The sequence below is a fragment of the Colossoma macropomum genome, unplaced genomic scaffold (assembly GCF_904425465.1).
Source record: "Colossoma macropomum unplaced genomic scaffold, Colossoma_macropomum, whole genome shotgun sequence".
In the NCBI taxonomy this organism is placed as follows: Eukaryota; Metazoa; Chordata; class Actinopteri; order Characiformes; family Serrasalmidae; genus Colossoma; species Colossoma macropomum.
Genome location: NW_023494796.1, coordinates 18313490 through 18457668, shown reverse-complemented (window position 1 = coordinate 18457668; position 144179 = coordinate 18313490). Strand labels below are relative to the sequence as shown.

At 38.8% G+C, this 144179-nt stretch overlaps 1 protein-coding gene across 1 annotated transcript; it reads left to right on the top strand.

Annotated features, from left to right (window-relative positions):
- The first annotated feature begins 28524 nt into the window (after nucleotides 1–28524).
- ptprdb (protein tyrosine phosphatase receptor type Db) lies at nucleotides 28525–138666 on the top strand. The gene is made up of 35 exons (XM_036583042.1): nucleotides 28525–28633; nucleotides 39838–39862; nucleotides 51240–51311; nucleotides 56346–56385; nucleotides 88452–88595; nucleotides 92435–92580; nucleotides 93221–93362; nucleotides 97450–97635; nucleotides 97814–97822; nucleotides 99445–99462; nucleotides 100714–100824; nucleotides 101018–101029; nucleotides 101261–101530; nucleotides 102556–103137; nucleotides 105396–105538; nucleotides 106645–106786; nucleotides 115353–115450; nucleotides 115781–116037; nucleotides 117093–117186; nucleotides 117447–117656; nucleotides 118553–118713; nucleotides 119294–119305; nucleotides 119446–119561; nucleotides 120688–120785; nucleotides 121923–122046; nucleotides 122779–122954; nucleotides 127545–127664; nucleotides 129099–129253; nucleotides 132518–132803; nucleotides 132928–133106; nucleotides 133276–133402; nucleotides 133568–133693; nucleotides 134484–134638; nucleotides 135524–135659; nucleotides 137819–138666. The coding sequence occupies exons 5-35, from the start codon at nucleotides 88508–88510 to the stop codon at nucleotides 137885–137887; spliced, it is 4548 nt and encodes a 1515-aa protein (XP_036438935.1). The 5' UTR covers nucleotides 28525–28633; nucleotides 39838–39862; nucleotides 51240–51311; nucleotides 56346–56385; nucleotides 88452–88507; the 3' UTR covers nucleotides 137888–138666.
- Nucleotides 138667–144179: the final 5513 nt, after the last annotated feature.

The window sequence follows — 144179 nt, the reverse complement described above, 5'->3', positions numbered from 1 at the left end:
GGACAGATTGTCAAGGTGTAGCCGAGGTCAGGAGGGCATTATGTGTGGAGGCCAGAGGGTGGTGTCTCTGCTATTTGCAGATGATGTTTTTTTGGCTGGATCGCATGAATGCCTCCAGCGCTCACTGGAGCGCTTTGCAGCTGAGTGCGAAGCGGTTGGTATGCGGATCAGCACCTCCAAGTCTGAGTCCATGGTCCTAGCCCAGAAAAGGATGGCATGCCCACTTCAGGTAAGGGGAAAGGACCTGCCCCAGGTGAAGGAATTTAAGTATCTCAGGGTCTTGTTCACGAGTGATGGGAAGAGGGGTCGTGAGATCAGCCGCAGGCTGGGACAGGCGCAGGAGTATTACGGTCACTGTACCAGACTGTAGTGGTGAAGAGCTGAGCTATAAGGCAAAGCTCATTTGTTTACTGGTCGGTCTACATCCTGACCCTCACCTATGGTCATGAGCTGTGGGTGATGACCGAACGAATAAGATCCCGAATACAAGCTGCGGAAATGAGGGTGGTTGGCTACACTCTACTTGATAGGGTGAGGAGCTCGGTCATCCAAGAGGAGCTTGGAGTAGAGCCGCTACTCCTCTACATTGAGAGGAGCCAGTTGAAGTGGTTCGGGCACCTGATCTGGATGCCCCCTAGACGCCTCCCGGTGGGGGAGTACCAGGCATGACCTACTGGGACGAGACCCCAGGGTCATCCTAGGACCCGCTGGAGGGATTATATCTCCAAGTTGGCCTGGGAGCAGCTGGGGATCCCCGGGAATGAGCTGGAGGAAGTTGCGGAGGACAGGGTCGTCTGGGATTCTATGCTCTCTTAACTGCTACCACGACCCTATGTGGATTAACAGTTGATGATGAATGCATGAATGAAAGGCACGGGCTTTTAGGCTGGCACTTGATTTCACGCAGTGAAGCCAATTGATCACGTTGTACGAAAGTTTAGCCTGTATGTCATTAAATGCGGTTACATTCGTGCTCTTTTTTGCACAACTTGGACAAAAAATGTATATGTATAAACGTGTGTAAGTGGATATATGCACATGAAGTATATTAAACAATAAAAACAAATGTTTGTTGTGAATACCTGCATCTCCTCACTTTATATCCAAGCCAAGAACCATTGAGTAACCTTTATTTTGAGGAGTGTAGGGCTGCACAATAAATAGTTTGTTGCTCATTATAGTCATTATCGTTATATTGGCTTTTGCATTACTGACTTCACCAAAGGCTGTGTTATGCAAATGAGCTCTTTAACCAATGTTTTTTTTCCAGTATACCTTGAACATCTTTATCACTCACGCTCTCCAGATGAGTTTCCGGGGGTATTCATGTAATCAGACATTATTTTCATATTAATGTAGGCCAGCTTTTAACTACATGATATTATAGGTTCACAACTGTGTTCCAACGTGCAGCAAATATATAGCAAGGCATATCGCAATCACACTACGCAGCAATATAATCTCAGTACCAGTATTTTGCCCATATTCTATCAGCCTGTTCCATTCTATCTTGAGCGAGTCCACTGGATGATGACTTGTTTCTCTCATATGATGTGCACAGTTTCTAAGAGGCAGGCTTATTGCTGGGAATCCTTTGTTTACTTCTGAGCAGCAACATCGCTTTGTTTCATCTCTCTGTTTGGGTGGCATGTGTTTTCCCTTCCTCTTTCACATGATTAAAAAGTAAAAAAAGAAGCAGCGTTTGGTGGGAGAGCTGAAAGCAGAATGATGTCATAGAAAAAGACTATAAAGTCCTTCATGCTAGCCAAATGCAGTGTTCTGCATTTAAATCAAAATCTCATACAACAATTCAAATTGATTCTTCTTTAGGAAACTATTAAATGAATCATGAAGTTTCAAATTTCATCATGATTCATTTACAGGGGTTATTGTGGTATGAATTATTGTTAAAAATACTCAATACACAGATATGACTGGATGAACTATTTATACAGTAGTGGGTGATATAGTATTTAGGAAGGTATAAGTTATGTCAGATAGTGTTTATTATCAATCATTTATATTGTCTGAATACCCTGTAGTCTATTATCAGTGTTATCTAACAGCATTTTTAAGTCTGCAGTGAAAGCTTGCCAGGCATTTAAACATAGGCTTACTTTTCCTGTTGCTTTCATCTTACTCTATCAATTGCTACTCGAAAGGGAATAATTTTTCAAATTATCCACATTCTAAAAAGGGCAAAGTCGTTTAGAGTGGTTTGGTGTGAAATGCTCCATTCTAGTGAAATGTACAGACTTTTTCACAGTGGTGGTGAAGGAGACCAGGTGTCTCAAGTGTTGAATGCCTCCAAAAGCTCCATCGAAAGCTATTACATGAAAAGGTTAAGACTTTTTGATGTCTGAGACACTGTTTTACAAAACTTGTGACACAGCTTGGGCTCTAAATGTACTTTTTAAGTGGTATGTGCAGGGCATTGTCAGGCAAAGCAGTCCCCAAAGAAAGAGTATTTTTTTTTTTAATTTACCACTATTCACTGTTATCAGCATTACATGAAAACTCAGCAGACACGTGTAGGTTCACTGGTCATTTTGAAGTAAAAAATCACAACTCTTGGTTCCTATAATCCAAAATGTAAAGAAATCTCTACTATGATCCAGTACATGTCAATCCACTTTGAAAGAGTGTTTTTTGAACACATTTCTGGAATGAAATGATGTAGAATTCCCATTTAAGACTGTTCTATCCTCTGTCACCATTTCCCAGCTAATGTTAAAGCCAAGGACGTAAATGGGGAGTGTTACTTTATCAAAGCATCCAAGGTTGTGGTTCTATAAATATAATTGACTCCATTACTATTACCATGCCTAAAAAACCTGAAATAACCGCATACTCATACTGAATATTATCATGATACAATATAACATCCCAAAATCAAGTGAGATGCATTTTTACAGTGCTTTCCTTGCTTTACTCCTGTTCAGTGTTTTTGCCTTTGGTTCGTGACTGGGGATAGGATTAGGCCTGAGTAGTCTCCCAGTGAGCTATGCTAATGCAGTCACATGCCACTCACATTGTGTGCACTAAGTCCCGTTTGGAGAGAGGCAGTGTTAGCTTGTGACTACTCAGGGAGTGTTGAACCGTACAGCTTAAGACATGAACAGAGCTGTGCACAGTGCGCAGGATCCACACTAACTGATACTCAGATCTGCAGGAAAATACGACAGATATGGAGAAAAACATACTCGTAGGATATTGTACACCCTCCTCCTCTTCCAGAGAAATGGCTTTTTATAGATAATTAATACTGCGACCAATTCTATGGTCTAATATAGTATACTGTATAATAGTATATACACTGACCAGCCTCTTCTAGGATGTTTATATACTTTATGTCTATTTTATCAGCTCCACTCAGCATATAGGTGCACTTTGTAGTTGTACAATTACAGACTGCAGTCCATCTGTTACTTTGCATACTTTATCGCCCATGTATCTTGTTCTTTAATGGCCAGGACCCCCACAGGACCACCACAGAGTGGGTATTATTTGGGCGGTGGATCATTCTCAGAACTGCAGTGACACTGACGTGGTGGTGTGTTAGTGTGTGTTGTGCTGGTACGAGTGGATCAGACACAGCAGTGCTGCTGGAGTTGTTAATCACCTCAGTGTCACTGCTGGACTGAGAACAGTCCACCAACCAAAGATATCCAGCCAACAGTGTCCTATGGGCAGCGTCCTGTGACCACGGATGAAGGACTAGAGGATGACTATCACAGACTGTGCAGCAGGTTAGCTACTGTCTCTGACTTTACATCTACAAGGTGAACTGACAAGGTAGGAGTGTCTAATAGAGTGGACAGTGCGTGGACACAGTACTTAAAAACTCCAGCAGCACTGCTCACACTCCAGAGACTCGAGAAGCAAATTGTACTTGAGAAGTGACTCAGATTCAAGTAAAAACTCAGACTTAAATCCCAGAGAATGTACAACCCCATTTCCAAAAAAGTTGGGACGCTGTGGAAAATGTGAATAAAAATAAAATGCAATGATGTGCAGATCATTTAAACCCTATATTTAATTGAAAATAGTACAAAGCCAAGATATAAAATGTTGAAACTGAGAAATTTTATTGTTTATTGAAAAATATTTACCCATTTTGAATTTAATGCCAACAACACATTTCAAAAAAGTTAGGCCGGGGGCAACAAAAGGCTGGTAAAGTTGTGTAATGCTAAAAAAACACCTGGTGGTTGATTTGAGAACAGGTCAGTAACATGATTATGTATAAAATGAGCATCCCAGAGAGGCTGAGTCTTTCATAAGTAAAGGTGAGGAGGGGTTCACCACTCTGTGAAAGACTGCACAAGTAAATAGTGCAACAGTTCGAGAATAATGTTTCTCAACATAAAATACTAAAGAACTTATGCTTTTCATCGACTACGGTACAAAATAACATTAAAAGATTCAGAGAATCTGGAGAAATCGCTGTATGCAAGGGACAAGGCCAGCAAACAGTATTTGCTGGCTGTGGTCTTTGGGCCCTCAGGCAGCACTGCATTAAAAACAGATATGATTCTGTGGATGAAATCACTGCATGGGCTCAGAAACACTTCTGAAAACCACTGTCTGTGAAAACACTTCATCAAAATGGGAATATATTATTCAAAAAACAATAAAATTTCTCAGTTTCAACATTTGATTTGTTGTCTTTGTACTATTTTCAAGGAAATATAGGGTTTAAATGATCTGCACATCATTGCATTTTATTTTTATTTACATTTTGTACAGGATCCCAACTTTTTTGGAAATGGGGTTGTAGATAGCGACTTGGACTTGAGAAACGGCTCAGGCTTGCACCCCAGAGACTTAAGAACTTAACAACTTAAGAAACGACTTAGAAATGACTTAACTCAAGAAACAACTTGACTCAAGAAATGACTCTGATTCATACACCAGAGACTCGAAAAATAACTCGGACTCACACCCAAGAGACTCAAGAAACAACTCAGAGTCGCACCCCAGAAACTCGAGAAGCAGCTCAGACTCGCACCCCAGACTCAAGAAATCACTTGGACTCACATCCCAAAGAGTGGAGACTCCTACGAACAGTTCTGCTATTTTTTATGGTAATATGTGGAAAAATGCAGCCAGTGTCTTAATAATAATAATAATAATGGCACATTGTTATTATTTTTCATTTTCAATGTTTGTATTGGTCTGTGATGGACTGGCGACCTGTCCAGGGTGTATCCTGCCTTCCGCCCAGTGACAGCTGGGATAGGCTCCAGCACCACCCCCCCACGAACCAGGAGGATAAGAGGTTTAGATGGTGTGTGTGTGTTTGTATTGGTCTTCTATGAGTAGCCTGTTTGCCTCACCTTTCAGATGTAGGTTTACTTCCTATCTTTCTATCAACAATTGGTTAAGGCTACTACAACAAACTAGACTAACTTAATAGCAACCAATTGTGGCCAATGATAAAGCTTCAGGTCTCAAGGACACTGTACGTAGAAGGCTGTGTTACTTTGTCATGACATATCTAATTTTTGGTTCCATTATGATCTTGATTTTTTAATAATGTGATTATATTAAAAAAGAATTATGCAATTTTTGGGCACAAAATATTTGTTTCTTTTTAGGAGAGCTCCAAATGTCCAGTAGGCTTTATTACAGTCGATCTGTCTGTTTCTCCCTGTAGTGTCTGTCTGAATTGATTTGAAAGTCCTTTTATTTGTTTTTAAAGCTATAAATGATTTGCCACTTTCATACATTTCAGAGTGTCTGACAGACTGCATTTAAAATCAGATCTTAATCATCACACAGTGACTTGCTGGAGTAAAGGAAAGTGTTGAAGCAGCCACTTTTTATGCTTGGAGTTCTTTGCCTGCACAAATCTATCAGGCACCCTCTGCTGACAGCTTTACCTCACAGCTCATTCACTCCCTTTAGCTTTGAATTAGCATTTCCTTTTTTGTCATACTATCATTTATGTTTTTATATGCTTTTATTTGCAACTATTTTATGTGAAGCACCTTCAGCTGCAAGTTTATGTATGAAAGGTGTTATTATTACTCATTACTATTAAAATAATGATCACTGTTTTATACAGAGGCAGTAATTGCTGTGCTGACCCTGATATCTATTTCTCTAGCAGGCCTGTTTTTTTTAATCAAGTGGTGCTGTTTAACGATGAGCTGAACTTTTTCTCTGTTCAGTTCCTCTTTTACATCCATGTCCTTCACAAAAACATCTAGTCATAGTGTAAGACATGATAAGATTTATCATCTATAGAGCTGTACAGTGCTGTGGTACTGTGCAAAAGTCAGAGACCACCCTTTATTTATTCCATTTTCAGTCAAACCAGTCATTAAGTACAAGTACGATTTTTTTTTTTTAGGAGTTATTTTCAAGAAGATTAGATACAAGATCGACTTGTGTAAGGAAGGAAAACAAAACGAAAAAACAGGACTTTCCAAAACTGGAGTACAAAAAGTTGTTAAAAGATTGGTCTGAAAGAATGTGTAGATGTCAAGAAGCCCCACTGAGAAAAGGAAGTAGACACACAAGAAGAAAATGTGTAAATCTGCTATAAGTGTTCCACACACTTAAGTTACCCTGTTTAATTTATTCAATTATTCACTTACCTATTTATTTATTTATATATATATATATATATATATATATATATATATAATGGCACTGTTTTTACATTAAATCTCATCTGAAACTACCGAGAGACAGACAGAGAGAGACAGAGAAAGAGACAAAGAAATAGTGAGACAGGGGAGAGAGATAAAGAGAGAGAGAACGACAGATACAGAGGGAGATAGAATCAGATTTACAGAGAGGGAGAGATAAAAAGAGAGACAGAGAGATAAAGAGAGAAAGAGAGAGACAGACGTTAAGAGAGATGAAGGTAACACATAATCTGAAGGCATCCTGGGCCTTAGTTGTTTCTTAAAAACTCTGCTGTGTAATGATTGTAGCTGTAAAGTTATCTGTGCCAAAGATCTTCAGAAACCCCAACCCTCATTAGCTCTACTAGCTTGTAGCAAATACTGTATGTTTATGCATATGGCATGTATATGCTTATGTAGTCTGGTATGATAGAGCTGTGCTAGTGCAATCGACTTAAAATCAGAGTTTCCCTCCGCAGCCTTATTTTCCTGAGCTGAATCAAGGCTCTGCTTTCAAACCTCAATTATTTCGAATAATCATTTGATAGAGATGAAGTCATGGTGTCTAAAAATAGTGGTTTGCTTGTTTCCTCGTGCGTGTGTGTGCGCAGGATGTTTGATGTAGATGTCGAGGTATCTAGGACATCTTTTTGGGTCACAAACTTCAAAAATTCCCCCTTTTTTTCACACACGTTGCCGTCCTCCCCGTATGTAAATCATCGGGAAACAACAGCAACAACATCAGAAACGATCCGCTCGTTATAAATATTCAAGCGGAAAAGTTCTAATTTATGCAGCCTTCGTTAAAGAGAACTTATCAAAGAGTGGAGACGGCAATGATAGCATGAGCATTAGCCTTCCTCTCTGATGTGTGATGCCTGTGTGTGGTGTCATTCTTTGTAACGTGGCTTCTGGAGAATATATTTCCTCAATATCTCTTTTTGTGCAACGGTTTAGTCAGTAATTAAGAGGATATGAAGCCACGGCAGCTCTGAAGAGACCGCCGCGCTTCATTACTCTCCCTCAGAATTCTACTATCTCGCTTTTTTCCTTCCACAAAAAAACTTCAGTGTCATTATTTTTGCATTAATTATTCGATTTCCAAGCACTCAGATGAATGTCGAACCTAGAGTCGTGTCTAGATGCTAAAATGCTAGCTGTTATCACTTCACTGCTCACGAGAAGTTTCAAACATACTTGGAAAAAAGGAAAACAAAGCGAGTAGCAAACCTCCAAAATATCACCTGTGGTGCTTTTCAAAAATGATTAAACCGCTCCGACTGGATGCTGCTCGCAGTCGTTGATGTTCTACCAGATGTTCTCTTCTCTTTCATCATTTAGGGCCTGTTTCTCAAGCCCAGATTAAGCCTAATCATGAACTAAAAAGAATTTTAAAGGAGCTACTTAGCAGAATATTTGACTGCTTTTAAAGATGTTCCAAAGCTAAAAGTAGAATTCAGATGAGAGTCATTATCCCTTGAAAAAGGCTTGTATGACTTTAAAGCACCAAAACCAGACATAATTCATTTTTACATGACCGTTTTCCAACCTCTCTTTATCCCCTAGACTTAAACTGGTAGTGCTTTTTACATTTGCATATATTTGTGGTTGGAAGAAAACCTCGTAACTTTACAGGAAAAGGAAAAAAACTACTTTACTTTTAATGTAAGTCAATGGAACCAGACACCCCAAGTCATTTTGAGTCATTTCTTTTGGTCCATTCTTCATGAAATTTAGACACAAAGTACAAGGCAACAGGCATTTTCAATTATGTCAAAAACTGAAAAGCGACAAAAATGGAGATATTTCTTCAGAGAGCAGTAATATGTATGTAAATGATCTCTCTTCTGATTGGCTGTCTTGTACTGTGCCTCATCAAAGTCCTGTTCAAAGCCTGTTCACCCAGCGGACATCTTTGCAGTGTCGCCACGCAGTTATTTCCAGCCATAGAAGACCAAACTCCTCTTACTTTGTGTATAAATACTTTATGTTTGGCTCAAAAACGTGATTTATTAGGTTGTTCTGCCAACAGCACTTGCTTAGATCTCCACAATGAGGGGGTTTTCCCTGCTAGCACCACAATATTGTCGACCCATCTCCGCTTGCGCTGTAACAAGCAAACTGTTTGGCACATTTTGTTGAAGGCTGGGACCTTCTCTGCATCTTCTCTGTTGAGCGTTACGAGCGTTCCCATTCATATTTCAACAAACAATGACTGGTCTCCTCCTTTATGACATCTCTGGTGTCATTCTGAAAGTAGTCTAAACTGAAACACTCTTCATAACTTCAACAAGAAGGGGCAGGGCCAAACGCTGTAGGCTGAAGAGGCAGCTATATGCTGGTTTTCGTGACATTACGAAAACAGTGAAATCAAAATAGCTGTTTTTGCAGCTTAGATTCCACAGGTAGACTGTATGGGCTGGGGGTAAAATATATGATTTGAAAATTAAACAGTGTTTACATCTAAGGGGCCTTCTAGGCCTTCAGAGAAGGCCTAACTAAAAAGTACATCTGTAAATTTACTTAATTTTTGGTCAACAGTATCATGCTTGTTTTCAGACTCTGGAAGTACTGTAGCAATACTCGTTTCATTGTTTTGGATGGAAACAAAAGGGTCGAATTCTTTAAATTTCACCAATCAGGAATTGTTTTTCTCCATGGTATCTAGGTAAATACAGTTAAGTGAGCTCTCCCATTGGTTAGGACTTCAGGAGCTTAACTGAAGGCCTTACACTTCAGATTAACGTTCAGCATAATTTGGAAGTGACAGAGGAATCAAAAAATCACGTTTTGTTTTGAACATCCACCTTGTTATGCAGAATAAACAGAGCACAACAGAGTTTTTGTTATAAAATATTTTGCAATGTTGACAATGAAGTCATATCATTTATTGCTAAAAAGCTAATGCTTACTGAAGATCTGTTTTTCCCACAAAAAAACATGATTTCTTGACATGGAAAAAAAAAAATAGACATTTGGCACTAATCTCATGGAGTAACTGTTAAATGATCAGTTCTGAGATGCAATTCTGTGTTTTCTGACACTGTATTGCATAGTGTTATCTATGAAAATGGAAATACAATCAGGCTTCTAAATGGCTGCTACTACTGTTTCTAGCTAGGCAACATATATTTGTCCAATTTGTTAGATACTAATATGTCATACAGTAATAGAAATCACATAATCATATCTATTTAAGATTACTCACCCGCTCAACATGGTCTGAGGCAGGTTTCTGATTCAGGCATACAGTTTTAGTGAGGCTAATTGTAGTATATGATTAAGCTTCTGTTAGCTACATTAGCCTTGTAGCTCCAGTGCCAAAACTAAGGAGGAAATTGTGTCAACTTGATTCTTTTTGCCAAACATTCACTTTCATGTGCATTAGGGCTGTAAAACCGGCCAGTAGAAAAGAGAGGAGAGCAGCATGGGAATAATCAGTGGAATTGACAGATATGGTTCCCCCACATTAGCGTGACTGGAAGACAATATGGTGCATGTGCTTTCTAAATAGAGCGCTTACATAAGCATTGTGCATTATGTAAGTGGGGGGCCTTTATCAATATTTCAGTGGGCCTGTGTTTGATGTTGCTTCAGTGCTATGTGTGTGCTGTGGTGGTCCACAAGCATGTTGTGGTTTTCGTAGCTCTGTTTGTGTTTGTGTGTGTGTGTGTGTGTGTGTGTGTGTGTGTGTGCGTGTGTGTGTGTGTGTGTGCATGAGAGAGATGGAGAAGGAGAGAGGGGAATAGAAAAAAAATAGTAATGGAGGCTCAGGTAGGAAAGGATTCATGCCCCTCTGAGTACTCTGACCTTGTAGAAGTAGAGAGAGAGAGAGAGAGAGAGAGAGAGTCTATAAGAGGTGACAGAGCTGGAGAGACAATACAGTAGAGAGAGTGGTAGAGAGAAATAGAGAGAGACTTGGGGGTTGGAGGAGGAGAGAGAGAAAGGTAGAGAGAGTAAGGAAGAGAGAAAGAGGTGGAAATGAAAGGGAGAGAGACTGGGGGTTGGAGGAGGAGAGAGAGAAAGGTAGAGAGAGTAAGGAAGAGAGCAAAAGGTGGAGAATGAAAAGGAGAGAGACTGGGGGTTGGAGGAGGAGAGAAAGGTAGAGAGAGTAAGGAAGAGAGAAAGAGGTGGAAAATGAGAGGGAGAGAGACTACGGATTAGAGTAAGTTAGACAGAGGTAGAGAGAGAATAAGGAAGAGAAGTATAGAGATGCAGAAAGACAATACAGGAGAGAGACTGGGGTTAGAGTAAAGGAGAGAGAGGTAGAGAGAGACAGAGGTAGAGAGAGAAAAAGGGAGAAAGATAGAAAGAGGTACAAGCAAAATAAAGGAGAGAGAGAGACTGGAGAAAGAGAGAGAAAGGTAGAAAGAATAAGAGAGAGAGACTGGGGTTTGGAGTAAGCGAGAGAGGTAGACAGAGACAAAAAGAAAGAGACAGAGAGAGGTAGAAAAAGAATAAGGGAGAGAGAGAGAGACTGGTTAGACCAAGAGAGAGAGAGGTAGAGAGAGAGAATAAGAAAGAGATAGAGAGAGGTAGAAAGAGAATAGGGGGAGATAGACTGGGGGTTGGAGTAAGGGAAAGAGAGAGGTAGAGAGAGAGAATAAGGAAGAGATAGAGAGAGGTAGAAAGACAATAAGAGAGAGAGAGAGACTGTGGGTTGCACTAAGAGAGATGTAGAGAGAGAGAATAAGAAAGATAGGTAGAGAGAGACAGAGGTAGAGAGAGAGAAAAAGGGAGAAAGATAGAGAGAGATACAAATAGAATAAAGGAGAGAGAGAGACTGGAGGTTGGAGAGAGAGAGAGGTAGAGAGAATAAGAAAGAGATAGGTAGAAAGAGAATAAAAGAGAGAGAGACAGAGGGTTGGACTAAGAGAGAGGTAGAGAGAGAGAGAACAAGAAAGAGATAGAGAGAGGTAGAAAGAGAATAATGGGAGGGAGAGAGATTGGGGGTTGGAGGAAGGGAAAGAGAGGTAGCGAGAGAATAAGGAAGAAAGGTGGAGAGAGACACAAGAAGAGAGAGAATAAGGGAGAGAGAAAGTTTAGGGGTTGGAGAAAGGGAGAGAGAGAGAGAGTGAGAGACTGATGGTAGGTGTGTGGTATGTGACAGTATGTGTGTGTAATTTCTCTGGTTCTTCAGCAGAGGGTGGTGATGAGTCTTCAGCAGTACAAACTCTAAACCAGGGGTTCTCAACCTTTACCACATCAAGGCACATCACCTGTTTATCACTAGAAAGCATTAAGGCCTACAGGAAAACTAAAGTTTTTGCACAAAAAACTTGACATACACCATCACACACACGTCTTAGTGTGCTTCAGTGTGATATGATCTAACACCAAATAAAATGAAAACAGGTGTGTGTTTCAGAGAAGAGGAAAGGCAGATAGTAGGTGCGTTTTCAAGAGAGAAAAGGGAAAAAGTAAGAAAGAGGAGAAAGAGAAATGGGAAGAGAGGAAGTCAAAGAATGCACACTATATGGACAAAAGTATTGCGGCACATATACACCTACAGGAGCTTTTATGACACTCCATTCTAAATCTATAGGCATTAATATGGAGTTGGTCCCACCTTGCAGCTATAACAGCTTCCACTCCTCTGGGAAGCTTTCTTCAAGATTTTGGAGTGTATGTGGAGGAATTTTTGTCCATTCATCCAGAAGAGCATTTGTGAGGTCAGACACTGATGTTGGATGAGAGGGCCTGGCTTACAATCTCTGTTCTAGTTCATCCCAAAGGGGTTCAATTGGGTTGAGGTCAGGGCTCTGTGTGGGCCAGTCAAGTTCTTCCACACCATACTCACACATCCATGTCTTTATGGACCTTGTTTTGTGCACTGGGGCTCAGTCATACTGGAACAGAAGAGGGTCTTCCTCAAACTGTTCCCACAAAGGTGGAACCATACAATTGTCCAAAATGTCTTGATCTGCTGAAGCATTAAGATTTCCCTTCACTGGAACTAAGGGGCCTGAGAAACAGCCCCATTGCATTATCCCTCCTCCACCAAACTTTACAGTTGGCACAAGTTGGCCGTCAGGCAAGTAATGTTCTCCTGGCATTCACCAAACCCAGACTCATCGACTGCCAGATAGAGAAGCGTGATTCATTACTCCACAGAATGTATTTCCACTGCTCCAGACTCCAGTGGCGGCATGCTTTACACCACTTCATCTGACACTTGGCATTGCGCATTTTGATCTTAGGCTTGTGTGCAGCTGCTCGGCTGTGGAAACCCATTCTGTGAAGCTCCTGATGCACAGTTCTTTAGCTGATGTTGCTTCCAAAGGCAATTTGAAACTCTTCAGAGAAAGAACATAAAAAATAAAGCTTAAAGAGAGAGAGAGAATTTGTTTATATGAAAGACAGGCAGAGTATTTATGTTTACATATACACAGTGTGTGAAATACCCCCTGGTGCTCAGCGGGTCCCATGTTGGTGGGCTACTCCTATGTTGGGTGGCTGCTAACTCAACAATTCACTCTTTCTACCAATTTCTGGAAAATTGGGAAGTTTTCAGATGAACAAATATGCTACAGCATACTGTAAAGTTTTTCAGAGTTGTCCCGGCCATAGTTACAGTTGCTAGGCTATGGACCAACTGGGTGAACCAACACTAGTCAGTGAAGAATACACAGAAGCTCCATTATGGGTGAAGCAGCTAAACAATGACCTTTTCCTGAATTTGTATTTGATTGTCTATTTTTCTCCCTAACAAACAGCATAACATCATAATATGTGTATTTTTGAGACATTCAGAGGGTCTAAGAGATTAATAATAGGGTCCTGGCCCCCCCAGGACCTTCTGTATTTTATACCTTGCATTTATGACATTTAGCAGACGCTCTTATCCAGAGTGACTTACATAAGTGCTCTGAGAATGTATGCTAGCTAGTACAAAGAGGTTAGTGTCTAAACTAAACTTAAGCTACAATGCTGCCAAAAACAAAAGCCAGTGCTGTTACCTAGAAAGAAAGTGTTCATTTAAGGCAGGGGTGCCCAGCACCAGTCCTTGAGGGCAGGACCAGACAGCACAGTTTAGTGATTTACCTGCTCAAACACACCTGCTAATTACCAGATTTAGCGGGTGTTTGAGTAGGGAAATCATCAGGCTGTGTGAGACACCGGCCCTTTAGGGCCAGAGTTGTGCACCCCGATTTAAGAGCTTCACAGAAAGATGGGTCTTGAGAAGGCAAAGGCAGAGAGGGACTCTCTGTTTGCTGTTTGGACAGCAAATGGACATTTGTTCCACCACCTGGGTACCAGGTTGGAGACGAGTCTTGATGCATCTCTTCTTGAAGAATGATGGGTCAAGCTAAACTTTACTTGAATCTTGTAGGACTTGAGTTATGAATCGAGGTTTCACCATTGCCATCAGGTAGTCAATTTTAAGCTTGGTAGGCAAGTGTCAGTGTTTTAAATTGGATGCGGGAAGCTACAGGAAGCCAGTGAAGGGAATGCAGCAGTGGCTTGAAAACAATCCTTGCTGTTGCATTCTGGATCAGTTGCAGGGGCCTGACGTCCATCATAGGAGGACCAGCCAGGAGCGAGTTGCAGTATTCAAGCCTTGAGATGACAATAGACTGAACAAGCACCTGAGTGGCCTGCCTTGAGAGAAGGGGTTGAGCTGAGGATGATACATGGTCATCCAGAATCACACCGAGCCTTCTTGCATCTTCAGACAGAATGACCAAAAAGTTCTCAAATGAGATGGCAAGATCCTGGAAGGCCTGTAGTCCAGAGAAGAATAGCAGCTCAGTCTTGCTAGGGTTCAGCTTCAGGTGGTGAGCTGGCATCCGTGATGGGGTTGGCCAGACATACCAAGACACAACTGGAAATGTGGGAATGAAAAGGATTAGTTGGGTGTCACCAGCACAGCAGTAGAATGAAAAGCAGTGAGAGGATATTATATCACAAAGAGAGCAAGTGTAAAGCGAAAAGAAAAGAGGACCCAGTACAGAGCCTTGTGGGACACCCATGGTGGATCTTCTTCATGTTACCTGATAAGAGCATCCTTTCAGATGCCAGGGATTCCAAAGTATATGAGGATCATCTGGTTAAGAAGATCAGAGGCTACAGAGAGGTAAGAAAGAATCAGAACCAAAGAGAGTTTGGCTACTTAGTCACTGCTATATAAGAGACAAAACAAGAGAGACATACAGGATGTGTTTACATGAGAGAGTTTATATGAAATAAATAAAATATATAAAGGTATATTTATATATATGTGACATGACTTTGAAATGGCAACTCATACATCATTTCTGTATACAGTGTATCTGTCTGTCTGTGTAGTTTACTTCTTTATTTCTTCATTTTTATTATCTTAATAATTAGCCCTTTGTTCATCCCTTTGGCAACAGTTGTTAATTGCAATACATGCCAAAAAGCTATTTGAAATGTGATAATCTTAAACTAAATGGAAGAGAGGGAGAGTGTGTTGATATGAAAGAGACTGAGTGTGTGTTTACATGAGAGAGGGAGAGAGAGAGTATGTGTTAGAGAGAGAGAGAGCATAAGTGTATATGGGAGAGGGAGAGAGAAAGAAAAAAGGGAGAGGGAAAATGTGTTTATATGAGAGAGAGAAAGAGTGAGCATATGTTTATATGGGAGAGGGAGAGACAGACAAAATATGTTTGTATGAGAGAGAGAGTATATGTTTATAGGAGAGAGAGAAAGAGACAGATATTTCTTAAAGTATCTTCTCTGAGGCAGAATTGGGTCAGACTGCCTCCAGGGCTTAATAGCATCTACCTACCAGTCAAACACATGAGAGAGAGAGAGAGATAGAGAGAGAGAGAGAGTGTGTTCCTCATATTAATGATTCAGGTAGAGTGAATATTGTGTTGTGATTGTGTTGTTGTGTGTGATGGTGTTGAGACTCATCAGTGTTAGTGTGAGTGTCTGAAGGTTATGGTGAGTGAGAGAGTCCTCAATCTGACATCAGCACCCACACATACACACACACACCTCCACAGAACTGTGTGTAGAGCATTATCACACTGTTCTCCAGATGAAGGAAAAATTTATCAAAGGAGTTTACCAATCCCCTCTCTCTCACTCACATACACTTACTCTCTAAAATATACTCTCTCTCTCAAACAGGGTCGGATTTAGAGATTCCGGGGCCCTATGCCAAGACAGGAATGGGGAATCCTGAATTTACATATTTAAATGATTAATGCAACTGTCCATGCTGCAAAAAATGTATATCTTGGCAAGTGAAATCATCTTAAATCTAGTTGTCATATCTGATACTCTTCATTTTGAGATTGTTGTAAGACTATTATAACATTTAATTTATTTCTGATTTTTTTGTACTTAAGTAATTTTATTAGGTGAGATTATCTCAGTATATTGGTTCATCATTTTGCTTGATTAAAGAAATTATCTGGAATTGTAGTGGGATAATTTGGTACAGGGTAAGGTGGACGTAAGGTAATGAACACTGAGATGACTTTTTCCAGGAAGTAATGGCCTAAGTGACATAATCTCACATAAACATGTTTTCACATAAATATACTCTCTTTTTCTTTAACATCCTTCCTCTCAAACATTCTCTCTGAAACATACTCTCACACATAAACATATTCCCATATAAACATGCTCTCACATAATCATACTCTCTCAAACATATTCACACATAACAATCTCTCTCAAATACTCTCTCACATTATTATTATTATTATTATTATTATTAATCAACAGACTATTATTAATTATTAATGATGTATTTGTCTTTTTTAACATAAATATGTTGTGTAATGTTAGGGGTCAGCAGGGTGGGGATATGGGGGATGTTACCTACAGCGACCACACGGCCAGGCAGCTTTTCTGTGGCCAGGCTGTGGTCACTGTGCCTGTACTTGGTCTGGCTCTGTCTCTGCCCAATAGCATTCTAGTTTTCCCAGTGTTCCAACTAATCACTCTGACCGTGTTTGATGATGTGATTAATGTTTACATGAGGCTTTAAAGCCGTGCTGGAGCAAAGCTACTTTTTGTCAGGAGCTGTTAGAGGGTAAATAAGCCTCAGTAGCAGCTGACTGAGGGAACTCTTTTCAAGGTCCAGTTCTCGGCTCTGTAGTGCCTTAAAATGCAGCATCTCTCTGGGACTCATCTAAAAGTGCATCCAGAAATTTAGAGATCTTTTTAAATAGTTTTTAACAAATAAAGTCAGCCTTATTCTGCCCTGTATGCATTGGTTGGTGTTTATTTGGATTTTAGGATCACCCCCCCCTCCCTTCCTCCTCTCAATCTTTCTCCCTCTCTCAAACATACTCTCTCTTCAATGTAAAGTAAACCATAAGGTAAACATGAAAAACTAAGGAGTACATACGAATATCAGAAATACTGATTAGACAACTGAAGATAATACATTTTATAAATTGTCCTGCTGAGTCCACTGTTTCTACATTTTCCCCTATTAATCTTCATTTTGTTCAGTATTGGTCAGTGTGGGGAAGTTGGGGGTTTTGTTAATAAATCTCAGCAGAAAGGAGTCTGATTGTTTTGTATTTTGAACAAGAACAAAGTGGCTGTCTCTCTGAAGGGCAGTGGGGGCAGATCCTGTCCTCTCTGTCCATCCTGCTTTTTTCTGTACCTTCCCATTTCGTATGGCCAGTTCATGGTCACTCATTCTGCACTTTGTTAAGGTTTATCATTGTTTGTTATCTTTCATTTTGATCGGATAATTGGCTATTGTGTATTTCCAGTCAAAGAATGTATAACATTTGTGTTTATTTGAGTTATTTTGAGGACTCAAATGACTTGGTGCATATTTGCCATTCTGTTAGTGTTCATGGCTACAGACTAAACTGATAAACCTGAACACAAAACACCATCATGGTGAAAACAATAAAAATATGTACAGTGAATCCAAACTTCACATTTAACTTGAGACTTGTATTACAACACAAAAATTAATGTTTTGCAAATAAAGTTATATTTACAAAGTAGAAAACAACAAGGTAACCCTCTGGGGTCTAAGGGCATTTTCTCAATTTTTGCATATCTTCTTAAATTCCTCTTTAAAGGCACTTGCATATAACATAATACCCATAAGTTTCTTATCAAAATGCTCTGTTATCTTCATTGCTACTTTCCAAAGCTACTGCAAAACATAGTAGATGTTACCAGATTTGTGTTAGTAATTTTGACAAATTAGTAAAGTAAACCCAAAAGAATTAAGTTAGTGCAATAGTTATGTTTTAAAGTCCATGTATTAAACACAAGGCCCGCAGGCCAAGTCAGGCCCATGGCGCAAACCTATCTGGCCTGTGAAATCATTTTAATTTTTCATTAATATAATCCCATTTCATAAGGAGCTGCACTATAACCCCAGCATGCACTGCAAGGTGATGTGTGTTCAGTTTTGTTTCTGAGCCCATCCAAGTCCTCCAAGTAGTAGTTTTGAATCATAACAATGAATCAGTCTATCCAAGTCTACTGTAATAGTTTTGAATCGTAATGATGAATCAGCCCATCCAAGTCTATGGTAATAGTTTTGAATCATAACAATGAATCAGTCCATCCAGGTCTACTGTAATAGTTTTGAATCGTAACAGTGAATCAGCCTATTCAGGTCTATTACAATAATTTTGAATCGTAATGATGAATCAGTCCATCCAGGTGTATTATAATTGTTTTGAATCGTAATGATGAATCAGCCCATCCAAGTCTATGGTAATAGTTTTGAATCATAACGATGAATCAGTCCATCCAGGTCCACTGTAATAGTTTTGAATCGTAACAATGAATCAGCCCATCCAGGTCTATTATAAAAGTTTTGAATGGTAATGATGAATCACTCCATCCAGGTCTATTATAATAGTTTTGAATCATAACAATGAATCAGTCTATCCAAGTCTACTGTAATAGTTTTGAATCATAACAATGAATCAGTCTATCCAAGTCTACTGTAATAGTTTTGAATCGTAATGATGAATCAGCCTGTCCAAGTCTATGGTAATAGTTTTGAATCATAACAATGAATCAGTCCATCCAGGTCTACTGTAATAGTTTTGAATCATAACAATGAATCAGTCCATCCAGGTCTACTGTAATAGTTTTGAATCGTAACAGTGAATCAGCCTATTCAGGTCTATTACAATAATTTTGAATCGTAATGATGAATCAGCCCATCCAAGTCTATGGTAATAGTTTTGAATCATAACGATGAATCAGTCCATCCAGGTCCACTGTAATAGTTTTGAATCGTAACAATGAATCAGCCCATCCAGGTCTATTATAAAAGTTTTGAATGGTAATGATGAATCACTCCATCCAGGTCTATTATAATAGTTTTGAATCATAACAATGAATCAGTCCGTCCAGGTCTACTGTAATAGTTTTGAATTGTAACAATGAATCAGCCCATTTAGGACTATTATAATAGATTTGAATCGTAATGATGAATCAGCCCATCCAAGTCTATGATAATTGTTTTGAATCGTAATGATGAATCAGTCCATCCAGGTCTATTATAATAGTTTTGAATCGTAATGATGAATCACTCCATCCAGGTCTATTATAATAGTTTTGAATCATAACAATGAATCAGTCCATCCAGGTCTATTATAATAGTTTTGAATGGTAATGATGAATCAGTCCATCCAAGTCTATTATAATAGTTTTGAATCGTAACAATGAATCAGCCCATCCAGGTCTATTATAATAGTTTTGAATCGTAATGATGAATCAGTCCATCCAGGTCTACTGTAATAGTTTTGAATCCCAACGATGAATCAGTCCATCCAAGTCTATTATGATAGCTCTGCATAGCGATGAATCAGCTGTTTTTGCAGACATACGGGAACGAATCAGGATCATCAAAGACACTGCCCATATGACCTATGATGATGATGTCATCAAGTGTTCTTTTATTTAGTCATTAGTATTAGGTTTTGATACGCCTTTAGGTACAAATTGTAGAGATAATGATAGTATTATGAATGAGTATTATAAATGATTATTATGAATGAGTGTTTTTCATACATTTCTAAATTTTTAATCTTAAGTTATGCTGTGGTAAATCACCTAACTAAAACAAAAACATAGCTGTTCTCTGGGATTTTTTAATATCGCCCTTTTAGTGGTTGAGTGTGACACTCCTGTTTTACAGTTTGGAGGGCTGAGGTGTTGGTTTACCCTCTAGGTTGTTCTTTGTGGCTAGCTGGGTTAGGGGGTGGTTTGGGTTTATTTTGGCTTTGTAGTTAGGGGAGTCTGGATCTGACTGATTGAGGTGGTACCTGAATTTACAACACCTTTCCTCGATGTCCAGAATGAGTGGAAACCTGCCCAGCTCTACTCTGCTAGCCAGATCTCTCTCTCACCTTCTCACCCTCTCTCTCTCTCTCTCTCTCTCTCTCTCTCTCTCTCACTCTCTCTGATATATTCCCATGTGGTCTAATTACAAAGAGCAGTAGAAGGAAGTTATTTCTGTGATTGCGCGCCTCTATTGTATCACCATTGATTTCCCAAAGAATGAGGAACGGAGGAAAAGTAAGAGATTTCGAGCTGGAGAACGCAGCATGAGGGCTTTAAAGAGGGTGCGCATGCGTCTGTGATCCAGGGTTTGCATATACGTTAATACCGCACCGGTACGTGGGTGGGCTTTCTGCTTTAACGTAAAGGATGGTGAAATTTCACTTAACGAGCCGCTGTCTTATGTTGAATAGAGGCTGATTTGTGCTCTTTGCATGTGTTTATGTGTGTGTGTGTGTGTGTGTGTGTGTGTGTGTGTGTCTGTGTGTGTCCTTGTGAATAGAGGCCTCTGTGTGTTTTTCTGGCAGCAAGAGGGGGGCCAACACCTGCAGCCTCAGCTGTATGATGATCAGACACGCACACACCACTCAGTCTTTTCCTCCTAGTAACACTGATTAAAAAAAGAGAAGGAGTGAATTTGGGGGGTGGTTACTGTGAGAATTCTTCCAAACTTTCGCTATAATTAGATTAGTGTCTACGGTGTCAGGGTGCATACCACCCTGTGTAACACACACATAAGCCTGTGCCCGGTGACAGTCAACTGAGTTACTACAGAAACAGCATCCAGTGATGGTAAAAACTAATTTACACCAATTCTAAAAAATGTTAATTTATTGATTATTGCAAGCAAACTATAACAAGATACTGTTATTCCCAGAACTGTACAAGGATCTGTATAATTTCCCAGATAGCCCCAATTAAAGCATCATAGCCCAGACGTCCATCATGTCAGTGTTCGGATTAAATCAAATGTGTCTGGAGCTGCAAAAAACAAATATTTTGATATTCGATTATTAATGTAAATTAACCATCGATGAATAATCTTAAAAGTGGCCTGTAAATGCGAAGAGCTGTAACTATAAAATGTTTGGCAAAGTCCTGTAAAGCTGAGGTACTGTTCACCAAGAGCGAAATTACCACCACAGAAAAAGTATTGCTTTTTAAAAGCATGCCCATTTGAGAGCTACAGTAAGTAATAAGCAATAGCTAAATTAAGTGATAATGATAAATATGCAGAGTAATGTTATAGCTCTTCGTGCTGCAGGATCATTTAACCAGTTTAACATTTTATTGTGACCAATACTGTAATAAGACCAAGACAAGACTGAGTCCAAATCATGTCAAAGCAGAGATGAGGCAAATGATATTTAGAATGAGACAAGACCGAGTCCAAATGATGTTGAGATGGAAACAAGGCTGAGTCCAAATGCAGTCAAGACCAAAACAATACTGATTCCAAATGATGTTGAAATGGAAACAAGGCCAAGTCCAAATGCTGTCAAGACCGAAACAATACTAATTCCAGATGATGTCAAAACCGAGACAAGACTAAGTCCAAATGATGTCGAGACAAAGACGAGACTGAGTCCAAATGATGCCAAGACCGAGACGAGACAGAATCCAAATGATGTTGAGACCGAGTTCAAATGATGTTGAAATGCAAATGAGACTAAATCCGAATGATGTCAAGACCCAGACAAGACGGAATCTACATGATATCACAACAGAAAAGAGAAGAGACTTAGTCCACTGATGTCAACAACCAGACAAGACAGAGTCCAAAAGATATTGAGACCCAGTCAAGACAGAGTCTAAATGATATTGAGACCCGGACAAGACTGAGTCTAAATAATGTAGAGACCCAGTCAAGACAGAGTCCAAATGATGTTGAGACCCAGACAAGAATGAGGCCAAATGATGTTGAGACCCAGTCAAGACAGAGTCCAAAAGATGTTGAGACCCAGACAAGACTGAGTCCAAATGATGTTGAGACCCAGTCAAGACAGAGTCCAAATGATATCGAGACCCAGGCAAGACAGAGTCCAAATGATATTGAGACCCAGTCAAGACAGAGTCTAAATGATGTTGAGACCCAGTCAAGACAGAGTCCAAATGATGTCAAGACCCAGTCAAGAGAGAGTCCAAATGATGTTGAGACCCAGACAAGACTGAGTCCAAATGATGTCGAGACCCAGTCAAGACAGAGTCCAAAAGATGTTGAGACCCAGACAAGAATGAGTCCAAATGATATCGAGACCCAGTCAAGACAGAGTCCAAATGATATCGAGACCCAGGCAAGACAGAGTCCAAATGATATTGAGACCCAGACAAGACTGAGTCTATATGATGTTAAGACCCAGTCAAGACAGAGTCCAAATGATGTCGAGACCCAGTCAAGACAGAGTCTAAATGATGTTAAGACCCAGTCAAGACAGAGTCCAAAAGATGTTGAGACCCAAACAAGACAGAGTCTAAAAGATGTTGAGACCCAGTCAAGACAGAGTCCAAATGATGTTGAGACCCAGACAGGACTGAGTCTAATTGATGTCGAATCCTAGACAAGACAGAGTCCAATGATGTTAAGACCCAGTCAAGACAGAGTCCAAATGATGTCAAGATCCAGTCAAGACAGAGTCCAATTTAGGTTGAGACCCAGACAAGAATGAGTCCAAATGATGTCTAGACCCAGTCAAGACAGAGTCCAATTGATGTTGAGATGCAGTCAAGATTGAATCTAAATGATGTTGAGACCTGGACATGACTGAATCCACATCTAGACACATCATCAGAGATGTTCTTGGAAGCATCAGCATGTACTTACAGAGATTAAAAATAATAAAAACAATTTTAAAGCGAACTTATTATGCTTTTCCAGTTTTTCCCTTTCCTTTAGTGTGTTATGTAGGTTTTTGTGCATGTAGATGGTCTGCAAATTGACAAAGCCCAAAGTACACATCAGAGTAAGTAAGTCTCTGCCACAGAAACCACATTTCTCAGCTGCCTGAAATGCCTCATTGGAATTCCAGCCCTTTTCCTTTGTTACAAGATGATGCAATGACATAACACAATCCTAACTGTCTGTCTACCACAAGCTTGGCACACCTTCACACAAGAAAGCTACAGAGTAAAAACTTACTACTCTGAAATGTCCTGCTCTACTCTAGCTTGCAAAGGTGGATTGGGTCTAGCAATTTGTTCCACCTGCCTTTCAGGATTGGCTCAAACTAACTGGCGTGATTGTAAGAATAGCCACAGCGGCATAGGGGCAGAACTTGTAGCACAATGCCGCTCTGGCAGTTGACCAGTCAGAGCACACTGGGCTCATCGGGAGGCAGGGCTTAAAGACACAGGAGCTCTAACAGAGCATTTTAGACAGAGGATAAATAAACATGTACAACATGAGAAAATGTGTGTGGTTTGGAACACTGAAGCATGTAAATCTATTCTAGTAGACCCCAAAAATAAAATTATGACTATTGTAAATAAGGATAATAGGTCTCCTGTAATAGCAACACTTTTCCATCCAGTAATTCTAAGGCAGTTCCTAACTCAAGCAAAGAAAGTGATAGTGTGTAAGCTGAAGCTTGTAAAATAAAAGGTAAAGCAAAGGAAAACCTTAGCCCCGCCCCCCTTCCACATGGTTACCCAATAAGGGGATTCCATTACCTGCCCAGGCACACCACAGTGTGAACCCACACTCCCAGTGGAATAGTTAATACAGAGAGAAAGATTTAGAGGGTAATGGATGTTGTGCTGTGATATACTTTGACCTTTCACCTCTGATAGGAAACAGGAGATGCTGAGTAGTGGTTTTGTCTGTGTGCGTGTGTGTGTTCGTGTATGACCATTTATTTAGGTCTTTGTGGGTACCAAATGCCAAAAGTCCCCAGACTGATAACAAAACATGAAAGTGTGTGACATTGTGGGGACATGGGGTTGGTCCTCACAAGGGCATAATAAGACTAAAAGAAGCTTTTATTTGTAGCATTTCCTTTTAGGTCATCAGGTTATTAGCAGGGACCCCTTCTTGCTATATGTAATATAACCAGTTGCTTACAGAGGTATTTCACCATTTCTCCTGCATAATTTAGTTGCTGAAATATAAACAAAGTAATTCAGAGTGGTTTAGTGTGAATGGTTACCTATAGAAAAACTTTGATTTCTTTACAGTTGTTACAGGTACAGTTGGAACCAGGGGTAAAGTCTACAACACAAAGCCATTTTATTTACTATCCAAAACCACCAGTGAACCTACACATCTTCTGAGTTTTTATATGTAATGTTAATGGTAAAATAGTGTAAAAAATAAGTTTGGGGGACTTTTGGGGACTATTTCTCCCTTTACAACACCCTGCATGTATCACCCCACCATGAATGGGTTTTAAAAATGATGTTTTAAGCCAAAACTGTTATCTAAAAACTATGAGTAAACAATTTCTCATACATCAGGCGTCATATTTGTAACTGTCTCTGTAATAACATTCTGTGATGTAGCTTTTAGAGGCATTAAATTCGTTGAAAGTCTGTCTTTTTAAATCAAAATTATTGAATTGTTAATTATTTTTGTTCTTGCATACAAAATAATATGATTGGATTGGCTGGAGGCCCTCAAGTAGGATGTTGCTTAGGACCCTTATATGTTCAGAACTGGCCATGTTCATTATAGGATTAGATGTATTTAGACCTGTCATAATTACTACATATTTTCCCAGTGGTAATAATTGTTTAGGATGAATGCAGTTATTTTCCACAGTTTTCATCTTTCACAATCACATTTTCACATCACAACAAATAGAATGTAAATTGGGTGTGTTTTTATCAGTTGGGTCAAGGCACATACATGTAACTAAAAGAAAGCAGATAGAGACACGTCATCGGGATCATAAACAAAACAAATGTTCTAACTCATTGATGCTATGACACCATTAGAGGGCAGCGGTGAGTAATGTTTGTTTATTTGAGCTCGAGCCGTGTCTGTCAGCAGTTGGTAGCATAGAAGGATAGCCAATCGGTCATATTGACCACTTTGAGCTTGATTAATAGTTGCATACAATGAACAAATACAGTTAAATTGTTAATTGCAATGAATCATCAGCTTAACTTTCATGATTGTAACTGGCCTAGATTTAGGTTCAGCATTTAGCTAAAGTAATAAAGATCACCCCAGATTGACAGGAACACAGCCCTGTGTGTTTGTTTTATAGGTTGATCTTTGTCTATTTGTGGAAAGCAGTTGCCCTCAGATCAAATGTGTGTCATTGTGGGGACATTTAACAGGTCCCCATGAGAGAGTTTTTTTTTATTTTCTGAAAGTACAGCAAAGAGTCAAAAAATGTCTTTTTGGTTTCTGATAAAGTAGGCTTAGGTTTAGGTGTAGCTACAGCAAAGCGTTCAGCAACATTCAATGAAATGTCCTCAAAAGGACATGAATACAAATCTCTAACGTGCGTATATGAGACCTTAATGAAACTCAATACTGCACCTCTGGGGCAAAGGGCAAATGAGTTACACATACAAGCTGGTATGTTTCTGTTTTTGGATCAATATTCGTCTTTTCTCTCCCTTATTCCCTCTCTCCCTCCCTCTCTCCCTTACTCCCCTTTCTCTCTCCTCATCAGTATTTTTTCATTCATTTGATAGTCATGTAGATGTAAAAGTGTGATGTTGATTCCTCTGAGTAATTTGTGTTAACTGTGTGTGTATATGTGTGTGTGTACATGTGTATGTATGTTATGTGTGCACATGTGTGTGTGTCTATGCTGTTTGTGTGTGTGTAGGTGTGCATTAGTGTGTGTGTGTGTCTGTGCGTGTGTATGTGTGTGTACATGTGTGAGAGTGTGTTTCTCTCATTTGGCCCCCCCATAAAGTAGTGGAACCCCTGGGTGGGCTCAATGACCTAGTTTTAACTTTTCCTTTCTCTCACTCTCTCTCCCTCACACACACATAAACACTCTTTTTCTCATGCACACACACACACGCACACACAGACACACACAAACAAAATTTCATGAATATGTCTACATGAATATGTATGTTGTAAAAGCATTGTGTTGTGGAGCGACTCTTAGTAATGAGATCACACTCATCACATATAATATCGCCTTGGGTTCAACTTCTGTGTGTGTGCATGTGTGTGTGTAAGTGTTGGCACACACTGTCCTTTGATGAGTGATGATGGGGTTTCTGTTGCTTTGGGCTGCGCTCCCCTTGGGTTTTATTAGCATTAACTTGTTTTAGATCTGCTCTTTGCATATTTCACACAATCACACTCATTCACGCTTACAGTTTCCTCTTCAGGATGAATACAGTTGTAATGAGGAAACGATAGAAATAGATTTCGCTCTCTGACCTTTTCAGTGTGTCTGCTCATATGTGTGTGTGTACCATATAGGAGCACTTTGTAGTTGTACAATTACAGATTGTAATCCGTCTGTTTCTCTGCACTCTGTTTCACTCTGTTCTTCAATGGTCAGGACCACCACAGGGCAGGTACTCACTGGGTGGTGGGTCTTTCTGAGAACACCAGCAGCTTCTTTGTCTGAGTTGTCTTCTTACAGTGGAAGGATGGACAGAAACAAATGTGGATTTTTTCAAATCTGAAGCGAAAGTGGAGCTTTCTTTTTTTTTAATTTAGTACTGTTTGTCTGATCGTGACAGTCTTAGTGCTCTACCAGCTCTTGCACAGTTTCCCCATTTCCTCTGTATATTTTAATCATTTTTTGAACTTTGGTTTTAAAAACTTCTTTTTCCACTTATTTTCCTTTGACTTTCCCTTCCTTATCCAAGTGCACCTTATATCCACTCTTCTAAAAAATGGATCCTCCCGAGTGGCGCAACCGTCTAAGCGTTGGCCCTATCATCAGGAGATCGCGAGTTCGATCCCTGGTGATGCTACAGCCATCCGTAGCCGGGAGTCCGAGAGAGCACACTTGGCCTCGCTCTCTCTGGGTGGGTGGGATGGCCCCTCCTTCTCCCCCCATCACTCAGCGGGATGCTAGTCAGCGCAGGCGTCTGTTAGCTGACGTAACAGATCTGGCGGTTGGCGCTTTCCTCCGAGGGCGTTCGGCTGTCCAGTGACGTTGCGTGAGCGGCAGCTCGAAAAGAAGCGGTGGTTGGCTTCACAGGTCTCGGAGGAAGCCTGTGTTAGCCTTCACCCACCTAGCGTTGATAGCATCGTGTGATTGGGGGAGTCCTGACTAGCGGGTGGAATTGGAGACGACTAAATTGGGGAGAAAATCGGGTAAAAATTTAAAAAAAAAATTTTAAAAAATGGATAATTTGTACTTAATGGCCAGCTTGACTGGGCCTATGCCTTAATTATGTTTATTTTATTAAAATAAATGATTGAACGTTCCATTTTATTATTTGCAAAACAGTCAAATCACTACCAAAGGTATACTGAATGTTACAGTAGTGACAATCGTGTCTCATTTTGAGCAGAACTCAAAAATCACATCTTTGAATAGTTTTATATGCATAAAATCATGATATTTTTCATTAAAACACAAAAAAGTTTACTTAATCAGAGACAAGGCTGTGTTTCAGTAGTGACAATTCTTAATGTTACACACTGATTTTCAGACTTTGGGACATATTTATTTCAAAACAATGGGATCTAACTGGTCACCATGCAGCCATGAGGGACAGGGATGCAGTCTCTCTTCCAGTTTGCATTGAAGTCCCTGTAGTTGCATTGAAGTCCCTGAGTAATAAGCCTTAGTATGTAATACGCCTTAGATTTTAAGGAGTTAATTATGTTTATTTTATTCACTTTAATGATTAAACTTTTTATTACCACCAAAGCAATCATAACTCCACTGAAACTAATGTTTCAGTACTGACTGTTTTGGTACTGACAATTTTAGCTAATTTTGAGCAGAACTCAAAAACACTAGCCAGTACATGACTAGCTAACTTTGAAGCTTTAAACAGTTGTAAACACATAAAATCATAATGTTTTTTATAACGTAATTGCCGAAAATCTGTTTCGGTAGTGACAATTTTTAATGTTCCACATTTATTTTTTCAGACACATTTACTTCAAAACAGTGAGATCTAACTGCTCACCATGTGGCTGTGAGGGACAGGGCTGCAGACTCACTTCCTGCTCTAAAATGCAGGGGTGTGGCTAAAATAAGACTCCGCCTATGGACTAAAACTCATTGTGTTTCAGTAGAGACGTGAAAACTTGGCACAGCATGTTTTGAATATTTTTTTCGTTTAAAAATTAAACTCCAAATCTTTTAACTTAAAATCAAAAATCTTATAAAAAAATTTTAAAAATACAAAAACTAAGTAAGTATTATTTTCACAAGTGTAAATTTAGGCCTTGTAAATGTCTAAGCTCTGAAGTAATTCAGCAGGATAGTCCGTATACGTACACACATATAAGTGTGTGTGAGCGCGTGTCCCCCTCCTCATCCTCAATCTGGTAAGAACTTCTCACTCTGTGTGTGTTTGTGTGTATGTGTGTGTGTGTGAGTGTGTGTGTGTGTGTGTGTGTGTGTGTGTGTGCACGCTCCTCCTCGTGCTGCACATCACCCCCCCCCTCTCTCTCTGAGGTAACAGTGTGCTCTCTGTACGGAGCCACATTCAGTCTCTGGCTTTACAGCCCTGAAAGAGGGTCTAAAGCTCTTTAGCGCTCTGAGTTCCTGGATCTCAGCGTGTCTGTGCATGGTGAAGAGAGTGCAGACTCCGCCGCCTTCTCCTCCTCACCCCACTGCTAACGGGACCATCCGGTAAGTCCAGCACTCAGCTCAGCTTCACTCACGACACGTGCTGTCATCCCCACCTCTGCTCTAATTACCAGTGTTTAGATAGTTTCATCACGAGACACACACCAGCTTTAACTGCTACTACTGTCTTCACACACTTTGATTATGTGGCACTTTATTACAGGCTGTTGGGGCTGTTTTGGCTTAAGCTATTAATATCCATATCTAAAATAGGTCTGAGTGTGTCTGAGCACAAAATCCATCAAACCGTATGTTTCTATCATTTTTGGTCACGTGGGACCAAATTTGACTGTGAATTGTCTGACTATACCAAATCCCATCACTTTAGACAATTCAGAGCTAAATGTAGTTGATGAATGGGTTAATTACTGTTGCTTGTGTAGTTTGATTTGATAGTCCCTTATAATAATAAGTCTTGTTAATGCCTTTATTGCTTTTCTTTATATAGTTCAATCACTTGACATGCTAACTCCCATTATTACTTTGTTTCCCACTATATTTATCATTGCTATTTTTTGCTTTGATTACATAGCATATTAATTGTTGTTTGTATAGTTTGATTAGCACATGCTGCTATCATTACGTAATGTCTCTCATTTATGCAGTTCTTTTAATTAGCACCTACCACTGTTGCTTCTTGTAGTTGGATTTACTGCTAGCTGCTCTTGTTTAATAGCTGTCCTTGCTTTATTATTGTTTATATAGCTTGATTAAATGCCACATATCATTTGTTGCTATAATTGCTATTGTTTATGTAGTTTGATTAGATAGCAAGTGCTATTATGGATCTAAACGGCATTGCTTTTATAGTATGTTTATATAGAACGTCCCAAAATTGCCTTTATCTTTGTAGATTAATCATGCAGAACACTATTAACAGCCATTATTCATTTAATTGCCCTTGTTTAAATAGCATTATTGGTATTTTTGCTCATTGCTATTGTGTGTGTTTTGATTATATAGCACGCTGCTTTTGTTGTATATGTTGCTTGATTAGCATATGATTTGTAGGACTGTACACATGGTTATATAAGGTTATATAGCATTTAATGTTTGTTGTTTAGGTAGTTTAATTAATTAGCATATAATCACCTTTCTTTATTTACTTTGGTTATATAGTATAGTGTATTTCTATCGTTATATAGTTTACATATCGCATACTATCATTGCTAGAAGTGTTTATATACACATGCTAGTTTTACTATTATTGTTTCAGCTGCTGTTATTTATATACAGTTTGATTACACAATGCACTTCCTCTGTATCCCTCATACAGATTGATTATATAGCCCTTGCCATTATTGCTATTTTTGTATATTATACCTTAGAGCGCTTGAACAGTCTAGACAATATAATCCTTCACTTCTAGTCTGCAGTAGAAGCACTGACCTAAAACAGTGCCGATGATTAAAGACATTCACCTGCATATGTGCTCTTCTGGGGGAGTGCGGGAGGAGGCTCAAAGAACAATAGGAGAGACCTCATTGCAGGCAAAAAATTTAGAGTTTCATAGCCTAGGCTGTGGTGAACAGGGTGTATTACATCATATGGTCTATGGTTTGATGCAGCATGCATCATTTTTACCTGCAGCCCACCTGTAGGCCACAGGTGCAGTCAAAGCTAATGTCTGTAGCGGCGTACGGTGCCGCGCAGTGTTTTGACACGTAGAGGGGATGCCCCAGTGTCACCGTGGCATGCACGTTGACCGCGTGAGCATATGTGTACAAGTGAATGCTCCCGAGAATCAGAGGTCAGCCCAATCTGCAGCTTTCTCTGACAGCCAAGAAACGCGCATAAGCAGTTTTTATACGTGTTTGGCCCAGTCATATTTTGACATACAACAAGACTTTAAAGAAGTGCTGACCAGCGCCTGCTTGACTTCAAGGCACTACAGGCTATAAAACATTATGATTGAAATGCACAGATGTAACTCTCCTTGGTTCAAATGTGATTAATCAACAATAAGTACATGATAAGTAAGCGATCTATATGACGATAGTACATATTTTAAATTCTTCTACTAGAACATAGCCTGATAGACAGATCCATTTGTTTGCATTTAGTACATATGTGGATCATTCTACCAGTTAAAAACACAACTTGCCTAAAATCTTTTCTTAAATGGCCCACTGACAGGCCCAAAGTTTTATTGCATATTTCTACGACATAAGAATAGCTCTACCAGTTTGCATTGAAGTCCCTGTAGTTACTGAGTAATAAGATTTACTGTGTAACAAGCCTGGGATTTATGCTTAATTTATTAAAATAAATGATAAAATGTTTAATCATTTATTAAAATAAATGATTAAACATTTTATCACCACCAAAGAAATTATAACTCCACCTAAACTTTACCAAATGTTTTAGTAGTGACTGTTTCGACAATTCTAGCTAATTTTGAGCAGATCTAAAAGACTCACCAGTACATGACTTGCAAACAGAGCTTTGATCAGTTGTACACACATAAAATCATATTTTTCATAAGTTAATTGCAGAAAATCTGTGTTTTGGTAGTGACAATTTTAATGTTCCACACTGCTTTTCAGTCTTTGGGATACATTTACAGTTAGATCCTTTAAAACAATAGGATCTAACTGCTCACCATGTGGCCATGAGGGACAGGTATGCAGTCTCACTTCCTGCTCTAAAATGCAGGGATGTGGTTAAAATAAGGCTCCGCCTATGGACTAAAACTCGTGTTTCAGTAGTGACATAAAAACATGGGACACTAATTTTCAAATATTTTTTTTTATTTCAACATTAAACTCAAAATTAAATCCGATATCTTTCTATTTCACTTTAAAAGAAATCAAAAAGGTTTTGACTAATCATGAACATAATCACCTGAATTACTTTTATAAGATTACTGTAATGAGAATTTGTATTTGCAAGGATTTATTTAATGTGTTGTTATCTGTCTCACTGCTTTATAATGGTATAACCTCATTTAATTAGGATCACCAATAAATTGTCAGTAGGTGCAACCACACGTTAATAAAATGTCATAATTTCAAGTTATTTACGACAGCTGAAAATTTGTATAAACCAGCCTTTGCCCTTGAACACCCATACAATCCTTTGCCATTGAACACAAGGTTGTATTTTTTAATGAATAAACATTATTACTTTATTAATAATAATACATTTGTTGTGGGGTCGCACCACATGACTCGCTAACTGAACCCAAAAAAGGTCTAAAATGACCTTTTTCAATATTTATGAAGGGACTAGTGGGGACGTTTTTGTGAGGCAATACCCTGCCCACTCGATCTTAAAAGCATGTCAGAATAAAAGTCCTTTGTTTCTGGCTGTGCCACATAACATTTGCAGAAATCAAAACTTACAAATGTTTTGCAGTTAGTTTAATACTCTAAAATACTTTGTACTAAAATGTTATTATTTCAAATAGGAATCATGTTAAATTATTTTATTTACAATTTAAATTACTAAATTGCAATATAATTTAAAATAACATACTACCAATAGAGAAAACCTCAAAGTCTTTAAAAAAAAGAAGTGCATGTATGTCATACACTGATGCTTAGCAACTGTTTCTGATGCATTTGAAGGGACGCATCCCTTGTATTCACTTAAAAAGAAAAGGAAAACCACAATGAAATGACTGGCGTTGCAACAAGACAATGCAAGATGCCACACTGCTTGTCAAGACATGATTTGAGGAGGAATTCAAGTGAGGATACAGCCAGGAAAAAATATTTAAATCTCAGAACTTGAGGGATGATGCTAGGAAATGTGTAGAGGAGACAAATCCAACCACTATGGATTGCCTGTAGACAGCAGCCTAAGCTTACATGGAGAGCACAGCCTTCAGATCATTTAACTCTTTAACATTCACGCACTTGCAATACTCACTCCCACTGTTTATTAAGAGCTCATCATTTTGCATTGTTATCTGTGTAGGTACTGAATAATGACTGGTATATCAGTGGGCTGGTGAGTTAGTTAGGTTTCAAGGATTTACTGTCATTGGCGAAAATTCTAGAGATAAAGCATCAGTTTTGCTTTGAAGTCGCTACTTTTATATTATAACGAATGCTTACCTCAAATAGAGAGTTTGAATGGTTTAATATTCTTTAATATTCTTTTATTGCTCTTTGATGGTTGAGAACTAATAGTCAAAGCTGACAATTCACCTGATAACTGGCAGTCACACTAGTTTGACCACATAAAATGACATTGGCCGATATTGTCAGTTATCATAATTGATTCTATTTCAAATTGGTATTTCTATCCATGATAAAATGTATATATTTTGACTCCCCAATATGTGGTGCATCTGTGTACCACTGCATTAACATTCAACACACCGCAACATATCCTATCCATTTTTGGTGGGAAGTATCGGTTCCATCTGACACGGCCGCTCGGTGCATGATGTGTCTGACATGTCAAGTTTCGGTGCATTCAGTGCATCTTAAAGTTGAGCCGAGCTGAACTTTATTTGAATGAATCCAGCCAATGTAATGCACTTACCCAGTCAGGTGCAGCTCACAACTCTATGCTACATGGAATATCAGTGTCAAAAGCTCAGAAATAAACACAAGTGTTTCCCTCCAAAATTTAAAACCTTTGCAGTGTAACAATCGGTTGGATGTTAATAAAATGAAATGTTGACTGCAAGTGGTCAACGACTTAATCAACGACCTAAATCCTAATCTGTCCAAGTTTAACTTTATTAACATTTTGGAATGTGTTAGTTATGTTAATGATTTCAAATCGTAAATAATGAACAGAATTTATTGAAATACCACTGCTGCGATAATTCTGCAATCATTTCCGCTAGTACCCCTATGGAATTCCAATGATATCTTAGGACGGGGCTAACTGTAGTGTACAATTGCTCTACTGTTCTGGTTATATTGCTGTTTATTAAAACTAGGATAAAACTGAGACTCTGGTTCCTGAGCGTAATCTGAATTCTGTGTGCTATTTTGTTCTGGGCAAACCTTGTTGTGTGGAGACACTGATAAATGAAGGACAACAAAGGACAAAAAACACATGTCATTAAATGTGGGCTCACTCGCATCAATGATTATTGTAAATGATTTTAAATCCTGTTGTGTGGCCAGGCATAAGTTTGCAGTCAATTTGGTATGTATCAGTGATCTTTCCAGAAGACAACATTTGAGCAATTCTTTTTGGCTGCTAGTTTATAAATCACACGATTTGATCCACAGTAATCTTGATTTCAAATGCCATCTCTCCCTCGTATCTGTGCTTTGAGAGCAGGGCGAGAGAGGGGGGAGGGGGACGAGCAAGTGGTGTAACACCCTGCTCGCACCGTGAGGATGACTTAGTCTCTCTCACCTTCACATTGACACCTCATCTGTTATCATTAGGCACAGAGTCAAACAACTTTCTCGAGACGCGGGGTGTGAGAGAGAGAGTGTGCGCGAGAGAGAAGGTGGGAACGAGAGCGAAAAACAAGGTATCAGAATTTTTAAGTGTATGTGTGAGTGTGTGAGTGTTTTTATTACTTTTTTAGGACTTGAATGTACTCACTTTGTAGGAAAACAAGAGAAAAATATGCAGTGTTGGAACCTAGAAAATGGTCCTTAATTTCTTTGTTTTTTTTGTTTGTTTTTTTGTTTTTGTTTTTTTTGTTTTTTTTTTTACAAAAGTTACATTCAAGTTTCATTATTAAAATTTTGGTTACGTTGGTTAAAGTTAGGGTTAGAGTTAGGCTTAGAAAATTACATATAAATACTTACATACATGTATATACGTTAGTGTATGTCTGTTTGTCCATACACATTATATGTGCATTATGCATTAAATAGTAAAGGGTAACAGGAATTTTCAAAGTATCAAAGTATGTGAAAAACTGGAAAACAAAAAAATGAAAATACAAGGTGTTTTCCAACAACAGTGATATAGATAGATATAGAGAGAGAGAGAGATAGATAGATAGATAGATAGGTAGATAGATAGATAGATAGATAGATAGATAGATAGATAGACGGATACACACACATATTATGTGTGTGTGTCCATATGCATGTAAGTGTGCATGTGCGTACGTGTTGGTGCGTATATGGTATGATCTCTTAGAGACTTGTCTCTCTGCCCATGATGGACACAGCTGGGTCAGATTTATGACCTGCTTTGGTGGCATATATATAAACACACACACACACATAGGAGAATTTAGGGGTCAGCGTATTGACTTGACATGACCTTTGAACTGTCGAGTAAATCTGCTGAGTATCAAACACACGCTTGCTACACACTTGCCAAATCATGCATATGGATAATGAGTTTTTACATTCAGCGGTATAACAAATATCGCCCCCCTGTTACACTTCAGCATTGCTAATATACTAAGTACAAGTGTACTGTAGCCACTGTAGTGTACTCAGACTTAGGCAGCCAAGAACGTGTTTAAAACTGTTTATCTCAATGCCTGTAAAAACCCTGTGTAACAATACAAAAAATATAAATAAACATAAATAAAGTAAAACATAATGTCTTGCTTATAAAAACATTAGCAATATGTTAGAAGGATGAATGCAGGTTTATTCTCTGACTATCAGAAATATTAGCTTTTTCCTGATGTATAGTATTATATGTCCTATTCACTATAAAACAGAAGGAGACCATCAAGGCCTTCAGAGAAAAATGTAAAAAATAAATGTGTGTAATTTTGTAGTTAATTTTTATAATCATTTTATAATTAGTTGGTTAATTTTGCAATCATTATTCTTGTTGTATTTAAAGTCTGAGGTTATACGTCTACTTTGGTTAAGTTTTGGTTGGAGACAAATGGGTTAAATTCTTAAAATGCCTAATGGAAATTTATCCAATCAGCTTCTTTTTCATCCAGGGTGTCTAGGTAGATATAGCTAAGTGAGCTCTCCCATTGATTAGGCCTTCAGGAACTGAATTGAAGGCCTAATCTGTCAGATGAACCACCAATTTAATTAGCAAGTGAGAAAGCAACTAATTGTTTTTTGCTTTATAATGAGTGGAAGCAGTTTTATGTGAAAAACGTCACTCGTAGTACGTTCTTAGTCCTACAATGCACTCCAATGGGTAGTGTATATACTGTTGGGACAGAGAACACCCGTAATGCAGTGCGTCATATGTGATGGGAAGTCGCTACTGTCACAGAGTGATGGGCAAACGGACCATTTTAGCATATTAAGCATTTTATATATATATATATATATATATATATATATATATATATATATATATATATATATATTTAGCAAAATCATTTACTTGATCACAAATTCTGATCACTATAAAGGCTCTTTATGGATCATTCTATAGAATTGGTTCACAGTCAGAGTGGAAAACATTTTTTGGCCTTTTTTAACTGATTTGGACTTTACACTAATTTTTTTTGCTATGAATGACCCTATACCTTAATTATGTTTCTTTTATTAGAATAAATGATTGAACATTCCATTTTGTCACCACCTAAACAATCATAACACTCAAACTTTACCAATAGTTTCAGTAGTGACTATAACGCTAGCCGGTACTTGACTATCAAACACAGCTTTGAACTGCTGTACACATCATATTTTTCATTAAAACACAAAAAAGTTCACTTAATTGCAGTAAATGTGTGTTTCAGTAGTGAAAATTCTTAATGTTACACACTGATTTTCAGACTTTAGGACACATTTACTTCAAATAGGATCTAACTGCTCACCATGTGGCCATGAGGGACAGGGATGCAGTCTCACTTCCTACTCTAAAATGCAGGGGTGTGGCTACAATATGGCTCCGCCTACCAACTAAAACTCTGTGTTTCGGTAGTGGCATGAAAACCTAAGACAGCATTTTTGAATTAAATGTTTTAAACTGAACTGAAATTAAAATTAAAATTGATTTTGTATATATTTAGCTTATTATTACCTCTCTTAATGTATTGAGTTTAAATAGATCATAACATCCTTGCCAATATCTAAGCTCTGAAAACCTCAATGCTTTTTAAATAGTGTTTTTTACTATGGGAACTAATTTGGTAGAATGATCCATATAATGCTTCTAGTTTTCCAATGTAGGGACCTTTTTGGACACAGCCCAGAGATTTCTGTCAAGATCTCGGACAGTTAAATGTTTGGGCCATGGCAGATAATGAAAAGATCACAGAGCCTGAATCTGTGGCTCAGCCATTCCAAAATGTATTTGTAGTTCTGGTGTTTGACGCAGACGGCGGTATTTTAAACTACATAACAGCTAGATTGTGAAGCACAGGTGTGAATTATCTCAGGAGGCTTTGCACATATTTCCTTCTCTTTTCCTTCTCAGTTTGTCATGAATGCATTTTCAGTTTAAAATATCCATGAAATCACTGTTTCACTGTCATAACAACTTCATATCTCTGAAATGTTAACTTTATAGAAGATGTTTATTACTACTACTACTAGTACTGTTCAAAAGTCAGAGCCTTGGTTTATTTAATTTCCAGTCAAAACTGCCTTTAAGTTATTCATTTTTCAGGAGGAATTTCTGGAGATTAAATATAAAATAACCATTTGCATAAGGAAGAGGAAAGTCAAAGGAAAATAAGTGTGAATTATTCAATCATAAAGGAAACCAGGACTCCTAGCAACCACACAAGACCTGGTAGACCACCAAAACTGTCCCCATCAGATAAACAGCACTTAAAGCTTTCATCTTTGAGAGAGAGGAGAAAATCAAACTCCAAACTTTTCCAAATCTAAAAAAATACACAGGTGCTTCTGTCCATCCTTCCACTGTGAGAAGAGAATTCAACACTATGGGTCTGAAAGGATGTGTAGCTGTCAAAAAAAGCTGAAATAATTTGCACTACATACTGAAAAAAGAAGGTTCTTTAATAACGAAAAAAATCTTTTTTTATATAGCACTTTTCTTGCTTTACAGAGAGGTGATAAAGCTTAACAGTAATAGAAGAAAAAGTTATGAGTATGAATTTAAAATCATATAAGAAAATGACTCAGATCAAATTAAAAAGATGAATACCAAGAGACATAGAGTCTTAATTAAACGCTAAGTTAAATGTTTCTTAAAAGCATGATAATAAAAGGTGGAATAGAGCGCCACAGTTTAGAAGCATAATACCTGATCGAGGCTGCCCCATGTTTCCTGTATTTTACAGAAAGTATATGCAGAAGGTCAGTATCTGCAAATCTAAGATAAGGTGCTAGAACCTAAACAGACAGACACTCTGTGAAGTAAGCAGGTTCTAGGTAATTTAGAACCTTAAAAACTACTAGCAGAACTTTTAAATCTATCCTGAAAGATACAGGGCAGTCAGTGCAGAATCCATGCTGCTGCACTTTGTACGAGTTGTAAGGGATGTATAGTTTTCTTAGGAAGCCCAGTTAGAAGAGCATGACAGTAATCAACTCTGCTTGTAGCAGAGTTTAATAAGACAGTGGTTCTATTTAGAACCATGAGTTCTACATAGCACCAGTTCATCCTTAATTGGTTCTTCAGACTAATGGAGAATGTGTTGTATGTTGTTCTATATAGTACCTTTTTGAAAATGCTTCTATGTAGCACCAAAAAGTGTTCTGCTGTTGTTACAAGCTTGACACTGTAGCTACAATCTCCATCAATCTGAAGAGCTAATTTACCATGCAAATAACTTTTTAAGCATGAAGTGATCCTATATAGAGCTCATGGTTCTACTAAAGAACCCTTGAAGGAAAATTTTATTTTTTTACCCAATTTTCTTCCCAATTTAGTCGTATCCAATTCCACCTGCTAGTTAGGACTCCCCCAGTCACACGATACTACCAGCGCTAGGAGGCTAACACAGGCTTCCTCCGAGACCTGTGAAGCACCACCGCATCTTTTCGAACTGTCGCTCACGCAACGTCATTGGACAGTTGAACACGCTCGGAGGAAAGCGCCAACCTCTGATAGGGATAATGCTTAGACGGTTGCACCACTCAGAACCACAGGGGGACTGTTTTTAAAGTCCCACTCCTGTCTGCTCCGGCAAGATTTCATCCCTGCTCCTGCAGAAAATCAGAATTATTTATCCCTCTCCCGCCCGGAATCGAAATGTTTTGTCCCACTCCTACCTGCGCAGGTGCATCAAGGTGAACTGACATCCAATATCTGACATAGTCTATTCATAAATACATTGTCCTCTCCTGAAGTAACATGTTAGTCATGGTCATCAGGCTCACTGTGAAGTAACTTCACCAAACACCATTTATTCCCAGTAAACAGAAAGCAGGAATTAAACAACAGAGCAGTTATTTTTGGTGTTTTGCTGGGCAGCTGTGGCCGTTGGACTGAAGGCTCTGCTGTCTCTGTAAGCTATGAGAATTTGTGTGTTGTTCACGTGATCGGTTGCTTCGCAGCTCTTTAGAATGCCTTCATTCATTTTAATCGTTTTCCTGTTATCATTTTATATTGTTTATAAATATGATTTAGTGATCATTCTACTTTATTTAGGCTATTTTTTCATTTGCAGGATTTCTCTTCATTTCTCAAAAAGAATGGTAGCTGTATAATAGCAAAGGGTGAACATATTAAAAAAATAGATATTACGTCTAATTTAAGCCTTCGGTGTAATTTTCTTCTGCTTTTTCATGATGCTGAAAATGAAACTTGTACTTAATGGTCATTTTGACTGGAAATTAAACCAATAAAGGACGGTTTCCGACGTTGGCCAAAGTCCCTATAGGAAAGTCTGTTCACTCAACAACCATTTTGGCAACGCCCCCAGTCAGTTCTTATAAGTCATACAAGACCAGACTCTTCTCTCTTTTGAAAGAGAAAGAGCTATGAATCCCAAAGCCTAATAAAAATATATTTGAAATCACAGGTAAAATCTGACCAAAACATCATAAATAGTTTGTACAAAGACACTTTTTTACAGACCTTGTGGCTTAACGCGCAAGCCAATTGGCTCTTTTTATTGAGGGACGAGACTTTCTCCGATGCCATGTTGCGCATTACAAGCTTTCCTATTCCTTCACCAGTGAGCTGTCTCCTCCTTTATAATGTCTCTGCTTTTGCACAGTACTTCACCTAATTTTGGACCATTTGTATGAGTCCATTCTTTGTGAGATGTTCATATAAATGGCAGTAAATGTTTTCAAACAAAACTGAATTATGATGTTTTGATGCAAAACTTTGCAATAATTCTGCAGTGAATTCTCAGACTTCATGCTTACTTCTTTTGACACTAACCTCCTCTTTTCTTTTTCTTCTCTTTCTCTTTTCAGACTGACTCTGCAGAAGAACGTAGAGGTGAGTGAGAATAATAGTGGGTTTTTTGTTTTTGGTTTTTTGACTGTGTGAGGGAGAACGCTGACAAGGAGCGGGAACTTTCTGGAGTGTGAAAACGGAAGGTGATAAGCAAAGCTCGACGCGCGCAGAGGTGATAAATCAATCTGTTTGTTTCATCTCTGCAACCGCCGAACAGACGAGTCAGATCTGCGGATGTTGCTTTTGAACGTACCTGAAAGATTAGATTTCTTTCTCATATGAAGAAATTGATAGTATGATGTTTTCTTTATCTCTCTCAGTTTGTCTCGGCCTGTCTAATGGGGTGGTGTAGTGGTCTCACTCTCTTTAGATGTTTTAATATATCTCTCAGACTTGAACCAAGGCTGGAGGGGGCTGATGTCCACTGAGATCAATAAAACCCTTCATTCAATGAAATCTTAGTCAGACACACACACATATACACACAGATGCCTGTCTGTTTTCTGCTCCCTAGTATCCCAAATGCTGGCACACACATCATTTGCATAAAGAAAATTTAAAGAAGCAGCTAGGATCTCCTATTAAAAATTAATGGCTTATTAAAAAATGAATATCACATGATGGCTGCGTGGAATAGGACAAGGACGTGGCAGTCTGCTAGCAACAGCAGCTTACAGAGCAAAAAAAAAATGTCCCACCAAGCAAGTAGGAATTAGCTTTTTATTAGATTTACAGGAATTCACCAGTATTTTTCAACTTAACCTCCTAATTCAATCTAATTCAAATCTGCTGCCTCCGTACATGGTCAGTTAGCACTGTGAAAAATTCTGACGTTTCCTTCTGCATGTACTCAACTACCCCAGTATTAAAATACTGAAATCACTAATCATGTATTTTTTGTGTTTTCACAGTAAGATGAGAAAATATAGTGAGAGAACAGTAAGACAAGAAAATATACAGACCAACAATTCAGTTAAATGGCTGTTTTATGCTTTACTATAACTGTAATATGTGAAAGTGCCTTATCGTGGGCATGTTGCTAAGTATGAATTGTTAAGGACGTGGCTAAAAAGGTAAAGATAGTGCAGTTTCTTCGCTAAACAGGCTCATTTTGTAACTGATTCTAAATTGGTAATTGGAATTATTTGGTTTGTGAGAAGCAGAAGATGCAGCCAACTTCTAACACTGAACTTTGGTGGACAAGGAATTGATGCTGCAATCAAGGCCAAAGCTGGACACACTAAACACTAAAAAAAAAAATGATATCATATATGTCTGTTAGCAACAGCAGGCTACAGAGCAAGAAAAGTCCCACGAAGCATTAGTAGGAATTACTGTTTTATTGGATTTCAACCTCATCTACTAACTCAACCTAATTAGCACGGGGCAAAAATTCTGATGCATTTCCTTTTGGGATGTAGACGAGTACTCAAGTACTCACTTAACTGTTTGAGGTGCCAGTATTTAAATGTTGAAATCACTTTTGGGCTTTTTCACAAGGAGAAACATACAGACCAACAATTCAATGAAACGCCTGTTTTATGTTTTCCAATATTATATTTAAAAATATGGCTCTTCAAAGGTTCTTTAGTAAATAAAATGGTTTAAAAACTCTCAAGAGAACCCTTTGCATAATTAAAAGATTCTTGACCTGTCTTACATGAAAGCACTGTGTCATTAGGATTATCATTAGCTTGGGAATTTACAGCTTACAGTCACTATCACTGCAAAAAAATCTTCAACTTTTTTCTGCCATTTTATATGTTTTGATGTTCTGAGTACACTTGAGGTAGAACATATTGAGCCGCAGAGAAGACAAGTAAACTCAGCATTGAAGGCCACTAAACAGAATAGACAGCATTTTTACTGACATGTTGATTCACACAGGATTAATAATAACCTGGGTTTATTGCTATGGCTCATTTTATTGTAGGTACTGGTGCTTTACTCTCATCTGCACATGAAAAATGGATGTGAGCTAATCAATAAACACATTACATTGGAGGACTAAAAAATATCACCTGTCAATAGCTTACATGCTGTGGGCCCAGCTACACCAATGAAACAATGAAATGAACCATCCTGCTACCTCCTGGTCACGCTTAAATGTTTAAATTTAAATAAGATTAAAATAAAATACGATTAATTAGGTCAGTCTTAGATGAGCAGGTGTCGACAAACTTTTGAACATACAGTGTAGGTTGTGTTTTATTATAATTTGTAAAAATGTTTTCATTCAAACTTTGCCAGGCGATTAATATAACACTCAATTTCAGTAGTACCTGGCTCACTGCTGCAGGACTCAGCAGTATGCAATGTAAAAATATGTTATCTGACTGTTGAGCTACAGATGCCTATGCTACTAGCTCCAAAAATCCATAAGCTAGTATAATACTAGAAATCCCATAAGGGTGCTAGTAGAAGTTATCGTTATTGCAGTGATGGAGATTGGATAAGTATAGTTTACTTTCATACATGCGGTATTTTACAATGTCTTTGACCGTGTCTAAGCCAATCAGCTTTTAGAACCGGACCTATCTTCCCCAACTAGCACTGACAGATTTGACATGGAATCAGATGCTGAGTGAATCTACAGCTTGGGCTGGATATAAATCAGCCCCGTCTTAGTTAATACATAGTTTTCTTACAACCTCTTGGTGGTGCTAGTGTAATACTTGATTCTTGGCTTGGAGTGTAGGTAGCATTGGCGTGGATGAACTAAACTCAAGCACACAAACGAGTTCTTTCTTAATAGTTTTATATTGTCTGGATGCAATCACAACAACAGCCCTAACTCTTCTCTCCCTTTTTTTTCAGTCACTCTCTAACAGGGCAGAGTAATCAAACATCATCCTCTCTAACACATGAATATGAGGTTTTGTACTGAATTAAGTTTCTACTTATAAAACAACACATGACTATCAGTTCCATTCTTACACTAGTGTTCTTGGTCCACAGAAGTCCAAAACAATCAGCTTCTAGTCATTTGTTAACAGCAAGGAAAGCGACATAGATGCCAAAAATTCAGCCTTATTTTGAAGCCTTTTTGCAAAGTACTAAAAATGCACTTATAACAGATGACAATAAGCAAGAGCTATTATCATAGTTTCATACTGTACCTCATACTAGACTTACATATATGTGAGCTGAAGCATCTGTCAGCTGGCATCTATTATAAGTATATTTTGTTGTATTTTTTTTTCTCTTGTAAGTAGGGGATACAGGGAATACAAGACCATCAGTTGACATTGTTGTCAGTGGTAATCGACCGTACACTGTAGATGCTGCAAGTTGAAAAAACTGGAGTTTCCCTCTAAAACATATGCAGTCAAACCGAGCCCCGGCCATCTGTAACTTTATGTGAGTTGGCTTGTGTGAGTTTTGCTGGATTCGCAGTCGTGAGATGTTGTGACGGTGAGTCAATAGCACCTAGAAAGTGCAACATGGGAAAAGCTGCTTATCGCTCCCTGTAGTCAGTCAGAATTAATGAATCTGTAGAGACATAGTGAGTCATTCAATTGGATTTGTGTCGTTTTCCTACACAGTGAGGGGAAACAAGTGTTCAGACACTTTGTGTTACTTGATATCCTGCCAGTGCACGTATTCACCTCACATTTACACAAATACACTTTTTAGTCATTAAAGTATGCATTCAAAAACCATGATATTTTGGGTTTGGTCCATGCAAATTGCACCTGGTGTCATTTTAAAAGACGATTGTTTGGGAAGATTTTTTTGAAGGTGGCTTCCTAAAGTTCTCAGGGACAACATTATTAAATAATGCTTGAATGGGAATGATACAGCTCTTAAAAGTCCCTGCCAGTATAATTGAATTGATAGTAGGCAAGTGGAAGATAATAGAACCACAGCTAATCATCCCTGGACAGATTTCTACCAGATTAATGTTATGAAGTTAAGGGAGAAGCTGGCAGTCATTGCCGGACAATTGAAAGCAGAAGGACCAACAGAAAACAATAAGCAATGAACTGCACAGCAAACACCTCACGCAAAACTGCACAACTCCTGTCCTGGAGGGCTGGTGTCCAACACAGTTTGGTGATTAACCTACGCAAAAACACATCTGATTACATTTACCTGTTAATTGCCAGGTTAAGTGGGAGTGTTTTTGAGTATGGAAAAGTGTACTCTTTTCAGATGCAACAAAAATAGAACTCATTAGCAATAATTCAGCCTGTCTTGTTTGGAGAAAGAAGCGTTGATCCTAAGAACACCACACAGTGAAGTATGGTGGTGAGAGAAATTACTCGTCATGGAAGTAACGGTAGAGTGATGTACTGGGAGATGTATGAGGAGAAAATTATGACTCCCGAACATACAGCCAGAATAAAACTAGTTTCTAAAAAAAAAGGTGAGGATGTTGGCCTAGTCAGTCTCCTGAATCTCACTGAAACTTCATGGCAGATTTGAAATAGCGAGTCCATCAGGGGGACCCTCATAACCTTGGGGAACTCCTGGAGATCTGCTCTCCTGCAGAGTTTAGTTCCAACCTGCATGCCCCTCCCCCTTTACCCAACACTACTGATTCTGATCCAGCCAATCAACAATTTCACAACTTCTGAAGATGTTAATTAGCTGGAGCAGTGTGTGGCTGATGGTGGTTGAAAGAAGAATCACAGGACGGTAGAACTCAAAGACCAGGGTTGGTGACCACTGGCCTAGAGCAGTGGGCCAAAATTGAACTACAGTGCTATGAAAAGCTAATTACTTCTTACCAAACACATCTCAATCAGAGCTCAAATTGCCAACAACAGCTTTGCAACAAAGAACTGATGTTATTAATTTGTGGTGTCTGAATACATTTTTCCCATCAATTTGTGTGTTTTTTTTTTTTTAAATATATCAGTACAGTATTAGTATTAGTATTTATATTAATTCTTATAAATACAAACCTTTTTTTGTTCATGCAAATCACGAAGTCAAAACAAATTTTGACTTTATATGTAAATGTAAAGTGGATATATGCACTGGAAATACACTCACTTTATTCAGAACACCTCCTTGTATCTATACTCAGTATCCATTTTATCAGCTCCACTTACCACATAGGTGGACCTTGTAGTCGTACAATTACAGACTGTACTCCATCTGTTTCTCTGCATAGTTTGTTAGCCCCCTTTTACCCTGTTCTTCAGTGGTCAGGACCCCCACAGGACCACCACAGAGCAGGTACTATTTGGTTGGTGGATCATTCTCTGACGTGGTGGTGGTGTGTTAGTGTGTGTTGTGTTGGTATGAGTGGATCAGACACAGCAGTGCTGCTGGAGTTTTTAAACACTGAGTCCACTCACTGTCCACTCTATTAGACACTCCTACTAATAGAGTTAACAACTGGGGCTAACAATTTATGCAGAGAAACAGATGGACTACAGTCTGTAATTGTAGAACTACAAGGTCCACCTATATGGTAAGCGGGACTGATATAATGGACAATGTGTGTAGAAACAAGGAGGTGTTCCTAATAAAGTGTTCTGTGAGAGTATATTATATAACAAAATCAAGTGTTTGAATACTTGTTTCCCCTCACTGTACAAAGCCAACCGTCATGCATATAACTAAACAGCACACACTAGTGGCTGTCTAAGGTAATTACATCTTCCCAGCTCTACATAAACCCAACATCCGCTCCAATTGTAAATCCTCCTCATTCCACTAAATTGCTCTTGTTCTGCTCAGGCACACACACACACACACACACACACCACACACACACACACACACACACAATTTTCATCTTCCTAGAATTAGGAATACCCAGAAGTGACCAGTTTCAATCACTGCCCCAAAACCCATAGCTTGTCCTTTTCGCCCGTTTCCATCCAGACCTCCCAAGATTGAACAAAAAAGCTGATGTACAGCCAGGATAACAGTGATGATACAATCCAGGCTTAGATATTACAAAAACAAACACGCAAATCCAGACACTGTGCTGTGGATTAGGAACAGAGTCAGTCATACTTACAGTATGTCAGGATATGAACATTGAGCTGTATGAGCCCTTCTTGCTTAGGGTAGATTCCCTCTGTCACATCTAGAATAATATCTCTATTTCCAGCTTTATTGTTCACATTTCAATTCACCCATTTGAATTACAGTGAAATTGGCTCAGGCAACTGACACTCTATTCATAACTGAGATGAACTGCTATGTTTTAAGAAGAGTTTACAAATAATTCATGAATTGAATTTATTGAATTGATGGATATGACCTCAGGCCTGCTGTCCAAGGATTTGGAATGATTTGTCATTTCAATACTTGTTATTTTAGTTAGCAATAATGGATCAAAATCTAATAATCAGTATGCATCACTTTTTTCAGTATTGCAAACTTTTTGAGAGCATCAGAAAGTTCTGATACATAAGATAGTGTCATTATTTATTGTAAGTCATCTTTTTTAACACTTTAAATAAAAGGTATTCTGGTTAGTTTAATTATGCATTTCTCTTCAGTGTTGTACAGCATTCTTTAGAGCTGCCTACAGCTTTTTCCATTCTACTTCCTACTTAATGAGTTAAAACTTGTGAAGCTGTGGAACAGTAGCTACAATTCATAGTACAAATATGTTAAAACATATATCTTCATGAAAAAAAAATGTTTTTTTATTGAACTCCTTCAGTTTCTGAAGCTTTTAAACTGAAAGTAATGTTAAGCAGTGCAATGCAAGATAGTCTGTTTAGTGGCTGAGTTAGTTTCAGCTATGCTATTTAAGGAATTATTTAGTAACTTATATTACTTAGCAGGAAAGTACACAGTTGCTTGAGTAATCTGAAAAATCAGGGAAAAAAATATAGACTAACAGTTCTGTAAAACACTGTAACAGCGCTGTACAGTGCCACAGTTTTGCTCATATTTACGATCTTCTCTATCCAAAGAATCTCTAAAATAGTAATTTTACAGGACAAGGCAAAGCTCTTCTCAACTTTCAATGTAAGTTAAGGTAAAGAGATTTTATTCCAAATGACTCCGAAGCATTCTATTGGTCAATTGATCACGATATTTTCACACAATGAAAAGGCCAGCTGCTTTGTTCAAGTGATGTATCAAAATAAAAATTCAACAAAAATGGAGAAACATGTTTTTCTTTGGATAGCGATAATATGATACCATACTTTGCTACCGCAAAATGGGAGTAACATAACATTAGCAAGTTACTAAAGTGAATGAGAATTCAGAGACAGTGCAGCTCTCACTAGGCTACTACCATGGACATGGGAAGTGGAGGTGCTGAGGGTATGGTAGCAGCCCCAGATTTCAGGATTGTTTCCAAAGTTGGGAAGCTGCGCAAAATGTAGATAAAAACAGAATGTAATGATGTGCAAATCATTTAAACCCTATATTTAATTTGAAATACAAATTGAAGTACAAAGACAATGTTGAAACACAAATTGAAGTACAAAGACAATGTTGTTTATACAATTATCAAATGTTGAAACTGAGAAATGTTATGTTTTTTATTATTTTTTTTACTTAATGCCCATTTTGAATTTGATGCCAGCAACACGTTTCAAAAAAGTTGGGAGGGGGGCAACAAAAGAAAGCAAAGTTGTGTAATGCTAAAACAACACCTAGTGGAACATCTCACAACTAAGTAGAGGTCAGAGGTATAGATGATGAGGGGTTCATCACTCTGTGAAAGATTGTGTGGGCAAATCATGCAACAATTCAAGAATAATGTTTTTCAATGTAAAATAGCAAAGAACTTGGGAAATTCATCATCTATAGTACAGAATATCATTAAAAGATTCAAAGAATCCGGAGAAATCTCTGCATGCAAGAGACAAGGCTGAAAACTAATATTGGCTGGCTGTGATCTTTGGGCCCTCAGACAGCACTGGATTAAAAACAGTGAAATCACTGCATGGGCTCACAAACACTTTTAAAAAACATTGTCTGTGAACACAGTTTGTCGCTGCATCCATAAATGCGAGTTAACTCTATCATGCAAAGAAGAAACTATATATAAACAAGATCCAGAAACTCTGTCCCTTTCTCTGGCCCTGCGCTCATTTAAAATGGACTAAGGGAAAGTAGAAAAGTGTCCTGTGGTCTGAAAAGCCAGCGTTCGTGATGGTATGGTGGTGCATTGGTGCTCATGGCATGGGTGACTTGCACATCTGTGAAGGCACCATTAATGCTAAACAATATATACAAGAACAACATATGCTGTCGTCCAGATGACACATGGCCTTGCTCATTCCAGCAAGACAATGCCAAACAGCATTCTGCATGTATTACAACAGCATGGCTCCATACTAAGAGTCCAGATGCTAAACTGGCCTGCCGGCAGTCCAGACCAGTCACCCACTGAAAAAATTGCCGCATTATGTCATGAAAAATATGACAAAGGACACCCTGAAATGTTGAGCAGCTGGAATCCTATATATCCTATATATAATCCTATATATATCCTATATCAAGCAAGAATGGGAAAACATTTCACTTTCAAAACTACAGCAGTTAGACTCCTCAGTTCCCAAACGCTTACAGAATGTAAGTGTTGCTGGCGTCAAGTTCAAAATGGGAATATATTTTTCAAAGAATTGTCTGTATATTGTCATCTCTCACCACATTATAGCACATTATGGCATGTTCTGTTTGATAGAAATTACCAAAAAATGAAAACATCATATCATTTTGCATGACATATCATTCACATCACGTATATGCTGCTTAAAATTTCAGCACCACCAACTTAAAACACCTTCCTGCGTCCCTGACTTCTACAACCGTAGCTGTCATTACCTAAAACTAAAAACAACAAAAATATATATTTATTAAACTCACATGATGGCACATCAGTCACTGAGGAGACAAAATCTTTGACGAGACATCATCTGCCACTGCAACAGTTAGCTTTAGTGTTATTTAGCTCATTGACTAATATGAAGGGGCAAATACTTACGATTTCCCTCAGCTATTTTCAAATAAAACAATGTTTCTTTAGCTTACTAGCAGTAGTGCACCAGTTTACCACAAGTGTGTATTGTGATTTGTTAATATCGAGCAAATAGCTGTTTTTTCTATTGCTGCAGTTAACCAAATGTTCATTCCTTATCTGTTCCTTACCAGTTTCTCAATTAAACTTTAAAAAGAAAAAATCATGATGGAGCAACCGTTTTCTGAATGTTTTTCTATGGTCTCAGTAACATCAAAGCAAAAACAAAAGAAGAATTGCAATTTGTTTCAGTCATTTTCTCCTATTTTTTGCAAAATAAATTCTGAAATATTTTTTCTAGGCAGCGACAGACAACAAAAGTCAAAGTCTTCACATTTAAATGTGGCAATATCAGCAAAACATGTATGTAAACCCAATTCACATCTAATCGTTAATATAAATGTGTTACAGTGAAGATTTTTTCACTTGTCAGTTCTGTGTATTTGGTATGATGCTTTAAGATCTTTGCAGAATGGTTTTGTAAGTCGTACATTACCCAAAACAAAATTCCTCAAGTGACCAAAGAAATGAAGTGTATACCTGAAGGAACATTACTGTACATGGATAGTGTTAACTTTCAGTTCATATTATCCAGTTAAATGAGAAATCCTGCTTTGTGAAATAGCCTCAGAACACTTAAGTACACTTGTCTGCTAAAATGCCAGCCTGAATCTCGTGAGGCTTCACTCCGTTTTCCTCCACAGATTCAGTCTGGCATTAGTCTAATAGCAGGCCATTTCTGTGGACTACTTTTTATTTAGCTGGACAAGTCAGCTCGTCGTGATGAGCTACAAATATGGTAGTTGGTTGAAGTTTGAGATAAATTTAATGGAAATGGGTGAAGAAACTGTAACACTGACAAAATCACAAGAATTGATGCTGTAATTAAAGGAATCTACTCCATATGAATAATTACCATGGACATGTTTCCCTGTACTGCTATAACAGAAGCCAACGGGCAGTTTCTCAGTTCCGTCACTGAATGTCTTTTTGTACCACACTGTCAAGAATTCTTCAGTCAAAAGTGTGATCAATTAAAGCTGCATTATGTAATTTTTGTTTTAAATTAAAAGAAGTTGCCCTGTAAAGCCTGAAATAATCATTTAAAAGTCAGAGGTGTTGGGTCTGATTAGGTGGGAGTTTTCCAGACCAGATAATATGTCTTTACGCATTAATGGTTAATTATTTAACACAGGCTCAGAAAGAAGGTCTGGCTAGATGTTCAAGATGCTGGTAATAGTAGATAACTCACTTACATCCTCAGAAGGCACATCCTTTACCAAGTTTTGACTGAGTTCTCTTCGAACACTCTTTCACCGCACTCGCAATCATAAGATTCATCTGCTCGGGGAAAGGGTCCAAAGTATTGCATGTTACAAAATGTTCTTCTGCACGTTGTGTGTACTTACACATCTCCACCAGAGAGGTCTCCAAATCCCCAAATCTTACACAGTGTAGCTTTATCTGTAAAATCTGTATTTGTTCATTTGGAAATGGAACTACTTTTCCAGAGGGAATGATTTATCAGCATAGTAGTGTGGGTGGAGTTTAGACAGGTAACTGCGTGTATAGCATAAAACGAAAAGAAAAGCAAACATAACTACATTATTTTTACTGTGCAGCTTTAGTATTTGAAATTGTAAACCTTCAAAAAATGTTTTAAATTTGTGTTATATGTTATATGTAAGTATTTTAGACATATTTTGATCATATTTTACAGCTAACAAGACTTCGGTTCTTTTCTAAATACAGAGAAACACAAAAATTATTATTCAAGGTGATCAACATTACAATACTGATGCAGATAGGCTCAAAAATGTTGGGGTAATTAAACAGTTGCTGAGACAAGGAGATTTGTACTTGAACACGGCATCTTGACAGCTGAGGTGTAAAGTAGGCTTTAAAGCTTTAAAGCTTCTGAATAAAGGTACTAACCTGAAAAGATATTAAACTGTCACTGAGGTGACAGTTTCAACTTCAGTACTTTTAATTAGGGAACATAAAACAACCATATTCCATTGAAATTATACTTTTTAAGTTGTATTGACTCCACACACCCTGTCTTGACCCCAGCCTTTTTATTTTTTGATCTGTTTTAAAATATTAAGGTGATAAAGTACAAATATGTTCCTTTCCCTTGAGAAGAAAAAACTTATTTAAGGTCCCTAAGACCTTAAAATCATGGTTGTGCATTTAATGTTACATTTACATTGTTTATACCTTACTAGAAAAAATACAAGTACAAGCTATCCTTTTTTTCTGGCAGTGTTGACAATGAAAGAGTGGTTTCTGAATTGTGTAGTACTGTACAAAGCATTTCTAATGAAGTGGCCAGTGAGCGGTAGTACAAAATGTTTCTAATGAAGTGGCCAGTGAATGTTGATCTGAGGATTTATGTTCACTGATGTTGGTGCTTCATAAGAGGGAATGATTAAGTGTGTGTTTAAAACTTTATTCATCTTTCAGGAGAATTCTGCGGAGTCTGTCTTTCATTCACCGAGCATGAGGCAGCACCTGTTTAGTCACACTTTGAGACAGGTAAGCACCCACACACTTGCACCACCACACACATGACCACATTGACACATTTAGATATTTCCTTTTCACATACTTACACAAAATGGCATACATTTTAGAGGTCTGCACAGGCATGAAGTTAAAATTTGAACCTGACTTGACATGTAACTTTACCAGGCCGACTGGTAACTCTAAATCTGAAACCTGAACCTGACCCAAACCCCTGACTTTGAGACCCAGCCCAGCTCGACTGATCCTGCTAAATTTCAAACCCAAACCCAAACTGATTTCATGACTTTGATCTAACAACAATTGTTATATGGTAAACGGCAGTGCTAACTAAGTGAGGAGCTGGTTAGCATTAGCTTAGCTAACATGCGACCAGCTCTGCTCACCACAAAACAGGTTCAATTACTGACAAACAAAAGCTACACTGACGCAAGTTTAGATGATAATGACTCAAATCTTAGGAAGCAAAGTCGAGCGATGGCCAGGAAGCTGAAATGAAAACTGTTCTGTGGTCATTAAATCTGTAGCCTCCTAACGTTAGCTAAGCTAATGCTAGCTGGCTCCTCTCTCCTAGCTAGCTTAACTAGTCTCCTACAGATTCTGTGCTATAGTGGATGGCACCAGCCTGCTAACTACACTTGTGTTAGCTTAGCACAGCAGGCTACAGCTCAGTGCACCACAGTATATGTTTAATTTTGACTAATTGTTATGAGTACAGAGGATAAAATGACAGAAAGTCCAAATCAAACCTGTTTTGTCATGTTTTTAGCTGTAGCCTGCAAACGCGAGCATAGTTAGCAAGCTGGTGCCACCCAGTATAGTACAGGGTCGGCTTCAGACGCTTATAAACACCAGTTTAGAGGATAAAGAACCTGAAAACACAGTCAAATGACTACTGGAATTGAACAAATGTGTTCAGGCTGTTAGCAGTTAGCCACTCTTTTGTGAAGTTTCTGATTTAGCAGCACAGCAGATGGAAAAAGAAACTGTAATCAGTCTCACGAGTCCACATCAGTGCGAACGCCCCGGGAAACGTTTGGCTCCAAAGCTCTGCTATTAGAGCTATAATTGTCTATACATTGAGGGTAATGTGCACTAATCAAAGCCAACTATTCATATGCAAATGGTTTGACTAGCTGCTTAAACATAAGAAATACTAACATATGAAAATGCTTAAATTCCTGGACATCTGGTTGACCAAAATCCTAGACTATCATGAAAGTCCAGGGAAATCATAAACAGGTGGCAACTGTAAAAAAATTGACCCAAACTCCATATTTTGTCAGGCTGCGGTGGGGTGACGGACCTCTAACACACGTCTATGTCCGCAATAACCTCTCTCAAACTTTTTGTCACGCACTTTCAGACTTGCACACAGAGGACAGAAATATTTCTCTATGCTGAGCTTTACAGAGCCCATACACATGAATACTGTATATGGACACTAAATCTCTCAGGGTACGCATGCCTGTGTATATGCGTGTGTGCCCATGAATATGTCTGTGTGTGTTCGAGAGCGAGAGAGAGAGAAGGAGAGAGAGAGTTTTATAGAGCATACGCTGATGCATTATTGAAAACTACTCAGAGACGCATCCTGCTCTTTCTGGCACTCTCTAGACGTAATCCGCTAAAAATATACGTTTACCTCATCTGTTTCTCTCTCTGTTCTCTGTGTCAGTTTGTCTGTCCACCTCTCTTTTTCCATTGGTCTCCTCCTTCTGTACCCTTCTCTTTGTATCTCTCCATGCCCCTTTCTTTAAAAGCCTAAGTGCTCCTAAGCATTTGTGAGTTTATACAAGAAAGCGACATAGATGGAGCTTCTCTTCCATCATGTTTTGTTTGTCTAACACCGGAAGACTGTTGTAGTCTCTCAGGGGAGCCATTCTGCTCAGAAGATGGTTAGCAAAACCCAGCGCAGCATTGCAGTCACCGTGATCATGGTGACCTTAGTGCCTAATTGCAAACAGGTCCTGTTTCATACACATATACCATACCAATATATAGATTTAGTTCAGTTTACTGAGAGTGCTGCTGCCCTCTACTGATCATAAATATTTTAGCACCAAGCCAAACTGAGCTCCTCTGATCAGGCTGTTTCTTCAAATCCAGTCATCTGGAAGCTGGGGTCACCAGTCATGCTGGTTTTCATTCCAACCAGGCAGCTGCCCAATTGGAATGAAAACCTGAAGCCATGCCGGCCTTTTCCGGATAAGATTAGTGACCTAGTGAAAGAAAAATGCATTTAAGTGTACTTTTCAAAAGTGTATTTAACATGAAAAGTGCATATCTTTCATGTTTGTGCTTTAATCATACTTTAATATGTAATAAAAGTGTATTTAAATTGTCATTAAGCTATAAATACCACTCATATTCTTCCAGTATATTTAAATAATGTAGAAATACGTATTGTATGCCTACAAGTGCTGTTCTGTTCTGAACTGCAACAACTTGTGTTGCAATGAGTTTAAATAAAAAGTCTTATGTTTTATTTTTTCCCAATATATTAAACTCAAAATAAATAGAACTTGTGCACTACAATTTGCAGAAAATCTGTACCTTACTGTACTGTATCTTACCCCATGTAGGGGGTTATCTTGTCCGATAATGTTCCTTTTAAAGATGTTCTTTTTTGTGCTCTAAAAAAAATCTGGCTGCTGTTCCAGCTTATTTCCTCTAACTGTATGTAGGTGTACACATTATCATCATGTATATGATGAAGTACATATGTGCAAATATGGTTCCGCTTTACAGTAAATCAGCATTGTTCCTATAAGTCTTTTTTTAGGAGGTTTCTGTTAGCTAGCACTAATATCTCCAGCTCTTACTGATACCCATCTGTTCTCGTGTCCTTGTGCTTTTATTCTTACAAGTTTATTTGGAAAGATATTCATACAAGCTAATTTGGCATGTGTTCATTGCAAGGAAATTTGGCAAGAAGTTTCTTTTCAGTAAGTGCAAGATAGCTCACGTTCTTGGGACTGAGGAACACCCACTGTTCTAACTCAGTGGTCACCAGCGTTGCTCCTGCACCCTCCTTTAAGATGCCTGATAAAGCTAACTGGGGTCTTTGCACACTAGATCAAGTGTGTTAAGCCAGGTTGATGCTCAAACAAGGAGACTACACAATGCAGTTTTAGAACCTTGTAGACTACAGTTTAACCCCTTAAATGGTCAGGGCCCACCACCAGGCCCATAGAATTAGTAAGAATAGCTCTACCAGTTTGCACTGAAGTCCCTGTATTAACTAAATAATCTTAGTATGTAATAATCCTGAGATTTTAAGAGGTTAAAAAAGTGCGCTGAAATGATGGTTGCAGAATTTTTCTCTCCACTATAGTCATGGCGAGTCTCCACCCACTATAGGTCTATCACTCTGTGCTACCAAGCTGGGAGGGTGAAGGGCAGTAGGGCAGCACTCATGTGTCGCATACTGACTTTTTACCACCAGGCTGTTTCAGTACACTCTGTATACTCATGGAGCACAATGTGATTACTCGATCCCATGATTAATAAACAATTTTGATGTATTTCTATGGACACCTGTAGGATACTGCAATTCAAGTCTCTTGCAGTCATTCACAGACATGCCAAAATGTTTTGAGGTACAAAAATAGTCAGGTTGTGATTGAAAACTCATGTAAATATTGGCTTGACATGCTTAACTAACCTTGGACAAGGTTTGCTAACGTCAGCTCTGTGTAACCAGCAGCTAAGTAGACTACTATTTTGTTAAAGACAGACTGTGGCTTCAAAATAAGCCTGAAACATTCTGAAACGTTAATAACAAGAGGGCTGTTAGTGACCACTGATATCAGTCTTTTTGAAAAGGGTTTTTTTATGTTGTGTGGATGGAAGACAGAGGGAAGGACGGAAAAGGTGTTTATTTGAGCTCACTGATCTCTGACACACTGTCACGGCAGTGCAAACCCAGTGGTGTACAGTGAACTGTATATATAACAAATGAATACAATTACTGTATTTCAATTTCAATGGCTGAACACATTAAAATTAAAATATCTCTTTCTCTCTGAGAATACTGACTGCCCAATTCTGTGTCAGCTAACAGGTGTCCACGTTGGCTAGTATCTTTCTGAATGTTGGGGAGGCCAATTATGCTGTCTTGTACTCCTCGCCACGGACGGCTGTGGCATCACCGGGGACTGAGCTTGCGATCTTCCAGTCATATGGCCAGTGCTTAGACCTGTGTTGTCCAAAGCGTGACCCATGGGTGAAAGTTGGCCCATGAGGATGCTTGGCTTGGGCAGCCAGAAAATACCCAAATACCTTAAGCCCACTACCTCACCCAGTGAGAGAGATAAACATATTTTTACAGTATATTTATTCTTTCTTACTGTCTGTTTCAAATTGTATTTTCATAAGTGTTTTATTGAGAAACATTAGCATAATATCACTTTTATACATCTTTATTTGTAGACTGTTTTGTCTTTTTGGCCATCAGTCCACCACAAACACCACACAAAAAGTTTGCCCCCCCCCCGGCTTAGATGATCAACGTGATGTTTCAACTTTAAAATCACTCCTTTATTTCAGTTTGGTTTTATTCCTTTCAATCAATGCCACTCAGTAAGTGTTTACCCCTCACAAATACTGTAAGCTTGATGCATGTTCATTGGTAGATCTAAGATATTGTGTAAAACTGTTGCCTTAAACTGAACCTATTCAACTTTTAAAACTCCAAACTCCAGCATTGATTTTCCTAATAGTGGTAGTTTGTATAGTGTAGTGTGAAACACTGCCACCCTGCATGCGGCGGGCTGGGGTTCAGTTCCCCACCTAGGACTCAATGCTACACCAATAAGAGTCCTTATGGCAAGATTTGCCAGCCACTGTAATGTGATTAAATTGTAAGTTGATCTGGACAAAAATACCCCCGCTTTTAAAAGTATTCTAAAACTGTCTTATCAGAGGAGAGCGTGCTGGACTCTGGATGGGATTGGGATTGATCTCTGTAGGAAGGTCAGTCTCCAGGAGCGAGGCTGATGACTGCTGAGCTGTTGCTAATGATACTTTTTGTCCCCCCCTCAGCTTCTGTAACTCAGAGACACAGCATGTGCCCCATCGAAAGGTAAGAACCAGAGATGACCACACACTCTGACCAATGCAACCTGACACACACATTGCTTTCAAACATATTAAGTGCTGTAGTTCTTAATTCTGCCTTATCAGTAGTGTTTTCTCAGCGGTCTGCTAGGCTTCTACATCTTTCTTAGACATAATAGTCATTATATATACATATATCATTTCACTCTGAGGTAGGTAGTAACTACATCTGCTGGACACCCTGGTTAACTTTATTGTCATGTTAACCATTTGATCATGCAGGAATTAAAAAAATTCAATCATTTTAAAAGTCAGGAAAGTTAATATATATCTTATACATGCAACTTACACATCTCTGCCACACGTAAAAATATAAACTTGTTTCCAGTGCCTGTTGTTCTAACTAACCCCATAGGCTGGGGTTAATTGTAACAGTTGCTAAAAAGTCTGGTAAATCAATACAATATACAATTATTTCAATGCAATACTGTGTTGTTTGCTGAGCTCTCCAGCCCAAAGAGAAACAAATATATTATTCAAAACGATTATAATTAGTAAAGAGTGGCAGTGTTGAATACGGCAAACTTGTCTTTGATCACAGTAGAACAGCAAATATCAGCACAATGAAACTGAAATACATTTTATTTATATGACATCTATAGAATGTTTTGATGCACCATACTTTATATGGGAGAATGTGGTCTACTCTGTACTTTAGCCTGACTAGCTCTCACTGTCAGCTGTTTATAAGCTTCAACATGGTGTTATATTACAGCCACCACAAGTGTGATTAAAATAATATAGGTGTGAATTCTGTGACGTCTACACACCGCCTAACACTTCTGATGAAAAAAGTTACTTTTAGGGTACAAATACTAATCTTGAGAAAAATCTGACAAAAATTGCCGATGACATTGCTATGAAAATGCAAGAACAGGACTAAAAGCGTGTTCTACCTAAACCCCCTTTAAGTACATAAAATATCCTGTTACACTTCATTTTACACTCATTTAAGCTCTAGGAGATACAGACTCCAGTACTAGATTTGGGTTGCATGATGGTTAGTTCTGAGACAGTCTAACTAAATTGTGCTGAAATGCAAAGCAGGTTCTAGCATTTAGGTAAGTGTAAATTCCTAACAAGAGTTTGTTATAAGACCTCCCTCTTGTTTTATTTTCTTAAAGATATTCTTGTGTTTCATAGTTGGCTGCTTTGCTGGCTTGTTTTGATGCTCTGTAAAGTGACCTTGAGCTTGGCAAAGGTGCTTTATAAATAAAACATTATTTATTATTATTATTATTATTATTAAGAATAAACCAAAAACACATTGTGCAAAATCATTAGTGGCCCTAAGGAATGTTTTGAATAAACCCAAAGAAATCTCCATCTCTGAGGTAATCTCTCTATTTGTCCTAGTCTCCCAACACTGTTGTCTATGACCATTTCTTGTTTTTTTTCCTGGGGTATGAACATGAGGTTACACACATGTAAAATCCATTTGTCATCCATCAAGATGGGTAAAACCACAGAGCTGTCAACTTAATTGAGACACAAGGTTAGGAAATGATTACAAACAAATGAACAACATGAAACCATTGAAGATTTGCAAGGAAGAGGACACATGATCGCACTGCCACCACATACAGCAAGGAGCATGGTAAGAGAGACAAAAGAGGAATCCAAAGATAACAATTTTTGAGCTGCACCGTTCAGTTGAATCTTAGGGTTTTCAAATTTCACCTCCATGACCAGGAGCTGTCTGGAAGTGTTCCATGAAAGAAGCCTTTACTAAGAACAAACTGCACAATGTGCCTTTGAAACGTCATCGAACAGATAGAATCATGTGAAGTGGTCAGATAAGACAAAAAATTAACTTTTTGGTCATGCACACCAGCATCACGTTTGGTGAAAAAAAGGGACTGCATAAAATGAAAAGAACTTGGTACCCAGTGTCAAGTACAGTGGTGAATTATTGATGCTTTGGAGCTGTTTTGCTACTAGTGGGCAATCAGTGACATGATGAATTCTACTAAATACCAGGAGAAGAAACTCAGCCGTGTTTGGAACTTTCAGCAAGATAATGACACCAAACATACATCAAAATCCACACAGAAATGGCTGCACAATGGGAGCACAATGTTTTGCAATGGTTCTCCAAGTCATCTCCAGATTTTAATCCAATTGAAAACGTGTGATGTACATTGAAGAGGGCAGTCTACAAGTGAAGACCCAAGAATTTAAAAAACTGTGAATTTTCTGCATAGAGAAGTGGTCCAAAATCCCTCAACAAGTGTTCTCACACCTTGTTAAGCATTACAGAATGCTGTTGTGCTCACCATGGGAGTCTGCATTTGTGAAGGCTATATTTAAAAAAAAAAAGAAAGCCTGAAATATCACTCATTGTCTATGTGGTTTATTTATATTGATAGCTTATTTTAGAAATGGTGCCAATAATTCTGGAGTTGTCTGTATGTACTCAGTATGTTTTAACTAAAACAGCTGCACAGTACTGTGGAGCAGGGCCAGACTGGGACAGTTGTTCAGGCCGGGAATCATGGCAGGACTCAGGACACACATATACTCACAGCTACTGTATCTGCATGAATAGTATGGGTGTTTATATGTATGTTTAAGGCAATACAAAATACCCTCTATAACTGCCCACTCCTTAATTACCAGCTTAATTACATTTTACTTAATTACATCCCACAGCCAAGGCACATTTTAGCCATTCATATTTAGTTACTCGTTCCATTATTCGTGTTTAATTTCAGTATGTTTTGATGGTAGCAATATTTGTGCTTCTTTGTGATTGGTTACATCTCTGACTTTGGAGCTTTGTATTTCAGACCAAATAAATTCCAAAAAGAGAAGAGCAGAGCTGCACAATCTTCTGTTCCTGTGCTGATAAATGCTGGATGTAGTAAGAAGTTCCACTGCAGAACTCAGCACTTAAGTAGATTTTCAACCCACTTCTTTTCTACCCAAGTTGTTTTAAGGAACGTACTTTTACTTGTGTAGTGATTTTATGCAAGTATAAATACTTTTACTTAAGTATAGATTTAGGCTCCTCTACCCACCTGTGAGTCTGATCATGAACAGTGTCAATGTTAGTTTTGATGCTGCTCCTGTAGCTGCAGCCTTAGATAGCAGTATTTGTTAGCTAACATGTCTGAAGAACATCAGGCTCTTTTTAATACCCAGTTCATTTTCTAAAGACTGCAGCACAATTTGTTTTTGTGATTTTATATCTCTTTCATTTGGACTGCAAGGGCTAAAGTGGACTAAATTACACAGGTCGGTGTTCGTTTATTGATCAGAAGTTTTGCAGAGATGTAAGCGCTCTGTTACTCACATTCGCCACCATGATAGCAGAAAAACAGAACATGAGAGAGACGCTCATCATCTTTGTGAATACCAATTTAAATTTAACCAATCTAGCCTGAATTGGAGTTCTGTGTTCTCATGTCAGAACCGACAGGTCTGCTCTATCCAAGGCAGGTCTGAAAGCTCCTCTTAGCTGAAATGGAGATTCTGATTGGCTCTGCCACTCAGTTTTACTCTGTCTGTTCGTGCTGGTCAGAGGTTTTTACGTTCGCATCCCGAAGTCAAAAAGTAGCAGGGTGTCACCACAGTACTTTGAAAAATGGTGGGTCAAATGCCTGCTCGCCGCCGTGGCTCCGATAGCCCTGAACCAAAACAAACCTAAACTAACAAAATAATTTTAACATGGCTGACCTGCCGCCTCTTTTTCGAGCGCTTTTCTTTTTCCCTCTCCAGATCACCTTTCCTCTTCCTCTCCATTTCTTGGTGAGACATGACAAGTACAAACTCGTTAGCTTTATTGCATTGCGCGCGCATGCGTGGGTAATGAGTATTTTTTACATGCTATGTCACAGCAGAAAGATCTGATTCGCGAAACAGGACTGCAGAGACAGTGGGTTAAAAGCTGTACTGTGTTGTTTAGTCCATCATACCGCCATAACATCGTCTAGACAAGCCGTCCAGGCCAGCTGACAGGCCAGGCCATTGGGAACGCTCCTGTTTCTCCCAACAGGTATTTCAGTGTAATTTAGTTAGACTACCTTGGAACTTTACATCATGTTACCCAAATTAATTGTCTAGCACTTTAGAGTTTGTACCACACACTTACCTGGTTAGTACCTAGAACTTAAGGTACTGTAAAAGAAAGCTTTGCCAAATGGCTATGTTATATTTTACCCCACTTTACTTTAGTATGCTCTTAAGCAGAGTAATCTTTTTACTCAGGTCCTCTACAATGAGTTCCTGAGTCCTATTTCTGTTTAACTTTATTCCCTGCACTGCTTTGCTGTTGCTCACAAACATTTTCAACTTCTTTTTTTTAGACCAAAAAGTGCCAAAAACTGATGAATACAGTGTAACAAACTTGAATTCCTGTGCTGATAGATGCTGGTTGTATTAAGATGTTCCACTGTAGCACTACTATTATTTCAGTACCAGTTCTATTCTAGGAGTCTTAGTTGCTCTACCCATCTCCATTTTATTCTGCTCTCTTTAAAAGAAAGATTCCTAAATGGTTATTGTCTTCGATGTATGGTTTTATGCGTTTAACTGATAGGAAACCTTTAAATTGTGGAAGTTTCTTTAAAGTTTTTTCAATTGGAAGGCTCTTAGGAAACCAAAAGTATGTGATGAATTACTGAATTCAGGTGTTTCAGCCGCACTCACTGCTAAAAGGTTAAAGTTTGGTGGAGGAGGGATAATAGTCTGGGGCTGTTTTTCAGGGTTTGGGCCCCTTAGTTTGAGTGAAGGGTAATGTTAATACTACAGCATACAAACACATTTTAGTCTATTGTATGCTTCCAACTTCGTGGCAACAGTTTGGGGAGGGTTTTTTCCTGGTGCAGCATGACCAAGCAAGATCCATAAAGATGAGTTTAGTATGGAGGAACTCCAGTGGCTCTGAATTGGAACAGATATTGCAAGCCAGGCCTTCTCATCCTACATCAATGCCTGACCTCACAAATGCTCTTTTGACTGGAAGGACACAAATTCCCACAGACAAATTCCAAAATCTTGTGGAAAGCATTCCCAGAGGAGTCTAAGCTGTTATAGCTGCAAAGGGACAGGGGACAACTCCATATTAATGCACATGGAATGTCCAACAAGCCCATATACGTGTGATGGTCAGGTGTCCACATAATTTTGGCCATATACTGTACTTTCCAGCAGAGTTATCTTTTACCTCTAACACTAATACAGTATATATGATCCAGCAAATCAAGAACATCTAAAGATGTTAATTATCTGGAGCAAGCATGAAAGACTGTGGGTCAAACTGCAGCGTACAGGAAAGTAGATGCCCAGGACCAGAGTTGGTGACCTTATGCTTATATTATGTACTTATTATTCTTCTTGTTGCATCTTGTTGGAAGAAATGAGCTAGCGGCCACTTAACTTTCTTTTTCTCTTTTTCTTTGCCCCAAATCTAAAACTTGCTCAGCAGTGAAGTCCTTGGTGAATTTTTTTATCTTAAAAGTCTTGCAGTGTCTTAAATGCTGTGATTAATATTTAAAGAATTAAAATGTCTTGACAAAAGTTGAAGCAATTTCCGCGTCGTGTGGTTTAATGATGAAAAAATAGCAACGTCACACAAAAGAAATAGGTCAGAGTTATTGCAGAGTGTATTGATGCATTAAACAAGAAAAGTATGATGGCAAAGAAGTATTATTGAGTAAAAGGGTTCTTTGTGTGATGCTGTAGAAGAACCACTTTTGGTTCCCTAGAACCTATTAATGGATAGTTCATTTTTGTAATTAAGATGTGAGTCTGAAGAACCTTTTTAAAGTTTAAAGAACCTCCATATGATGTAATGGTTCAAGAAAGAACTCTTAAACAGGTATTATATGAACGTTAGTTAAACATTTAAAAGGTTCTTCATACTCACAAATCTCTTTTTCAAACATAGTTCTTTAGACCAAAAAAGAAGAACCAGAAGTGACTCTTCCTATAGCATGATTCAAAGAACCCTTTGTGGAACCTATATATTATAAATTAACTTATATATATATATATATATATATATATATATATATATATATATATATATATATATATATAAATAACCCTTTGCATGATTAAGGGGTTCTTTGCCTCATAAAAAGTTTCTTCAGATTGATGGGAAATGTACATGAATGTGCTATGGATGGTTCTGTATAGAACCTTTTTGAAAAGGTTTGTGAGAAGAGCTGTTTTCTGTTTCAGTCAGTGATTGGCTCACAGATGTTTTTCTCACAGAATTGGTCCCACCTATTGTAAATCAAAGCGTGATTGATTCCTCTGTTAGTTCATAATTATGCTGATGGTTAGTCCTTCTTTTCAGCTGTTGAAGTCCTAACCAATAGGTTATCTCGCTTGGCTGCATCTGCCTACATACCATGGATAAAAACAATTCCTGATTGGCCAATTTTAAGCTCTGGGTTTCAAAAATGTATCCCTGTTGAAACTGAAGGATTGTGCTGTTTGTTTGCGAACACTCGTGTAGTGTACATTCCGCTTGTGTAGTGTGAAAAACAACAGGTCACAGGTGATAAATGAGATTTTGAAACTAGACATTAGAGACTGGTGAAAGTCATTACATTTCAATTAGGCATTGCAGCAAAACAAGAATTTTAGCGGTACCCCTTAGTGTCTGGGCTCTTCTAATGCTCCCTGTCAACTAGTTCCATTAAAAGCCGCATAGTAGCTAAACACTGCTTCTCCATGTTTAGTCTTTACCTTTGGCAGGACTTACTGACTAGTTACCAATGATCTGAGAGTTCTGCTTGGCTCATATCACTGTGGCATAGGAGATAAATATGCTGGTCCTACTCCATTAAGAGATTTATAGACCAATAATAGCACCTTAAAGTCTCTTGTGTAACATACTGGTAGCCAGTGTAAGGATTTAAGAATGGGGGTGATGTGTTCCCTTCTTTTACTCCTAGTGAGAACAGCCACATTTTGAATCAACTGAATCTGTTTAATTTGGGAGTCCAGTTAGGAGACCATTACAGTGATCAATCCTACTAGGAATAAGGGCATGGATGAGTTTCTCCAAGTCTGCTTTAGTCAGAACATTTCTGATCTTGTTGATGCTTTTAAGGTGATAAAAAGCTGATTTAGTAACTGCTTTGACATGATTGGCAGTTAGTCTGTGCCTCTCATTGCTACATCCAAATAAAAATAATCTGTTTCATCTTTATTCAACTGTTGAAAGTTTTGTCCAATCCAATTAGTGATGTGCTCAAGGCACTTACGATGAGTGAATCAAGGGGACCATAGCTATAGGGAAGTAGATCTGAGTATCTGAGTAAGCACAACCCATGTCATAAAATGTTCTTCTGCACATTGCATGCAATTACACATTTCCACCAGAGAGGTCTCCAAATCCCCAAAATATACATAGTGCAGCTTTAATATGACTATGGGCATGAACTAATAAGGTAAAAAGGGGTTGAGAGATTGAGAAAACTCAAGAAAAAACAAACTACAAGGTCATTCAAGTCTAAGGAATCAAAAAAGTTGATGTTTTTCTGTTAATTACGTTGATACTTGTGCTGGCTCTGGAAATGTTTCACTCTGGTCACTATGATTATCTGAACAAGTAATCAGGGAGAAAATGGGCAGGGTGAAGAGTCTTGAGTCTTGAGCACGTGTGCCTACGTAATTAAAACAACAGATTATGATTAGAGTAGCTGAACATCAGCATGAGCTCGGGCCAGTGCCTGGAGGCTTACAACAGCAGTTCTGCTTTAAAAACCTTTTAAACAACACATAGTACACACACACACATACTCTCTCTGTTGTGACTAAAACACTTGTTTTTGTGTGTGTTTTTTTATGTGTGTGTGACTGTGCTGAAAGGGTTTTTCAGTAGAGCTGTTTTAGATGCTACAGGCATTCTCATCAACTAGTCATGAACTTGACAACAGCACATCTGTATGTGTGTGTGTGGGAGGGGGAAGTAGTTAAGGGTGAGCTAACGACTTTAGCTTCTCTTTCTGTGTCACTTGCTCCTCACAAGACGTAAGCAATTGATTTATATATATATATATATATATATATATATATATATATATATATATATATATAAAAGGAGATTTTTCAGTTTTTTGTTGGCATGCTCAACAGAAGGCCTTTTATTCGGGCCACAACCGTCTTCAACTCAAAAAGAAGGCTGTCCAGGCCTGGCAAAGAAGGACCTTGGTCAAGGTAAAATGAAAAAAAGGCAGGTAATCAGAATAATCCCACAACAACAAGAGAGAGAGAGCAGCACTGGAGGGGCGTTGGAGCAGATGGCTGGCTTTTCAGGGGCTCATGGTAACTGGTGCTTTTTTCCCCAGGTTTTTCTGGTCAGCAGTGGCTTAGTTCTCTGTGAGACACACAGGGATAAAGAAAAGAGGTGGTGAGAAAAGAGGTCAGTAGCCAAGTGAGACTCACCACACTCAAGGTTTTAGCTGCTGCTCCTGTGCAGCCCAGCCAGGTAGTTGGCTGTCCATAACAGGTGCTGTAGTGCCTTCTTCGCCTCAGACTCCTGGTCTGGTGTATATATGGGAAAATGAGCTGTAAAAACATTCCTAATAGTTCATCACATTGATTTATCAGTCTACTCAGGCTTTAGCAGAGCTCAGTAAAACTGAGATTAATAACTGATCATCACATTGATTCATCAGTCTACTCAGGCTTTAGCAGAGCTCAGTAACACTGAGATTAATAACTGAACATCACATTGATTTATCTGTCTACTCAGGCTTTAGCAGAGCTCAGTAACACTGAGATTAATAACTGAACATCACATTGATTTATCTGTCTACTCAGGCTTTAGCAGAGCTCAGTAACACTGAGATTAATAACTGATCATCACATTGATTTATCAGTCTACTCAGGCTTTAACAGGAACTTCAGTGTTTGTAAAGAAGCTGTTTTTCTTCTTTACACGCTATGTGCTGATTTTAAAATAGTTAATAAACAAGCATCAATGTTGTTTCTTTTACATTAAAGGTAACTGTATTCTGAATACTGCCTCTGCAAAATGTAACTTGAACTGAATACAGATACTTAATTTCTGTGTTCTGAACACACGTCCCCAGTACTTTTCTGAAAATTACTTGAAATAAAATCTTGTTACATTAATGTACATTCACGTTGGGAACCTTTATTTATCCTTTCCTTGCTTTTTTTCTCCTGTTAAGTTGGCTGGAATTTGGTTACGACAGTGATGACTAGGTATAACTCTGGCCCACATTACACGCACTGAAATCCCCACTTTAATTCATACAGTATAAGCACTTATCATAAGCATTTACATACAAGAAACAATCGTTAACCAGTGGTAACACAGATGGTATAAATACGTGTTCTTATATTGTCTGCTCTCTCTCTCTTGCTCTCTTTCTCTCTCTCTTTCTCCAAAGGCCAGATTTAGTTAGATTAATTAAATGTCACCTCTTTGATGTTGTCGGGGTCGGTGCGTGTGTGTGTATGTGTGCTTGCCTTCCGGTTGTGTGTTAATTTGGTGTGAAATGTCGAGTGTCTGAACCACTTACACTGACATTCTGTTTAAGAGCATCTCGCACTTCCATCTCTCCCTTACGCAGTCTGATTGAAGTGTGTGTGTGTGTTTTGGACAGAGTTGCAGGGTTGGCTGTGCGAGGGCTAAACTCAATCAAAACACTGGATAATCTTACATTCTTATGCTCAATTAAAATTCATCCTGGAAATAGCTCTCTTATGTGTGCGTGTGTGTATGTGCCGGCTGCTGCCTCTGTTGTTACTTGAGTGACTTTCTGCAAGTGAAGCAGCTTAATGCGGCCTCATTAACATATCGCTCTGGGAACTAGGCTACTGAAGTGTGTGTGTGTGTGTGTGCGTGTGTGTATTTAGCTCTTTTGGGGATCAGATGTCCCCAGATTGATGGGAAAACATGAAAATGAGTGACATTGTAGGGACACTTTTTAGCTTTTATTTGGAAACATATAACAGCCAAAACATTTCCATTTGGTCACTAATGTTAAGGATAGAGTCGGAATTAGCAGCTTTTACCTATTGTAGCCTAATACAGGAGGCAGTGGAAGTCTAAGACAAGAATACATACCACTCCGTGTGTTTGTGCTGTTTTTGAGGACCAGACGTCCCCAGATTGATCTAAACATGGAAATATGTGATGCTATGTGAGCATATGGCAAGAACACATACCTCTCTGTATGTTTGTGCTGTTGGTAGAGACCAAACGTCCTCAGATTGATCTAGCCATGGAAATATGAGATGCTATAATGGGCATATGGCAGGAATACCTCTCTGTGTGTTCCAGGTCTTTCATGATGTGCAAAGAACTCTCAAACTAGAGAATAGTCTTGTGGAGCCAGACGTCATCTTGTAATGAGAACATCTGGGGGCAACCATGAGAAATTTTGGAGTAAGACTCCTAACACTACCTTCACATGCCTGTGTAAAAGTGGTCAAATTGTAAGTCGCTCTGGATAAGAGTGTCTGCCAAATGGCAAAAAGTAAAAGAATCCCAGCACTGAAAATTTAACGTTGTCCCCAGACATGTATTCTCATTACACGATCATGTCTGGCTCTGCAAAACTAGCCAGTGAATGGCCAACTGACCCACACACTCAGAACCAACATGTGATTGGGTCATATCACGGCCTATTGAGAACACGCTGGCTGCATTTCCCACAGCTCTGCCCTTTTTAATTCACCAGTCTGGTAAGAGTGTGTGAGCGGTGCAGAGTGGCATGATTCAAGCAGCTTTGCTCTGATACCAACTCAATCTAATGAGCACAATGCATGCAAATTCCTCAACTGCAGCTACTGTTGCACTCAAGTTCTTTCTGTTGGGTTTAACTTGGTCTCCCTGTCATCTGCAGCCAACAGTTTTGGTAAATCAAAAAAAAATCTGATTACTGCTCTCCAACTGTAAGGAGATTAATTTGCTTATATGCACACCACTGAGTAACCAGAGTGAAACCCTTAAGGCTTTCTAGGAAGAAGGCCATCTAGGAGGAAGCCTTCAGAGAAAGCTTAATTATTTTTAGAAACAAAAAATATACATGTGATCATTCAAAGCAAAAAGCATTTTAGTCTAAAGTCCAAGTCAGTTAAAAATCCAAAAATGGGTTTTGATTTCTGGTTTTGAACTAATTTGTTTATTACTTTACTTCTAATTTACTCTCTAAACCCTGTTCATATCTGTATATCCAATTGTGCAGGGGATAATTAACTACAGTATTTTATCTAGAATAAGATTTTTATTTTTATAAAAAATCATTTATCATTTAAAAAACATGCCACTTATCCCTGCCGTTCCTCTGAACAACATACAGCCAGTTATGCTTATTAAAAAGAGGAATGGCTGATGCTGGTTCAAAGCTTAGAGCCCAGCTAGTAGAAACAGTCCAAAAAACAGCTGCCTCAAAATATTTTTTGCTCCAAGCCAGGTTGCAACAAATATGTACTGGGTATTCAGTGTTTTTAATGGCGTGGTTCAGGTGTGAAACCTGTCTGCTGATTTATCTTCCCACAACATACAGCACATCCCTTAAATGCAGCCAATACAGAGGGATGCAGACCCTCTGTATTGCTCACGTTAATAGCTGAGCCTTTTATACCAAGTGTGCACAGAAAGGAGTGTTGAAGTGCATACAAAGTGCTGTTTCTTGTACATTCTTTACTGCTGCCTGGCAGTAGGTCCTGATTGGTTGGTGAGGCGTAATCCCACTAAATGAGTCCCTGACGCCAGGCCCGCTTGCATTAAAGTTTAAAATGTTTTTTTTCCTTTTCTTCCTTTTTTTTTCTTATAAAGTTAGCATTTCGTAGATACAGTTCTTGTTATGACTGAGAGGTGACACTGGCCCACAGTATAACCACTTTCATTCCTACTTCAATTCTCACAGTATAAGCACTAAAATAAGCATTTAAATCCAATTAACCTGTGATAAACAACACAGATGATATAAAAATGACTTTGTTTAGTGTTTGAAGCTGGGTTAGAACAAAAATGTGGACCAGCTGGGGTCTTTAAGGACTGGCTTGAGAAACACATGACTACATGCTAATGACTATGAGCTGCTGTGTAAATTTTAAGCAGTCTTACAATGGATATGCTATGAAGGCCCATTTCCACTGGGTAGAGAAGAAAAAAATTGCCAATGATTTTGGCTTAGCATCTCTTAGCAAAATAACAACTTTTTTCCTTAAAATATATACTTTCCAATATGAAATTTTCTCAAAATATTGACTTACTATGTCAAAATAACTTATTATTATCTCAACATTTTGATGTACTGTGTTGAAATGCCTTGTTTTCTCAAAATATCAACTTAGTATATCAGAATAATGACATTTTCTCAAAAAATTGGCTTAGTATGTCAAAGAAATGGTTTATATTCTCAAAATATTCACTTGGTATCTCAAAACTTATCCGACAGTACTTACTTTATTGAAATTTAATAACTGATTATTATTATTTTAAGGAACTAAGTCTTTCAATAAAATGAGTCTTTATTTCAGGATACAAAGTCAATATTTCATGAAATTAAGTCATTATTTCGAGATGCTAAGCCTATATTTTGAGGTAGACAAGGAGAAAAAACAGGCAACGTTAGTGGGTTTTCCATCCTTTTGCGCTTTTTTAAAAATGTAGTTATGTTATAACTGCAGTTTGAGGGGAGGAGCATGGCTGAAACCCCTCTTTCTTTCAATCTAAAGTCCTATAAATTCACATCCTCACCTTCTGTTCCTGTGACATGTTCGCAATCCCCACCCTCACCCCATCTCCTCCCCATTCCTCAGTCCTGCATCAGGCCTACTACAGCTATGAGGGGGGATCTGGCCTTCTAGCTAGATGCAGAAGCTGCCCAGAACTCCAGCCAGAACTCCAAGTTCTTAGAGTTCTCCCCCCTCCCTCAATCATTTCTTCCTCATACTACCACCACATGTTGAAGGCATGGTCTGAACTCACAAAATGAAAACAAATAACCTGAATGGAAAAAGTCGGAAATAAAAAAAACACCCAGGTATCGCATAAAAGAGTTTTACGCAAAGACAAAGAGTTAAATCTCTCCATCTTGCTTGTTTTGATGCAGCCCCTATCTAGCAAACAAACAACATTGTCACAACGTTGTCTACTTTCTTACAACGTTGTCAAAAGGAGGCGCTGTTTATGTTGTCTGAACAACGTTGTCACAACCTCAATATACAGTGACATTGTATTATGACTACCTGTCGGCAACTTCCATGCACAGCATGACGGAACTTATGAGGATTCTAGAAGGTTGTGACAAGGTACTGACAAAGTTACCACTACGCTGTCACAACGTTGTCAAATAACACTGTCACAACTTCGAAGAATTACATTTTAAAGTTGTGGGCACCAAAACAACAGGTTGTCACAACGTAACTGTGTTTGCTGGGTAATCATGGTAGCCTACGTCATCTAAAGTTGCCTGTAGTGGATGGAAACACGACTTAATTTGCTTTCTTCTGCCAAAATTTCCATATCATTTATGAAATGTTTGAATGGAATCTCGGCCATTTTCTCCTCTGACGGAAAAGGCTACCATTTGTGTATGCAAAATTGAAAATCTCACTCCTCTCACCTCACCAAAGTTGGCAACCGTGCGGAAATCACTACGAAGACCCCGCAAATGCAGGAATACACGCATGTCTGTGTGGAGCCGGCAAGAAACAGGCTTTAGTTCTGCATCTATGCTGTGTATTTGTGTATTGTTCTACATGCTTGACTGCAGCTGATGGGAACTTCATTTACATATAAATACACATGAACGCTTAGCACCCCAAATAACTCCGTCCTGATTTGGCCGTAACCTAGGTAAAGAAAACAATGCTAAAGGAGACTAGTCGGGTGACTCCGTGCGGCTCCAAATAATTCATCTCCATGAACAGCAGACGCGTTTTCGCGCTTTCCTGACGTCACCACGCCTCGCGCCTCCCGCCTTTTAGCTGGCGAGTGCGCGCGTGCGCGTTAATGTGTGTGAGGGTGCCCGTGTCCGCTCGCCGCTGAGAGCGAGGGAGAGAGAGAGAGCGAGAGAGAGAGAGTCGGAGAGTGCCGTGTGGACGCTTTATTCTCTTATTCCTTTTTCCCCCCAATATCAGCGAGTCTCTCCCATCTCTGGCGCGTGCGCATACTGCCTTCGCTTTTAACGGCCGCCCGGAGGAGCCGTTAGTCACTGGAGGAGGAGAAGAAGAAGAGCCGTTTTTGGAGGGTGTCGGTAATGCCGACCTAGTCGAGTTTGGCGGCTGTAACCGACGGTACCGTTAGCCGTTCTCTGACCGAGCGACGAGACCGGACCGAGAGGCTCAATCGAGAGAGAGATGTTCACTCAGGTAGGCGAAAAATGGCAGCTAAACCGTCGCGTTCAGCCCGGATAACAGAGAAAATAATCGTACTAGACGAGCACCTGAGGGGCTTCGTTTACAATTACGGATATGGGCTCTTCTTTTAAAAGCATCTTTTGCTTTTTGAGGGTTTTTTTTTATGTAAGTTAATATTTAGCAGTGAAGCGTTTTGTGGCAGTGGTTCCACTTAGCAACATTTCGTTTAACGTGAGCCTCTTTTATCCCCAGTCCCACCATGTAAAACGCTGTAGCTCATCTCAGGGAAAACGTGCTGAAGGCGCATTTTTCGGTCTCCGTAGATTTTATACTTCATTGGAGGTCATTTTAAAGACATGTATAAATAATAAAAAAAAGATACAGCCGTATCGTAGTGTATATAGTAATGATGAGATGTTGGTGGCTCAGCAGTAAGTAACGCTTGGGGACAGTATGGGCGTATCTCATAAGAAAAGTGTGACCAGACCTGCTCGACTCGAAGTCACGTTATTTCTTTGAGTATCTATAGTTAAAGTGTCGCTGACCTGTTGTAATTAAGCTTCAAGTGGGCAGGATTGCTCTTAGGAGAACATAAATGAAGAAAAATGATTTTTGACAAACCTTTATGATGTCTGGATATGCTGTCTGTTGTACTTCTTTGTGTTCAGTGTCCCCGCATGGACAGTAAAGTGACATTAGACACCCCTTTTTCCCCAAAAACAAGAGTCAGGGTTAAGGTTGGGTTTGTCTCAGGCTTAGACTGAGTTTATACCCAAATGTGGGAAAGCAGAACAGTCTGTGTGTGGCAGATTGAGAGGGGCAGAGGTGGTTTCGTTCCTTAGGTCTGCGGCAAGTGTTTGACCTATTTCACCCAAGCCCTCTTGGTTTTGGCGGTGGGTGGGGTGGGGGGCGATGAGGGAGAATTAGAGAGAAAAAAATTAAAGTTTTAAATAATTAACCTCTTCTGCATACCTGCTGTAGACATTTGTGAACCAGGTGGCCTCAGATTCTGTGGCATATGGTTTGGTATTAATAATGTAGACATCACTGTGGCGGCTTTGTGCTACTGTGCATTTGTGCATGTTCCTGCCATTTATAGGAACAGGTAATGAGTGCTGTTCAGGCCTAACGTAATAGTACAGATTTGTTTTATTTAGTTATTTTGAATCAAGTTAGTTGGAACCTATCTGCCCCTTGGTCTCTTTGCTTTGTTCTTTGTAACTAATATTCATTTTTTAAATTCACCTATGTTATTACCTCAGAGGCCGAATTAGGAGTTTTTGCCACAGTTTTGCCATCAAAAAGTGTGGTGAATGTACTGTTTGTCTGTTTTATTGAGGAGTTGAGCTGGTGCTGTTGCAGTGCACAAAACCAGCCTGCCAGGTGCAGCAATTCCCAATTGGCCTTAGGAGTGTTTTCATGGTGGCAGGCAATGGGTTTGGCATATGAGGTTCAATCTGTCAGCCCTGAATGTAGGTTGTCTACTGGCCAGCAATTCTGGCACGCTCTGTGTTGGCTTTCTTTGTACCCTAATCTTGATTTGTCCTCCACTAGCTATCTTTCTCTTCCCACTGAGAGCATATCCAGTTGCTATTTTGTGGACTTCTAGTTGTGGCGTTGCTGGGAACTTGGTTGATAGAGTGGCATTATTTAGTGGCTTGATTTGTATTGTAAATAAAACTCTGATGTGAGAAAAAGTGTCCACTCAAACTTCATACTCATATGCCAGTCTTCATAAGCTGACAGCCACCATATGCTCATGCTGACTTCTAATGCAGCAATAAAGGCATAACTGGTAAACTTGAAAACAGAACACCATCATAACAACAGTTATAGTAACAACATACATCAAGTTGTAACTGTATTCGTATAACTCTTATTGGCCTTGTTTTTAGATGGGGGGTTTGGAATTTTTATTGATTTTTTTCCACCTGTTCAGTTCCACCAGCTAGCTAGATCCCCCCATTCACACAGTACTTCCAACATTGGAGCACATGCCCCTTCTGAGTCTTTTGAAGCCATCCACATCATCTTCCACTAACACATCATTGCACAGCTTAACATGCTTGGAGGAGAATGCTGTCTGCCAATTCTGTTACATTAGCTAACAGACTGACTAATTGTTGGCTGGCATCACACTGAGTAATGAGAGGAGAGGGGGAGTCATCCCTTCCATTCAGAGAAAGCGAGGAAGGTTATCTCTCTTGAACTCCCCACCATGGAAGGCATCAATGGGGATCGAATTTGCAATCTCCCAGTGATAGGGCCAGTGCTTCAATTCACATTTGACAGCTGACAATCAGACAGTAAACCACTGTTTAACTAAAATTAGTCTAGTTAATTGCTGATCATATTCAATCATACTAGCTGAAATGATCAATTATCAGAATTTTAAGCTTCCTTTAATCACAATTTGTGTCGGTGTCAAAATTTTTACACCACTTGAGCCCTGTTTCAAAGATGTGCTCTTCACATGCCACAGTTCTGTATTATCACATAGCAGTGATTGCCAGTCTTAGCAGTGGGGTGCCCCTGCACAGTTTGATATCTTTCCCTGTTGAAACACCTGATTTAACACATCATCAAGCAATTATTAAGCCCATCATAAGTTGAACCAAGTGTGCTAGAGCAGGGAAAACACGACGCTGTGCAATGCAGAGGTCCCTCGGGACTGGAATTAAGAATGCATGCTCTGCTAGGAGATTAACATCTGTGAAATATTTTGGAATGGCCTGAAAGTGCTGCACGATTTTCACATTTAAATTTCTTTATGTAATTTGCTTCCTTAACCAGCATCTCCCACCATTGCTGATCTGATTTTCAGTCAGTTTTCACCAGCTTCTTTCATGCCAAATTCATCAAAGCACACAGGCCAAATAGGAAAAAAGTTCACATAAAATAGAGCTGCAAGGTCATGCAATTATGATTACGAATATTTTCCGCAATTTCATGATTGTTGGTCACAATTATTAAGCCATTTAGGAACAAAACAGTTTTATTGCACTGTATCATTTTGAATGAACAGAAATAGCCTTTTCTTATGTATACAGTTAGACACAAACTGCAGTTATGGAACAGCTGGAGTTGAGAGGAGGAACATGCCTGTAACCCCTCTTCCTTCCAGTCTAATGCCCTATAAATTCATATCGTCACCTTCCAATTCCCCTGACAAAGTTTTCGCACCACCACCCATCTTCTCCCTGTTCCTCAGTCCCATGACTTTCCTACTACAGTTACAAGAGGGGTCCGGCCTTCTAGCGACAGGGAGAAGCCGCTCAGAACTCCAGTCCTTGAGTTCTGTCCCCTCCCTCAAGTTTAACATTTAGTTTTTTATTTTTTAAAATGTGGCACCACTGTTTTTTTTTGTTAACAAAACCTCAGAAAAACGTCAACCCCATTTCCAAAAATGATTGGGATGCTGTGCAAAATGTAAATAAAGACAAAATGCAATGATGTGCAGATCATTTAAACCCTATATTTGATTGAAAATAGTACAAAGACAACCTATCAGATGTTGAAACTGGGAAATTGAATTGTTTGTTGAAAAATATATGCCCATTTTGAATTTGATGCCAACAACACATTTGAGTCTTTCAGAAGTAAAGATGGGGAAGGGTTCACCACTCTGTGAAAGACTGCATCATCAAATAGTGCAACAATTCAAAAATAACATTTCTCAATGTAAAACAGCAAACAGCTTTTGCTTTTCACCATCTACGGTACATAATAACATTAAAAGATACAGAGAATCTTGAGAAATTGCTGTATGCAGTGGACAAGGCCAAAAAACAGTATTTGCTGGCTGTGATCTTTGGGCTCTCAGGCAGCACTGCGTTAAAAACAGATATGATTCTGTATTGGAAATCACTGCATGGGCTCAGAAACACTTCTGAAAACCACTGTCTGTGAAAACAGTTCATCACTGCATCCACAAATGCAAGTTAAAGCTCTAAAATGCAAAGAAGAAAGTGTACATAAACAGGATCCAGAAACGCTGCCACTTTCTCTGGGCCTGAGCTCATTTAAAATGGACAGAGATGAAGTGGAAAAGTGTCCTGTGGTCTGACAAATCAACATTTGAAATTCTTTTTGGAAATCATGGACACTGCGTCCTCCGGGCTAAAGAGCTTGTTGTCAGTGCACAGTTAAAAAGCCAGTATTCATGATGGTACAGGGGTGCATTAGTGCACATGGCATGGGTGATGTGCACATCTGTGAAGGCACCAACAGCATTGCTCCATATTAAAAGAGTCTGGGTGCTAAACTGATCTGCCTGCAGTCCAGACATGTCACCCACTGAAAATATTTTGAGGGTTATGAGGGTTAGTTTCAAAACTACAGCAGTTGGTCTCCTCAGTTTCCAAACACTTAAAGAGTGTTGTTAAAAGAAGAGGTGATGAAACACAGTGGTACACATGTCTCCGTCCCAACTTTTTTGGCATGTGTTGTTGGCATCAAATTCAAAATGGCCATATATTTTTCAAAAAACAACAAAATTTCTCAGTTTCAACATTTGATATGTTGTCTTTGTAGTATTTTCCTTTAAAAATATGGTTTACATGATTTGCATATCATTGCATCCTATTTTTATTTGCCTTCTGCACAGCGTCCCAACTTTTTTGCAAATGGGGTTGTAAATATCATGATGCATATGAAGTATCATGAAAATGTTTTTACATATTGTGATATTAGGTTTTTACCATTTCGTCAACCCCTGCCAAAAACAAAAATAAAAAATGCCAACCTTATAAATACGTGAAGGTCTCCTTTAGATGCTTTTGTTTATTTAATGATGTGCTTTTTATCCTCATTTAGGTTCTTATCTTCACACTTAACAGCTCGACTTTCATAAAAGAATGGTCTCATTATCAAAGCAGTACAGCCAGTGCAGTGAAAATGCTGCCTTAGTGTTTAGTATTATCATGGGTGTTAATCGCTGTTGCTGATCTGAGAAGCTTTTTTGGTGGTTTGTCTTGTAATGCTTAAGGTCAGGATTTAGGAGGGGCGAAGCTGGCCTTAGATCAGCACGAAAGGGCTTGTTTTACCCGGAGCATTATCATGGTGATTTATCACTGACTCCCTGTTAAGCTGTAATTAGGAAAACTTGCTGCAATTGTGCTGATGAATGTTGACTGTGTGATTATGGATAATCCATTACTGTGCAATCTTTCATTCTGGAAAGCTGTTTCCAAGATTATGGCATGCCTTAACTGGATATGGTCCTCCTTCTCCCTTCAATTACCACTTTTCCATAGTTGTAACTGTTAAAGAGAGTCAGCGTTTGTATTTGGGCACAGTAAATTATTTTAGCTGATAACCTCAGTGACTGAATCATGGTGTGGTTCCATCATACAGGTTTTTTGAGGACACTGATTGTGAATGTTGGCATTGAGCTTAGATAAGTCTTCATTTAAGCAGCCATGGCTTCAGCAATTGCCTGGCAACAGCTTAATCCTACTGAGCGGTTTGGATCGCGCCTAAGCAGTTACATTATCTGCTGGAATGAAACGACAGGCTTGTGCTTAAAAGGTGTGTGACATTCTTCTACCTAAACGTCACTCAACAGTCTATAGCCAGTGGAAGAAGAATTCCACCACTTGTTTACATTCCAGAAAACATTGTACTGACACATTGTCTTTCCTGCAGAACAACTGAACAAAGTCACCACGCATGGCGCATCACATCCACTTACCAAGACTGATCTTGTGCGGCTGTCTAGCTGAATATGCTGACAGTGGCAGGCAAGGCATACCAGTTATGGCAGGATCAAGCAAGCATGCTGCCATTCATCATTGTCAGTGGATCCTGTTGCTATAAAAGAAAAAGTGTGGAAAAGTATACACTTTTGAAGAAGTGTATACATTTGCATGACTAATTAATTAAGACGGCAGAAGACCTACTTCTGAATTGAATCATCTGTCGGAAACAATGATGTTGAGAATGTCAGTTGAGATTGCATGGACAGGACAGCAGAAATATTTTGAGATTTTGAAATTATTATTAATAGTATTGTTGTAATTTCCTCCAGTTTGACCCTATGCAGTTTATGCCTTTATATTTGAAGTGTGAACACAGGCAGCGACCGAAAGGGTGTGAAAATGGCCAAAAAGGTGTGAAACTCCATAGGTGCAGAAGGGCACACATTTACCTCAGATTCAGGTCAGAATAGTTACACCATGTAAGGATGCATAGTGACATCAGCTTATTCAACAGGCACCATAGTTCACACATTTTTACAACAACTCAAAGTGTGAACCAAAGGAGGTGCTATTGTGAACAGAAAAAGCTACATGGCTAAATCAATGCTAGCTGTTATGTTGAGTTTTAGGTACAAACTTGATAGGAAGATGTAATAAAAATCACGGGAATAAAAGATTAACCCTTCCAAACCGTTGCAGAAAATGGACTATTTATGTCATTTAGTCCACTTTGGAGACATTGATAATAATTTCTCAGCGATATTGCTGTATTTATTTGTTATGTGTAAAGAATGTGATCTAACAAAGCCAAACTATTTATTGATAATATAATACAGGGTGATTCAAAAAGATTCATCCGATTTCAAAGCGCCATATTTTTAAAACCATGAGGTGCCTAAGAACCAATCACATACCAATTGAATGAGGGGGTCATAGAGTCTCTGACTGTCAGTATGGCAGTGAATCTCCAACAGCTTATCGTTGGTACCAACAGTTCCAAGAAAGAGGCCACCAGCATTGCCAGATTTTACGCCGTTTATGTGCCACAACACTGGACGATCTCAGAAATTGCATTGAAAGAGCTGTGAGTACGTTGACACCCAACATGCTCAGTCGAGTATGGGATGAATTTGACTATCGCATTGATGTTGTCTGTACAGCTGGAGGAGGTTCATATTGAGCACTTGTAGAATTATACAACAAACTTTATGCTCACGTAAACCATTTACAGTTTACTGCATTGTTCTGTAATGATTTACAAGTGAAAGAAATCATTTTGAAATCGGATGAATATTTTTGAATCACCCTGTATATTGGATGTTCACAAAAGGTGTGGACATTAGAAGCACTGAGGCAAGCAAAGATCTTTATATTCTTTCACTATGAACGTTTGACATTTGCACTGCAGAGCATAACATGGCAGTACTCTTAGCCTCCAATACAGGATGTGTAATAATTGCAATATATTTTGTGAAAAAAGTATTTTAAAGAGTTAAGCTCTACAGTATTTTTAATCAGTGTTCTCTGGAGGATTCTGCAGTAGTTTGAAAGGCTTCATAATGTTCTAGCTCCCTGTTCAGGGGGTATTATCATATGTCATTTCTGATGAAAGGACTGATGACTACTTTGGATATTTAGTGATGACTCATTGTTATTCCTGCTAATTTTGTGCTGAAGTCCTGTGTGAAGGTTGTTTAGAGTTCAGCAAGGAAACTCAGATCCACATCAACATGGCAGCCTCTCTGCTACTTTTGTCAGGCCTAATAGTTGGCATTTATTCACAGAAGGTTCATGGAAATTTGTGGGGAGGTTTAGTTTGTATTTGAAGCTGGACTTTGGATTCATATTTTTATTGGATTTAAAGACTGGTACAGAGAGAGTACAGAGGTTTCAAATGTGAGTGTAGAGTGGATTGTTGTACATATCTAGAGAATTTGACCAGATTTAGAGAGGGATTAGTAGAGGCATTGTGGGTTGTAAATACCTCTCGATGGCATGTATAGAGCAAAGTTCCTGTTATACAGCTTCCTTCTTGCTTTGTAGCATCCCTCTTGTTTTCTGTTAAATGTATGCTCTATAATATGGACTAAATTTGCTTATTTAAAGGACTATGTCATGAAAGACTTCATTTTCCTAAATTTTTGTTTGATGTAGTTTGTAAATGTTGTTAAAGCTTCAAAACATACACTTCCATATGGTCGGTATATGGAAACAAAGTTACATTGCATTTATATAGGCTTATTCAATCTACAGGAGTTTAGCCCCGCCCACTGACGCTGAAGTTATATGGAGTGTTTCAGCTCGGAATGTTTTTGAATGAGCCACAATACAGGACAGCCAATCAGAACAGAGCTCATTTATATATGGATCATGCTACTAAATTGGTCCAAAATTGAAACACATTTATTTGACTGGCACTTTAGACTCCTATTGCTTTCAGTGACCCTATAACAATTATATTTATTTTATTGAAATAATATTTTTTGTCAAAACAATAATGATACTACCAAAACACAAAAAATGTGTTTCGTTAATGACGGTTCTAAAAATTTGAGATCATCTTTGTCAGTCTTAAAGAAACGAAAAGTAATGAAAGCAGCCTTTTTCATTCTAAAGCAGTGTGTCAGGAAACTGATCCTGCACAATGATTTCTCTGCTTATCATACACACTCAAACTCAGTAAGGGCTTGTTAATGAGCTGATTAGTTTGATCAGGTGTGTTGGGAGCAGGGAAAACACTGTTCAGGGCAGTGGGCCTAAGGGATAAAGAGGGTTTGGGAAATAAAAGTCATGTAGTACATAAAAGAAAACAGAATTACTGCTTTCGTACATAAAAGTATATAAATCAAGTTGACATCAAAACGTAGGTTATGTGCCCTTTAAACCATGTTCTGATCTGATTGTTTTTGTTTGTATGTTGTGGTGGTAGTAGTTTTTGTTGTTCTTGCATGTGTAAAAGGGATACAGGGATAAGATGATGTTTATTTCCCCAGTTCTTAGCGTCATGCTCTGCTGGGTTAGCGTCCACCCTCATAATACTGAAAATCCCCTTATATAACTACTTGGTTAGTGAGCACACAGCCTTTACTGATTCACGCTCATACCAATATACATAACCAAAGACAGTGATATAAACCATACAGTCACATATACAAACATAAACATAGTCAGTTATACGCTCAGAGCACATTTGTGGTCTTACAGTACTACACAATCATATACCTTTTTATTCTCTCACTGTTATATTATCACACGACTAAACACTCAGTGATGTGTTTGTGGGTACATGCAGTGATAATGTGTTTGTAAATCTAAAGTTTTTTTCTGTAGGTTTCAATTTCATGCTCCCCTAAAAATATTGTAAAACTACAAGGTTAAAATGTGTATTTTTCAACATATTTTTTGATTTGTGAATTGTTGTGCAGGAATGTGTTTACTAAATATGTATCAGTTTATGTATATGTATATTATATTTTTTTGGCATTATTTTTAAAGCAATTGAAAACACCAGCTGCACTTTATATTGTGTGAACATAAAGTATTTAAGTTTTTCATTTTTCAGTAGATATCTCTGAGGAGATTAGATATAAGATAATCTACTTGCATAAGGAAAGGGAAAGTCAAATGAAAAATGAATGAATACGAGAGAAACAGAAGAAAATCTTGATGTGAATAAAGTAGTTATAACTGAAGTTTGTTGTGGAGGAACATGCCTGAAACCCCTCCCTCTTCCAGTACACCCTATAAATTCACATTCTCACCGTCCGTTCCCAGGACGAAATGTTCACAGTCCCCACCACCACCCTATCTGTCACTCAGTTCTACATCAGTTATATATACATATATACATATATATATATAAAATATATATATATATATATATATATATATATATATATATTTAGTCAATCTCCCACACACTCTGTACAGCTATAAAGCCATGTACTCTTACACACACAAATGCACAGAGTAATATTGTTTCACAGGTTCATACACAAGCACATTGTATTGTTTCTATATTGTTTATCGGTTCCATTTGTAATACTATGTATTAGTATTATGTAAATGTGTGGCTCAAACAGCCCCAGTGGATTGATTGTAAGAAACAGCATATGCTGTCTCCAGATTGTGCCCGCATTTTCTCACTTAACTCAGATACTTGTATCTGTACCATGGATTGATTATGGGCTCATTTTGGGGAGCAATTTATAATCTCTTTTTTTGACACAGGAGTATTCCTTCCGAGCAGTGCATATGACAAGTTGAACCAGTTGTGTTATTTGACAAATAGTCTGGCCTCTGTCTATCAGTCTTCTTGCTTAACATGGTGATGATCCACCTGATTTGACAGGAAAAGGGCTGGTCATTTCCAAAACTACAGAAAAACCACACTTATGGAAGTGTGCTAAGTGCGCTAACAAACATGCAAGGATGCCTTGCATATTAGCTTCTAAATGCTTAAAAGAAAACTGTGGAATAACTTTTGATGTCATGAACTCCACATATTGTTTTTCAATCCAGTGACTGTATCTTGCCCCTGAAGACTGATCATGGTGTGCAAAGTGGGTGACTGTTTCCCGTCATAGTTTTGATCAGCTTAACTTGTACAGGTATCAGACGGTCTGTAACTCTGTTGCTGGGGCGTCTGAGGCTTAGACAACTTGATATTTGATACTGTAAGATTATTCAAGCTTATTGAACTCTCAGTGCAAACAGCTCCAGATCCAGGAAGAGGTGTGAAGAAGCCCTAAAGCTGCAGCATGAGGAAAGCTTTTTAGTATAAGATTGTAGCTGAAAAATATAAACCACAAAATGGGGAGGCATCTAAACATGTTATTTCTAGGGTAGTGTAAATTCTGAGCTGTACACACAAAAACGAAGTTCTATAAAAGCTAAAAAAAATGAATAGCACTTTTGTCTAGGAAGCAATAATGCAACTACATTGGAACTTCTGTTCTGCACCCTCTCTCATTTTGACTGTGTCACTATGGCATTTAGAACAAAAATGTTTGCCAAACGTACATTAGATAGGGGTGCAAACCTTAGTAGGGATTACCAAACTTACCTGCTATAGGTTATCTGCTGGAACCAAGTGAAAGCACACCTTGTATAATTAATCGGTGACTGAGACCAACTGAATAAACAAGTGGAAGCAGGTGTGCTTCTGCTTGATTAGAATGAAAACCTTTAGCCACGCTAGCCCCTTGTGGAGAAGATTGGTGACCCTTGTCTTATGAGAATAAAGCAATAGCGACTAATTTAGAAACAACATGAGCCACAGTGGCATGTTTTGGATGAAAGGTCTTGTATAATATTTGAATTCAGTTTGCAAAAATCTGATAATGATCATTGAATTGGATTTATTTGCACCCTAGACCCTAAATCATTTCTCCTTTAAGTCTGTCCTTGACTCACTGTCTTTTTTACAGTTCTGAATTCTTTTTTTTATGCTAAGCTGTTGTTCACCTTGTTGAATGCACTTGTTAGACCCCTCACTGTAGCTCAGTAGCGTGTAATGAAAGGCTAATTGTGTTAGTGCACGATAATAAGATAATGAGATTGGTGTAACAGTAATTAGTATTGATTATTTCACTCAGTATTCTCTCCTATCTGTTTGGAATTACAGCTGAGCTGCGGCTATGCTGAATCAGTAGACGAAGACATGTATTCTGTCACACACACACATACACACAACTCACATCTTACATGTTGACTTTTGTTAAAATGTGGAGGGACAGGAAATAGCAGATTATGGTAGTGGCTTTTGTTCTGCTCAGATTAGGTATTTTAACGTATGGTGTCGTCTAGGTTTTTTCGTTACAGTATTTTGCAGGTCGCCTTTATTGATAGCCTACATTTAGCCTACATAAAAAAATATAGAAAATCCAAACCCCCAATTAAAAACCGAATATCCACCCAATGAATGATTAATGAATAGTTGAGTATTCGGGTCCAGCCCTAATTCAAACTGACATGCAAGTCATGATATCAAGCAAGTTTTATTTTTATTACTCTGATTGTGGTACATATAGACATTAGATGTCTTTATTTTCTTTCAGCGTAATGGCTATGATAATGCATTTTATCAAGAATAGGTTTAGATCTAGAGGTCTAGATTTTATGCTGTGAGATCCTAGTAAAAGTTTAAAAACAGATCATTCCATGAAGGCAAATGTGAAACTAACAGAGTGCTTGCATCCAGGTCAAATTTCTGACCAATAGGGTTGCAACGATTATTTGACTTAGTCGACTAAAATCGACGACCAAATTAGTTGGCAGCTAGTTTAGTAGTTGGTTAGTTGGTGACGTCATTCGGCGTCTTTCTCCCGCTTTCTAGGAACGTTTTGACATTACAGCTCACTGGAGAGTTAACAACAGAAAATAAGTTGTGCTATTTGTAAAGCCGACCTTAGCTGGCATGAGAGCACATCCTCCATGTTGGAGCATCTGAAAAGGAAACTCGTCGGCTCACTGGATGAAGAAGATACAGCTTGGTAAGATACGCCTCGTCCCAAACCACATACTAGCACACTAAATAGTGTGTAAAAATCGCGCATATAACCTACCATTAGAAGTGCACTCATTAGAGCAGTGTGTGAAGTGCAGAAGTGTGTGGTTTGGGACGCGACAATAGCTGTGCTAGTGAGCTAGTGAGCTAATGTTAATGTTAAATTTCGTCCTACTTCATGTTATGAGCTGAGCTGGTATATTTTCTATTTTGAAATGCATTTTCTCTGGAATCATTAATGGAGTTGGACCAGAGAAGCAAGTAACTATCATTCACAGCGACCCTGTTCACTTTCCAAATAACTATTACACTTTTAAACACTGCATCGTTGTCAAGGCCACCGGTATGTTCAAATTCAGCGAATACAGGAGAGCAGGAGGTAGTTCTTCATGAACACAGGGCAGCTGGGTTAGCATTGAAAAGAAGTGTTTATACAGAAGTGTTCAAATTTAAATGTTTAGAGAACAAGTTTGCCACAAACGTTGCCACAAATGTATCTGCATAAAACACCCTCAATCTAGATTTAAAAGCTAATAGCTACGTAAAAGTTATTTGGTAATGTAGTGATTCATAATCCGAATAATGGATTATTCGTTTCAGTAATCAATGGATTATTCGACTGTCAAATTAGTTGTTTGTTGCTGCCCTACTGACCAATCGAAGAACACTTACTCGAGACATTGCATTGTGAAACCAACCGAACCAAAGGAGAAAGATACAATGGTGAGTATTCACAAAGCTTTTTAAAGTAAGAGTCCTGATTTAGGATCAAATTCCTCTTTTATTTACTTTCACTTTACTGACTGGAATGGAACCTAAATCAGCACTTCTAATCTCCTAATCTGTCAAGCTTCGTGAGTATAAGCCAATGTCACAAAACTGTGGTGTGGCCTTTAGCAAGCGCACTAGATGTGAAAACAGGCCAAAAAACGTGTATATCTACAGTCTGCATTATGATATAAAAATTGAAGATGCATCCAGTATGGTTTTTAATTGGCACCCTGAATCCAAATCGAATTGTGAGCTGCCTAGAGAATCCCAACTGTAGTGTTTGTCATTGTGTGAGTGGGCGAGCGTTGGGGATTGTGTTAAGCTGATATGGTGCGTTCTCCAAATGAAGCAGATTGTATGTGTGTGTGTGTGTGTGTGTGTGTGTGTGTGTGTGTGTGTGTGTGTGCGCGTGTGGGCATATGTGTTTTGAAGGTCTCCTGTATGACATGAGTCAGGGATCAGATTGACCCAGATCCACCAGGCACATTCTCGCACACACGATGACAGCTACATCTTCTGTGCACGCACATGTGTGTGTGTGTATCACTGCCCCCCCTTCACTCCCAAGCTCCTCCTGTGTGAATCCCTACAGGAAGTGACACATGTAGTCTTTCCTCTCTCAGCACGGTAAAAGCGAGGGAAACCTCAGAGTACAGCGGAGGAATAAAAAATAGATAAAAGGAGGGGGAGGTTGCACGCATGAGGGAGTCGCAAGCCACTCTGTGTGTTCTGCTGATGTGATGGGACGTGACAAGCATGGTGCCCATGGGGGCAGAGTTACCATGGCGATTCCCAACACACCCCGTCCATGGCAATCTCCCATGCACACAATCCATATTTAATGCAACTTCACTTAGTGCTATTCAGCTGCCAACCACTCCACTCTCTCTCTCTCACACACACACACACACTCTCACTCGTTCCCTCACTCTCACATTTCTGAAAGAATTCTGATTATACATTTATGTGCCGGATAGCTTAATTATTGAGTTTGCTGTAGGAGTGTGTCGCTGTGAGGCTTTTAGCAGCTGTGGGTGAATATATTTTCCTTACATTACCTATGCTTCTTTGAGCTAGAAACTACTTGCCCTGCACGTATGTGAAGGAGAGTTTGGCCTACAATGCGTTTTCACCTTAAAATTTGGCAAAGTAGTGCCAGCTTTGCTAGCGTCCTCCAGAACGCATTGAGTTGAGGAGGTACTTTTATTATCCATCATTAAACAGCGGAAGAAGCCAGTTGGCTGCTTTCTCCTCTAGCTGGTTGGGGGGCAAAAAGAAAAAGGCTTCACTTCAAATCAGATGATCCTTGTGCAGCCATCACTAGGTTAGCGGTGCTGATGTAGCAGATTTGTCACAAACTAAACTGGTTTCAGCACAGAGCATACTTACACTTCAAAAGGATTAGTTAGGTCAGTTCGGTCACCTCAGAAATAAACTTTTTTCAAGCAAAAATCGTTCCAGGATATCTTAAAGAATGCCCCTTCCCCTTTAAACTCAAGAAAGACAAACACATTCTAAAAATCTTAGCAAAGGGGCAATTTAAAACTGGAAAATTGTTAAATGTTTAGAAAACATTTTAAAAGAGGTGATGTGGTCATGCTTGGGTGTGAAAGGAGTATCCAGGAAAGACCAAGACAATTTCACACTCTAAAGTGCATAATATCATAAGAATCGTAATATCATCGGATTCAGGGAATCTGGAAAAATCTCTGTGCAGTTTAAAAGCAAGACCAAAAACCACAACTGAAACTTTAATTCTGCTCACAGCACTGCATTAAATGCTAGTATATCTCTGTGATAGATATCATATCATGGGTTTGGGGATACTTTGACAAACTGTTGTCAATAAACACTTTTCATAGCTGTATCATTAATGCTGAAGGATCCACAAACATTTTGGAGCAACATATGTTGCTTTTGTTGACACCGTCTATTTCAGGGACGCCCATGTTTATTGGCCTGCCTGTTTTACATAGACAAAGGTGTGGCGCATTGTCAAGTGCAAAATACTACAACAAAGGCCCCATACTGTTGCACAGCTCAAAACATGTGTAACTGAAGAATGGCAAATAATAATTCATGAACTGGAACAATCGGTGTCTTCAGTTCAGATCTTTTTAAACATGTTGTGGGCATTATATTCTAAGTGAGCATATATTTACAAAAAACACTGAAATTCATAAGGCAATACATCAGATATTGTTTTTGTACTGATTCCAGTATAATATAGGTCAAAAATAATATCTGCTGTCTGTTTTTATCATAAATAAAGGACTAGGAATGTATAGACATTATAGGGTACACTGTAACACTGCTAATAGCTGATCACATTCTTTCTCATATATTGACTACAGTTTGTTAGTAGTTATACTGCTCTTTGATTTGACAGTGCTTTTGGAAAAACTAATACAGTCTGGAAGCTTCCATATGTCAGGAACAAGGAGTTTTACAAAGCAACTTGGTCCTTTGAGCTCAGCAGTGTTTGTAAAGCTCGTATGAAGCTGTCAGATCGGACATCCACACAGCTTCCTTCCATTTGAGATCATAGCTCCTGTATATTAAGTGCAGTTGAGACTCCTATCAATTAGGGGCTTTTGAATCAATACCAGCTGAACCAAGACTGCAGCCATTCTCCTGAAAGTCTATCCTACTGAAGTCAGCTTCACTTCTGATCTGACTTATGTGCAAAGACTTTTGAGCATCTCAATGTTAGGACCATTTGTGTCAAGGTCAGCTCATGTATAGGGTAGATAAATGTACCTCAAGGGTAAACTTTACCATCTGCACATTGTGGTAGAGATCTGCTCATTTTCCCATAGGAAATGAGTGTGATTAGCCACATCACTCCATCATGAGAGTCATATTTAGTCACAGCTCTGTAAGACAGATTTTCAAATGGCACCGACCACTAATGAGCACTGTCGCAGTATGATGTTTTGATGGTTCGGTTATAGTCCTAGGAAACGTGGTTTCACTGTTTTTGCAATTTTGTTGCAACATCTCTAGTAAGGAAAGATCAAAACTGCAGATTTTACTGCATTACCTTAAATGTGTGTTGCATAGACCCTCTCAAAAAAGCTATTGTGGTGAACAATGAAAAAAGGGTTTCTTGAATATAATTATTTTGAAAAATCATCGATTTTCCAGCAATGCTGTTTTGCCTTCTCATCCCGTGGTCTGACAAATAAAAATTTGAATTCTCTTTGGAAGCCATGGACTCTGCGTCTTCTGTGCTGAAGACCAGTCTGCTTGTTAATCACACAGTTCAAAGGCCAGCAGTAGTAGGGGTGTATTAGTGCACATGGACTTGCACATCTGTGAAGGCACCATTAATGCTGACTGATGTGTACATGCTTTGGCAGCATATGCTGCAATTCAGAGGTTAGGAGGCCTTACTTATTTCAGCAAGACACTGTCAAACCACATTCTGCATGTGTTACAGCAGGATTGCTTCAAATTAAAGAGTCCAGGTGCTAAACTGGCCTGCCTGCCGTCCAGACCTGTCACCACTGAAAACATTTGGCGGATTATGAAAAATACAACAAAGGAGACTCCAAACTGTTGAGCAGCTGAAATCCTATGTTAAGCAAGAATGGGAAAACATTTTACTTTCAGAACTACAGCAGTTGGTCTTCTTAAAAAGAAGAGGTGATGAAACACAGTGGTAAACATGCCTCTGTCCCAACTTTTTTTTGTTGTTGGCATCAAATTCAAAATTGGCATATATTTTTCTAATAACAGTAACATTTCTCAGTTTCAACATTTGATTTGTTGTCTTTGTAGTATTTTCAAGTAACCATAGGGTTTAAATGATTTGCACATCATTGCGTCCTATTTTCATTTACATTTTGCACAGTGTCCAACGTTTTTGGAAACTGGGCTGTATTTTAATCATTTTTTGAATTCTAGTTTTGGAAACTTGTGTTTTTCCACTCATTCTTCTTTTGACTTTGCCCTTTCTTGTGGATGTGGATTGTGTTGTATCTCATCTTCTCAGAAATATTTCCTGAAAAAATAAAGTGGCTAATCATTTTACAATAAAGAATGAAAATATTTATAATGATATGTAATGATAACTGATCCCTGCTGGCTTTCATTCATTGTTGGCATCATGTTAGCCTTTTTGGGTGAAAACATTCTTTAACACAGTCCTCAGATGGCAGACTTTTAGCACTTGATTTAAATGTTTGCTGACTCTCATGCTCAGTATGTGATCTCACCCCCGCTAGTGAGACCAGTCTCCTGCCCTACATGATGCATCATTCACACACACATACCCACACACACAGTTTTCTGTGCATACAGTGCTCTGGATCGACTTGTCTGATGGTTTAAGTCTGTGGAACAATGCTTATTTTTCATAAATAAATGATGAAAAATGTAATGCGCCACACCGCCTGAGGTCTAATACTAAGAGAAGCTTGACTTTGTGAATTGTTCATGATTATAACAAGCATTGCGCCATCTGTTCAATAACAATCCAGTGGGATGTTTGCTTTAAAATGCAAGCGTAGCTTATTTTACTGATGCTCGTTGTACACTACATGATTTTGCTGTGACGTTGTTTTCAAAGAAATCCTCAGGCCTTTAGCTTTTAACCTTTAGCTTAAAATTCACTAATGTGCACACTTTCAAGATGGAAAGACAGGAGATTTATTGAAAGTTGTTAAATTGCAGGGCACTTTAGCCTTTTAAAATTCTTGTACCGTATGGATGGCTTAATATGTGAACGTGTTTCATCTTTATTAGGTTATGAGCGCCCGTGGAGCTTGGTGATTCGTAGTCACGGACAAGCCAATGAGAGGATGGCCAGAAGTCACATGATCTACAAAGCCCACATCCAGCTGGTTCTGCTGATTCTACTGAGTGCACTGCAGCTCTCACACACTCAGAGTGAGTCTCTCTCTTTCTCTCTGTCTCTCACACATGTACACACACCCACAACTATACCCACACACACTTTGAGTATAATGTTCCTTTCAGTTTCAGAAGAATAATTGTAGGCTGTTCAGATATTACTAATAATCTAGGTCTAAGCACAGCTTTTAGAGAACACCTACTCACAAAGCACTGCAGGCTCAAGATAAGGAAGCATTGAACAGTTCAGACTGTTTCATTAACATTGACTTATTACATGTTTTTTTTTTTTTGCGCAGTAAGTATTTCCTGTCTTTTGTAGTCTATCACTGAAAAAAGCTTATGTTGCAAACATATATTGCTATTGTATCTACCAGAATCAACCCATATTCTGCCCCTACAGGGGTTTCTTCCAGCCAAGCACACACACATGCAAACTAACATACTTGTGTATGAACATCCAGAGAACAACATTATTTTTAAAAATGCAGTGAAGTTTATATTGTTTTACATTTATTTGTAAGAAGTGCACTTGTGATTGATTTGGGGTTCATTTATTTTCAGTTAATTTATATCAAAAGAATTCATGAGCAGCTGAATGCTTAACATTTTATACTTGGCCAAAGAATAATTTGCTCTATTAATGTTCTATAGAAATAAATAAGAATAGTGTTAATAGTTCCTTAAACTGAAAACAATAAAAAACACATCTGCTATTGGTTACTAGGACGTGAAGAAGTTTGTATGAATTTGAATGCTTATTCCTGCAAACATCCTGAAGGTGAAGCTCTTGCTGGTTATTAAAACACCATGCTTGAGTTTCACATCTTTTATTGCCAGTTATTGACCAGCATACTGCAGTTAAAAAAACAAGCCCATACTAATATTACAGTTTGAAGGAAAACTTTTTTTTAAAGGACGAAAAAGTTCTGTAATTAAAACCTACTGTGACTAGAGCTAGAAGACTAGAGCTAGATGCTGCTCCTCTGGCACAAGTCAGCTCTCCTAAGCACTGTTCCACACACTACAGTATCATACCTCAGTATTGCACTAGGCCTGAGAGATATCTAAAAATAATAAGCATTTTCTAGTTAAAATTTGTGAGTATTTATTGTTTTGTGATTATTGATTATTTTATTGAGTTTATTCACAAATGAAAATAGTTGTACAGTAACATTATATATTGGAAGCAACTGGCATGGTGGACAATCCGGTACTGTGAGAAAAAGAAGTCATCCTTTAGTCATTTTATCAAGTTCTGAAGTAATCAGAGGGCCTCCAAGATTTTCAAACATGTTTGAGATGGTCAGCACTGTAGCTGAACAAGTGATTCACGCAATAGCCAATAAGAGTGCGAGCAGGGAGGAGAAAAACGCAAAGAGAGACATGCATGCACTTTGCCATGTGAGCAGCAGGCCAAAGGCAGAAGAGGTGCTTATTGAGTTCACCTTTAATAATGTCTATCTATAGAATTTCAAGTCAGCAACCAGTTCATAATAAAATATTTCTCCATCTCTGTGATAGAGACTGTGATATCTGCATTTCAGTCCTAGATTCATCTCCACTTTGTGTTTTCTCTATGCTTCTTTTGTGCTTCTTTCTCTTGCTTCTGCATAAAATCAAAAGCAGATCCAGTCCAGTTTTGCTTTGTTTGTATCACGTGATGACAGGGGAGATCTGGGATTTGGTATTTTTCAGCTATTTTGTAGCTGAAATTCATCATATATGTTGCACCCTCTTTTTACGTTATTGTCTAGTCCAGGGGTTGGCAACACGTGACTCTTTTACTGCCCTGTTGCGGCACCACAGCAGAATTAGATCCTCCTTTGCAGTAAAATAAAGCTCTGCACAGTTTTAACAGTAAACAGTCTTAAATGCTGGAATTAATGTAGCCCATAACTGCTAATTCACCCTTTAACCCTGATGGTTGGCGTGCAGGCTGCTGGCCACCTCAATGCAGACAACAGTCTTGCTTAGCTAGTAGCTAACGATAAGGCAAAGAGAAAGACGAACATGGATAATTTGGAGACAAATGGACTTGCATTTAGAAGCACTCAACTGGTTTCCCGATATGTTTAATCTGCAAAAAGAAACTGTCAAACACTAAAAAGTCGCAAAGCTGAAGTCAGCTTCTTGTTCGAATTCTACCTTAAATGTTGCAGCAGTTACATTCTGGCACCTCAGGCTCTATTAAAGGTGGAACGGAAAAATTGGAACAAGAAGCTGGTGAATGAGAAGCGACTTCAACCTCGTGAAGTGTCAAACTTCGAGAGACATTTTCCAAGAAATTATTTCACTTTTGAGGAAATATTTCCTGTCAGAGATGCAAAAAAAAGAGGCTATAGCTGAGGTAAAGCTTAAAGTATAGCAAAGAAAGTCAGCATTTTTGTTTATATTTTTAGCCTGTACTAGTACATTAGCACATAGACATTTAGACATACTTACAGCCAAGATGGTAAAATGGACATAAAATGTTGTGGCTCCCAAGGAGGTTTGATTTTTTTTCTTCTTAATATTGGAGTTGCTCACCCCTGGTCTTGTCTGGATCCTCACAACAACATAACAGGACATTGTATTAAAGCTCTGTGTTGCGCTCTGACGCTCTCTGTTTTTGAAATCTTCTAGGATTTTAAAGATTGTTTAGTGTAGGCCCAGATTTAGTTGTTGTGGTTGTGGGATGAATATACAGTGACGGCACTAGATGAATACAGTTATTGGGGATTTTTTCCCCTTTGAACCGTACTGCACATCTTTAATCATAATATTCATACTGCTCACACACAATTTTCCGTGTATGCATGCGTATGCTGGTCTGCGTGGGCGTTTTTCAGGATTAAGATTGGTATGCAAAATTAAAGCATGTAAAGAGGATATCGCCCTTTCATCTTAAGTCGTATGAGGTGACCACACACATGCGAAATACTGTCCTACGAGCACAAACTAAAACCCATTGCTTCGACACACCATTGACTTTTGCTCTTGGTCAGTGGAACAGAAAGCAGATTAGTGTAAGTGTCCACTGCGTCATGGCCTGATCCACTGACTGGATTAATGCGCTGGTTAGATAGTGAGGGAATCCGCTTGAGAACCACTTACTGGATAAAGTGGACTTCATATATTTTCTGCATGAGTACTTATCCGAAACATTAATGTTGCATTGATGTTAACCCTTAGAAGGCCGGCAGTTACAAAAGTATAATAATTCCTAATAAAAAAATTTGCTCAGCATAAATTACAACAGGGTCATAACAAATGAACATTCTTGCAGACATACTGGCAGTTGAAAGAATTATGTCATACCCGGCATTATTGAATAGTTCACTGATGCTTAGTCTGAATTTGGGATCAGAAGAACTCTGAGTTTATGCCCACTGCTCAGCTCCTCAGGTCTACCAGAAGTGTAATCATACCATGTGCTCTGGTCATGGATATGACAAACAAACAAACTATAACAAATTAATGCTGTACTAATTCGTACTACTCTTAGGCCTGTCCGCCTGATTGCAATTATTTTGTGCTTTTATAATCATTTCTTGATAATTATTGTAATTTGAAAATACCAGCCACCATTCATGTTTAAATGATGAACAAAACAATAAAAATAGAAATTACCGTTTTGTTTTTTTGTTTATTCGAGCTTAAGCTGTGTCTGTCGTCAGTTGAAAGCTACTAAGTATCGACAGATACGTAGCAAGACTGCTAATCAGGTAGTTTGGCCACTTAAGGCTTGTGCTCAAAAAAAGACATCTCAAAAAAGACATCTCAATGAATAATATGGCATATCATCATCCTACATCATAAAATTTCATAATTGTGACAGGCCAACCCCTCTCTCTCTCTCTCTGTCTTTGTCTCTCTCTCTCTCTCTGTCTCAGCTCCTCCTCGTTTCACTCGGACACCCACTGATCAAACGGGTGTGCAGGGAGGTGTGGCCTCCTTTGTGTGCCAGGCAACAGGAGACCCTCAGCCCAGAATCTCATGGAGTAGGAAAGGAAAAAAAGTCACCAACCAGAGATTTGAGGTAAACACACACACTGCAGCTGCAATATATTGTTTGGAACTCATTATTGTTATATTGGTCTTTGCAATATTGATATTACAGAAAACTGCATTACGCAAATGCCTTGAAACCAGCCACAGTGTAGCCGCCTATCCAGTCACAATGCTGTTTACTGTGTGCTGCGCACATCTTGACCAGTCACAGTTGTGGATGATCATTTTGGTCAAAAAAACACAGGCCATGCATGATTGAAGAACTGTGAGAATTGTGTTATTAATTTATGTCTCATACAACATTTGCTAGACAGTTAGAAGCCTGAATTTGCACTCCCTTATAGACATATGGATTGGCTGTGTTAGATTTGCTATAAAGCGCCTCTCTCTCCCACACATATAAACAGTATCTCTGTCCTGCTATTACTTCTGTCTTGCTCTCTCTCTCTTTATCCATTCCTTTCTGTTTCTCTGTATCTTCCTCTCTTTCTCTCTCCCCCTCTTTCTTTCTATCTCTGTCTCTCACCTCCCTTTCACTCTCTGTCTCTCCCTGCTTATCTCCCTCATTCACTTTGGCTAGCTCTTTCTCCTTGTTCCTCGTTTTCCTTTTTTCTTAGCATACAGCATCTCTTCTTTGTCTCTCTCTCTTTTTCTCTCTCGTTCGGCAGGTGATTGAGTTTGAGGACGGCTCTGGCTCAGTGTTACGGGTCCAGCCCCTGCGGACTCCTCGTGATGAGGCAGTCTACGAGTGCGTGGCGTCTAATGAGGCTGGAGAGATCAGTGCTTCTACCCGCCTCACTGTCCTCCGTGGTGAGCAGCACACACTGCTTAATTTATCTCTTATTTATACTGTCATCTTACCATGCAATTTTCAGCTCAGACTTTTCCACTGAAGTGGAGAAGTTCATAAATCTTTTTAGCAGGGTGTAACCCATAAGAATCATGGCCTTAAGACGAAATTCAATTAGAACTGTCACAATCCATTATATAACCTGTATGTTGAGAAATTTGCAAGTAATTGAGTAATCAGACTTAACAGTAACAAACCATGCAGAGCCTTTAGCAGACTATGAAGGCTTTGAAAGGAATTAAAAAAAATATATAAAAAACCTATGTAGCATATAAAGCGATGTGCTAACCAGGCTCTGTTTCTTACTATAAGAGAGAGCAGTAGGAGAATTCAAAATATGCTTTGTCATCATGCAGATTGATCAAACTAATGATTGTTAATTACTTGAGAAGGTAAAGTTTAATCTATAATTGTTAAATAAAATGTTAAATATTTAATAATCAGTGCTGATTTATTTGTTTAGTGCTTTATATGATAGACAGTTGCCACAAAGCAGGCATACAGATCATCTTTATTCGCTGTTAGAGAAAGTACTCAGATAGTAATCTGTCATTTTATGATGATCATAGTGTTGCAGTGCTTTTGGGAAATCTCACTCCAGTGTATTTTATGTTTGTGTGTCCCCACATCACAAGAGCGGACCTGTCAGAACTGATCAACTTTATTTGAGCTAACCAGTGATCTGAGTCCTTAATGTGACTGAAGCCATGTGTGATGAAGATGTTATGGGCAGGCTGAATAAGACAGACTAGTAAGGCAGAAATGTGCAGGGAAACGTTCTCAGATTAATCCTCCTCATAGTCAACTGTGCATAAAAACATTCCAGCGTATGATTCCCTGTTAAGCCTTTCTCTCTCCCCACTAAACACCCTGTTTAACCCTTGTAAGTTGCATTACCCAAGCATGTTGTATTTTGACATTTATTATTTTTCACTTGTAGCTCATTTAAAGAAGTGGAGAAATTCTGTTTGAAGTGAAAATTTTAAGCTTTTATTAATGTATATAATATATATAATATATAATATAAGTTCCTGAAGAAGAGATATTTGTTTATGGAAAATCAGGGGATAAATCTATACATTCAAGGATGTCTGTCATTACACACTCCAAGAATAACTATAAACACATAAATATAAAACCTAAGCGGCGCCCCAGGCCTAACAACTCCCAAGATTTAACCCCACCCCCTCATGACCTTTCAGCACACACTCCTGATTCCTCAAGCAGGGATCTCTCACATCACAGAAAATATGAACAAGAGCTTTGACAGTGTCTTCTGCTGTGGCATAAACAATTTGGCTAAAGAGGCCATCCTTATTTTTTTCACTGGGAGCTATGAATATATACTGATTGCTTCAAAAAATAAAATTTTATGTGTAGAAAGAACAGACATTACTTTAGAACGAATGACAGTAACTGTGTTCTGTTTCCGTGTACATGAGCTGTATCTTCTTTAGATGAAAGGTGTAGGTTAACTGAGACCCATTCACATAGGCTAATGTGTTACAATGTTTATGCTTTTATTGTACTAGAATTAACTGCCACATTTGAACTTTTGGATAATGCTTGGTGGCACCATTTCACTTCTATACCATGCCATAGCTAAAGGCTATTAAACTCCAACCCTTCCAGTCAATGAATTGACCGTTAATTTATTTAGATATAATGCTGAGGTGGGGAAGGAGAGCAGTAGTTTGCTTTAGAGCTTTAGCTGGACATATCTTGTTATTTTAAACTGTACAGTACAATATACAGTACAATAAGTGTCCTGTATCATTTATTTCAGCACAAACTCAGATATTCAGTCATACCATCATGTTATATGAAGATGAAAATAGAATGCAAAGGCGAAAAAATACAAAACCGGAAACATTTTTTTTCACTTTTTTCTGAAAACAACAACAAAAACATACAGATGAAACAATTTGAATGGATATTTCTAACAGTGAACATGTTTGTGAAGTTTAAAGGCCACTTGATGACTGTACTGTCTATATGTACAGATCTGTGGCAGCATTATCGGAGGCGTTTTCAGTTTAAGCTCTTACTGGTGAGATGTACTGCTATAACTTTACAACGCCACGTCACACTCTTCACAATTCTCAGGGGCCTTCAGCCTCCTCACTCCTGCTCTTGGTAGATTTTCAGCAGCAATTTTAAGAAAATCTTGTCTTTTAAAAGTCTAAAGTAAAACGTTTTGAAGACGTTCAGAAGTTCCTGTGGCTGTCTCAAGCACTGCTGGTACAGCTGTCCCCTTTGTCTTGTTCGGCTCTGCATCTTTGCTCACCAATTGTCAGCTACAGCGAACTGTGCGAGAAAATCATTGTGCAAAGAAAATCATTAGCTGTTGGCTCTCCACCCTCAAAGATCTTTACTTATCCAAGAAAATCAGGGCTGACCAGTCACACTCCTCTTCCTTTGGTTTCCGTCTCAGAGTGAGATCTCAGAGTGACTAAAGACTGGGAACAACCGCCACCTCCACAGCTTCTTCTCCAGGCCATAATCCTCCTACATAAGGACCCTTCTCACATCCCTCTGCTGTATATATCATGCCATAATCCCTCTGAATAAGAATCTTTCCCACTTTCCTTTACTGTAGTCTTTGCACATATGCACCTTAACCTATTGCAAATATACATGTTGTATAAATATATTTACATTTATATTTGCTGCTTGCTATTTTAGCTTTACATATTGTATATATGTACTTTTTTACTCAGTTGTAACTGTGCTTAACTCCCATTACACATCATTATTATTGGCAGATTGTGTACTGTTTGTTATATTTTTGTGTATAATATGTCTCCATTTTATGCTGACACCTGCACCATGACATCATGACAAAACAAAAACGTGTAGAAAAAAATGTCTGACCAGTATACTAACAAGCAGTGTAGGTGACTCTGCAGATTTTTTTTATATATCCAGAGATTTCAGTGGGAAATACTCCATTTCCCTAGTTCAAGGTGGAATCTGACGTTTAATCAATAGACCACGAGAGGGAGTGTGTTATCGTGAAACAACATCACGGCTGTGATTTGGTCGCAGGCACGAGCCGAAGACGAGTAACGTAGATCATCACAGCCGTGATGTTATTGGTGATAACACACGACCTTGAGTGTTCTATTGCTTTTATACAACAGTTAAATAAAGTAAGAAATAAATAAACTGGGCCGTGAACGTGGCATTTAATATGTTTTAATGTTAGCAATTCCTTCTGCCAAATTATAGTTCCTTAGTAAGCAGTTTGTTGCTACATCAGAGTAACAAGCTCCGCTCACTCACTGCAGAGACGGCAGTTCATTCCCCAGCTCCTTACACTAAATTCTGAAACTGTCATTACCACTGAGCAAGCTCTTCAGTAGGCAGCTGTGACAGAAGAACACCTAAACAACCTGGAATTAGCCAGAGGTTAACCAAATACCATTCGCCAAACGTGTAGTCTCACAGTGCTAGATCAGTATTAATGTTGTTTGTTCCAGCCAGACTGTAAAGCATTTTACAGCCCATTTTGTTTGGCAAATGGTATTCGGTTCATTTCTGGCTGATTCCAGGTTGTTAAGGTGTTCTTCTGTCACAGCTGCCGACTGAAAAGCTTGCTCAGTGATGATGACGGTTTGGGAATTTAGTGTAGTCTCATCTTCAGAGTCTGATCAAATCAGCTGTAGGTCAAATGTGATCTTATCCAGTATCCATTTTCTGTTTGTGCAGAAAGTAAGAAGACGTTCAAATGGCTTGAGCGTCTCCTACAGCTGTCAAAGTCGTTGCTTAGCAACAGCGCCTCAGCGGAGTCATACAGTGTTTGTGAAAAAAACAATGTTATGGTGAAATAACAGCACAGTTAGAACGCTTCTCAACCAGTCAGCTTGCGTGGCCGGAACTAACTGTTGTATAATTGTTGGTATCTCAAACAACTGTGAAGTTATTGAAGTTTAAGCACAGTGTGTCCTGAACATGCTACCTGGGCTACCTCTTCCTAAAATGGTTAAACATAAATGCAAAACATGTGTAACATGTATAAAGTGTGGGTGTTTGTGTGCATTGCAGAAGACCAGCTTCCTACTGGCTTCCCCTCCATAGATATGGGCCCTCAGCTGAAGGTAGTGGAGCGCTCTCGCACGGCTACCATGCTGTGTGCGGCCAGTGGCACCCCAGACCCAGAGATCACATGGTTTAAAGACTTTCTTCCGATCGACACGCATGCTCATGGGCGTATCAAACAGCTGCGCTCAGGTGGGTCCTTGTGCGTGTTCACATATGTGTTCAGAAATACTGAATGAATATCCTTTGCTGTTTGTTGTTTTGTTTTAACCTTACAGTGCCAACAAACGCACACATAAACAGTCTCATACAGGTGAAAGAATGATAAGTGATCCATGTGCTGTCTCTTTTTCTATGTTTTGATCTACAGAGTCCTTTGGTAAGTCTGTTACACTGAGGCACAGCACACTCTTACACATGCAAGCTGCCACACACACACCCATATCACAACCACAAGCACAATAAAATTTCAGTCTTAGTGAACTGCATGGAACACAGTATGTCACCTAACGAAAAACTGCCTCACACTACACTGTCATACAAAAAAATCCACACGCTGTATAATATGCACCCCACTCATGTAGAGGTAGTCATCTTCACCAAGTGCTGCCCCTTTAACATGTGAAAATTAACCTGTGTCACTTTCACTCAGTCTCTCTCGCTCCCCTCTCACTTCCTCACTCAGTAGCTCACTCTCCCACTGTCTCGATCACTCAGTGCCCCTTGCCATCGGAGTATCTACATTTCTGCTCTTTCTGTCTCTCTCTAGCTCTCTTATACTCTCTCCCTCTTATATTTTGATTCTTATACTGTCTATCTCTTGCTCTCTCTTACTCTCTCTTTCTCTTTTGCTGGGTCTCTCTTAGTCTTATGGCCAATTCACACCGGACACGTTTCTTATAGTATTTTCTTATAGTATATTATAAAGCAGAGAGACGTTAGTGGTTTTCATGCTGGATGAAACAGAGGCTGCCTTTTCAGATCTGAGCTAAAAATAATTGTAATTGGTGTTTCAGTCCACGCTGGCTGCGCTAGACTTGTGTCCTATGTCCATCAAAACACAAGCCTGTCCAAACTGACACGGTTTTACACACATGATGCTATGTTTTTTTCCATTTGTGAGTGATGCAAAAACTCCATAGAGATCCAGTCATATCACACACTTCCATTTTTTATTACTTTCTGAAATTTATTTAAATAATGATTTACTAAAATGTGATATTCTTGTTGGCCTAGTAATTGCCAAGCAGCTCCTATGTCGGAATGTTGCTGAACAGATCTGCTGTTTGTACTGTAAGGTTTTAATATTTCTATAAGACTGCTTTAATTAGAAAAAGAAATGGAGGATAAAGAGCTGATATTCCCACCTGAAGTGTTAACAGGACATGGGTGAGTTAGAGGCGAAGTGAAATAGATACTCAGTCGCTCATGCTTCATATAATCTATGCTTACGGGAAGCTGATGTGTGGTGTCTAGTGTGAATTCAGTGTTATCCTCACTCTCTCACTGTCTCTTTCTCTCTTGTTCTTGTACTCTCTCTCTCTGTTTTTTTTTCTTTTTATACTCTTTCTCTTGCTCTTTATATGCAGTCTGATGAGTTTTTTAACTATTCTTCTAATGCCTAATGTTCCAGTGGATTCTCTCCCAAAACCTTTGGCTTCCTTGTTTCCCCTCCCTCTCTATGGATGTGAATCTGCCTGTCTTGAGTGTTAATACTGCCGCAATTCTCAAGAGAATGTTCTTATGGTTTCTTTTCCTTTGGTTCTGTTAAACAACCTCATATGGAACTGGAAGAGTAATGCTAACTAAAACAGACCCATTTAGCACTTAAGACATAGAGAGTTACATGCCCTTTCTCTTTCTTTCTCTATCTTTGCCTTTCTCTATGTTTATCAGTCTCTCTCTCTCTCTCTCTCTCTCTCTCTCTCTCTCTCTCTCTCTCTCTCACTGCACTAACTCTTTTCTTTAATCTCTCATCTGCTTTCATTCTCACCCATCCAGGGGGTACGCCAATCAGAGGTAAGAGTCTAAAGCTAACCATGCCATTCAACCCACCCATCACTATTTGTGCACTCTCTCTTTCTTTTTTTCCTTCTCTTTTCCTTGCCTTTTTCTCTCCTCATCATCTGCTCATCACATGTATTTTCCAATGATTAACCCTGTTATTTCTAAGGATTATATTTATTTATTTAAATCTACTTTCTTCTTGTAGTTGAAGATTTGTTAACATGATGTGTTTGTTTGCAAAGGTGTTTTTTTTTAATAATTATTTAATTTGGGGTTTTTTTTTGACTAATGGAAAGCTCAATTTACTATTTTAGTTTGTTGTAGTAGCTGAAAGAAAACCATGAAGTCATAAAAGAAATAATGATTTTGAAAGTTAACTAGTAAGTATCTAGTTCACTAAATTCAGTTCCTTTAGTCTGTTTTAACAGTTTAGTTTGGTCTGCTTGCTCATGTTATTAAATGACTATGTTTAATAGATTAATAAATGAATTAAGCTTTCACAGTTAGCTCACAAGACTGCTTTCTTCTTCTTTTTATCTGTTTTTGCCACTCTCCTGATCTCTCTGTGGATCTGTCCCATCTCTTTTGTTCTCTAATGAAACCACATTTCATCTTTCAGCAAGTTCCGTCTTGGACATTGTCTAATGAAGCATCTTTTTGAGTCTTTAACTTAGGACGGTGTACATATGTCTGACGCCTGCGATCCTTCATGACAGTTTTTTCTCTCAGTTTGTGCCTTTTTTCTGACCAAGATTATCTTTTTTTTTCAATAACTTTTTCTTATTCTCTGGCCTCTGTGAGTCAACCAGTGGAAAGAGCTGACTCTGTTTTAAACGATTTCTTTTTAATACCCTTTTTTAAATGCCAGTACTTTTCATTGGCATTTTCCTTTTCTTATTTTGAAAGCAAGGCTTTTGTTGGGTCGGTCTTGCTGAGTTGTCAATTGTGAAGGTGCACTAAAGATGAATTCCCTTAGAGAGCTCTAATGGAGCTGCAAAACACATTTTCCCATTCTGTTGCATTGATGTTCTATTGATTCGTCTGGCCAGTCTCACCTGTGTTCATGCCAGTATGAGGCAGAAAGATGTGTAAGGAGCAGGGCGAACACACACACACACACACACACACACACACACATGCACACACACATGCACACACACAGCTACACCCAATAGTCCAGGCTGAAATATTGTTGATCATGCCATTTAATGTATTTTGAAAGAAAGTTTTCTCCTATGTGTTTGTGTATGTTTGTGTGTTCAGGTGCACTACAGATTGATCGCAGTGAGGAAACTGATCAAGGGAAATATGAATGCGTTGCCACAAACAGCCATGGAACGCGCTACTCAACACCTGCCAATCTCTACGTCAGAGGTGCGTCCAAGAGCAACCTGTATGCAGAGCAATAGCACATAACAACAGTAGCAACAGTAGCGTCTCTATAGTTATCCTGTTTTTTTGTTTTTCTTCTCACCTGTAGATGTAGTGCCTTCTAATCTGTCTTGTTTTTCTCTTCCCCTTGATGTTATCTTTTTTCTCTTATTCCACTTTTTTTCCTTCTCTTCAGAGCTGAGGGATGGTAAGTGCTCTATCCACTCTGCCAAACTCAATCACAGACATTTAATAATATATATATATATATATATTTTGTTTAAACACACAGCCCATAAACCCTCCCTCAATTTCTAATCAGTCGCTGTTTCCCTTTGATCATGTCTGATGTGACCAAATGGGATTTAATTTAATGTTAGTACAATAACCAGCACTTCTGTTGGTGGAGATAATGATTAATCTTCTGTTGCTTTGGCAGTGCGGCGGGTCCCTCCCCGCTTCTCAGTTCCACCTATGGATTATGAAATCATGCCAGGGGGAGGGGTGAACATCACGTGCCAGGCAGTAGGTGTACCCATGCCTTATGTGAAGTGGATGCTAGGAACTGAAGACTTGACCCCAGAGGATGACATGCCCATTGGAAAGAATGTCCTGGAGCTCACAGATGTCCGTCAGTCAGCCAACTACACCTGCGTGGCCATGTCCACGCTTGGGGTTATTGAAACTGTTGCACAGATCACCGTCAAAGGTAATTCAGATTGATGTGTGTGATATGAGCAATGTGTACTTATATACTGATACGTCTTTTTGTACTTAGCGTTCAAGGGGTTAAAATTAAGAATTAAAACACTAAACAGTTAGTTTAAAATGTAAAAAGTTAACATAGTAAATGGAGTAATCCCAAGGAAATTGCAGAGTTACAGAAGCAACAACACAACAGTGGAAATGTCGTACAGTGCTCTGCAAAAGACAGAGATCAAACCCAAGGAATTTTTCAAGAGATATTTCTGAGGATAATCTAATTGCATAAGAAAGGGGAAAATAAATCGGGTCAAAACTAAGTCAAAAAAATGTTTTTTTGATATTAAAAAATCTAAAGAATATGGAACTCCTTGCAACCATGCAAAACCATCAGACAAACAGTACTCAAAGCTTTCATCTTTGAGAGAGAGGAGAAAATCTAGCTCCACTCTTGCTTCAGATCTGTGAGATGATCACTCTCTGTCTGAAAGCATGTGTATAATAATAATAATATAATAAACTACTGCTGATAAAAGAAAATTGCAATTTCAAAGAAGCTGCTGGTGTTCTCAGAACTTTCCCAGACCTAAGCATCACTGAATGTGTTTGAGATTACTTGGATCATGACAAGACTGAACTTCAGAGTTGTTTACAGGAAAAACAAGTCTTTGGAAAGGAATGGAATCTGTAATGAAGGCAAATGATGGGACATGCTAAATATGGAAAATGTGATATATTGAGTTGTTAAGGCTTCTGTGTAAATTTCTTTTACATATATAGTTTCTGTCTTTTTCCTGACACTGAAAAATGAATACCTTTTACTTAAATGCTGTCTTGACTGAAAATTAAAGGGTGGTCTCTGACCTTTGGAGGGTACTTTACATATATTATAAAATTTTCTATAAAATATACAGAATTTACTTACCATATTTACAAGAGACTTAAAAAACACTGTGTTTAAACATATCATATAGCAACATATATCATCTCTCTTTCTGTCTCTCTACCTCTGGACCTCTCTCCTCCTTCCAGCTCTCCCAAACCCCCCGGGAGCTCCAGTTGTAATGGAGCGCTCAGCCACCAGTATAACTCTGATGTGGGACAGTGGAAACCCACTTCCTGTTTCTTATTACATCATCCAGCACCGCCCCACCTCCTCCCGCGACCCATTCAAAGAGATCGACGCCGTGGCAACAACTCGATACAGTGTTGGAGGGCTCAGCCCCTACTCACATTATCAATTCCGGGTGATGGCGGTGAATTCGATTGGGCGCGGACCCCCCAGCCCGACGGTGGAGGCTCGGACGGCTGAGCAAGCCCCAAGCTCGCCACCACGCAGGGTCAGGGGTCGCATGGTTAGCGCCTCAACAGCGATGGTACAGTGGGAGGAACCAGAGGAGCCAAATGGACAGGTGGTTGGCTACAGGGTGTATTACACGTCAGATTCATCACTGCCTGTTAGCCAGTGGGAGAAGGAGATGGTGCGGGGAGCAAATTACTTAAGCATACAGGATCTGACGCCAAACAAGACCTATTACATCAGAGTGCTGGCTTTTACTGCTGTGGGAGATGGGCCTCTCTCCAGTGATCTGCATATCATTGCCAAAACAGGAGGTGGGTCTGGGTGTGTGTGTGAAGATAATCCTCTGCCTGATTTTTCTCCATTCTTGCTTTGGCATTTCAGTTCTCATAATGTCTTGACCTTTGTTGCAAAAAAACCTACTTGTACGGCAGTTCCAGGATGTAAGTCAATGTGTAAATAACAGGACAGTGACACAATTTTTCTGTTTTTACTGTGTCCTTCCAGAGAAATGGAATATAGTGGCCAGTATATTGCAAAATGTAAATAGAAGGCTTTGGAATATATTTCATAGATTTGTTAAATGCTATCACTTAACTTATTAAAGCACTGATTACTCAAACCCAATTTTGGATGATAACCTACAAATAATACTGGGCTGCCAAGAGGAGATGTTTGGAAAGAGTTAAACTAACACATTTTATGAACATAAAATCAGTAATAGTATTGTTTAAAAATAATAGTATTTTTCTGAGCAAATACAACCTCAGTTCCAAAAAAGTTGGGATGCTGCAGAATGCAATGATTTGCAAATCTCATAGACACACATTTTATTCACAATAGAACATAGAACACATATCAGATGTTGAAGGTGAGACATTTTACTTGATGGCAGCAACGCATCTCAAAAAAGTTGGGACAGGGCCATGTGTACCTTTGTGGAGCATTCTCTCTTCTTTTAACAACAGTCTATAAAAGTCTGGGAAGTGAGGAGACCAATTGCTGGAGTTTTGGGAGGAATGTTGTCCCATTCTTGTCTGATGTATGATTCTAGCTGTTCAACAGTCCTGGGTCTTCTTTGCCGGATTTTTTGTTTCATGATGCACCAAATGTTTCTATTGGTGAAAGGTCTGAACTGCAGGCAGGCCAGTTCAGCACCCAGACTCTTCTTCAGTTTTCCATTTTGCCTCAGTCTATTTCAAATGAGCTTTGGCCCAGAGAAGACGGTGGCGTTTCTGAATCATGTTGACATATGGCTTCTCCTTTTCTTGATGCTGCTTTAACTTGCATTTGTGGATTGCACAGTGAACTGTGTTCACAGACAGTGATTTCTGGAAGTGTTCCTGAGCCCATGCAGTGATTTCCAGCACAGAATCATTCCTGTTTTCAATGCAGTGCCACCTGAGGACCAGAAGATCACAAGCATCCAATATTGACAGCCTTGTCCTTTGCGTACAGGGATTTCTCCAGATTCTCTGAATCTTTTAATGATATTATGTACTGTAGATGGTGGGATATCCAAAGTCTTCACAGTTTTACGTTGAGGAACATTTTTCTGAAATTGTTCCACAATTTTTGGATGATGTTTTTTTGCAGATTGGTGAACTTCTGCCCATCTTTGCTTCTGAGAGACACTCTAAAATGCTTTTTTTTTTGTTTTTTCTTAAGCAGTTTAGATTCTTTTTAATTTTATACATTCTTTTATGTAAGAACTAGCACTGTTTAAGCTGTTCAGTGTTAGAACAATCTAACACAATGCAGAGACCACTGCAGCCATCTAAGCTACCACACACCAGATAAGAAGCTCTGCGTTTCACAGCAGGCAAAACACAGCTGTAACATAGAGGAAACATTGCAGAAAAACGCAGATAAACACTGTGCTTGTACAGATTTAATGGAATAACTCAAGATAATTTACTTAATTTATCCCAGTTTGGATCCAGGCTCTTTATAAACTTGGGTGGGCAGTGGCCAGTAGCCGTCCTATGAGGACTTTTTTTGTGTGTTTTGTTTTGTTGTTTCTTTTTGCGTGTGTGTGTTTTTTTTGATGGGGGGTTGAGTTTGGTTTTCGAGCAATGCTTGGTTTGTTTTTCAGTTTTGCATGTGGGTTTGCAGCATCTTTATTGCATCCGTTGCTCTTGACCCTCAACATGAGGACCAAAGAAGTGTCAATGCCAGTGCAAGTAGGGTACAACAATCATGTGGCTGACAAAAACAGAATAAATCAGTAAGAGACATTGCCAAAGGTGAATCAAGCATCACTTTAAGCTGTCATTGCAAAGAATTTACAACCAAGTACAGAACCAGGCAAATTTATGTTAATTTAAGATTGTTACATTTCACTTAAAATTGTGTTAAAATGAATGTGTTCATTTGGTAAATTGCTTATGGTCTGCTGACATATGTATTAAAAAAGGTTCCCTAAGAGGAATGTATGGGTTTGTATACATGTATGGACAAAGCTGTTACAAGCTTTATCTGGAGACATTAAATGCATTATGCAGTTTCTATTATTGACAATACCTTTCCTGCAGCATGTAGAATCTTATCTCTGCCCTTCTGCACTTCACAGTACCTTCCCAACCCACTGAGCTGAAGGCGGAGGTCAAGTCAGAGACGAGCGTTCTGCTCTCCTGGCTTCCCCCAGCTCACAGCGGCAGTGATGCTATCACTGGATATGAACTCATATACAGACATGGAGACCAACCAGAACAGGTACCCTGTACAACTACTGCGCATGACAGCACATGTAGTCTCACATAAGCACACGTGTACAAACAAATAGCCTCACTATATTGATGAGTCCAGGGGGCAGATCTACTAATGTTTTGCACTGTTACAAACCCGTTTTTGGTCTTAAAAAGTGACTGCCGCAATTTACTGAATAAGCATAATAAGCCTTTGCCCCTGTTGTTTTGTTCTTTTGCCTCACTAGGTATGCATTTATAGGAGTTTGTCTCTGAATATAATAGGGAAAGTTTTGTAATGAATGTCATACAGTTTACCAGGACTGCTGTACATACTGCCATGTTTTTTATAAAGGAGGTAAAAAAGCAAATCACCAAACTTTTATTTCCTAATGTATATAGTAATATATAGTAGTTACATTTTAAAGCGTCTTTAAAGTAGATCTTGTCTATTTGATCTTCTTTTCCAAACTAGTGTTGAAGCACATATTGAAACTCCTTCAGTCGTTCAATCTAAAGCTACTCATTACTTTGTGAGCACTGTGGCATCTGTTTCAGAAATAACACAGTCATGCAGTTGCACTACACAATGCAGTTTCTAAACGACAAGGGTACGCTGAGTGAAATTAAACAGGATTTTTAATTTCACTCAGCGTACCCTTGTCGTTTAGAAACTGCATTGTGTAGTGCAACTGCATGACTCTGCATGACAATGTTGCATAGTTTCAGTAGGAATGTAGCACAACTTTATTACTAATTAGGCTAACTACCTTAGTTCATGTTTGCTAGATCCAGGATTCTGTTTTCAGATATACTTGCTTGCTGTAATTTTTGTGCTACTGATTTTTTTAGCCTCTTTACGTCAGAGCTGTGACCTAAAAGAGTGAGCCTCCAGCCCTACGCTAATTTCAGCCAATGTACTTTTTTGTTGTTGCTGACCATTTTTATGCAAAAAGTATATGAGGCAAAAGGGCTTTTTGCCCTTTTTCAGGGCACTGTTCATATGTTAATTATGAAGTTGAGCCTCTGTTGATTTTCATTAAAGTTTTCGGTAGAATTTAGTAGAACCTAAATTGCCCACTCATGTCGGTAGACTAATGGTAATTAGTGCCTCTTGATCTCTTTCTCCTGCAGAAAATCTCCTTTGATCCAACCTCCAGTTACCTGTTGAAGAATCTGAAGCCATTCTCCACCTACACCTTCCAGTTAGCAGCACGTAGTAAACATGGCGTGGGGGCTTTCACTGGCGAGATCACTATACAGACTCCACAAACACGTATGTACAGGTGTCTCTCACACATGCCTCATACAGAGGTACAGGCATGAACTGACCATGTGCTTATAGTCTCAACACTATTGATTCAGCAAGGCAGCGTTTCAACTACAGAATAAGCTGGCCAACAGGCAGGCATATCCAGTGGGGACATAAAATAGTAATAGTGGTGGGAATTTTTTTTTTTACTTTTTTGAACAAATTTTGTCATGTGAATATTTGAACCTAATTTTCAGTCTGTCAATGTAAGCTAATCAAAAAAAAAAACGACTGAAAATGGACTTGTGTACTAAAAATGTACGCATAGCAGTTATCTGTAGGGTGACAAAGTAAGTACTGGGGTTGTCACTGTAATGTCTCTTGTAATGAAGGTTAATGTAAGTATCACATATAACTGTTAGTGTCTTACATAGAGCACACTGTTGATGAGGTCTTGTTTTACAACTAGGTGATCTCCAACTGTTGTTTAGGCCTGTCACAATTATTACAGAATTGTCTGATCACAATTATTAGTGCTGAACGCAGTTATTTATGAAGACCACGGCTGTTACCTTTTACAATCATATGTTGTTGTTGCAACAAACAATGTGAATGTTTTTCATTAGTTGAGGCAAATGCATGTAAAGGAAAGAAAGCAGAAAGGGCATTTATTGATGAACAGCCTAGGTGTTCTGACTGGTGCTGTAACACCTTTTGAAGGCAGCGGTGAGTAATGTTTGTTTATTTGTGCCCAAGCTATTTCTGTCATTAGCTAAAAAAGAAAGATGTCTACTCAGCTAGTTTGGCCACTTTAGACCTGTACTGATGTAACTGCAGTACGTTATTTGCAATTATTTACATGGCAATTAATCATCAGCTAAAAGTTCATGAATGTGACAGGACTGCTGTTGTTGCATATTTATGTTTTTTTTTTTTCTTTTTTGAGATCCACACTCTTCCTTTCTGACCTGTCTTTCTGACAGTTGACTCATCCACACTGACATTGATTGCAGACAGCTGTGTATAAACCCCTCGATGTTAACCTGAGGTTCTTGAATAGTTCTTTGAGCGTCTGTCAGGCAGTGCATAAGTCAAATTTGGGGGGACATCCTAGTCTTGGTAAATGGATCTTTGAGGACAGATCATTGGAATTTTATTATTAACTACTCCCAGAGACAGTCTGCTTGGGACTTTGAGGAACCCTGCTGATTTTGCCATCTATTTAAATTATAATCAAACCAGAGCACGTTGCTCATCTTTATCAGAGATGTCAGCAGAGCAGGAGGTAGTTCAGTGGTTCAGGTGTGAATTGGATGCTCCATAATGCTCAACAAGGTGGCTATACTATGATATGATGCTCTTCCCTTCAAAAAAAGGAACCAATCACTTTGGCCTAACTGGGAAAAAGGATTAAATATGCATAGATAATAGGGTACTGCTATCTTTATTGTCCTAACTGAGGTTGGACTACTATGTTATTAAAATCTTTATAGAAGCTGTGTAACAAGGCAGTGTCAGGGGAGAAACCATAGAAACAGTAAAGAAAAGTGGTGTGATCAAACGTTTGCTACCCTTGTTGTGGAGATGTAGAAATACATTTTTGTGTTATTTGAATCAAATTTGTCATGCAGATTATACAAATCATTTAACAGAAAATCAGCAGCAGAGTATTATATCAGATTTTTCTGTATTTGTCAATATTCCATATATTTTATGTATGTCCAAGCATTTGATACACTGAATCATTTGTTTGGCTTTTTGCTTCAGGTTTATTGGTCTTTCCTCATTACTCATAAGGCCGTTGTCTTTATGTATAGCCACTAATACCTCAAAACACATGATTAATAGTGGGCCTTTTTTTTAGTATAGCTTTTTAGAAATTCTGAATGTAGGTGGTGGTGCTTCTGATGGACATTTCTAAAAAGTTCAATGAAAAAAATTGGGTTATTAGTTTGTAGTTTGTGACATCATCTCATTGAAATGTGGATGCATAGGTTCATATATGCACATAGCTCTTATGTTAAAAAAGACAAGACTTTTTCACTACACTGTAGGCTCTACTGGCAAACTGAATAATTGAAGTCAAGACATATTTACTGACAGACAGTTTTAATAACATCTCAGAGTTATAACACCTGATACGAACACATTCAGGCCTATTGGAAGTTATATCTTTATCCATGTTTTCTGTAAAAGACACACTTTTAGTGGTTCAATAAATGCTAGTGAGTCACAACAGTCATATGCGAAGGCTCAGAAGAGAGCAGAATATTGATATGAGAAAGGTATTTGCAGGTTGTGGTAGGTATCCAGGCAATGTTTTGGATCTTGTGTGTGGCTTCTGGGGCTTCTGTCTTATTAATGCCCATTCCTGTCCGACGTGCTAAGTTTGAGAGAAACATAGAAGTGATCCAGGCAAACGGCACACAATAACAGAACAGCTGATTGTGGTGAGTCAGCTAGAGTATAAAATAAAAAGAATACATAGAGAAAAGATAAATTGGAAAAGCTGGAGTGAGAAAAAGAGAGAGAGAGGGAGATTAAGGTGGGTTTAATGTTAAATGTATGTGTTTTTGTCTCTTTATGTTCACTATGCACAGACATGAATCCATTGATAGTCTTGACAAACTATCAGTGTTCTCTGTTAAATTTCTTTTTTTTTTGAAATACAGGTTGACATGTCTGTGCAAGCATCATGTCATTATTATACCTACATGTGGTCCGTTTTTTCATTGTTTGTTTTGTGTTTCTTGTCTTTTTTATCTGATTTCATGTCCTTACATCATCTTGCTCTCACTCTTAAAAAAAACTAACCCCAAACGCCTCAAAACACACAATTAAACCCTGCCCACCCTGCTATCCGTCCAATCAGAACCCATTCCCCCTCCCCAGGAAGTGACATGCACAAGCCCTTCCCCCAACAGCCTGTTGGTAACCTGGTTTCCGCCCCCTGCGGATGGGGAAAATGGGATCGTAACAGGTTATTCCATCCGCTACGCTGCCACGGAACATGACAAACACCAGGTGCAGCACATAACGAACATCCCAGCTGACTGTTTCCGCTATCGGATTGAAGGCTTAAGGAAGTGGACTCTATATTCTGTGACAGTTGCCGCCGACACCGAGACAGGGCAAGGACCAGAGAGCCTGCCACTATTGATCCGCACTCAGGAGGACGGTACGTCTCCAAAGAATCCCCAGCCTTCTTGTGTGACAAAGCAAACTTTCACTTTTGACCAAACACCTGAATACAAAATTTTCCCTCTGTCACATTTCTTAAACATTTTTCACATGCAGTGTGGCATTTTACTATAATGGAAGCTATTTTTTCCATGCTCTGTGGATTCTTCTTTTTTATCTTGTTGATTTTATTATGTCTTCACCATAGATGTCATAGAGACAGACAATCATGCACTTGTCTTTCCCCCTTCCCTTCCTCCTCCTTCTGGGAAAAAAGAAGGAACGTTGTTTTGAACCTGAACCTGTTTCAACCTCAGCCTTTCCTCAACCTCCCTCCCCCTTGGTCACCAGGAAGGTGTGATATGACCTCATGTCCTGTGTCCCCACACTGCCTCTGCAGTGCCTGGTGCTCCACCTCGGGGCGTCGATGTGGTGGTCCTAAACTCTACCTCTGCTAGAGTGTCATGGAAACCTCCCGTTGCTGAGAGACAGCATGGAAAGATCCGTGGTTACCAGGTGACATACATGAGACGCGCATCCGGGGAGAGAATGGGTTCTCCAAGAATCAAAGAGCTCCTGCTGAGAGATTCTCAGGTACGGGAACACACACACACACACACAAACTCACACACAACAGACACATTTTCACACATCAGACTACACAAAGTCCCCCTGAGGATGTAGAAACCACTTTGACCCCATCTTTGTACTATACAATCAAACTACGTTATTACAAATGTATTTATAATGTATCAGTGTTGTTCAGTCATTTACACATTTATGTAAAAACTCAATTTTATATATAAATATGTATATATATATATATATATATATATACATATATATATACATATATATGTATATATATATATATATATATATGTATTAAACATTGTTATTTAATAATATGTAATTGTAAGCATTTTTAAGAAACAGTTTTTGCCCTCACAACTGGAATTCAGGGGAATTTAATGCCCATTTTATATATATTTTGTATGCATTTTGTATATGTACAAAATGGTATTTTAACTTATGCAGAATGCTAACTAGTTACAACAATTTACAAAACAAGCAGTGTACAGATTCAATTTTATGTCTGTTTTTAAGGTGAGACAGTATATATCAATGCCAATTTATTACATTTATAACCTAAATGTTTAGAAGTTTTTTTGCCCTTCGTCTTATGACGCTATAATGTAATTACAATATATGTCAATGTGCAGTACATATTATCATTGCTGTTAAACAAAAACCTCATATCTCCAAAATTAAGAAAGGGAAGATGTTACACTTTTAATATATGAATTAATTAAGTTAATGAAGATTTTGGTCTATTTATATTGGTCCATTCCTTATGAATTTTTCACACTGGAGTTTTCAGATTATGTCAAAAAAATTAAAAACAACCATGATATGAATGTTGCAATGTAAAATATCTTTTAAGGCAACTAAATGGTGGCACTAAATTTACTGACGCTCTCAAACGCAGCACTTTCCTTTCGCTTTCCTAAAATCACAGGTAGCTCTAAACACAAGAAACAGCAGTCAAACTTAAAGAAAATCAAAAAATAATTAAAACATTTAATAACAACAACAAACTTCAAAATCTTATATTTATGGCTAAATGGAGTCAGATTCTCAATTTGTTTGGCTCCCATTACACTGAAAAAAAGAGTTCTTTGCACGATGCCTTAGAAGAACCATTTATAGCTCCCAAAAGAACCTTTTAATGGGTGGTTCATACCATGTTTGTAAATGCGATGTGTGAGTATGAAGAACAGTTTCTAGGAAGAGCCCTTAAATTAGTAAATGAAAAAAAGACTAAAGTACTAACTGACTAACTGTTATTTTAATAAAATATGTTTAATATTACAAGTGCTTGCAGCTGAGTGAAGGTCTTAACCCAGCTAATGGCAGTTAAATGCACTTTGAACTTCCAAATGAGATCAGCATTAAACTATTAGGCTCTTCTTGCTTCATTAGCCTCCTGATGTGATAGAAATAATGATAACTACGGTGGAAAAACTGCAGGTCTCACACACCGGTCCTGCCATTGTGTAATTACAACAAACATAACGTGCTTTAGTAGTAAACAATAGTCTTTTTGGTAAAATTGTCATACTGTTTCTGTATGATGAATGAAATATGAAATGAAAGCTGCTCTCATTTTAATCTCTCATCTTTTTCCTGATTTAACTTCATATCTAGCTGCAAAATGATTCGGCTGAATATGTGAGTACATTTACTGAAATTTCTTCCATACTGGCACATAAAAAAATACTTCATGTTTTTGCTAATCTTATTTTTATTAAGATTAAATGTATCGTCATTGTCATGGCAGTCTTAAATGTCCAACCGTGCAGCTTTTTCAAAACATTAGAACACTTATATTTAGTAAGGTTTTAGGCTGTCACTATTGGTTATATAGGTAGTTGAGTTCTCTAGTGATTATTTTGACAATTGAGTTACCTTTTTTTAAGCCCAAACTATAAAAATAGGATTAGCAATTAGCAGTGGTGTTCAACTCCCACACACAGCTGTATAAAATCTATTGACACCCTGTTTATCACTGACATTGCAAACTAATTTCTAAGCCAGTTCATTAAAGATGTACATTTAGATTTTTTGCATAAACTGTTCTATTTGAGTAATTGTGACAGCCCTGTAGGGTTTCCAGCTAATCAGCACAAACACAAAGTTGTATGATTTATGGTTATGGGTATGGTTACAGTTATTAGTACTAGCTTACAGAGTTATAAAATGCACAGACAGCACAAAGGGTAGTGCCTGACCTCAGATTTTCTCATGACAATGGTTTTATGAATTACAGCATGCAAGGGAACAATACAGCATGCAAGGGAAACAATCATGGGCATCTGTGTTTGTTTGTGTGTGCGCATTCAGGAGCTCATTCTGTCAGATCTGTGGCCAAACACCGAGTACTCTTTGGCAGTGGCTGCGTTTACCTCCAAAGGAGATGGAGCTCGTAGCAAAGCCATCATCATCAGAACTAAACCAGCGCGTATGTACACTACAGTTAATTAGACTGCAGGATTACTTTACCAAGATAAATTAACCGAAGTGTCTCCTCTTCTGCCACACAAATGTGCCATCATTCGAAATCACAGACAAATCCTCATGTGGAACTTCCTCGAGTTGTATCGATATAAAAATTAATTAGGAAAAAATAAAGAAATAACTCCTAGTAAATTACAACATGCTTATTTTTTTGACGGCAGTAGCCATGATGTTCAAGGGGTTAACCCAATTGAATTTTCAGGATCTGTCAGCAGGTCCAGGCATCTATTCTTCCTAAAACCCCAGTGTTACTAAGGCCATTTACATTGTTTTCCATGTAATTACTAAATAATGTGCCTTAAGATGCAATAATATCTTAACACATACTATTCAGCAACTTCTATAAAGTATTTTGTAACTACAGTGATGCTAATACACACAGTTATGAGAGTGAGGAATTAAATTGTGGACCCATATAATTTAAAATAGTGGGCCCTTTTAAGGGCTTTAATAAATTAATAATGACTATGCTTAGACTGAAGTAGTACTTTTTTACAGGTACTCTGCAACACTCCAACTTCACTTTCTAAATATTTCTCATGTGTTTCCCCCACAGTGCCAGATGCCCCAGCACTGACGGTCAGTGTCACATCTGTCAGCACTGCGCTGTTATGTTGGCCAACACCCACTGCTGGCCTGTCACCAGTCCTGGGGTACAGCCTTTCTTACGGGAGGGCTGAGAACATTTCCGACTCATTCACTACAGTGGAGCTTGGGGCGGATGAGCAGAACTACACCATCTCAACTCTAAGTGCCGGTGCCCTCTACCTCTTCCGCCTGGCTGCTCGTGGAGCCTGGGGTTACGGCCCATCTTCAGAGATTACTTTGGCTACCCCAGAGGTCACGCCCACCAGTACAGTGATGTCAGATAGGACCTCAGAAACAGCACGTACCTTCAGCTTTTTGCTTAATTTAACGGCCGGCAGCATAGGCTCAACGTCCCTCAGCTTGCGCTGGGAGGAGCCCAGAAATGTTGGCCCAATTCAGAGTTATCGTGTGTGGTACGCACTCACCTATAGTAATGGGACAGACATTGCCATGGAAACAGAGGTGGCGGAACCAGCTGTGGTTCTTACAGGGCTGAAAGCAGATACTGAGTATGTGGTCAGAGTATGTGTGGTAAACGAAGACGGCCCAGGGCCCTATAGTCCCCCTTTATATACTAGAACACAGCCAATCGAAGAAGGTAGGACATGCAAACTGACATTCACCGCACACACCCTTTCCCCTGTTCATGCACATGCCTGTGGAGTTCTGTCTATATGTCTGTCACCCTGTTTGTCGGTTTGTCTTTCTGTCTCTTATCCTTTTATTGTCTCTGTCTGTGATTTTTTTTATATTTATTCATTTACTGGTGAAGTTCACCAACTTCACGTTCTAAGTTGAGGCCTCTGAGCGTAGGAGTATTTTGATGAATGATGTCTGCTGAATAAATGACAAATGTGAAATGGAGTTTATGGTTTTATTGGGTTATTTTACAGTCTCTTCTAACATACGTGTGGTGGCAAAGATGATGCCTATACAAACAGCCAGCTATGTCATGGTTTATGTCCTCAGACCACAGCATCAGGATTCAGACATCAGAAACCATCAGAATCTCATATGAGAGAAAACATGTCTCAGCTCTCATACGTCAGCGAAACAGGCAATTTTAAGCGGCTTCAGGCAAAATGGCTTTGTTGAAGAAGGCATCAGGCTAAGCTAATTGGCTACAGACTCTACAACAGGAAAAATTTGTGTGACATTCACATTCTGTTCTTTCTTGCTAGAACAATTATAGCTTTGTGGCCAAATTAAAGATGACCGACCTTTTACTAAACTGTGCTGTTATGTTGTGTTATTTGGCACAGATTAAGCATCAGATCGTACAGTGTTTGATCCCGTGTTCTTTTCAGAGTAAAGTACCATCACAAAAAGGTAAAGCAAGGCAAAAACATAGCTCCCCAAACAGATTTAATAGTTTTTCACAAGTTAACTGTGTATAAAAGGACTTACAGACACAGGCGAATGCACAGAAAATGTTTTAATAATTGTTTTAGGACTCCCTTATATTGCTTCTCTTGGAAGTACCAGTTAGAGGTTGTAAGCAGACCTAAAAATCCAGCATATTAAATGAGCTGTGACAGTGTTCATTTCAACTGTGTATGTCTCCAGTGTAGCTGGTAGGTGTTATTTTACAGTGTGAATATTACAAACATTAGAATCAGGTGTTTCAGGTATTAGCTGGTTTCTGCCACTTTCTTGGCATTGCTAATGAATGTTCTCCTGATAGGTCATGTGTGATTGAATAGTGCAGATATGTATGGTGGTTTTGTTTTGTTTTTTGTTACAGTGTTTGCAGTAAACTTCCGTGTGAAAGCCGCTTTGAAGAGTTCAGCGCTGCTAGCCTGGGAGCCACGAACATCACAAAATAAACCCCACACTTTCATTGTAAGTGTTACTCAGTGGCTTGGTGTTGGTTTTTCGACATGCATGGATCCAGATGTGTGGAGGTTATACTGGGAGTATTTGTGGTATGTGCAAAGCAGGGGTATTCAACTCCGGCACAGTTTGCCCTACTCAAACACACCCACTAAACATTGCAAACAACTAATGAAGTGAAATAGGTGTTTGACTGGAATTGGTGTGAAGGTTTGGCTTGAACATATATTACACATAGTTCATTGCATAAACACTGTGTCAGTGTTTGGACAGTGAAGTTATTAGTATAGTGTATGTGAGCATGCTTATATTACATGCTAGCTGTCTGTCTTCCTTCAGATTACATATGGGGAAGGCCAGACCACAGAGGTGGATGGTAGACTCGGTCAGAAGCTGCTCACTAAACTGAAGCCCCAGTCTCTGTACACCTTCCTCTTAACCAACAAAGCCGATGGCACCGGAGGCCTCCAGCTTAGTGCAGAGGCCATGACTGCTCCAAACCTGCTGCCCAGCAAACCTCAGCTCCTTGAAAAGACTAGTGCCCAGAGTACAGCCACGCTGCAGCTGCCCACTGTACAAGGACAAGCTAACGTCAGGTTAGTGTTAGTCTGAAACACATGCACATAGAAGAAAAGGACATGTACCAGAGTTGTGTTTTAGTTGCATATTGACTGACTTGCAGCTTGACGCCGACTAATCTTTGACGGGTTCACATCTGAGCTCAAAATCTTAACTAAAGACTCATGAAATTTCAGTCTGAGAAAAACCTAACAGAAAATGAACCCTTTCATTTCTCACCTAATTTATCAATGTTGCAACTTTCTTGTGCAGTCATTTACTGCAGTCATGCAACTCACAGAGGTGTCCAGTTCAGTATGGCTTCAAATAACAAGCCTTTTATTTCTGGTCTTTGGTTAGAAAACACCACTAAGGTTGACATAACTGAAGTGCTACATGCAATAATTGTGGTATTTAAAGGAATGTGCAAAAAGCTCACAAAATACTTGTTAGACCATAGTTTAGATAGTATGCTAGTTAGCCCTGTGTCTGGTCTAGCTTAATCTAAGTTGTGTTTTTAGGAAATAAACATTTAACCCTTTGTTTACACCAGCACCAACTTTTCACCTTATGTGGTCCAAGTCACTGGTTGCTGAACACCTGTAGGTGTTTCTACACTCGAGCTGACCTTTGGTTCCAGTTGCTTTCATGGACACCAAGCAAATGACAGTATGCCACACTTTACTGGCGAGGAACTACAGAGCGTATACAAAATTAATTTGACCATAAATCAGATACCTTTCCTCCCAGTTAACACCACAAATCAGATGTGTTCCCACTAAAAATAAAAATCCTGGAGAGGAATTACTTGTCTATAAATGTAATTCCTGCATGGTGCATCACTGTCTTTGCTGTCAGTATGAGAAGAAAACGGTGTTTGGTACAGCCAAACTACCTTGATATAAATAAAATATTAGGCCTGTAGTTCAATTCATAGGCCTTTCATAATTTTTACTTTTTTTGCTGACAATTTCATTATAAATACTTAAGGCGATTATAAAGTAATTATGACAGGCTTGGTAATTCAAGGTATAGATATCGATTTTAGTTTAAGTTACTGTTAGTGCTGCTAATGATGGTGTTTTTTTTCCAGAGGTTTTTATATTGTTGTTGTCCCACTGAAGAGGCAAAGAGGAGGAAACTTCCAGAATCTGTGGAATGATCCAGATGAAATGAACCTAGATGAGGTAGTGTGTTTTGCTTTAGCCACATACAAATGGTTGACTTGTCAGTTCCAGTGAGTTATGTATGATGACTTTGAAGAGTATACATTTTATATTGAAGTGGTAAGACTTAACTATGCACAATTCATGTGCAGGTGATTTCATTTATTTTACAAACAGATTTTATCGTTAGTTATTCCTTGTTTTTTTTACAGTTTTCTTGAATGTTCATAGAAGTGTTTTTTAGAAGAATTTTCTACTTATTATTTCATTCTTTTATTTAGCTGTTGAAGGAGATCAATGGCACAGGCCGATCAGTACGTCTGCGGAGGCAGGCTGAGCTGAAACCGTACATCAGTGCTCACTTCCAGAACCTTCCATCGGAGTTTAAGCTAGGAGATGGACGTGTTTACGGAGCATTCCTGAATCGACAGCTACTTAATGGACAGGAGTATGTCTGCTTTGTGCTGGCTATCTTGGAACTGGGACAGAATGTGAGTATCTCTCTTTGTTTCTCTCTCTCTCTCTCTCTCTCTCTTCCAATCCCTCTCTTTTTAGATTCAAAGCATATGTGTGTATATATATATATATATATATATACCCTGTGTCTGCGTGGGTTTCCTCCGGGTTCTCCGGTTTCTTCCCACAGTCCAAAGACATGCAGTCAGGCTAAATGGACATGCTAAATTGCCCCTAGTTGTGAATGTCTGTATGACTGTGTATGTCTGTCTGTCTGTCTGTCTGCCCTGTGATGGACTGGCGACCTGTCCAGGGTGTATCCTGCCTTCCACCCAATGACAGCTGGGATAGGCTCCAGCAGCCCACCACGACCCGGAAGGATTTAGATGATGTCTGTGTGTGTGTGTGTGTGTGTGTGTATATATATTAGGCTGTCAGTAGTTAGTAATTATTTTTTATTTGTGAAAGAGAATGATTTTTTTACATAAGAAGCTGTACAGATTTCTGAAACAACACTATGGTCTCATGATCCTTTCTGTATATTAAGTACTAACTGGTAACTCCTTTTTTTTACACCATTTAAAAGCCCTAGTTCTTTATGAACATTGAATTAGGAATGGATCAGTAAAAATGACCCAACATTTCTTGGAATAAAAGTTTCATTAACTTACCTGAAAGTTAAGAACCTTTTTTCCTTCAATTGTAAAGTTAACATTTTAGAGATAAGAGTCAGAGATGGAACTGTTATGAAAGTGAAATGATTTCTCACTGCAGTTCAACTGTGGTTAGACAGGATCACCTTACATACTTTTAATTTAAAAAATGCCTCCAAATTCTGCACTGTTCCCTTTCACACCAAGTCTACTCTGCTCTGAACGTCTCATTATGTTTCAGGTTTTTTATTTGTCTTTTGTTGGTTATTGTTTGACAGACCGTGTGCTCAACCAGCCCATTCTCTGACCCTGTGGTTTTCTCGGACGTCGAGCCACAGCCAATCGTAGATGAAGAGGAGGGTCTTCTCTGGGTAGTGGGGCCAGTGCTGGCAGTCATTTTCATCATCAGCATCGTCATCCTCATCCTCCTCTTTAAGAGGTAACAGGGAGAAGGGAAATTAGTATAGACTGATAAGAAAGGCAGTGGTGGGTAGGGTAGCCTAAACTCATACTTGCTTAAAAATAATGTATAATGTAAACAATGTGTTGCCTGTATAACTGCAGTGGAACTTGTTAATACATTTAGCTTTTGGTATAAAATAAAATGCTGAAGCTTAAAAATGGGAAGTGTGAACAAGAACATTGCTGTACAAATGCTGTCACCCACAGATCATAATGAAATTAAACCAAAAAATGGAATAAGGAACTCTTGAAGTGAAATTGCGAGTAAGAAGTCATTACTTTCCACACAAATGTTGTTAAGTAGAAGTAAAAGTGTTATAAATACACTTGAGTAAAAGTGAATGTGTTATCATATGAAAAACAATCCATCAACAATAAACTAAGCACATATAACTGAATAAATGGAACTGGAATGGAAGAGAAAAGAAGACATAAAGGGGTGATAGGGAAGAAAAAGTAAAGGATATGAATATTGTGAATGCCTGAGTGAATGTACTGTGTTTCTCTAATATCTTTTTTCCCTGCTTTTTTCTCTCTTTCTCCTGGATACAAACCAGCAAACCAGACAGGTGGGTTACATTTTGAAACATTATAGGAAGAATGTTGGAAAATTACTGAAATGTCATTAAAACATTGTCATGAATCAGACAAAACACTGAAATATTTGTAGGGTGGAAAAAAATGTTGTATGTTCTCTGTGATGTCACAGGAAGCGGGCAGAGTTAGAGGGCAGGAAATGCAGCTTCCCCAGCAGTGGTAAAGCCATGAGCTCTCAGCATCCCTCTGATCCCGTGGAGCTCCGCAGAATCAACTTCCCAACACCTGGTAATGCACACTTGCTTCCCAACAAATGGTAGCAAACACATTAGACATTCACTGCTACACAGTTGATGCTGAGCGGTCTGGCTCACATACACTCAGCATCTGACTCATTTTGATGTATCCTTTGGAAAGCGAACACACAGACCCACACATGCACCCACTTACAAACAACATCAAAATTATGCTCTCTCCTTTCTAGGTTTGCGTTCCTCTGGTTATCGTCGTTTACCAAGTTAGTTTTGGTTGTTCCTCTTTATATGAACTTTCTAACTTTAATGGACTTTCTAACTTTCAGCTGCACATACCCTCAGCTAATCCATCCTGATTAATTAAGTCCTAAAAATACATTAACACAAACACATAAATAACTGTCATTTAAAGCCCTTTTCACACTTAGAACCTGGTACATTACTGACATTTAATAGTATGAGACATCCTGGTTATGAAGAGCCAACTTTTATTTTTCAACTTTTTATTTCTGTATTGACAAAATTGAAAACTCAACTGTCAAATGTGTGGCACTTTTGTGCGGTATTAGCCACTCATGCATGAAGGTTTTGACACATCTCTCAAAAGGTATGCCACTGTTTTCCCTCATGAAAACTGCAAAACAATAGAAGCCAATACGTTACTCTCCCAGTAATGTATCAGCTTCTGTTCACACATAAACCCTCTCAGTAGTTTGAGGGAATTGTGCAGGTAGATTGCCACATTAGTCTTACCAGGATTTTAAGTCTGACACTTGACGCCTTCCCGTTTAATTACTATTAAATTCTCATAGAATAGGTATGTGTGAAATGGGCTTAATTCATTCCATCCAACGTAGAATAGTGTTGAAACTCCAGTACAAAAAGGACATTGATAACATAAGCACAGCAACAGCAGCAATAAATGGGTAAAATTAACAGGCCATGACAGCCTGCAAGACAGCTGTCAGCATGCTCTCTCTGATATAATCACTCCACTTTCTCTGTTCCTGTGTAAAAAGTCGAAAAAACACTCAAAGTGCCTAGTTTTTTTTCATTTATACCTTAGAAAGCCTCACTGAATTATGTCGCCTGTAACCGCATGGCCTCTGCATGGCTGTTTTAGCCTCTTCTTGGCTGACATTGTGCTTCCTGATTGGCAGGTATGGCCAGTCATCCACCAGTCGCTATCTCAGAACTGCCTAATTGCATAGAGAGGATGAAAGCCAATGAGAATCTGAGGTTCTCTCAAGAGTACGAGGTAAAGTCAAGCACGTTTATGTGACTTGTTCATGATGTGTACTGTATGTGTTGACATGCACACAAAGTTGCCTGTTTACCTTGCACAGTGTACCGAAACCAGAAACAAGAAACAATTTGTGTCTGATACAAATGTTAAATGGAGAAAAAATCCAATAAACATTAATATCACTCAATATAATTTAATATTTAGATTTTTTTATTATTTTATGCTACTATATTTTCAGTTAAAGAGAGCTTTACTGACTGATGTGATTGTCATTTCTTGCCAGTATTTTCACCAATAGTAATAAGACCATGACTCATTATCCTTCGATGTCACCAGCCAGCATGTATACATCATTTGAGCTGTAGTCCCCACCTCACTGCTGTACTTCAAGCACTGGGGGACTCTACACCTAACTAGCTGACACTTGGCACTTAGGCTCATGTGTGGCTTTTCTGTGGAGATTATTCACGCTGCATAAGTAGCTATGTTTCCTTACTGTCAGACACAAACATTGTATCTCCAAACAGTAATTTTTTTTAAAGTCTCAACTTTCAGTAGAAGTTAATGTAAAAATGTTTTTTGTTCCAAGTCATTGTGGAACATTCTGTTCCATTCATAAAATTTTCACACTATGTAAAGGACAGCTGTTATTTTCAAATTATATCAAAAAATGACAATTTTAGCCCCTCTCTATGCCCCCCATTAATGGAAAGGGACTACCATAGGACCACCAATGACCAGAGACTATTTGTGCCTGACGCACTCGTACCAGTACGACACACGTTCATTCCACTACCATTTTAGTGTCACTGCTGAGAATGATCTACAATCTAAATAATATCTGGTCATTGGTGTTCCTGTGGTGGTCTTTTTCCACAGATGGACAGGGCGGAGGGGGGCTGATACATTGTGCAGTAACAGATGATTTACAGTCAGTAATTGCAAACCTGTGTGAAATGCACCTATGTGGTACGTGTACCTGATAAAGAGTGTAGGTACAAAGTAGGTGGGAACAAGGTAGGTGTTCCTAATAAACTAGAAACTAGAAACTAGAAAAAAGGCTGTGTGTGAGAGTGTAATTACAGAGTAAGTGGATAAGTTGGATAATGATTGTAAAACCTGACATTTCTCTGACATTTCTCCATATAGTCTGTTGACCCTGGGCAGCAGTTCTCATGGGAGCACTCAAACCTGGAAATTAACAAACCAAAGAACCGTTATGCTAATGTCATCGCCTACGACCACACCAGAGTAGTCCTCTCCAACAATGATGGTGAGGGAAAGTGTGTAGATGTGGGTGTGCAAACATTAAGCAGTGGCCTTTTTAATCTATATGTCTGATACAGAGAGACATAGAGGCTTTGTTTTTAAAGGAGTAGTTCAGTACAAAATCTACTTTGTAAAATACAGTGTTATAGCTTTACTTATAAAGTGTACTTTTTTAGTTTTGCACTAGGACTGCAAGGCTAATGAATCTAATGGAAACTTATACTCCACCAGCGAGCATCATGCAAATTGCATGTCTACATCAACATACTTGCTTCAAACTGTACTGAGCTGTTATGCAATCTGAAACAGACTTTCAGGTTTCTGACACTGTATGACATCTATAAATCTGTAAAAATGGACAAAGGTATGTAGCTAAAAACAGAAATAGCGGTCATTTAGAAGCCTGATGTTTTATGTATTTTATATTTTGTATAGCTTTCATTCCTTGTTAGCTATGTTAGCTGAACTATTTGTTGAACTATTTCTTTAACTTTAAAGGCTGTTTTGCTGAACATAGCTTTGTCTAAATAATATTTTCAGGTAATTAGATTTGATCTGTTTCCTCTGCAGTTCAAATTTTGATTTTATGAGAATTAGTTTATTTGTTTATTTTACATGTGTGTATGCATGTGTGTGCTTTTTGTAATGTGTGAATATGGTACCCTTCAGAAGACTCTGTAGCTAAGCAGCTTTTGTAATCTTTTGTTTTCACTACATGTCTATTCTGGGCTTTTAGGCCAGCCGGGCAGCGACTACATCAATGCCAACTTCATTGATGGTTACCGTCGGCAGGGTGCGTATATCGCTACCCAGGGCCCGATGCCCGAGACGATCAGTGACTTCTGGAGGATGGTCTGGGAACAACACACAGCTAACATCATTATGATTACCAAGCTAGAGGAAAAATCAAGGGTGAGCAAACAACTCATAGAAGCACACACACAGCAAGTATCATTATAATGAACCTGCAGGTGAATTTGCAACAGCAGTTCTCAGTCCTAGTCCATGGAATACACTGCAAATCTTGCTGTGTCCCCTGCTTTGACACTGCTGATTCAACTGATGGGTAATTTACTAAGTGTAAATATCTACCCATATTTGGCTGGTGGTGGCTGCTAGTTTCCCACACTGGTGGTATTTTAATGATGGAAGGAAATGGTCCAAATGGTGACAAACTGGAACTTGCTATTAACTCAGTATTTCTAGTCTCATGGAAAAAAACTGCATCTCTCTCACTCAAAGAACTGAGAAGCAGTGATGCTCTTAATTATTTGTACAGTGTAGAGCTTGTGTCTGATAAGGTTAAGCCTTCATTAGGTGGAGCAGTTAAAACTAAGACTGTGTGAAACTGGTCCGAAGGCCGATCCAGGCATATAATATTTATTATTTATTATTTATCAGCTATATTAAGCCCAATCTAGTTAAGATACAGATGCAGATACTTTGTTTTATGTTTTCATGCATTTTACTTATGCCCCTCAGTGTGGAAGTAATTTATAGTGAAAAATGAATAGTAGTGAAAAGCACTATTTGCAAGGCCACTTAATTTGCGTAAAATATGAACATGTGGCCTTTGCAGTTCCACTTACAGTTCCACTTCTACACTGTTCTTTAAGTCGAAACTGATTACAAAACAAACACTATGGTCATGCTTCTACTGCAGAGGATCAGTAGTAACTGGTAGCCAAATCATCAGGTAGGTCAGTCAAATGTGATAAAAAACAATTTTAAACACACCTATAAAGTGGCAAATGCAGTAATTTTACTTTCATATTAATTAGCAACTTGACACATCTTTCATAAATTATGTGGCTATATTATTTGTGAAAAGATCAGAATCGGTATAGTTAATGATGAATCAATACTCAGTGATGAAATACTTGGATCAGATCGGAGGCAAAAAATGTGTATTGGGACATTCCAAGCAAAAATGCCTGTGATTCCTGGAACAGGGACTGAGAACCAGAGTTAAAGGTTAGCATACTTTAAACCACATTTAACTGGACATACTGTAAAGCAAGAATGATCACCAGACCTGACCTAAATCTGTCTTTTTAAAAGCACATGCTGTTAAAATACTGAAATACTGATAGAAGTCAACAATACTAATAAAATATCCTCAAATTATTCTTAAATACTCCAGTATAGACATTTTCTTTCTCATTTACTAATATATTCTCACTAAAGCAGAACAGAAGCTCATTAATAATGTGCCCTCTATCAGTCAGAATGTTGTCTCATGTCACTCAGTAGATCAAAGCTTGATGTGTTTGTCTGTTGTTCTCCAGATGCCTTCCTATTTCTTCTCCAAGGCAAGATGTCTCCTTCAGATTCCTTTGTTGCTCTCTCACTGTCTCACTCTTTCTTTGTCACTAGCTGTCCTACACATATGCCTTTCACTTCTTCACTCTCCTTTTCTGATGTTCTCTTCTGTCTCTCTTTCTGCATCTCCATACAGCCAGGATTGATATTTAGCCACTCTGATCTGCTAGTCACACTATCACTGCATGTTACTAGTATCAGAGTATCAAAGCAATAGTTTATGGGTCAGATGAACACACCTTTTGGTGGGTGGTGGGTGGGGGGTTTTACTGCAGAGAAATACAAATCTAAATGTAACTCTTATACAGTAATTTAATAATGTGGTATTTGCCATTAAACTGCTGTATATAGGAGCCCTGAGATTAAAAGATTACTATCAGAATTGATTTGAATTTTCAATGCATTTTAATGGATCAACATCAGCTTAAGCTCAATCCAATTATGATCCTTTGGTAAGGCTAGTTTAGCCAGATTTACCCAGTTTCTGTGTATACCACTCATAGTGGACCAATGTCAAGGTTTCACTTGTGCTGGAGCTACACTCTAGAAGTTAATAGTCACCAATGTTTTACGTAGATACATCCCCAAAGCTTTTCTCAGACCGCGTCCAGGAGGTCGCACAGACTTGTTGATGTGGTTGAGAACACAGTAAGACTTGCTGTGAATGGAAAAAAATGAACAGAACTTCACTGTGTAGCTAAATTCAGTGGAAAGCCATTTTAGCACAACACAACCTTTACTTGCACACATTAAGCAAGTCTTCAGCAGTTTGTTCCCCTTTGCTGCAGTCACTGCTGTGAGGAATTGGATGATTTGTTCTGGATCATAAATGCCTCTCTAGCTCAAGGATATTGGATGGAGCCCCATCACTCCAGAGAATGCAGTTTCACTGCACCACAGCCCAGTGCTGGGAGGCTTTATACCCCTCTAGCTGACATTGGGCATTGGGCATGGTGACTGTAGGCTCATGTGTGGCTGCACCAGAGCATACTGTTGATTCATGATACTGGCCAAAATCATGGGATTGGATATCAGAAGAAAAAAAAGGTGTAATCAGATATGATCCATTAGTCCAAACTATCACATAAACTTTGAGCAAGATATGTCACAATTAGGGCTGTTAGTGAATATCGTAAATTCGATTATATAATCGAATTGTAAAAAATAGACATTCGATTGTAAAAATTAATATTAGATAGTGGAAAAAAGTAGCATTACTGTGGCTGTTTGCTAAGTGAGTTCTCAAATGGGCCTGAGTGCACTGAATGCACTGTATGATGGACAGTAGTCATACAACGTCACTTTCATGATTTAAAATGAAATGTAGGTCCATCTGAAACAAGCAAACAATTTAGTAATTCAACAATCATGTGCTAATGATGGCAAAGAGTTCACAACCTAGCTTGGCTGCAGAGAGAGCGAGTTGCACTCCAAGCGATCTAAAAAGCCCCTTTTGGAAATACTGAGTGGCAGTACTTAAAGGTCAGTAGACAGCAAAATTGTGAAATCTCGAGATAAAGTTGTATGCAAGCTGTGTAAGCTACAGTTAGCCTACCATTCCAGCACTAGCAACCTGAGGGCACATCTCGAAAATATAAAAATAAATTCACGCAGCACTGAAATAATGGAAAGTGCAGTCGGTGGCAAAGCAATTATTTACACCTTTCTTGCACTTTTTTACTTTCCGTCGTTGCAGTGTTATTTGTTGCAGATTTCTTTTCAGTGAATGTGCGCTTCTGGGGACTTGGTTCGTGAATTTCAGAGGGAACTGAATCATTGCTAGATGTACTCTTCAGTACTATGGTACTGGTTTGCCTTCTTATGCATATAACACGCAAAAATAGATATTTGAATGGTTTAAACCTGTGTGTTCATTTTTGGCCAATTTTGACAGCCCTAGTCACAAGACAGATGAGCAGCATGTTTCACGTGAACAGTAGCTTTCGAGCTTTTGAGTAACTCATAAGTTAGTGAGTGACTTCATGTCAGATCTAATAGCCTAGAGTTTCAGTTGTGAGTGCCTTATGGCTCCATGTCTATCCTACTGTGTTCCACTGTACATTTTATACTGCAAATGCTATTATTTTTATGTTATGATCTACATTGCAACTTGTTTTTTTGCTGTCATTGAGGTATACATTACTTTGAGTGTTAGAACTAGACGAATGTATTATCAAAAGCTTAGTTGTTTAAAAGAGGGAAAAAGACAGCATTGGATTAGTTGCAGTATCATTATCGGTATCAGACATGAAACTATGCACTATAAGTGCAGACAAACACCTGTGTCAGCTATGCGTGCACCTTAAAGTAGTTGAATTTGCTAATAAGATGGGGCTCTGGATACTTTCTGGCATATGTTTAAAAATAGAAACAACATAAATCTCAGATCTAGCATCTGCATGCCTACATGAGGTGTGTGCATGCAACAAGGAGTCGGATTCTGCACCCCTGTTGTATAAAATAACCTGCAATGTTGAGCTACACTTTCGTTCACAGTAAATTATACTGTTGTCTTAAATCACATTGACAAGTCTCTGCGAATTTAACGAAGTCCTGGATGTAGTTTGAGTGAGAGATGTTTTGGGGATATATTTATGGGAAAGATTTTGATGACAAATCTAGACTTCTAGTGTTTGATTGCAATGTTAGCCTCATAGCTCCAGCAAAATATAGACATTAAATATGCCTTGGCTTATTAACTACTACTGGGGTAAGTGGACAGTTGTGAAAATTTTTTGATTTTTTGGCAAAATCAATACTGTCTTAATGTATTGTCTTAAAATATGAGTGTGTGGCTATTCATGGCATGTTCAAAGCCATGACAAAAAAAACATCACTTCACCCTGTGCACACTCTACAAATTAAGTGATTTTACTGTAGCATTTAAAATTATTGCTAGCCTAGCATATCCAACCTAAACTGAATTAGTATTGCTAAGTGTACAGTGTGCTGTATTATGTACAAAAACATAAATATTGGTTCAGACTCGGTATCATCTGTATTAAAGGATCTGGGGGCAAAATAACCTGATTGAGACACCCCTAATATGAAGTGGTGCCATGTTTGATATATAGTTGCTGTATGTAGTCGTGAGTTTTCTGTAGATCTGCCTTATGAATCAGTGATTCAGTATTGTCTGTGCTGTGGCAGTTTAGTTACTGTGTGCTGCTCTGTGTGCAGAACAAGTGTGATCAGTACTGGCCCAGCAGAGGCACAGAGACGTACGGCCTCATGCAGGTTTCTGTGCTGGACACCGTGGAGCTCGCCACTTACTGCGTCAGGACTTTCGCTCTGTTTAAGGTAAACACTCATAAACACACTGTCCTCTCTCTCTCTAACACATGCTTATGCTCATTAGATCTCCCTGTTGTCCTCACGCTCCCACACTTTGCCTCTCACACACACGCACTCCTATTCTGCATTTCTCTCGTTTTTCTCTCTTTCTTGCTCTCATTTAGTTCTTCTGAAGCTTTTTTTAAGTTTAACTCAACGCTATGGTTCCATGTGTAGCTGTCAAGAAAAAGAAAACAGACAAAAAAGATTGAAAATTGCACTAGAACACCAAAGCTCGACATTTGAGATGTGGAGTAGGATTTTAGTGGACGGATGAGTCTAAATTTGTAATTGAAATTACTAGGATGAGAAGCAGAAAACCAGCTTCAAAGGCCCAATCACATTTTTTATTTTTACCCCTTCCCCTTGTTACCGAGACGTTAGCATACTACTAGCGATGTTTTATGCTTGTTATGAAGAAAATGACCATAATACATTGACACAACAATAAACTAAGATAAAACAATGGTTATCGTCAATTTTTAATAGAGAAAATACTCACATTTATGAGTTTCTTTAGTCGCTCGCACAGCCTCTTGACGTTTTTTTTTTTCTCATAACACTCTGTTTGAAGTGTGCCTCTGAAAAACCTTCGTTTGAAGGGTAGCCCTAACACTTCGCCCTACCCCTCTATCTCAACAAAAAATGGGCACCCTACCCCTAGACCTGAACGCCAAAACAGAGGGCTAAGGGCTGAGTGGTAGGGCCAAGGGGTGAAATGGGACTGGGCTAAAGACTGAACTTTAGAGGTGTGACAAAATATCCTTGTAGATTTCTTTAAAAGGCTGATAGCAAGTCTACTAAAAAGAATGGAAGCTGTAATAAAGTTAAAAGATGGACACACTAAAAGATGAAAATGTTTATACTAAATTTAGTTGTTGAGCCTGCTGTAATTTTCTGTTAATTTTTCTTGCTTTAAATAAATAACTTAATGGCCATTTTGATTGGAAATTAAATAAACGAAGGGTGGTCTCTGACCTCTACGCACTGTTTGTGCCATCATAATTTAAACCTGCTGTAAAATGTGCTGTTTAATTGGCCAGACTCATGCATACAGATCATGCAATTAAACTTGTTGCCAAGTGCAGATAGGTAGGTGAAACATTACCTTGGAAATAGCCTATGCAAGACTTACGGAATGGAAACAACATATAGTTGCTCATTCTTCACTTACACTGCACGTATATGTTACTGACATGCCATAACCAGTGTGAACTCCAAGTAACACCACGCATTCTCACTTCTTTGCTCTGTCACACAGTCACATTTTTGCTCTCTGTCTCTTTCTCCTGTCTCTCTTTCTCTCTCACACACAAGCAAAAACAGCACACAAGTTTATATACTCTCACATGAATGTGTAAAGCCCAGTTTTGCAGTTTAGGTTCTGTTTGTGCTAAGCAGAGTGGCAGCAGTGAGAGGCGTGAAGTCCGGCAGTTTCAGTTTACAGCCTGGCCTGACCATGGTGTACCTGAGCATCCCACCCCCTTCTTGGCCTTCCTCCGCAGGGTTAAAGCATGCAATCCTCCAGATGCTGGCCCCATCGTGGTCCACTGCAGGTATTTCTACCACTGAGCCCTGCACTATTACACTAGCACGTTGATAAACTTGAAGTGAAGTTGCTTTTTTATGCTGAATTACCTTCTTCCCTAACCTGAAATAGTTTTCACTGGTCAGTGTACTATGACAAATAGAAGTCATGTAGTGTAATCTGGATCAATCCCTCAGCATCCTAAGTATTTCACGGATGAGTGACACAACTAAGGTGCTGGATGAGAGCAGCACAATGCAAGTGAGTGTTCACCTCACCTTAGGATGCTCCACCAAGAAGATTTTATCGCTAAAATTTTGCTTTTTGTTGGCTCAGGAAACTTCATGGTGACTGTCCTAAATTCCTCAGGAAAAATAGGAGAGATGAGAGTTTAGTTGCAGATGAGTGTTGTTATCTGAACGAATCTGAGCACAACGTGTGACTTTATTTAGATCTCTACTAAAACTCAAAAGGAGACAGTAAGAGTATTGAAATCAAAAGCCTCTTTTGTCTTTTCATGTGATCTCATTGTTGTCTAAGAATCTACCAAGCTATAAAGGAAATATTAAGATACTAAGGAGATCTAGGAGAGCTTGAGTTTCTTTGCAGAGGTTCACAGAGAAGCGGAAATCTTTACAGTACTGTGTGTCAAGTATTTGCTGGTTGGTTGAACACAGAAGTGTAGCAATTGGTTTGGATGACGCTGGCATAATATGGCCACAAATAACTGAAAACAACTGAATTCTTCTTTATTACATCCATTATTTTATTAACGGACCTGTTGCTTGAGCCAAATTTTAAACCAGGCAGTTGGATCCCAGTGGGCAGCCACTGGTTTAAGCATTTATCTTTTTCCAAGTTCCCCAAGTATAGATCTCTTCAGGACATTGGGTGATGTCATTTTCAATAGTTCAGACATGACGGTGTCGATGTTTTCCAGCCACCCGGTCACGATTAATCATGTGGAAACATGGCCATTTTTCAGTCGTGCAGTCAGAATTTAGTAGAAGTTACCTCAAAGACGTTTTGACCTATGTTTGCCTGTACTTGCATGTTGTGTGGCATTTTCCAATTTTTCTTGTAGTTTAACTTAACATTAACTTAGCATTTCATTTTGCATCTGTTCCAGTTGAGCTGTTCACACAAATGTTTTGTTTTTGTTTTATTTATGTCTTTTTTCTAATTGTGAAAATGCTGCCTGGGCGAACCATAGCAGTGCTGTTTCCACTGAATGTGCCACTTGATGCTGTAATTGAAAGTTTTTTCACCTTTTTAATGCTTCTGTGACATGGACATTAATATGGAGTTGGACCCCCTTTGAGGTTCTAATAGGCTCTAACAGCCTCCGCTACATTTCCACAACATGGAGTGTATCTGTGGGTATTTGTGCCCATTCAGTCAAAATAGGTGAGGCACTGATGTTGGATGAGAAGGCCTGGTTTGCAGCTGACATTCCAAAGCATTCCAAAGGTGCTAAATGGTGGTTGAAGTCAAGGCTCTGTGTAGGCCACTGGAGTTCCTCCACACCAAACTCATTAAACACGTCTTTATGGGCCTCACTTTGTACATTGGGGCACAGTCATGCTGGAACAGGAAAGGGTCTTCCCCAATCTGTTGGCACAAAGTTGGAAGCATTTAATTGTCTAAAATGTCTTTGTATACTTTAGCATTAACATTGTTCACTGGAACAAAGGGGCCTAGCCCAAACCCTGAAAAATAGACCCAGACTGCCAGACCATTATCCCCCCTACACCAAACTAAACAAGCAGTTTCTAGGCATCCACCAGGTTCGCGCATCAGACTGTTAGATAGTGGCGTTCCTCCATAGCAGTTTTTACAACAGGTGTTCTCACAGAGGAGCTTTACAGAAAAATCTGGGCACAGGCAAGACAGTGGCGACAGTGGCAAGGAAAAACTCCCTAAGAGCGAAGACACTATGAGAGGAACTGAGACTCAAGAGGCACAAGAGCAATATGAACAGAGAGGAAGGTTTTACCATTAATGTAAAAAATTAAAAATAGAGAAAAGGGGACTGCTCCAGCCAATGCTTGGCATTGTGCATAGTGATCGTAGGCTTGTGTGCAGCTGCTTGGCAGTGGAAATCCATTTCATGAAGCTCCTGACGTGCAGTTCTTGTGCTAATGTTTCTTCCAAAGACAATTTGGAACTCTGTATTGAAAGATGCAACAGTGGCTACACAGGTTTTACATGCTACACGCTTCAGCAATCTCTGGCCCCGCTCTGTCAGTGTGTGCCTGGTCTGCCAGTCTGTGGTTGAGCTGTTTTTTCTGCTAGACGCTTCCATTTCACAATAATAGCACCCACTTAATCTAGTGGGGCAGAAATTTCATGAACCGACTTGTGGCAAAGGTGGCATCCGACGACAGTGCCATGCTTAAAGTCACTGAGCTGTTCTGTACAACCCATTCTACTGTGTGTTTGTCTATGGAGATTGCATCCCTATGTGTTTGATTTTATGTACTTTATGTAAAGAGTGTGGCTGAAGCACTTAAACAAAAATATGCATAAACAGCTGATGTGACAAAGCCTTAGCCTTATTTAAGAAAATACTGGTGAAGGTAGAAACAAAGGAGAACATTCCAGATATTTTTTTTTTTTTATTTGAACCTTTGTACTCAAAACAGTTCAAAGCACATATTCTCTGTGTTACCACGCATTGGATTCAGGGAGAATGGTCCAGTCCGGTTGCTGCTGGATGGGCCTGTCCATCTAAATGTTTTTAATGTTTTGCAAATTCTGCCAGTTTTTTTTTTTTCTATGAAAGATTTTTTGTTTTCATGCAAAATACGAATCATTTAATCTGTGTAACATTTGTATGCCAGCCAGTTTTGGATGGGCCTAGTAATCTAGTTGGCCGCCCACAGCAACAGTCCCGCTTCTTCTTTCATTCTTGCTTTATTGCAATGCAATTAAAGTTTTTCCAGGGTTGAAATGGATTGTTGTTTCTTGGACTCTTTATCATTTTCTGTATATTCCACTGAATGCAACACTGCCCCCTAGTGCTTGTGTTACAAGCAAGCAGGTTAGATGACACCTGTGTAAATGTGTGCATATAATGCCTGCATATGTTTGCAGATTCACAGATGCAGACACTTGAAGCACTTAAACGTGTACACAAAACACACGAAGGGTCTGGTAACTAACTGATTAGTTCAGTTAGGTTATAATTAAGTGTGGTAAATCTGAGAAGACATTTGCTGCGATGTGGTTCTCCAGGGTCTGAGTCTTGATACCCCAGGGTTTGCACTTCTGTTTTTCTGTCCTCTTTCAGTGCTGGAGTTGGCCGTACAGGGTGCTTCATCGTGATCGACGCCATGCTGGAGCGAGTGAAACAGGAGAAGACAATTGATGTCTATGGCCATGTGACCCTGATGCGCTCGCAGCGGAACTACATGGTACAGACAGAGGAGCAATACGTCTTCATTTACGACGCACTGCTGGAAGCCGTCACCTGCGGCAACACAGAGGTTCCTGCACGGAATCTATACGCCTACATACAGAGGCTGACACAGGCCGAACCACCTGACAACATCAGCGGGATGGAGCAGGAGTTTAAAGTGAGTGCTAGATCCCAACTCTTTATGGTCTAGCTCACTGTTTCTCCACCCTGGTTCTGGAGGCCCACTGCCCTGCACTTGAAAAACTAATAATTTCCCTCTTCTGTTCTGTGTTATGGTTTAGAGATTAGCCAATGCCAGGGCGCACAACTCTCGATTTGTGAGTGCTAACCTGCCCTGCAATAAGTTTAAAAACAGACTGGTCAATATCATGCCCTACGAGAGCACACGGGTGAGCTTGCAGCCGATTCGTGGAGTGGAGGGCTCAGACTATGTCAATGCCAGCTTTATAGATGGATATAGGTATGGCTTTTCATAATAAGTCAGCATCTAATATTTGAAATAGAAAAAAGGTTTATGTAAGTTAGAAGCAAGTTTCATTGGGTGGTATAGGTGGTAGGTTTTATAATACAGAATGTATTGTAATGTCTCTCTCTCTTTCTCCTTACCCAACCCCCCCATCTCCCCGTAGGCAGCAGAGGGCATATATAGCTACACAGGGTCCTCTGGCTGAGACAGCTGAAGATTACTGGAGGATGCTATGGGAACACAACTCCACTATTGTAGTCATGCTCACTAAACTCAGAGAGATGGGAAGGGTTAGTTACAATCTAATGAGAACGCTCTCTTTTTCTCACACATTTGCAAAATTACAAATTCTAACATTTTCTCTGTCTGTATTACTTCATGGCATTCTCTTGCATTGTGAATTGGATGAACCCAATATAAAATTAACGTGTCTAAATGTGTGTTTACTTTTGCAGGAGAAATGCCATCAGTACTGGCCATCAGAAAGGTCCGCACGCTATCAGTATTTTGTGGTAGATCCCATGGCCGAGTACAACATGCCCCAGTACATCCTGAGAGAATTTAAAGTGACTGATGCCAGAGTATGTTACTTATTAACATTTGCACACACATTACTTTTATTATGAGGGTTTTCTGTAAGAAACATTTTTATGCGTTACAGTGCAGAAGCCACTGGGTAGCTACTGGGTACATCTAAAGTCAGTTCTAATTGTAATTCAGTGTATTTTATCCAAGTGAAAGCCACATTTTTTCCTCATTGGAATTAAGGGTAGACAATAATACAGAAATAAAATATCATGATACTTGAAGGCATTTTCATTACACAACATGGATCATATTTATTATATATTATCATTTTTTTATTTTTCTAAGATTCTAAGGTAAGTAGTTACACATTTAGCAATGGTAGTTTTTTGATATTTCTGTATATATTGTGCTGCACTTCAGCCAATTTAACAGGACCAGGTATGCTGTAATGGATTCTCACGATTAACCAACAATAGCGCAAAACCTTCAACAAATGCGCAACTTGAGAGCAACATCTAAATTTCTTTTTAATGATACACAACTACAGACGATATCCACATTAGGCTCTAAAAAGTTCGCAAAAAAACTGATCTGGGAACTTGCAGAATGTTCCTGAAATGGTACAGTTTTCATTTTTTTTATTATTGTGGAGAATGAGAACTCTCACTCACTCAGTGAGTCACACAGCTCTAACTCACCATGTACCAAGACACCCTGTCTTTTTCTGGAGCAGTCTGGAATGATCTGGCTATTTCGTCATACACACTAACACACACACACACACACACACACACACACACACATATATTTTACTGAGGCTTCATTTCACATTTCTTTTCTTAGGATGGACAGTCCCGAACTGTGCGGCAGTTCCAGTTCACTGACTGGCCAGAGCAGGGTGTGCCAAAATCTGGAGAAGGCTTCATTGATTTCATTGGTCAAGTACACAAAACAAAAGAGCAGTTCGGTCAAGATGGACCAATCACAGTACACTGCAGGTGAGTGAATGTCCTGATTGGCGAGGTAAGAAATGGGTAACGTGGTAAAACACATAAAATAGAGATGTCAAAAGTATTAGGATTTTTTGGTGCCAAGTTGATTTTTTTTCTGTAGTGCCTGTTAAATCAGAACCACAATCCTCTCTGACTGCAAGTAAAGAGTGTGGCACACATACCAAAAAAACATGATGACCAGCAGTACACATCAAACAAAAAGATGTTTCAAAGCAACATCATTTTGAGGCAGAAACCCCTAACCAGCGTATGTTCGGAGACCTCTTGACTGCATTTGTCTAGACATCACATTGTCGCCTGCATCACCAAACGGAGGAATTACTACATACATAGTAAACTGCGGCTTCAGCATTGATTTGATTAGGTTTTTTTCATTGTTTCAACTGCCGTCTGTTAAAAAAATAGGTATGGAAAAAAACTTTCAATTTAAAGCAGTTGAGCATGGTAATGTACTGGACTTCAAAACCCATTCTGCAAATGGTGCCATAAAATATTTCAGATGTAAGTTGTATCATGTCCAAAAAATAGAAGCACACATTTCCTTTATTTTTGTTTGATTGATATTTTTGTTAAATGATAACTTTCATGATATAGCCTATGACGTGATGACACGTTTTAATAGTGTATACATAAGTGATTGTGCTTAATGACATTTCTGCTTTTGCTGTGGTATCAACTAAAAAATGTTTTTATGAACCTATAGCTATTGTGACATTAACATAAAATAATTCAAAATTGAGTGAACCAATTGAGTGAAATTAACTATTATCTGTGCTTTTTCTAGCTGCTGTTGTAATATTGTGTTGTATGCAGTAGTAGTGAGGTCTGTACAATAGTTGACTGGTAAGAAATGGTCTTCGTGTGTTACAGTGCTGGTGTTGGGAGGACAGGGGTATTTATCACTTTGAGTATAGTGTTGGAGAGGATGCGTTATGAAGGAGTGGTCGACATCTTCCAAACTGTCAAAATGCTGCGAACACAGAGACCAGCTATGGTGCAGACAGAGGTAAGCACACTTGCACTTGAACATACACTGCTGACACTACTGTTCAAAATTTTGGAATAAGTGGTTTGAGTCATATAAAACAAATCTGTTTTCAGATAAATGTATGAAATGAATTCAGTATACAAGTCCTTTGCAACATCATGACTGTCAAACAATCAAATAATCAAAAATTATAGTAATTACAGTGAGGACCAAAAGAGACCACTTTGAAAATTTGGGATTGTTTTTCATTTGACCCTACAAATAAACCATCGAAAAGTTTAGAATTTGAAACATTTAAAACATAGAAAATTCAGATGACTCAGGTGGATCTACTCATCAGAGGCTTTTCCACAGTCCACAGAGTGCAGACTCTCATAAAAGAAAGGGGGGCATTTCAAAGAAACTGCTTTTTACTAATATCGTTATGCTGATGATGTAATTTGTAATTAAATTCCATTAAATCACATTAGGAATGCAAAAGCATTTTCACAAGTGGCCTCAGACATTTGGACCACACTTTAGATGATTACAGTACAGGACTTACAGTGTTTAATGACTCAGAATCGTTAAAATATTGAATGAAACATCATAGAATTACATTTTGGTGTTTGTAAGATTTAAATCTATATCAAAATATCTAAATCTATATAAAATGAGACTAGGCAACCCTAGTTTTGCTGGACTGCCACCGGCTGCATAGCATTTGTTACAAAAATGGCAACAGCATTTCAACACTGGGGAGGGAGTCATTCATTTAGGGTGCAAAGGTAGAACTTCTTATTAGAAGTTCTCCTCTCATCTCTGCAAAAGTCCTGGCAGACTGCTTGCTACCTAACGTTAGTGACATTCAAGTGTGGATAGCTAAGCGCAGAACAAATATCCATGTAATTGAACGATACAATGGTTGAGATAAATATCTACACTATATGGCCAAAATGTGGACACTCTTCTTAATTTTTGAGCTCATTTCAGCCACATCTATCGCTAACAAGTATATAAAAAGTTTATAAAAATCAGTCATAGCCACTGACAGTAGAATTGGCCGTACTGAAGAGCTCAGTGACTTTAAACGTGGGACTGCCACAAGTCAGTCTGAAATTTCTGCTCTTCTAGATCAGTCAACTGTAAGTACTATTTTAGTGAAATGGAAGTGTCTAGGAGCAACAACAGCTTAGCTAGGGAGCAGTGGCCCACACAAACTCAGAGAGCAAGGGCGCAGAGCACTGAAGCGCAAAGTGCATATAAAGCTCTGTTGCATCACTCACTACAGCAAGGCCGCCGAGTGCTGAGGCACATAGCACATAAAAAAACTCTGTTGCATCACTCACTTTCACAGAGTCAGTCTCACAGAGTTTCAAACAGCCTCTTAGAGCAACTTTACCATAAGATGGGAGCTTTATGAAATGAATTTTTTAATGGCTGAGCATCTGTATACAGTCCAAAAATTACTATATTCAATACCAAGCCTGGGCTGGAGTGGTGTAAAGCACGCTGCCACTAAAATCTGGAGCAGTCAAAACGTTCTCTGGAGTGATGAATCACGCTTCACTATCTGGCAGTCTTACAGACAAATCTGTGTTTGGCGGACACCAGGAGAACACTACCTACCTGAATGCAAAGTGCCAGCAGTAAAGTTTGGTGGAGGAGGGATAATGGTCTGGGGTTGTTTTCAGGGTTGCTGTTAATACTACACCATACAGAGACATTTGCTTCCAACTTTGTGGCAACAGTTTAGAGAAGACCCTTTCCTGCTCCAGCATGATTGCGCCCCTGTCAGATCAGTTCCTGGCCTCACAAATGCCCTTTTGACTGAATACGCACAAATTCCCACAGACACAATCCAAAATCTTGCAGAAAGCTTTCCCACAAAAGTGGGACTGTTATAGTCACAAAGGGGGCCAACTCCATATTAATGCACATGGTTTTGGAATGGTACTTCCAACAAGCTCATATAGGTGTAATGGTCAGGTGTCCAAATTCTTTTGGTCATATTATAAACACATTTATGCCACCGTATATCCTCAACATATATCAACAATATCTATAACTACAACATTTGGTGTGGCGGCTTGCATAAAACCTTCACATGGTGAAATTTTGACTTTTTGGAAGTTGAGTGTTTATTAAAGAAATGAACTCTTACAATTATGTTACCTCTGACTTTCTGTGTCCCATAGGAGCAGTACCAGTTTTGCTACCGTGCAGCACTGGAGTACCTGGGCAGTTTTGATCACTATGCAACATAAGCTTTCCAGTTTCTCTGGACCAACAGACCATTTCCCTTGTTATCTGCCGTACCAAACCACTTTCTCCCATTGCGCCACTGTCTTCACACTGTCTGGGCAATTACACCTTGAAGCTGTATTCTTGGGTTACGGGTTCAGTTAAAGGCTACATCAAGTTGAGCCACAGGTCATTTTGTTCAGTTCAACCTGAAGCTTCCTTAAGCTGAACTCAGAGTGAACAAACTGAGCCAGCTTTGGAGCGAGCCTATGTGATACACTCGTTCCGAGAGCATAAAATAAGCTGCAGTGGGTAATTGCATAACAGTTGATTGGACAGGAACTCCTAGGTGAAGTATTCTGTCTAGGTTGAACAGTTACAGACACTGTGGACAAAGCACCTGGGAGATGAGTGGCCAAACGATTAGGAATGTTTGTTTAATCACACTTTAAAAACAGTTTTGATTAACAAAGCTAAGTGTTTTCGAATGAATTTTGCCACTGATTTGTGTCACCAATTGTAAAGTGGACACCACTAAGTCACTTGTGTCTATGACTGAAAGAGATTAGGACTAATACCTAATTGCTTAAGTTTTGGAGCTTGTGCCACTACCTTCTGTTTCAGCCTACAGATAACACAATACACACAGACATGCACATATACGAAAGGAGAGGATTGGCAGTCGCAAGATATTTGAAAAGCTGTGCAATACTGAATATGAGTGCACCTTGAATTTCAATGAAAAGCACCCAGACTGGTAATCCACAGTGTAATTATATTGTCTGTTTAATCTTATATTATACTGAAATATAAAAACTTAAATATAACTATATATATATATATATATATATATATATATATATATATATATATATATATAGTATTCATATATATTATCACATAAAGATTTATTGTTTTGGGTGGTATTTAACTATGAAATGTTAAGTGAGGCACCGTTTTGTGCACAAATGTCAAAGAAAACTTGATAGAAAAAACAACCGAAAGAATTTTTGCTACACTTGACCAAACAGAGACACTAAGTTTTGAAGTTCACCTTATCAAAACCTTTATGGTGACATGTTCAATACAATAACACAAATGATCGTTCAGCTGTAGTAGTGCCTTATCATAGTTTTAAACGTTGTAAATGGTTCAAGTTTTGATTCACTTCTGTGTATGTATACCTGCGTTTTAAATTATAGACAACTTTGATAAAATACGATTACATGTGCCACAGAATTTTAATATCACTTGGGTAACAACAAGCAGTATGTCTCACTGTGGTACATACACACTAATGTTTGTTGTTTTTTTTTTTACAAAGCCATATTAATCAACCCAAATTTATGCTGCCAAGGCCTTTAGGAATTCTTACTACTTACAGTATATGCATGCACATTTTTGAAAGAACTTTATGTATTTGGTGACATTCATGCATTTTGAAAAGATGTGCAAGAAATCATTTGTATTTATATATTTTTCCGGTTCTTAAAAAGTTCCTACATGGCAGTGATTCATCATAAGCAATTACATCAAATAAGTAAACTTATATGTGTTTGACATAACTGTATTTTATGTCGTCATCTTTTTTTTTGTTACTGTAATCGTCCTATATTTTTGCCTTTCAGAGAGTGCGCAGTGTCTGAAAACACTTCTTCAGATAGTAAGGTGCTGCTTCATCCTTTTGTTTTGGACATGTTCACTCTTTGGGCATTTTCACATAAGAGGTTTGGTAGTTTAAAAGGGATTCCTGGGGGTTATTTACGTGTTCTATAAAACATAATTTGCACTATGAAGATGCAGAAACATGAGTTTTGTGGTTTCCAATTTAAAGAGGAATGCTCTCGTCAATGGCAGTGGCATCACAAAGACTTCTCTGGTCATTCACACTATGTAAAAATTTCAGATCTTGCCATGGAAATACACAGCAGTCTATTTGTGGAACAGCCCACAGAGATCTGTGATGCGACCCTATTTCACAAAGAGTTTTGGTTGCAATTTAGGGGGCCAAGCACCCCAGGAATCTGATCGGCTTAAGATATGTGAAAATGCTCTTAGTGTCTCTGTTCTCGACAGCGGCCATGGCGTAATCCACACTAGGGAACAGCCTCTTTGGCGTTTTGGAAATGACTGCACTCTTGTTCTATGCACTAACCCTTATTAATTCTTCAGCACGGAATGTTACTGATGCCGTCTGAGAAGAATATCACTGTACTGCTCACAGTGTGTGCATGTTAAGATATAAAATGAATATCTTTTGGTGTCAAAGAATAATGAGAATATACACTTGTAGTGTTAGCATTAAATGTTCTACAGGAGAAAGGATGACGTGATCGTAGTTCTCTCGCTAGTCCTCTGTCAGGAGTCTGGTACATTGAGAAAGAGGACGTACCGAGATTCTCAAGGAAACATGTTTTTACCAGGAGCCAAAGGTTCGGTTGATTTAATTTAAATGCTCTGTTTGGCTCCCCTGCGACATTCGACATCATTGTCCTCCCTTACGCTTCCTTCTTTCTGCATTTGTTGTGTTTCTCGATATCTCTGCAGTTGAAATACCTTTCTCATGTGTCAAGTTCTGAATTGCAAAAACTCTTACCATCCACCTTTGGAATCAGCCTATTATCATGCTGCAGTTATTTGCCGACTTTTATTATACGTTTTATTGTTTTCACATTGCTGATCTGTCTAAAACGCTACATCAGAAGTGTGAGTATGCAGTTCACTTTGTGAAACTATGATGTACAAACCAAGGCAGACCATGTTTCATCATGTGAAAATGACCAAATATTCATTTTATCGCTTATTCATTTTTATTACTTTGTTAAACGGTGATGTGAGAGTTTCTGCAATTTTACCCATTGGTTAACGTGAACACAAGTGAGGCCTGTCAATGATCATTTACCTCTGATTTTGTAGTAAATGTAAATATATATTAGAGAATTAATCTTATGCTTTTTTTATTTTCCTACTTATGTTGTGAGGACAGAGTTGTGTGAGAATACAGGGGTATTCATGGAACTCTTTATTTGTTACAAATAAACTGGTAAGAAATGTGTAAGCAATTTGTTTATTCTTTTCACATTTACACGTCTTTATTTGGCAGACGCTTTTATCTAAAGTGATATTACTCTGTGTTCAAGTGCCAAATGTATGTTTCCACCGAAATGTTGGCTGCTGAACGTTTTTGGCCAAAAGTGTTAAAAAAAAAAGAGTAGTAGTAGTAATATTAATAATAATAATTGTAATCAGTTTTTGACTGAAAACGCCTCAAATTTTTGGCCAAATACATCAGATTAAATAGTCCTTCAGCAAAGTTTCAAAATCTAGTTTTCAGAATCTTTGCAAATACTTTTAATGGTGATGAAAATTAGACATAGTCATTAAAAACACTGTTCTCTTCGCTCTCCTGAGCTGGTCAGTGCAGGCACACTTAAAACACTTTCAGCAGGAAAAACAAACAAACAAAAAAAAAGCAATTTGCTTTTAAGGAGTACCACGACCAAGAACCTCTGCACTACAGGTTCAACACCACCTAAAAACATAACGACCCATCAACTAGCACAGTGACGCCATCTGCAGCAGTTTCTAAAAAAACTAAAAAATTTACGATGTCTGTCAAAACTAATGGAAACTATTGAATTTGTTGACTGTATGCAGACATTGGATTTTATTACTATCTATATCTATATTAGTGACTGGAGATCATAGCATAATTATTGTATATATATATTACTATATTAATTATAAAATATGAATAATTATATTATAAAGAGCTAAATACTTGTCTAGGGCTAGGGTTACTTCAGTTTGAACTAATTTTCTAGAATTGTGATCTAAATTTTCTAGTGACCTCCAATGTCCTCTCCTGCTTCCACAGCTGCTCTCTCGCCCGCAATCCTGCATTAGTTTACACCAGACGTCTCCTGCTGTAGGGGTCTGTTAAATCTCTGATACTGACTAGTACAGGTGTAAATCTCTAACTTTATTTAAACCATTTAGTTTGATTTAGGAAATCTCAAATGTCACATTACAATTCAGTTATTTCAAAAAATACTCTGAACACACAAATGTGTGTTCACATTCACAATGTTTTCATAAATGCATTTAGAGGTCATTTACAATTTATGATCATATTTTTGTCCATGTGTCTCTTGGCTTCCAACACAAGTGAAATAAAGGCCATGTTATCAATTATTATTATTAATATTACTACTTAAGTTGCAAATCTAAACAGTTACCATCACTGTAGATAACATACCTGACAGTCTCTTAGAGTTTAAAAATCATCATAGACATATGATTGTTTAAAACTCTCCTTATAATTCTGATGAATTTAGTTACAGTAAATTTGATCCTGTTCCTCCATGACTTTAAACTCAGCTTTGGGGTGTAGCCAGAACCTTTATCAGCTCCACTTACCATTTAGGTGGACTTTGTAGTTCTACTATTACAGACTGTAGTCCATCTGTTTCTCTGCATACTTTGTTAGCCCCCTTTTACCCTGTTCATCAATGGTCAGCACCACAGAGACAAGACCACCACAGAGCAGGTGTTATTTGTGTGGTGGATCATTGTCAGTAGTGACACTAATTTGGTGGTGGTGGTGATGTGTTAGTTTGTGTTGTGCTGGTACGAGTGGATCAGACACAGCAGTGCTGCAGTTTGCGTCCACTTTGTCCACTCTATTAGACGGACCTACCTTGTTGGTCCACCTTGTAGATGTAAAGTCAGAGACGGTAGCTCATCCGTTGCTGCACAGTTCGAGTTAGTCATCTTTTAATCCTTCATCAGTGGCCACAGGACATTTTTTTGTTGTTGGACTATTCTCAGTCCGACAGTGACGCTGAGGCATGGTAAGTAGAGCTGATAAAATGAACAGTGAGTGTAGAAACAAGGAGGTGGTCTGTAGACACATTTTATTTACTAACCAAATCCCATACATTGCTGACACACTGGACTTGAGGTCTAGTGTGATGAGCTCAGCAAACTGAAAACAGACTAACACATTACCACTCAGAGGCTTTAGGGTTGAGTTAAGGATTCACTGTAACAGGATTTACTGTAACACTGCAACATACAAAGCATGTTAAACCAAAAACACTAGTACGCGAACATAGATGACAACAATCGGCCAACACATTGCAAACACACAGGCCTGTACAAACTCAAAATGCATTACTGTGGTGGTTAAAACCCTCAAGGGGGGCAACAGAGGTCAAATCTGAGCATCTGTAAACAGCAGTGGCAAACAGTGACTACTGAAGCTAGGCCTTCAGTTGGGGTGCAGATGTCCAAACTCTGTCAAAAGCATCTCTATGACAATGTTAACATCTTCTAGCACCCATATGGGATTCCAGTGTGCACCAATCAGGCATAACATTATGTCCACTTCCTTGTTTCTATGCTCACTGTCCATTTTATCAGCTCCACTTACTATATAGGCGCACTTTGTAGAGGTGTTTAAAAACTCCAGCAGCACTGCTGTGTCTGATCCACTCAGACCAGCGCAACACACACTAACACACCACCACCACATCAGTGTGAAGAACAGGGTAAAAGGGGGCTAACAAAGTATGCAGAGAAACAGATGGACTACAGTCTGTGATTGTAGAACAACAAAGTGCACCTATAGTAAGTGGAGCTGATCAAATGGACAATGAGCGTAGAAACAAGGAGGCGGTCATAATGTTATGCCTGATCATCGTCATCATGAAGCTACCGATAATTATAATTCACATAAATATTGTTTGGCTGTTCTAGATAAAGCACAAAAAGCTTATAATAGACATTGCATGTTTTATTTATTAACAGACATGTTAACATGTATTCTAGCATGTATGTAGCAGGTTTACAGTGACTCAGTAAAGAGCTCTGATACAGAGCAGTTTTTTTTTTTTATTTCTAACAGATTATCAGGAATCAACTGCATTAAAATTCTTAGACTGAGAAATCTCATGGCCAACAACTCTCAGAGCTAAAATGCTTGGTGTTCCTTGTTCTGTTCTTGGCTTGGGGACATTTTGACAGATGCATGTGTAGGAAAATGAATTTGAATAGCATGAGCTTGTTTAATTACAGAGCTGCAGGTGGCTGCTACAGCGTCCCAGCTTGCTAGTGCGTAACAGTCATTTCCAGTGGCATTAAACTTTAATTTGTCTGACACAATTTGGTAAATTATGAATATTCATCATACCCCTATGATCTCAGGTACCCCACTTGGGTAAACTATGTTTAGAATGGCATCATTTGTGCTGTAGGCTATCCCTGACTGGCTCTGTCTTGGTTAAAACATTACGTGGAGATGAGGAGTCGACT

Excerpts from the sequence above, each read along its gene's own strand:
- ptprdb (XM_036583042.1), top strand. The coding sequence starts at position 88,508 with ATGGCCAGAAGTCACATGATCTACAAAGCCCACATCCAGCTGGTTCTG. Across the intron at positions 103,138-105,395 it reads TATCATTGCCAAAACAGGAG|TACCTTCCCAACCCACTGAG; the intron begins GTGGGTCTGGGT and ends TGCACTTCACAG. Across the intron at positions 134,639-135,523 it reads CCAATCACAGTACACTGCAG|TGCTGGTGTTGGGAGGACAG; the intron begins GTGAGTGAATGT and ends CGTGTGTTACAG.